Source organism: Felis catus, chromosome C1, assembly GCF_018350175.1.
Source record: "Felis catus isolate Fca126 chromosome C1, F.catus_Fca126_mat1.0, whole genome shotgun sequence".
NCBI lineage: Eukaryota > Metazoa > Chordata > Mammalia > Carnivora > Felidae > Felis > Felis catus.
Window position 1 is genome coordinate 73,585,400 of NC_058375.1, and position 144,179 is coordinate 73,729,578.

Consider the following 144,179-nt stretch of genomic DNA (forward strand, 5'->3'; position numbering starts at 1 on the left):
TATCATAATGAGTCACTATTTTTATATATTACAAAATGATCCCTTACGGTAACTCACTGATTTCATGTAGTCCCATTTATTTATTTTGGCTTTTGCTGGGGAGACTGGTCCCCCCAAATAATGCCAAGACCAATGCCAAAGAGCTTACTGCCCATGTTTTCTTTTAGGATTTTTATGTTTTCAGGTCTTATATTCAAATCTCTAATTCATTTGCATTAATTTTTGTACATCGTATGAGACAGTGGTCCATTTTTACTCTTTTGCATTTGGCAAAAACTGCATATGGCAGTTTTCCCATCACCATTTATTGAAGACAATGTCTTTTCCCTATTCTGTATTCTTTCCCTCCTTTGTTGCAGATTGACCATATCAGGATGGACTTATTCCTGGACTCTATTCTGTTCCATTGATCTCTTTTTTTGTGGCCGTACCATCCTGTTTTGATTACCACAGTTTTGTAGTATAGTCAGGGAGTGTGATACCTCCAGCTTTGTTCTTCTCTCTCAAGATTGCTTTGGTTATTCCGGGCCTTTTGTGCTTCCATACAAATTTTAGGATTTTTTTGTTCTAATCGTGTGAAAAATGTTATTGGTATTTTGGTAGGGTTTGCATTGAATCCATAGATTGCTTTGGGTAGTATGGACGTTTTAACAATATTAATTCTTTCAGTTAATGAGCATGGACTATCTTTTCATTCATTTGTGTCATCTTCAATTTCTCTTGTCAATATCCTATAGTTTACAGAGTTCAGGTCTTTCACCTCCTTTGTTAAATTTATTCCTAGCTGTTTTCTTCTTTTTGGTGCAGTAGTAAATTTGGGATTTTTTTTTCTTAATTCCTCTTTCTGATAGCTCATTATGACTGTATAACAACACAGCTGATTTCTGTATGTTAATTTTGTATCCTGTGACTTAACTGAATTCATTTATTAGTTCCAACTGAATTCTCAAAATAACTTTATACCATGACTTCTCTTATGACTTTACACTGACAACTTTACATGACTTTCTCAGTCACACAAGGAAACTGAGAGGACAGAGTAATGAAGCAGTTTATCTAAGGTGGCTAAGCTAACAAGTGGTGGAGGAGAGAGATTTGAACCCAGGCAATCTGACTGTTGAGCCCATGCTTGTGACACTGTTCCATGTTGCCTTGGGTACAAACCACAACCCTGAGTATTGAGACTCTACTGGTTCTTTTTCAGAGAGAATCTCAGGAAAGCCGGAGAGATTGGGAGACCAAACCCCATCTGAATAAAGCTACTACTAACCTTGCCCTAGTTTTTGAAGTGACTACATTCTTTTTTTGTTTTAATCTTTACTTATTTTTAAGAGAGAGAGAGAGACAGACAGAGTGCGAGTGGGGGAGGAACAGAGAGAGAGGGAGACACAGAATCTGAAGCAGGCTCCAGGCTCTGAGCTGTCCGCACAGAGCCCGATGCGGGGTCCCAAACTCATGAACTGTGAGATCGTGACCTGAGTCAAAGTCCGCCGTTTAACGGACTGAGCCCCCCAGACGCCCCTGAAGTGACTACATTCTAAGCAGCTCTCCCTGCCCAGACTTTGAGACGGTCTGTCTTGAGCCAGCCGTACTTTTGACCTGAATGGGCTTGTTCAGTATTCACCCGGCCCTTGATTGGGGAGAATAATGTGCAGGGGTGGGAATCAGGTGGTTTACACCTGCCGGATTCTCTGGCTATATTTATAGTCATGTTTGTGCATTAATATTTTATACTTAGCTAAATTGCACGCATTGCATTTAAGGCCAGGTTTGCCTTGTTTAAAAACATCCAAATTGGGATTAAGTATTCAAACTGTAATCTCTTTAGTGGGCGTCTGTCCATTGGATTTGTAGGACATAAAGAGGGTTATTGAACTACTGTAACTTTAATATTTTTTATCCTCTATACAGAAATCACTCTTAAATGAATTTAGAAACTAGGAGAGGCATTGGACAGATACCAAAGAACAAAGCAGCTCTCGTTATTCGTCAGGCCAGTTATAGCAGATCCCGTGTCTGTGTAAGCTTCCCATCCGGTGTCTTCCTCGTAAGCAGTAATATGCTAGGCTCTTTGGTGCCGCAGAGTAAATTCCCTTGGGGCTTCTAATTTCTCCCCTCTCCCTGTTTGTGACCGTGTTGTTCTAAGTTGATACGGTTTCGCTCACTTTTTACCCTTGAGCTGCTAGAGATTTTGGTTCATTCCAACCTGGAACATTTCCAGGAATGCGGCAAGGGGTGGAGCGGGCTGGGGGTTAGTGTGGGTGACTTGAAATCTACGCATTTGTATTAATTGAAGAGTGTGCGGCCCTCGTTAGTATTCCACAAATATTGAATATGAATAATCAGATAAGACACTTCCTAGTATAAAGAAGCCAATAAATTTTATTTTTGTGGTACATTAAAATAAAATTCAGATAAAAATTTAAAATCATAGCATATCCAGAATAACCATTTGATAGCTATATATAAATCTATTTTAGAGATGTGCACGCACAAATTATGGAATGCCACAGCAAGCTGATTTAGGCTGCTTTTTCTCTAATATAAATAATGCAGAGTGCCGCAAATATTCAAGTACACTTAACTGAACATAATTAAAATATTGGAATATATTTTAAAAATAAATAATTAAGTAGTTAGAAGTATCTGCAATACTAATTCAAAGTGATAGTCATATGGTGATTATATTATGCAGTTTACCCAGTACTTTTGCTTTAAAGTGCTATAATAAAATTTGCATTTAATAAAAATTATGATTCTGTAATAGTTGAGGATATGGGCAGATTCTATTTCAAGCACGAAACACAACCCTTGTCTCTCTGATCCATCAACAGATGGACTGAGAACAGACATTTTCAGCTCAGCTGAGCAGCTTGCCTGCAAAGACGCTACTTATACCCATTATCACGTTTTTAAATGCCATGTCATGGGTTTTGTTTGTCTGTCCCCCCTTCTGGATTGTCAGTTCCTTGAGGGTAGCGACCTATGTATCTTTGTACACCCAGCGCTGAGGGAAATGCTGGTGGGCAGTAGGCATTTGATAAATATTGTCAAGTTAATGACTCAAAGAATGAATGTCTTTATCCTTGCCCCCCGTTCTTTCTTTCTTTCTTTTTTTAAATGTTTATTTATTTTTGAGAGAGAGAGAGAGAGAGACAGAGCGTAAGCGGACGAGGGAGAGAGAGAGAGAGACAGAGAGACAGAATCTGAAGCAGGCTCCAGGCTCTGAGCTGTCAGCACACAGCCTGATGCCGGGCTCGAACTCATGAACTGTGAGATCAAGACCTGAGCGGAAGCCAGATGCTTAACCGACTGAGCCCCCCCAGGCGCCCCGCCCCTGCCCCCTGTTGTGAACACAGTAGGAGGCCAGGCATGCTCCTGATCAGGAGTTTGCCTTTGCCCTCCCTAGGTCTGGGATGTTCTTCCCTCAGATACAGCAGAGCTCAGTCCCTCACCTTCTTCACATCTTTGTTCAAACGTCACTTTCTCTGTGAGACCTCCTCCAAATTCTGTTTTAAAGAAAATTGCCCCCTACCCCACCCCCGATGCACAGTTTCTAGCTCCATTTGTATCTCCGTATGAGATACTTGTTTATTTTGTGCATGATCCTATCACTTTTTGCTGAAAAGCGTAGGCTCCATGGTTTTGTGATTGGCTGGTTTTGTGACTGGCTTTGACCAATAGAATACAGTGGACGTGACGCTGGCAGTTCTGAGCCTAGCGTCGAAGAGAACTGACAGCTTCGTCTTCCTCCTCTTGGAAGCCCTGTGCTATCATGTGAGAAATATGGCTTTCCTGCTAGAGAGATCATGTAAAAGGAGACAGAAACAGGCCCTAAAATTACATGGCAAGAGGGAGTCCTGGTCTTCCCAGTATCTTATCTGCCTCTGGTCTTTATGGCCATTCTCAGCAAGGCACCAGTCATGGAAGGAAGACATTTGGATGTTCCAGTCCTATCTGACATCGGAGACTCAAGTGAGACATCAGAAGAGCCCTAGTCAATCCAGAAAATTGGGAGGAATAATACATTATTGCTTTAAGCCACTAAATTTTGAGTTAGTTTGTTACATAGGAATGAGTGATTGAAATAGGCATTTACAAAACCTCTTTGAGCCTTTATTTTCTTGCCTGGAAAATGGAAACAGTCATCTCTGCTCATGGGGCTGCTGTGAGGCTGTACATAAAGTACCTCAAATGATGCCAGGGAACATAATTGTCGCTTTCCTTCCACTTCCCTTCACTGGGCAGGTCCTTAAGCTCCAGACACATCCTTCCAATTTCGTCAGTCATCAAACTCTTCCTCTCCCCGCCTGACCCATTTTCTTTGACAATTTATTTTGGAGAAGACAACTCGATAAGCTCATCCTGGTGGAAATGGACACCAGACTCATTTGTTAGTGCTTCAGGGCCATTAGGAGGCCCCAGTAAAGCACAAATGTCCTTCCTGAGGACTGAAGTTTTAGGTTCAGTGATGGAAGAGGAGCACTGGGATGTGAGAGGAGAGCTCTGGGGGGTGGGGGGAGAGGGTTGAGAAGGAAGAACATGTCTTCTTGGAGCCCCTTGGCTTTCTTGTTTGCAAGCTCTTAGGCTTAGGCAAGCCCAGCTCAAGACTCAGCTATGCTCAAGCCAAGGGAAGCGTATACTTTCTTCCACCCAGTACCCGTATCAGATTTACCATCAGGCATCTCCGTGGCCCTTATTCTTTCCTTACCTTTAAACCCTCCATAGCCTGCTCATTTTTCCAAAGTGGTGCAGCACTGCAAAGGAAGGCAAAGTCCATTTTGCGGTGACCCCTCATGGACTCAATGGGGAAGCCAACAACATCCCCCCTAGGTGTAAGGGAGGTAGGAATGGCAGAGGCGTGGGTCAGAAAATGACCAACCAAGCCCTGGCTGATTAGTTTATTTTTAGTTTATTATTCGCATATTAGTTTATTTGTAGACAAATCTTGTCTGTTCAGCAACTACAGACTTTGTTTGTTTGTTCAGGGTTACCAGCTCTGTTTTGGGGACTATATGCACTACCTTCCCATTCCTATGGCATTTTTATTATAAATCATTTATAACAATATTAAAGAAAACTTTCTCACAGTGAAAGAGCGGGAAAAAAAGTTCCCTTTATAAGGATCAAGATTTATTTTTAAGTTAAGTTAATTTTATTCCAATTTGATATGGTTGTGAATAGAATATTTCCAACACTGATTCTTTTGTTGATGTGGGGGGATGCATAACATAGAGAGATGAAATTCTCAGAAATTTTCAGTCAAAAAATTTAATGGAACAAATAGTGATGATGATTGAGGAAAGTGTGAATGGTGAAAGGGAGTAAACAAAGTACACAATTAGAAACATTAAATAGGGGCACCTGGGTGGGCCTTACTTAGCAGGTTAAGCATCTGACTTCAGCTCAGGTATTGATTTTACGGTTCATGAATTCGAGCCCCGAGTCAGGCTCTCTGCTATCAGCATGGAGCTTGCTTTGGATTCTTTGTCCCCTCCCCGCCCCCGCCCCAGCTGTTCCTGCTCTCACTGTCTCTCTTTCTCAAAAATAAATAAACGTTGGGAAACAAAAGCAAAAATGAACTATTGGGACCTCCTCAAAATAAAATTTTCTGCACAGAGAAGGAAACAATCAGCAAAACTAAAAGGCAACCAACGGAATGAGAGAAGATATTTGCAAATGACATATCAGATAAGGGGTTAGTATCCAAAATCTATAAAGCACTTATCAAGCTCAACACCCAAAAAGCAAATAATCCAATGAAGAAATGGGCAAATGAATAGACACTTCTCCAAAGAAGACACCCAGATGGCCAACCGACACATGAAAAAATGCTCAACATCACTCATCATCAGGGAAATACAGTTCAAAACCACAGTGAGATACCAACTCACACACGTCAGAATGGCTAACATGAACAACTCAGGCAACAACAGATGTTGGCAAGGATGCGGAAAAAGAGGATCTCTTTTGCACTGTTGGTGGGAATGCAAACGGGTGCAGCCACTCTGGAAGACAGTATGGAGGTTCCTCAAAAAATTAAAAACAGAACTACCCTATGACCCAGCAATTGCACTACTAGGTATTTAACCAAGCGATACAGGTGTGCTGTTTCGAAGGGGCACATGCACCCCAATGTTTATAGCAGCACTATCAGCAATAGCCAAAGTATGGAAAGAGCCCAAGCGTCCATCTATGGATGAATGGATAAAGAAGACATGGTATATATATATATATACAATGGAGTATTATTCAGCAATCAAAAAGAATGAAATCTTGCCATTTGCAACTACATGGACGGAACTAAAGGGTATTATGCTAAGTGAAATTAGTCAGAGAAAGACAGTATCATATGACTTCACTCATATGAGGACTTTAAGACACAGAACAGATGAACCTAAGGAAGGAAAGCAAAAATAATATAAAAACAGGGAGGGGGACAAAACATAAGAGACTTTTAAATATGGAGAACAAACAGAGGTTTGTTGGAGGGGTTGTGGGAGGGGGGTATGGGCTAAATGGGTCAGGGGCATTAAGGAATCTACTCCTGAAATCATTGTTGCACTATATACTAACTTGGATGTAAATTAAAAAATAAATTATTAAAAAAAAATAAACATTAAAAAACATTACATAAGATAAAAAAATTGCAAAAGGTATGGATAATGCACCAGCTACATAATTGGCCTATGAATAATTATAAACTGTTTATGTCTAAAAATATGTTTTCATTTCACTGGACAAAAAGGGGTGTAATAGATACTTTGTCTAAGGTCACTTTAAATTACAGGAGAATATTTTGGTTTTTGAAGTCATTGTTGAGATCAAGCTATTAGACTGAGAAAGGGAACTATTTTATTGTTCCCTTCCAAACTTTGGTTGTTTGAATTTCTAATGGCTTGGAAACACATAGGTGGTGGAGGTTGACGGCTTTCTCATCAACTTCACTGCCATCCAGTAAATAGATGCTGTAGCCTTTCCATTTCCTTGTCTTGAGCACTGTAAAAAGTTTTTTCCTCCCCTTGGAGAGACTGAGAAGAAATGTGCTGGAATAAGGATACCAGGGTTTAAGTTTTGGACACGTCCATTATTTCTTGGTATTTCTTGGTGTATAACATGAGGATAATAATCTTGTCCATATCTACTCCAGTGTGATAATGCCTGCATAAGAATGCAACACCTTTCAGATGGTTCTCACCAGGAGACCCATCCTGTAGCTCGTGATTGTCCCTGTCACTACATTAATATGGAAGGCTACTGGACATGAGCTGGCTATGGAAAGGGGTCTGAGCCTTCCAAATGCTTTCATTCTGCCACACGACCCACTGAGAGCAGGCTGTTCAGACAGCGACGATCTTTCCTTGTAGCTAAAATGAATAATTCCAATTTGATGGATGGGCTAATCTTTGCAAAACAGTATTTCAAAAAGAGATACTTTCTTTTGGTCTCTGTGCATTGTGAAGGGCACATAGCCAGAGCTTTTAAACTGGTTATTTTAAATTAGCAAAGTCATACGAGCACATGGGAAGAATAGTAAAAAGCGGAGTAATTTAAAACGAGTCACTCCTAGGTAATCACCGTTAGACGTTTCTGTTTTTAACTCTTATCATAGCTATGATTTAGAACTTTAAACGGTGTGTTTCTACTATTGATTGGTCACTGGGAGTGACACCTATTGACCCCTTGATACGGAATATGAAGTATTCAGGGCAATTGCAGCGCTATTCACTTCCTCTCATCCACTTCATTCTCAGATTTTGTTAGTTATATTTAGTTATTACCTAGAGCACTTTGTAATTTTAATTAATATATATTCAAACCTCTGCCTCTTGATTTATTGAAATTAGATTTCTATTTATTTCCTGCTATGAAAAAATGACACTGGCTTCCTTATACTCTTTTGTAGCTCTTCTCTTTTCTTCCAGTTTTAATTATAGTATTTTCACCTTGTTAAAATTTATATTTGCATTTTGTTTTGTGATTATAATGTTTTCTGTGCTTAGTTTGTAATTTGATTAAAAAATTAAAAACCAACAAACATAGTCCTATGATTGTGCAAATAATATTTACTGCAAACCAAGAAGTCTGTGGTTTGACCTAAAGGGCCACAAACTAACTCTGGATTGCGAGCCTATTTCCTTCAAAAGAGAATTTTCTTAGTGTGTTAAAGTCAAATTGATTCTTTTTTCTTTTTAATTTAAATGTTTATTTATTTTTGACAGAGACAAAGAGAGTGAGCAGGGGAGGGGCAGAGAGAGAGGGAGACACAGAATCTGAAACAGGTTCCAGGCTCCAAGCTGTCAGCACAGAGCCTGACACGGGGCTCAAACTCATGAACAGCGAGACTATGACCTGAGCCAAAGTCAGATGCTTAGCTGACTGAGCCACCCAGATGCCCCCAAATTGATTCTTTTAAAGTGTCTTTTTAGCTTTATTCACTTCTTCTGGTTCAACTGCACTCCTTCTTTTATCTCCTGTAGCCTTGTATTTTGACTTTTTGTTTGTTTTTCTGCAACATATCTTGAGTAGTTATTTTTCACATAGAATTCATGGAGCAAGCTTTGCAGCCTCTGCATTTCTGCAAATCTTTATTTTGCCCCCACTCTATGTTTATACTTTGGTTGGTTATAGAACTTTAGGTTTGAAACGTTTTTTGTTAGAACTTTGAAGGCATTACTGTCTTTGAAGGCATTTGCCTTCTAACATCAAGTGTTGTTGATGAGATATCTAATGGCAATCCAATCTTTATTCTGTTGTGATAGCCTATTTTTTTGTCTCTGGGAATCTGAGATTTTCTCTTTATCTTTGGATTTCTGAAATTTCACTAGAATGTATCTCATAATAGGTTTTTCTTTTCTCTCATGCATACTGCTCACCACTTAGTGTGCTTTTTAAATCTAAAGACTCATGTCTTCTCCTCAGTTTAGAAAACTTTTCTTGTATTACATCTTTGGTTATTTCCTCCTTTCTGTAGGCTCTTCCTTATGCTTCTAGAATTCCCACTAGCCAGTTACTGATCTCTTCAATTTCTTCTCTCTGCTCATATTTGACATCTTGTCTTATTTTGAGAGATTTCGTGGAGTTTTCTAGATCTCCATTTGTCATCTATAACACATTCAATTAGGCAGATTACCCAGTGGATTTCTGATATAGACATTATGTATTTCTATTTCAAGAACTCTTATTTTGTTCTCTGAGCACTTTAAGAAAAACGGCACGTTGTTTTGGTTATTGGAAACATTATTCTCTTGAATTTTTTCTGAAAGTAGTTGAATATTTATATAAAGACATCTTTTATTTTCCGAATAATCACTGTTCTCTGTGAGGCAAATTGTTCCCTCTATTTTTTTTTGTAATTTCCTTAAATATTTAATAATCCTTAGAATGTATCTCCATATAACAGTACAAAGTTTCCTCAAAAAATAAAAATAGAACTACCTTAGGATCCAGTAATTACGCTACTGGGTATTTACCCAAAGGATACAAAAACACAGATTCAAAAGGGTACATGCACCCTGATGTTTATAGCAGCATTATTAACAATAGCCAAACTATGGAGAGAGCTCAAATGTCCATCTACTGATAAATAGATAAAGAAGATGTATATATATATACAATGGAATATTACTCAGCCACCAAAAAAAGAAAGAAATCTTGCCATTTGCAAAGACCTGGATGGAGCTAGAATGTATTACGCTAAGTGAAATAAGCCAATCAGAGAAAGACAAATACCATATGATTTCACTCATATGTGGAATTTAAGAAACAGAACAAATGAATATATGGGAAGAGGGTAAAAAAAGAAGAGAGAGGGAAACAAACCACAAAAGACTCTTAATGATAGAGAATAAACTGAGGGTTGATAGAGGGAAGTGAATGGGCGGGGATGGGCTAAATGGGTGATGGGTACTAAGGAGGGCACTTGTTATGATGAGCACTGGGTGTTGTACGTAACTGATGAATCCCTGAATTCTACCCCTGAAACCAATACTGTACTGGATGTTAAGTAACTAAAATTTAAATAAACATTAAAAAAAAAGAATGTGTCTCCCTATATATTCTTAGGAGTTCATGAGTCCTTTAAGATAATTTTCAAATTTGGTTTTCATTTTAACGATAATCTTTTAAAATATCAGTTGTCGATTCTGGAATATCTAGTTTGGCAAGCAGGATCAGAACCTCCATTTGCATTTGTGTTTTTAATCATGGCATCCATGTCTTGTGTTGCCCAAATGACATCAGAGCCCTCTGCACAGATGGTGATTTGCACAGCCAGACCAGTCTGGGGAGGATTGTCTTCATGCTGGTGCCTGGGTTCTGGTTTGAGAAACATGGCTTCAGTGTATATTTCGCTCATGGATAAGATGACTACATAATTTATCATTCAATGGAGTAATAATGGAGACATTTGGTACACTTGGCTACCTGTCCCTAGCCACCATGGGCTGCCCAGCCATTGGATGATGAGGCCCCGGAATTGGTGACACTTCCAGATGTGGCTGTGGACTTCTCCCAGGAAGAGGGGCAGCAGCTGGACCCAGCTCTGAGGGGCCGGAACAAGGATATGATGCTGCAGAACTTCTGGAACCTGGAATCTCTGGCTATTTGGGGACTGGGAGCAAGAGAGGCAAAGTTCCTTGCATCTGGCCATCTCCTGATTTGTTGATCCCATCATACCTGAATAAGAATAAAACCTACGTTAAAAATATTTTTTTTAATGTTTATTTATTTTTGAGAGAGAGAGGGAGAGCGTGAGTGGGGGTGGGCAGAGAGAGAGGGAGACACAGAATCTGAAGCAGAGAATAAAACCTATGTTTTATCTGGAGACTTCTGGGCCAGGCTTCACTTCCAGCTGGGGTCTGCAGGAAATCTCAGACTAGTTGTCCTATACTCTAGGCTTCTTCCCTTTGTCTCCGCCTGTGGCCACTCTCTCCCTCAAATCTGGGTCTTTTCCCTCGTCACCTCCTCTGGGCTTTGCCATCCATGCCTCCTGCTCTCTTCGGTGGGTCCACACGTTGTTTCTCAGTCTGCCTTCACTCTCTCACCTTGCAAATAGAACCAAACTTTCCCTGTAACAAGCAAACAAACAAAAAACCACCAACGACAAAAAACCCGAGACTTTCTGAGCATAAAAGGAAAACTGCTTATTAATGATTGTGTGGGGATTATAACGTAAACTGGAACGTACTGGGAAACCCAGGATGACTGGTTCTCCTGCTGAAGGCAGAGCGGCTTTGCTTTAGTTTTCTCCCTGGCAGCTGTTACAGAAGTCCAGAATTGTCTCTGGCTCTGCCCTGCTTCTACCTCAATGCCCAGCCCCAGTAAAGGACGCTGCTTCTTCTCCAGGGAATAATTCTCTAGGCTTCACCCAGAACGCAAAAGCTATTAATTGTTAGCTGATCTGCAAGCATAGGGTGTGGGGAGTGCGTTGCCTCATTGGTTCCGCTGTTCCAAATGTAGTTCTTTTAATTAATTGCTCTTATGATTTCTCACTCCCCACCCGCCACCTCCCTCTCCCCCCCTCCAGCTCTGCATGTGTTGCCTCTGAACTTGGAACTTGTCCAGGATTTCCTTGCTGTTTTCTTCACTTTTCATTTCTCTGTCACCCCAGTCCCATGTGCTGTCTTCCATGAATTCCTCCATTTCTAGCCTGTTGACATGGCAATCCCACTTTTCCTGAATAGGTTTGGTTTCGTTATTTTAAAACATCTCTTTTCCCTAACTTCCCTAGGACCTTTGGAGGAAGGGGAAGCAGATACCGGTGGTCAGGACACCCTCATGAACCAGAGCTCCCTGTTCGAAAGCTCTAGGCTTTTTGAATTTGAATCTGAATATGGATGTATCTGTTCTCTTGGGTATAAGACCACCTCAAAGTAAACAATGAAGTGACACTGAAAGATCCGTTTAGGAGACTACTGCCTTTTCTATTCTGTCCTCTCCTTCTCTAAGTCAACCCAGAACCCAACACTCTGTGAAGGAATCAATTCTCAGAAGAGAACTTTCTTAACTAAAACTCCACTCTGGTTCTTAACTAGAACGCCACTGTCTTCAGAGCTCAAACCTGTCCTGAATTACAGGGGGAATAGTTAAGTGGTTTAAAGTAGAGGACTGTTATTCCTAATGCTCTTGGACATGTGAGGAGAGCATCAGAAATTGAGAAAAAGTTAAATATATGTTGAAAAGCCGCCACAGTTTTGGGCTCAGTGGTGGAGGGAATGCAAACAAATATAAGATTCCTTCCCTCAATATACTCATTACCCAGCGGAGTTGAAAATATATGCAGAAAAAGTTAAGAGGCAAGAGAGAGTAGGTCACATGTCAGTACCTAAGTTCCACGTCTGAGGCCAGCCTTCAGGATCATGGTTTCATAGGTCAGGAGCTCTCTGTAGATCTGGAGGCTCATGGAGGCAGCTCAAGCCTGTAAAACATACAGTGGTCTCCCCTTTAACTGCGGTCTCGCTTTCCCTGGTTTCAGTTACCTGTGGTCAGCCCCTGTCCAGAAGAAGATGATCCTCACTCCCCACCCGATGTCAGAAGGTCAATAGTAACCTACCCTGCGTCCCAAAGCCCACGTCCGTCACCTCGCTTCATCTCATCAGGCGGGCAGGCATTTAACTAGCTCACGTCATCACAAGAAGAGTGAGTAGAGTAGGATACTCTGAAAGAGACCATAGTCCCATAATTTTTATTACAGCACATTGTTAAAACCGTCTTATTTCATAATTAGTTATTGTTGTTAATCTCTTACCGTGCCGAATTTATAAGTGAAACTTCACCGTAGGTATGTATGTATGGGGGGGGGGGGGACCATGGTATATTCAGGGTTTGGTACCGTGGTTTCAGGCATCCATCGGAAGTCCTGGAATGTATTCCCCCGCGGATGAGGGGGCTACAGTGCTCTGACTTTTGAAGATAAAGAATAGGAGTTAGGCTGGTGGAGAAGTGAGACTGAGAGAATGTTGTGGCCAAGAAGAGGGAGGCTGCAGTGTGCCGTGCTTGGTGGGTGGGTCAGCGAGGTAAGCACAGAATGTAGCAAGGAAGGACAAGGTTTGTTAGCAAGGGGGACGGAACCTTGTGAAAGTTCTGGAATGTCAGCTAAGGTATTTAGGTTTTGCTCAGCCAGAGGATTTTGACGAGGAGTACATGATTAAGGTTGTGGTTGAGGAGGCTACAATGTGCTTAAGATGTGTTTATGAACTATAGTTGTGAAGCATGGGGAGAGAATAATGTGAAGACCAGACAGAAAGACAGCTAACAATTAATTCTATCAATTGTATTAATAGAAAAAAAAAAGTTGCCATTTTAGGGATGCCTGACTGGCTCAGTTGGTGGAGCATGTGACTTTTGATCTCAGGGTGGTGAGTTCAAGGGCACTGTCAGGTGTAGAGATTACTTAAAAAATAAAATCTTTTTTTAAAAAAGTTACCATTTTAGGTTATAATATTAACAGAGATTTTGAGAAGAAAAAGAGATGACAATATCAGCAATTATTTAACAGCAAGCTTTACTTAGTGATAAACCAAAATTTTTAATGAATTTAAGAATTTAAAGTTTATCCCAAAATTCCTTATGAGCATCCTAAGATTAAGAGTATGACTTTCTTTTATCCTACCCAATAGGAATTCTAAAGGAATTTATTTTTCCAAGATGTGTGTGTGTGTGTGTGTGTGTGTGTGTGTGTGTGTGTGTTTGGCCAACATTATTTAATAATGTACCATCGGATGTGATCACCACATTTGCTGTATTATGGTATCTAATATATTAGAAAAGACTGCAGGCTTTTGGCAGGTGACAGAAAAATGGGTAAGACCTACATTTTAAAATAGATTATAAAAGCATTTTTGTTTACCTTAATTATAGAACCTATAAAGAGATAAAAAGAACTTCCACATTATAAATGAAGTTCTTCTGGAAGCAATGAATCCATCAAAATAGTGACTCTGTCTCTGAAAGTCATGATCTCATTGCAGCTAGGTTTGTAAAATTATGTTTGTGAAAACCCCAGATGGGTACTTTACTTCCAGCCTCCTCTTTGTGAGTCTTTTTTTTTTGTGCCAATCACTGTGGGGATTACATGGAGATAAAGACAACGTTCTTCTCCTTGAAGAGTTTGCCATCTAGCAGGGGTATATGACACTTATACTATAATTGCTGAATGGAATTAGTCTTACATTGTGTGAATATACTAACAGGATGGTCAAATGTGAATATACTAACAAATAAAGCCACTCACTTACTAGCTCTCTTTACTCCTACCTGATGAGAACCGAAGAAATCGTCTTGTTGATTTTCCTGAAGCTTCTCCCCTGTTGTCCTCTTCCTTGATAACATGCTGCTCTGGATGTTTTTATGATCACAGTAGTGAATGAAGTCAGGCCTAAGAGGGTAGGTGACTGACCTTCGGTTCATATCCTACCAGATACGCCTAAGCTAAGTTTTGGGCCTTCTTTGGAACACTTTATGAATCTGTTGAGCAGCCCACATAGATCCTTCAAGAACCCATTTGTAGCCACTATTGCACTGGCTCGGAAAGCAAAGGAGCAGCCAATGGCCACCATATGCAAACGTAAACTCTTTGAACATGACACTGTGTTTCCTTGTCCAGAACTCAAGGTATTTGGCACTCAGAACATGCATTCATTCATACATTTATCTAAATACTATTGAATTTCTACTCATGCCTGCCATATACTAAAGGCAGATAGTGGCTAAGGTACAATAATATCCTAAGGTAGTTTTCAGTAGATAGAGGGGACAGACAGATGCCATGTAGTGAACACATATTGTTTTTATCTGTCCAGCATCTCTCCCTTTCTTTTTTCCTGGCAACACTCTTCTCTTTCCCATGGGGAAGTTCTCTTTTCCAATTTCAAGTGGTCTGGAGACAGCACTCATCAGAGTAGTTCTCCTCCACCCCCACAAAACCATGGGAAGTTGGGGGGGGGGCAGGCGATATGTGCCTGTGGCCATAGTGATTATCCCAGGAATAAACATGTAAACCCAAGCCAGACCAACAGGAGTAATTCCCTGGGGTCTAATATGTGGCTGCCAGGAGAAAGCAGCTCTGCTTCCTCTGAGGTCATCGGGATGATGTAAACCCAGTACCCTCTGCAGTCAGGCTCTCCCCCAACCCAACTCGCACCCCCCTACTTTCTGCTCATAGAAGATGAGGCCCACACAGGGTGAAGCTGAGCCGGTGGTTAGAGAAGAAGAGAAAAAGATTCAGGAGAGACCAAGAGAAATGTCAATGGACCATGTACTTCGAATCTAGCTCTGCCCCATGCATTGCAGTTACCTATGATAACAAATTCCCTCTTTCCCCCCAGTTTGAGTTGTTTTTCCCTTACATGTAGGAAGAGTCCTAAGTAACACGCAGCGTGACAACCTCATTGGACCTAACACAGCTGCTGGGTGAACCAACGCTCACCTGGTGTTACGGGATGAGGGATGACTTTCTAGAAGCAGAGACGTCGGAGCTGAGGCCATGTACCTTTCCAGGAAAACTGGAGCTGGAGGAAGGGATAGCATGGGCGGTGATAAGGCCCAGGCAGAAGGAGCGTCTTGTGTGAGAACCTGTAAATACGAGGGGAAATGGCTCATTTGGGGAATTACAGGGATTCTGGTATGCCTGGGGTAGAGTACAGAGACAAGAAAAATTGCTCAATGGTGTTGGTACAGAGTCACTAAGACACCGACTGCCTCGGTTCTCATGGAGCAGTGGTAGAAGAGAAAGATGGTCTCTCCCTCAAGGAGCCTATAATTTCACCAGGAATGTGGGACATAAATATGCACGGAGTTAAACCAACATCTATGGCCACAGTAAGATGTACCAAAGCAGCGACTGTGAAACAGACAGGAAGTGCATGAGATTCTGAGCAAGGTCACTGGAGATTGCAGACAGCAGGAAGCACTGGGACTGGGCCTTGAAGTAAAGGCAGGGTGTGGGTGGATGGACATAAGGCCCAGTGCAGGGCACCGGTGAGGAGACAGCTGACTGGTTCAGGGGGTTGAGTCAGGGAAGAGTGGAAGACAAGTTTGGAATAGTAGGTTAAAACCGGCTGGTGAAGCTTTGACTGTCTATTGACTTTAGACTTTATTCTGAAAGCAATGGGGAGCCGCAAATAGTTTCTGAGCGTGGAGAGGGGTGATATGTGGAGGAATACTTTGGTGGGGGCATGCAGAAAGACCCAGACCAATTGGAGGCGGAAGGCCAGAGGAGACCCCATCAAGGCCTGGCTTAGGGCAGCAGCAGGGACACTGAGGGAGGGTGCGGGGGAGACCGTTTATGAAGACAAAATGGCTGGGCTTGAATTCCTGGATGCGGAGAAGGAAGAAGGATGAGCAGGGCGTCCTGCCTGTGGGATAGAACGAACTCTTGTTATCCTGAGGAGAATGGGCTCTCCTGCCACAGCCCTTGCACCCAGAGTGTTCAGCCACGCTCACTCCCTGGGGAAAGAGGCAGCTGCTGCCAAGGTGGCACAGCAGCCTTGATGGAGAGGGGCAGAGGTGGGTGACGGAAGCGATTATGCAGCGATGCCAGGCTGGTTTGTTCTGTGTTACACCTTCTGTGTCAATACGCAGAACTGGTTTGACTGAATTCAGTGAAAAGAACACCTGAATTCAGGAAGACAACACATTCTCTGTCAGCTTGACACCAAGGACCCTGCTTAGCTGCTTCTACCTGTTTTTTTTTTTTTCTAAAACGAAAACAAAAACAAAAACAAAAAAAATAAAAACAAAAACCCCAAACAGTTCTATTGTCATGCAGACAAATCGGAAGAGTCAACCCGTTTACTCTGGTTACCCGCCCCCCCCCCCCCACAGGTCAATGAGATCTCCATAATGCTTCCTTCCCACATAACAAGTGTGTGTCCCGTGTGTCTATAAATTCTGGCAATGTGCTGGTGCTGGGGACACTGAAATGGATACTGAGTGCTGAGACCACGGGGGATGAGCATGGGCAGGGGACAGGAAGCAGATCCCAGCTCTGCCCTTTGCCAGTTGTCAGACTTTAAACTCATTGACCTTTGGTTTTCTGACCTATAAAATGAAGATAATACTGCTGTGGATGATTGTCAGGATGAAGAGATATTTATGTGTAAAATACCTAGCACAGTGATCGGCATATAGTAAGCATTCAATAAGTGATGCCTATTTATTACAGAACAAGATTTGTCTAAGATACCGTGGAAGAACAGAAGGGAGACAGCCCAACTTCAGGGAGTTCAAGGGAGGCTGCCTGGAGAGGAGGACACGTGAGCTGAATATTGGCAATGGAAAAGGAGTGAGGAGGGGATGGGGAGAGAAGGCTTCCAGGCAGAGGCGCCAGCACATGTAGGGAACACATAAATGACCAGCTTAGGACCAATTCATTGCATGGCTGGAAAGGCAACTCCACTCGTGTGGCGTGCCGAGAGTGAGTCGGACCCTGGATTCTAGAACCCACTGAGCACAGCCTGCGACCCCGGTCGTATTTGACACGATTGCTTGTACTTGGTAAAGGAAGCAGCTCCGTGCTAAATCTCATTCTCCCCCACGCCACAAACTAGCCCATTTCTGTCTTTCTTACTCATTCTCATAACACATGGTACTGACTCCTGAGGGCAAGAGGGAGCGTGCGAGAAGTGTCCTGAGGAATGTCTCCCAGTTGCCTGACGTGGTTTCAAAAACCGGAAATAGGGCAATTAGTAAAACATCCTGGTGCTCATAGGGCAAGGCTTTCTCTAGGCCCTGAAAGCATTCCCCCTCTTTTATGTGTTGCTATTGATGCCTGGTAGAAGGTTTCTTCGGGACTGCATTGTTATGCCGAGTTCCAGATGGGGCAATTAAATACGGACAGTCGGACTGTTATTTTAGTTGCCTTTGGAAATAGAATTTACAGCGCTCGCTTGTCCTTTTCAATTTTCCCCCAACGGAGCTGTTCCCCCTTCACCTTGGAGGAGGCAGAGCCTTGGTGGTGGAGGGAGCCACTGGCTGGGCCGGCTTCTGCAGGGGCCACGGCGTCCCTCTGGATGAAAGGCTCGGCAGAACTTGAAGTCATTATCGTGATCAAGGACGCAGGGAACCGTTTCGGCGTGTAAATGCAGATGCTCTCTTGGTTTCTGTGATAGATGTGTTCCCAGTGCCAATGCAGCAGTGTGTTGAATTCTTTTTAAAATCTGAACAACCTGCAGGCTCTTCTCTCCTTTTCTTAAATCCATTTCCCCGTTGAGATGAAAAATGTAATACTTTTCAGCTTACTTTAGACTTTCTTCAAAAGTATTTCTGGAAAAGGATCCTTCATGTGGAGCATATGAAAACTGTCAGAGGACGGGAGAGAGCGAGGTTTTGAAAACACACTAATGGACAGCCATTATGCCGTAGGGAGTTCCCCCGGAGAGCAGAAAAATACAGGCTGGGGAAGTCGTGGGGAGACAGAGCACAGAAGCTACGGATTAAGGGACGAACATAGTCCAGAGATCCTAAGAAAACCGGATACATAATGAGATGGGAAAATAATACTGGCTAAGATGAATAAGACTGCCGAGGTTTGCCCTAGGAGAATGCTGGAAAATAGAAGTTTTGGAATTTGACACACCGAGTTCCAGTGTTGACTTTCCCACCCGCTGGCGATCGGGCCAGTTAATTTTTCTGTGACTCAGTTTTCTCGCCTCTAAAGTGGCCCTAAAAATGACCACAAGGGTGGTTGTGCTGATTGAATGAGCTAATGTAGGTAGAGGGTCCACCTTATTCTCTGGTGTGTGCAGTGTTTCATAAATGCTACCTTTTATTATTCTTATTATCATTGTTATTAGCAGCGACACGAGGGCATAGATAGCTTCCCAGACCACCCGCCAATCCTATTTCCCATCTGAGGGGGTACGTGCATGCGTTTTGTCAGACATGCTGGCACCCTTCTTTCTCGATGGCAGTGGATTGGCGCATTTAACCCCATCGCTGGGATTCCCTTGCACGCATCCGGGTTCCTCCGTGAGATGTTTGCCACGCCACGGAGCTGCTCGCGGAGTGTTCTTCTACGCAAGGGGCTGTGTTCTGTTAGCCACATGGGCTCCACGAAGGAGGTCCCGTGATTCATTTTCACCTCCTTGCCAGTTGCCTTGCCCCTACGCCAGGGCTGCGAAGCAACGAGCTGGAGGTTTGTGCTGTGAGCAAATCTGAATCACGCAGAGAATATGAAGGAAAATGAGCAGCTTAAAAATACTCCATAGGAAAGAAATGGTAAGCCACATGGCTTCTTTTGAACTTTCCCAATTCGGCCTCTAGAAAAGGTGTCCTAAAGCTCTGAGGAGTGACTAAGAGCTGGGACAGAGGCAAGTTTGTTACAGACATCCCCGTAACTCCAGGAGCAAATCTCTTTTTTCCCCTCCTAAATAACTCCAGAACATTACACGGCATTAACAAGTTTCCCAGGACAGGAACTTCTAGTTTATTACTTGCTCACATTGTCATCAGAAATTAATTTTGTCCCTGAAAGACAAATTGGCTGGTAGCTTATGAAGTTAAATGGAAAGAACAAGTGCGCATCTGTTTCTTCTGCATTTTGTCTCCTTGGTGTCTTACATATAAATGAATCAGAGTGTTCAAACTTAAATTAAGATCTTTGGCTAGATAAACAGTTAAAACTGGTTCCCATAGCTACCTCTCACACATAGCTGTGATTGCATTATAATCCCCTAGTAATCAGCTCTAAATGAAAGAAAGATGATAAGGGTGCTCTTTTCAGTTTTCAGTACTGATTTTTATTAGCTCTCAATCAGTCCGGGACTGCTCTGTCTTTCATCACATTGTGGTAGTGTTTGTAGAATCATTAGAGTAATAAAGTGTAAATCTTACTGAGGTGCATTTTTCTTGAGGTGTTTTATATAAGGAAAACTCTGAAGATTACACTGGCTGGTACAAGAAAGATTTGTTTCTGAGACGAAAGTAAGAATGTAATGTATGCTGTATTCATTTATTCCTTCCCGGAGTCAGAATCTAATGAATTATCCAGCCTAGGTGAACCAACCACCACAAAACCCCCTTGGACTTGGCGGGGGGCGGGGGGGGGGGGTTTACAGTGTTACCATACTGTAGATTTGCATGCAGTTAGCCACTTCCTCATTTGCCTTGTTATCCTTCTCCAACACTCTTCCAGTGTAAAGCCCTCACATTACAAACGCATTACCCACAAAACCGCAAGCTTTGCTATTCCCAATGTGATTTCTTCGGCAAACGAGTGTAATCCAATAAAACATCATGTCTCACCAACATTGAAGTATTTATTGCAGAATAAATTTCAGCTTAAAAAAATGCACTTGCCCCCGTTCTGCTCATATATCACCGACTGACCGGTCTTCCCAGCTTCATGCGGGTCAGAGACCGCTAAGTGGGGCAAAGTGGCAACTGGAGACCACGGTTCTCAGATGCCTCCCTGCATTGGTTCTGGATTTCTCTAGGCCCATCCAAGAGACGGTAGCATGAGAAGGAACTCACACTGACTTTCTCCAAGTAGTGTAGGGGTTCTCACAGATTTTGCAGGTGTGCTACACGTTTGCAATTAACAGAATACTTAATCCTGATGTGCCTTTTCTTTCCCATAGGCTTTATTATAGCCAGAATATGTTACAATGCATCATACTCTACGATACCTATAAAAATGCCTCCTTGTTTTAAATGGTGGATTTTATGCATTTTATGTTTATATTAGGCCGAAAGTGTCCCTATATTTTAGTGATAGACATTTACGCTCATCCACAGGGTAAGAAGCAATATAACGTCGCAGTGTGCTGTCTCTGAAGGAGTTTATAGAAATGTGGTGGTTTCATATTTAATTTTAAGTTACTAATTTTTAAGAAAAGGTTTTGCTTGTGATAATTATTACAGTTGCCGTGCTCACATGCTGATCATGTGCATCTCTGCAACCGGCTGAGTGTTTGCAAGATCCAGGTACCCAGAGAGTCAGGTGGTGGCAAATAGCGAAGCTTTTCTGTATGCATCTTTTTGGTTTGTATCATGACACGTAAAAATATGTGTAGGATTTGGCCTGTAGATAGCATTTTTAGGGAATGAGAAGGAGAGGTCACTTGATTAGGGTGGTTCTAGATGATAAAAGAAATCTTGTTTCCAGGGATTTTTTTTTTTTTTTTACCCTTAGATAGTCCTGAGAGAGACCTCATTCTTTATTTACTACTTATGTTTAAAAATATAAAAGTCTGAATTCAAGTACTGGTTCTCTTTTTTTTTTTTTTTCTCTTTTAAAAGAAAGCAAATAAAATATTTTGCTGATGATGGCGCTTTTTGTATGTCTTCGCATGTTGGGACTTAAATGCAATATGTCTGGAAGATGTTGCTATTTTACACTACACGCACAAGAAAGAGTAAATTGTAGGTCCTGATTATCAACAGATAACAAGACATACTGTATATAAATAAATGCTCGGCATCAAAACCCATTATTGGATTAGCTATATAATCATGTCTCAGGCTGTAAGTCTGTGCTGACAAATGAACACTTTTCATTTGGCTCAAGGTCCTCATCAGCAACGGAACTAATTTTACATTCTCACCCATTAAGTGAATAAGATGTGGAAAAAGCTGTCTGCTTTTTGAAGTGTAAATTTGCTGCTACAGGCTGTGCAGACCAAAGCGCTTTTGAAGCAGGCAAATGAGATCATCTCTAGGGACATGTGAACCTCACAAAGTTTAGGTCATTTCGGTGGAAGGGACGGGGTGTGTGTATGCCTGTCCACCAATGTTCCTATGATTTAGGTGGACACATACATTGGGCCATGTGGGTGTTCTCTGGTGTAGACGGTGGGCTCTTGGCTTAAACCGGAGCGAACTGGGAGCACAGCGTTCATCTTCTCCAGAAACCAAGGATCCATAGAATGTGTGTAGAGACTGAGGTGGAACATCAGGGGTTGGCATGTTAGACAGGATTCTCTGCCCTCTGCCACGCTCAAGAAGAAGCAACAGAGCCTCCAGTCTCTTGTTCAAAACCCCCTGGTAGGCCTGGGACCCTCCGCAGAAGCACCAAGACAAAAGATGTTGGTAGTGCTGGGGTTGCTGGGGGACAAGATGTACTGGGAGAGGAGCACTCCCCCCCACCTCCTCCTTTTTGAGTGATTTTAAATACTCTATATGCTGATGACTCCACATTTATATCTCTCACCCAGATTTCTCCTTTGATTCCGATATACAACTGCCTATGTGTTCTATCTGCTCGGATGGTTCATACGTATCTCAACTTAACACATCCAAAATGAAACCATGAGACTCGACCCCAAAATTCGTCTGTCCCTCAGTTCCTCCTCATCCCACAAATTGTATCCCCATCTTCCTTCTTGCTCAAGCGGGAAACTTAAGAGTCATCCTTAAAAAAAAAAAGAAAAAAAAGAGTCATCCTTGATTCACCCCTTTTCTTCACCAATGAAATACAGTCTATCAGCTGTCATGCAAGTTTTATCAACAAAATACATTGTAAATCTCCTTGGACATCTGGAGCAGGCAAACATCACCTCTTCCCTTGGCAACGGTGACACCAGCCTCCCAGCTTGCTTCTCTTTCTCTACCCCAACTCCACCTTCTCCCCATTCATAATGAGCAGAGCGTAATCTTGAAAGGTCATGTTATAGGTTGAATTCTGCCCCCCTCCCCATTCATATGCCGAAGTTTTAACCCAGTACTTCAGAATGTGACCTAACTTGGAAATAGACTAATTGCAGACATGGTTAAGATGAGGTCATTCACAGGGGGAGTAGGGTGGATGCCTATTGTATACAACTGGAGTCCTTCCTTCTAGAAAGAATGCTGTGTGGAGACAAAGAGACACACACGGAACGCAGATGATGTGAAGACACGGGGAGGGCGCCGCCTATAAGGAATGCCAAAGATTGCCGGCGAGCCACCAGAAGCTAGCAGAGAGGCCTTGAACAGATTTTCTCTCACAGTTCTCAGAAGGAACGGGCCCTGCTGATACCTCCATATTAGACTTCCAGCCTCCGGAACTGTGAGACCGTACATCTTTGTTGTTTGGGCCACACAGTCTGTGGTACTTTGTGATGGCAATCCCAGCAGGCCAAGGCAGTGCGAAATCATGCCCCTCTACTACTTAAGGCCCCAGGTGGCTTCTTATTTTATTCAGATTCAAATTCAAAGCCTGCATCACTAGAACCCTAGAACACTCTTTATGATGGGGGCCCACCCACTACCCCAGTCTCATCTCCCACCGATTCTTCCTTCAGCATTTTCAGTCACACCAGATGCTTTTCTGTTCCTCAGTCTTGCCAAGCCCTTTTGTCTTCCACAGCCTTTGCACATGCGGTGCCCTGCCCTTGGAGTGCTTGCCTCCTCCTCCTCTCTCTTTGCCTGGCCAGAACCTCAACCTCCAGGTCTTAACTTACCTGTCACCCCTCCCGCCTCTGCTGTTATTCTCTGCTTTTGCCCCATTTTTCTTTTATAATTACATACGATGATACGTATTTATATTTCTGTGTACGTTCTTATTTTGGTCTGGACTCTAAGGTCCAGCAGATCATGTCAGCCTGGCTCATCAGTGTAGATATTGCTGGTGCCTTACACAGTGCCTGATACACACTGGCTGTTCAATAAATATTTGTTCAGTGAAACAGCGAATGACAGGTGCTTAAAGAAGTACCTCTGCCCAAGTCTTATGGCTGGTGAGATGTGTTTCGCATAAGCCTTGCTCCCTTTATTACTGCTTAGAAAAGGAGGGTTCTTTTGTGGGGGGCCTCAGTTGGCTTGGACCTAAGATGGAAATGTCTAGATCACTCCCTATCCTCAAGATTATCTGTTTAGGATTGGAGAACCTGATCGAGAATTGAGATGGAGGGATACCGTAGGCAAAATGGGCAGGGAGTCGGGTCTCTACCTACTAATTGCTCCGTGAGGTTTGTGAATCCTCTCCCAGAAAGATCATTGCCTCGGCAGGCCAAAGAATATAATGCTGTATAGAAATACTCCATGAACTCATCTTTTCCAGAGTCAAAAAATAAGAAGTTGTGTGGGTGAGTGTGGGAGAGATTGCTAGCTGTCCACCAAAATCTGTTCTCCTTTCTTCCTGGGCACACAACTAAATTACATTTCCGGGCCTCCCCTGCAGTTAGGTGTGGTCACGTGACTGAGTTCTCTCCCATGGTATATGGGCAGAAGTGAAGGATGCTGTTTTCAAACCCAGCCCACTGAAAATGTCTCTTGTGTCCTGCCCAAGATTTTTCCTCTCTGGTTTGTGAGGCTGTCGATGCCCAGGGCAAGCCTAGAAACCATGGCTGAAAATGCAAAAACCCTGTCAGCTTGGGTCTCTTTAGACCAGTTAAAGACCCTCTATAGAGATCTGAACTGAATAGGCAATCCTAGCAAGCAGTTTGTTTGAAGCCACTGAAATTTTGGGGTCTCTCTGTAACTGCAGACTGGCCAACTCTAACAATGCTGTGGTGCCTTCCTGAAGAAGCTGACGCTCACGACGGGGGTGAAACCAGCAATCATAATTTTGGCTAAAGGAAGTGGGAGGTTAGAATTGGCTCAAGCAAGAATATCTTCTCTCTCATGAGGCCCCAGAGCCACATGTAAAGGGATTTGGAAAGAAACAAGGTAACCACTGGTCCTTCCAGCACTGTGAGCTGAAGGGGATCAAAGAAAAGGTGACAGCTTCGAGTTGCCTACAGAGGTGTCTTGATAACTATCACTGCACCTCCCTGGACACTGTGCCACTCCAGATTAGTCCTCTCATCCCTTCTGGCCATGACTCTTCTTGAGGGCATCACAGAGACTTCGAAACCAACAATAGGAAGGCAAAATTAAAACCAGTGACAGGAACACAAGATATGTGAGGTGAGCACAGAAGACCGGGAAGGGGAAGAAAAGGGCAAATAAATTTTGACTGGCATTCAGATTCAGATGTTTGATTACCGTTTTAGTGAGCTCTCCCCGCTCAGTGCTTGGTAGATCCTACGTGTTTAACGAATGTTTGAGAAATGAATAAATACGTTGTCTTATTTGGGCCTCCTAAAACCTTATGAGGAGATGAGGCGTTATTGCAGACAGTGTGTTTGTCGGTTGGGGTCAAAACCATTCTTGTTCCATTCTTCCTCCTTCCAGTACAAGAAGGACTGGGCTTCACAGTCCTCATGTAGTTAAGTGGGGTCAGTGACTGGTTCTGGCCAAAGAAATGTGAGTAAAAGTGACAGAGTAGGAAAGTGCACTCCAGCTTCTCTGTGCTGCTGCAGCCATTCTCGAGGTCTTGTGCTGATGAGCTGGAACCTCTGTCAGCTTGGCCCTGATTGACTCGTACCGGGCATGTAGTGTGAGCAAGAAATAAGATTTTGTTGGGTTAAGCCATCATATATGTTCTACTCCAACAAAACCTGTCCTATGCGGATCAACGCGTTTACCCAGCATTAACTTCCCCGTCTTCATTTTATGTGCACAGTAGCTCAAATTTTGTTTCTGCTTTTCTTCTCTGGATGCCCATCTGCTTCGGGGGCAGGTAGGCGCCTTCAAGGCTCACGGGTGAAATGGGGGTGGTCTAAGCTGATCATGGTTACCTGGATCCCTTCAGCCAGTGATTACGCAGGGATAGGGATGTAAGCTAGGCGTGACCAAATGATGTGTGGGGAATTCTGGGGATTTTTGGGGAGAAATTGTTTCTCACATATAGACCAGGAGACCAGAATGCTTCCTTTTCATGACAAGGGGTATTGTTTGGGAGGATGTGAGGCTTGGAGTGGCTACAACCATCTTGTGGCCATAAGGGGAGATGCCAATATGCTGAAGGTGACCAACTGGAAAGAAGAGGAATCTTCGTTAGGCTATTTTAGTTGAGTATTGTGTTCCTTGTACCTCAAAACACCCAGACAGATCATCTCCATTTTACTGAAGAGCAAAATGAAGCTTGGAGAGTATAAGTGATTCACCCAATGTCTCTTCTTGTAGGTAGAAATCGGGTCTTCTAATTCCAAGTCTTCCCTTTAAACATTTCAGGAGTCTGCAAATAGATGTTCTCTCATGTGCCAGACCAACTAATTGGGGATGGTTGCTTGGAGAATTGTGTTCAGAAGGTTTTAAGACCACATCCAACAAGAAAAAGGGTTTGGGCTGATTAATAATTTCATGGGCAACATAGGGAAACAGTATCCCCCCCCCCCCATTTCTGTAGTATGTAGTGTTACTTCTGGGTTAACTTTCTGTAGGAAAAGTCATGTATTAGTTACCAACCGCGTTGAGTGACAAATTGCCCCAAAATATCGTGGCTTAAAAATGCCAAACATCTACTATGCATAGTTTCTGTGGGATATGGAAGTGTGGGTGTGGACTGGCTGAGTGCTTCTGTCTCAAAATCTCTCATGTGGTTGCAATCAAGCTGTCTGCTGGAGCTTAAGTCTATCTGCAGAGGGTCTATTTCCAAGCTCACTTATGTGGTTATTGGTAGGATTCTGTTCCTCATGGACCATAGGATTGAGGGCTTCAGTTTTTCACTGGCTGTGTCTCAGGCCCTTGCCACGTGTGCCTCATTGTAGGGCAGCTTTCCCCACGGTGGCTGGCAAGGGAAAGTATTTAAGAAAGAAGACTTTGTGTAACTCAGTCTTGGAAGTGACATTTCACGGTTTATGGAGAATTCCAATCATTATAAGTGGATCGATAATAAGTCCAGCCCACACTCAAGGGGAGGAGATTACACAGAGAAGGGAACATCAGGAGGCGTTTGGGAGGCTGCCCACTACGCAAGTGATAAATCATCATCATCATCATCATCATCCCATGAAATTACTCTTTCTGTTACCATTTCTGTAATTATCGTGGTTGACTACTTTGCCTCAAAAATTGTAGTCTCTTTTCTCAAAGTTCTAATCTCTCTCTGTGGGGCAAGCAATAACATGAACCACATAAAAATAATGTCTTATGTCCTGTTCCATGTCAAGGGTTAAGCATATCATCATAACAATGTTATTAATTTTCTTTTAAGAATCATGAAGAGGGGCGCCTGGGTGGCGCAGTCGGTTAGGCGTCCGACTTCAGCCAGGTCACGATCTCGCGGTCTGTGAGTTCGAGCCCCGCGTCGGGCTCTGGGCTGATGGCTCGGAGCCTGGAGCCTGTTTCCGATTCTGTGTCTCCCTCTCCCTCTGCCCCTCCCCCATTCATGCTCTGTCTCTTTCTGTCCCAAAAATAAATAAACGTTGAAAAAAAAATTAAAAAAAAAAAAGAATCATGAACAATATTGTTAATGTTATTTTAATAATCATTAACTGTAATTAATAATAATAGTAAGTAATATTAGGAAAGAGTCTCATAGTGTGGTGAATGCCATTGGCATCGGTGTTTCTCTTCTTACTCCTTCCCCCAAATCCTGGGCGCATCACGTGTGTGCCTGTTTTGAGATTGAACACAAACAGGGCTCTCCCTCTGAGTTTCTTGTCTCTTCCCAGACAGGATATGATCCAGGGCCATCTTTAAATCTGGTCTACCTCTGTGAATTTGCCTGTCGGTGGAAGGCCCAAGAAAAGAGAGAAAGGGAGCCGTTCACTAGGGTAACGTCCTTTCTTTAGAGTTTGGTGCCTCCTTAGACACCAGGCACACATTCGTGTGAGGGAAAGAGACGATTTCAGGGACTCAGGGGGAGAGAAAGAAAGAGCAGAAGTTGAATGGGTTAATGTGAATCAGAGACGTTGAATGGTTGTGGGGCTTTTACTAGTCTGTCAGGGTGGCTAAGACGACAGAATGAAAACTGGACTTTTAATAAAGGAAGGCAGATTAAATTAATCATGACAAGAAAATGAGCAAGAAATGCTTTGACATTGTTATTTAATAAGAAAAATGTGTAATTAACTGATAAAAATAGTTTTTGCAAGAAGCAGGCAGTTAAATAGTTTATGAAGCCAGGCAGGCCAAATCCTCAGCATCTCTGACTGTTAGCAATCAGAATGCTTTTTATATGGTGTCTTTCTTTGGAAACGCACAAGCCATCTTGCCACAGACATTACCTCATTTGCTTCCCAGCCTAACGAATGCTTTATGGCTGAGAAATGGTGGAGGAAGCGAGTGAGATGGAAGAGATGAAGAAACTGAGGCACGAGGGGGGAGACTTGTTGCAGCGTTTCCAGGAAGTTCCTGGGAGCAGTACTTAGCTTTTCTCCTTGTGTTTGGGCATTAGCTAACGAATTAAAATGCAACATTGTTGTCTCTTCCAGGAGCTGCACAGAGGAACCTGGGGTATGTATTATGGCTGATATGATACTAGTCTTCCAAACGAACGGGAGGTGGGGGTGGAAAGAGATCCTGGCATTTGCCATCTGGTAAGCCTGTCTTTAATCCTCAGTAAAGTAATGGAATGGAGATGAAGAAAAAAATGCGTAAGAATCAAGAGCATAATGCCACCATGAGCAAGCAGCTGTCTGGATTTTTAAAGAGCAAATTCCATGAGACAAATTTAATTGCATTTTTTAATAGAATTAAAAAAAAACCCTCCGCAACATTAGTGGGTGAAGGAAATGAAATGGATGCATCCGGAAATCTCACTTGAAAGATGAATTCAACTGAGCTGGTTCTGAGCTCTGTCTCATGGATGGAAACCTGGCTGGAAGGCCACGTGAGCGGCCGGTGGGCGGCTGTGGACTGCCTGGGAGATAGTGGCCCGTGGCATGCTTCTGGCAGGCTCTGAGATGGGCCGGTATCTACAGAGCATCATTATTAATGACTTGCAGGAGGTGACGAGCAGAACATTAATTAAATGTGCACATGTGGCCAAATGGGGAATTGGCGGCAGAAACACCAGAGAGGCAGGCGCTTGTTTTTCAGCCTCTGTGATTTGGCCTGTGAGCAGTGGCCTGACTGCCTCCCTCCTCTGTCCCTGCACCCTTGGGTTTGAACCAGAGTTTTGCACGATGCCATGGAGGAAGTGGCAGGGGAGGTACCTTTGAGCAGGCTCGAAAATCCCCTTCCCAAACACCAGGGTCTGTGCAAATTACACCTGTAGCCTGATGCTCTGAAAAAGGAAGCCTACAATATTTAGTATTGTTATTAGCGGAGTAATGAAGCAGCTTCCAGGCTGGCTCACTGCTGCCTTGCCCCATTTTGTGGCATGTTTACATCTGCAAAGGGGAGCACAAGCAGGAGACACAGGGATGGGGAGGTGTCTCCTCTTGGTCACCTTCAGGGGAGCCCTTTGGCCCATCTCGTTCTTCCTAAGAGAAGCCTGTGTCGTTTGACTCCTGAATATATTCAGGCATTTGAAATTAGGTGGCTCACCCCAAATCCTAAAGAAAGCCATGCTTATAAGTGAAGTCCAAGCATTATACAGTTTTCACATTCAGTCAACATTTAGTTCTCTCCTTAAGAGATAATTCCTGGGGCACTTGGGTGGCTCAGCGGGTTAAGAATCTGACTTCGGCTCAGATCCTGATCCCATGGTTGGTAGGTTCGATTCCCGAGTTGGGCTCTCCACAGACAGTGCGGAGCCTGCTTGGGATTCTCTCTCTCCCCCCTCTGTGCCCCTCCCCAATTCATGCCTTCTCTCTCTCTCTCTCTCTCTCTCTTTCTCTCTCTCTCTCTCAATAAATAAATAAATAAACTTAAAAAAAAAGAGAGAGATAATTCCTAATAATTCCACCGGCTTGGCTGGGAGTTTTGTCACAATTGGGTCTTGGCATAGCCTCTATTGGAATTTATATTTATTTGAAAATGCCTCTGTTGCCAGGGTAGAAAGAATGGCTCCAGGAGAATGCAAGCTCCCTGATCTGCAATATCGAGCACTGTGTGTTCTGAGATGGGAGATTATCTTTTGTGTTTTATTTAATTTGAGAACTATTAGCCAAACTCTTTGTAAGCAGGGAAAGTTTTGTAATGGCGACAGTGACACGGATCGACCCTATGTCTTTCTGAAACTGTACTGTGGCTGGGGAGGCAGCCGTGCAAGTATTTAGGAAGAGATGAAAATGCTGCCCCGGCCACTATGCCAATAGGAGTAACATGGTCTCCAGTATTCACCGACTGCCAATGTGCATTATCTTTTCTAATTCATACAACATTGATATGGAGCTAAGCATTATTATTGTCCCTACTTATAAAAAAATGGATCCAGATTCAGGTGAAAGTTTCCAGAATGCAAAGTAAACTCCAGAGAATGAAGCCCATGGAGGTCTGACCTTCTCTGAGCCTCAAACCCATTGCTCCAGCATGGAGACCATCATCCAATCCTGATCCAAGGTTACTTTGGCAGGGAATTTGATGCCCAGAGAAATGAATCTGGAGCCTAAGGCCAAGACAGTGGCATATCACCCTTTAATTATCAGTGTACTGTTTTTCTAGAGGAGAGGCTGAAATTTACATGAGGGATGGGCAGAAATGGAGGACCTCTAATGGCAACATCTACCCTTTTTCTACTCATAAGCCATTCAGCTTTGGCCCCAGACTCACACAATCTACCCAGGAAAGCAAAAGTTCTGAGTTGGCTGGGGCCACTCTCCCTAGAGGGCACTTCCGTGGAAGGCGCTCTGTTGTTACTTAAGCATGCCCCCTTCTGAGTATCATTTCCCACCTCTGAGATCTAATTGAGTCACTTGTTCCAGTGATATGTGGCATGCTTCCTTACAGGACTTCTGATATATTAAATTTTCTCCACATCATTATATTTCCAGAGACTTTTTTTTTTTTTTTAGGTCCAAGCATTATTGTGGAGTCTTTTGTAGATGGATGCTCCAAATTGCAACCCTACTGGCTCTGCCAGAGTCGTCTACCAACCTCTGACTGGGATGGCCTGAGGTAGGCATTCCAGTATTGAGCTAAGGGAGCAAACGACTTCAGATCTGAGCAAAGACTCTCTCAGTGGTGACAAAGGCACTTTTGACCCGAAGGTTGTAACAGGTTGTTTTAGGTACCACACCACGGGAAGATAAGCGGAGTTTTTTGTCCCAGGTCCCCAGCTATAGATTATATTTTGTAATGATCTCCCAATCCCACATGTCTTTTTATTTATTTATTTTTTAAGTTTATTTATTTATTTTGAGAGAGAGAGAGAGTGTGACACGGAGGGACAAGGAGAGAGGGAGAGAGAGAATCCCAAGCAGGCTCCGTGCTGTCAGTGCAGAGCCTGATGCACGCAGGGCCTGATCCCATCAACTGTGAGATCATGACCTGAGCTGCAGTCAAGAGTTGGATACTTGACCAACTGAGCCATCCAGGTGCCCCTTCCCCCCCAAAAAAAACGTTTTCAAAAATGTGACTTTGCACTCCGACTTCCAGGAGGAATGTAATGTCCCTCCTTTGAAGCTGGGCTCTCCTCATGACCTGGTTTAAAACCAATGGGATGCAGTGGAAGTGACACCATGTGACCTTCATCATTAGGTCAGAGAAGGCCTGAAGCTTCCCCAAGGCCTTCTTCTGGAACCTCTGGGGGTTAACATCACCCAAAGAAGGCTCTGAGAGTCCTACTTGCTCTTCGCTGGCAGTCTCTCCCTTTTATTTTTTTTTTTTTAAGTTTTTAAAATATTTTTAATGCTTATTCATTTTTGAGAGAGAGAGACAGAGCACGCGCGACCAGGGGAAGAGCAGAGAGAGAGGGACACACGGAATCCGAAACAGGCTCCAGGCTCTCCAGCACAGAGCCCGACTCGGGGCTCAAACTCACGAACCACGACATCATGAACTGGCTCATGGGCCTGAGCCACCCAGGTGCCCCTCTCCCTTTCTTATTCTTTGGGCCCCATACCTATGTCATTCATTTTCCATTTCCCTGCTCCTTATTTTTACATCCATCCCCTCCTCCTCTTGATCCTCCTGAGTTTTCCCCCTCCTGTCCACTCCCTTTCCATCTGGGGAGCAGCGAAGAGAACAAAAAAGAGAGCTCTGTGTGCAGGGTGATTACCCTGTGGGGTGCCGTGTTACCTATGTGGTTACATTTTATCTCCTGACAGGCTTCTGAGCTAGGTGGGATTATTCCCATTTTTTTTTTCAGATGAGAAAACTGGGACTCAGAGCACAGTAACTTGCTGAAGTTCACCCAGCAAGTAAGTGCTTGGAGCTGGGTATCTTCCTAGCACTAAGTCAAGAACCATTCTGTTTCCATTGGTGGCATGACTTCAGGGAAAACAAAACTTAACAATTCACGGCCCATAATCCCGTTTCAGTTAACTTACCTAGCAGGCCACAGGGCGTTCTTCTTCCATCATAAGGGTTTGATTATTCCCATGAATCCTCTGTTGTCTTTAGAAAGTCCAGAGTTAAACAAAGAAACAGCAGAGAACAAAATTCCTGGGTTTTGTTATCGGTGTAAATCCGAACCTCATGGTATTCTTGCAGTCAAGTTTCTGCTGAGCACCGTGGGTAAGTCTACATCTGAGAGCACTGCCCGTTACACTAGCAATGGGGGAGCTCACGGAAAAGAGTTTCCATCATAAGCTTAAACATTCATAGTATCAAGATGGCAGTACCCAGCATGTAGTAGGTGTTTAATAAATATTGCTTAAATAAATAATTATTAAGATTCCTACCTTTGTATTTTTGAGGGGCATAGCCAATGTTATAGTTTCTGCTGAATTTTGTGACTGTATACTGCACCTTGTGTGTGTGTGTGTGTGTGTGTGTGTGTGTGTGTGTGTGAGTGTGAGGAGGGGTGGGGAGTGAGGCTATGGAGGGCAGTCTAGTGTAGTGTGTAAAAGAAGTCCATACAACCCCATGTGGGCAAATCGTGGTGTCATTCTGTCCCTCAATGTGCTCCTTTGCAAAGTAAAAGTTGGGGTAAGAGGACGTCTCTGGCTCCCTCCTGCCCTGGGTATGACCATCATGATTCTCGCATTGAGATCCAGATATATTTTCGTTGCATTTTCAGTGTGGGAAACTGGAACATGCAGTATAATCATGCAGTAGGGATTTTTAATCCAAACATTATGTATCCACTACTAATCAAAAATATAATGAAAGGATTTTAAAAAATAAAAAGCAAACTGAGAAACTCCAGACTAGAAAACAAGCTTTTTTTTTCTCTCTCTCTCTCTACTCTCACAGACTCATTCTAACATCTGGGGGATTTACAGGTGTTAAAAATGCCCCTGAAAGGAGCCTTTTTATTTCCTGGGGTGATGGAAATATATTGATAATTACAGGGAGAAATTAGTTTTTTTTCTAGTAAAACAATTAAAACGGCTTAGTGTTTAAGTGAAGGAGAATGTAATTTTCCTTTATTTTATCTATCATTAAATTGATGTTACAAGCTATTAGAAGAGTTTAGTTTAGTCAAGACTGATTTTCAAATATAATTCATATTCATGTGGATAGTCAGAGAAGAGGGTGGAAAAGCCCAGTGCCTGTGCACATATCCACAAATACATCCCATGGGGGTCTCTTTCTTTAAAAATCATGAAAACATACTGGCAAAGAAGGGGCAGAATGTGAAATAGGGAGACTATACATAGAGTTCTAAAGGGGCGATCCCTGCTTCCTATTAAGAGGCAATTCTTGATTTAGTGGGAATATTCTACGGTATTTCCTCTTTTTTAAGTTGTTAAGTGCAAAACTGTAATGTGTGAGCATCAACATGTGACATCTGAACACATCTGTACAGATTTGAGCATTATAGTCAGGGATACAATGGCCCTCGTCTCTTCCTGGCACCATGTTCGGTGACATCACATGGGTAGTTTGAAATTCACTAGGCTAGGAGTCCTGACACCATGGAAGTCGGCAAATGCTACAAATCAGGCTCCCCCTCCCCCAATCTGGTTGTAATTGAACTATAATCAGTGGTATGTATTTACCAACACACCATGGATCATAGCTCAATAAAACTTACAACAAAATTAATGGGACATTAAGTTCATTATTGTTTGCAATGATAATTAAACATAAATGACTTACACACATTCATATACGTAACCAGCTGCCCTTTACTGAGCTCTACTACGTGTCAGGCCTTGTAGATTGTATCTAGTCCTCATCCGAACCCTGTAAGACACGTGTCACTGTCTCTATTTGATAGGTGAAGAAATGGAGACTCAAACTGAGACTCAAAAGAAATTGTTTGCGGTAACATAACTAGTTAATTGCTCCATCAGGATTTGAACCCAACACAGTCCTGGCCTACAGTGAGTGAGCCCAAGTGTTGCTGAGGTCAGCTCATGAGACTGCAGTGGGGGCATGATGCTGAGAGAAGCAAAAACACCCTGAAGGCTCTTGTGATACTCCAGGGTCCCAAGGTCAGAGACTGAGCCGTCAAATGTCTCATTTCTACAGCAGGGTCCACCCATGGCTCAGGAGTGATAGTAAGACTGCGGTGTTCCCGGGGGCCCAGATTCCCACCTATGCTGGGAGTGAGCCCTCATGAGTCTCCATAGAGCCGAGAAGTAGTTCTCGGGCAGCCTAGCTCCAGGGATTTTCCTGCTGCCCTTGCCTTGAGGGCAACTTTGTCACCAAAGTTTTCCTGTAGACCTCCAACCGCTGATTTCTCTTCTCCTTCAATATCTGTTCTCCCTCTCTCTCTTTTCCCTTCCTTCTTTTGTATCTGTGCAGCCCAAATCTTATTCTACCTATTCAACCTCTGCCCACCTTCCCTCACTGTTGCCTGAATTCATCTTTGCTTCCAACAGTATCTCAGCAGAATATGACTCTTCCCATTTTCTGAACGTCACCAGGACTTCTCAGAGCAACGGGGTGGAGAAGATTTCTCTTTCTATTGATTTCTATTCTAATGATTGGCCACAGAGTGTTTTTAAGGGGAGAGGTGTCTTTCGTTAAAGAGATGCCTCGGTGGGTGCTTGGGGAGGGGTGTCTGGACTGGCCCACATGCTCCAGGGAAGGGAAGCCGCTCTCCGTGATAAATACAGAACAGTTGGAGCTCGCGGGTGGAAACGAGGGGTGGGGTGAATAAGAGCAGAGGTGGGAGGAGGGAGAGAGAAGGTAAACCTGCCTGGGACATTTTGGTAAAATCTACAAACCTGTGAAAGAGTTGGGTGGGGGAATTTCACACTTTGATTATGGAAAATGAAGAAGGCCCTGGTTCCATATGGGGGTTGATGTGTGGGTAGGAGGCCGTTAGTTAAGGGGCCCCTGGAATGAGCAGAGACTTGGAGCAGAGCTTTGGGTTTCCAAGGGCCACAGAATGGGTGAGGTGAGGTGGGTTCTGGGCCATTTTCTTCATACCCATAAAGATCTGAGGGTCTCTGGCTGGCATCTGAGTTACCTTAGCTTCCAATGGCTCATGGCTTCACCAAACTAACCCAGCCTGCTCTGATCTTGACCAACATCAAACATTCCCTTCTCCCATCTCACCATTTTTCTCCGTGGGCCATGTGTAGGCTCAGGATAGCCAGCTGGTAGTGAGGGGGATGGGGTGTGGAAACTGAGTTACTGGCAGCAAGGAGATTAGGACAGATAGATAGAACACCAGAGGTGGAAGAGAGGCAGAGTCCAAGAAAAGAGGGCAATCGGTAAAGAAAGAAGTGACATTTTGTGAACCCCCTCTGCCAAATGAAATAAAGCAAAACAAATACATATCCCAAGCCAAAGTTGACACAGAAATAGAAACTTCATCCCCCCAACAAGAAAACTCCTCTTTCCAGATGGTGGTAAGGTGAAGTGAGAGCAGACAAGGATAGCAAGGATGCGGTGATCTGGTTGCATGGGGTACAAATGGTAATTTACAATGGCATATTGGGCCCAGGCAACAGTAGATGGCCATGGTGATATCTTATGCCTTACTCAGTTATTCTCATGGACACGCCAGTGAGAACTGAGGTCTTAAATTCTGTCCCCAAGCGTGAAGCTGAAACTGGAAGGCCCATCAAAATGAGCCTTTCTGAGTGCTATGCAGAGATGATAAAGGTGTGGGAATCCTGTCCATGCTAACATCACAAAGAAAGAACTCGGGGATGTTCCTTTTCAAGTCCTGGCTGATGGATTTTGAGGTGGATAGCTGGTTTTAAAAATCGACATTTAAAAATCGTACTTGGGATGTAGGTAAAGCACCTCCAATTCTTCAAGCAGCCAGTTGCAAGTCGAGGAACAACAGCCCCATTTTTTATGATTTGCCTTAGTCACTGACAGTGATCCCCTAAACTCTAGAAAGTTGTCACCAACCGTCAGACCGTGGGTCCATAGCCCTTAGAAAAATAACCCCAAAGAGTACAAATTTCCCACCTCTACCAAAGAGAGAGAGAAAGAGAGATAGAGAGAGAGGTGTTCAACTAAATTACTCAGACTTTGAAAACACAACACCATTTCTCACTTTGCTTTAGTATAGTAATAGTAATCTTAACAAAGGTCATTCTCAAGCGCACAACTGTATAAACTTGCATTCTGAATGGGAAGACTGGAATTTAGGCAGTTGAGCCCTGGGATGGTGTTTATGAGCAAATCCAAGAGAATGCTGTTTGCCAGTTATGTTCTAGTTGACGTCACTCTGCCTGGCATCTCCATTTGCCAGGTGTATACAACATGATCTCAATCAGTGAAAGTATATCCCATGCCTTTACCATGTTTGTGAAGCAGAAAGAAGAATATCCACACCGAACGAGAATGAATTCCAGAGAAACTCAAAGAGATTTATTGGGCTGCCATTTACTCGCTGTAAAATTGAGCTTGTGATGGTCTCTCCCTCATAGGGTTTTTGGGAGAATCAAAATATGATCAGGCTCGTAAAACTTTAGCCAAGAGCCTGGCACAGAGAATACACTCAGGAAATGGAACTAGAACTTTTATTAATAAGTGATGGGAAGTTTCCATGGTGTGGGAAATTTAAAAATGAATAGAGCACAGTCCTTCCTTTAAGAATCACACCAAGGAGGGAGTAGAGGAAGACAGGCCAGCAGATAATTATGATATATAGCACATAGTAAATACAATGTACAATAAATAATAGGAGTGTATATTGGGTGCTACTGCAGGAGAAGCTTCAGTGCTCCGAAATGGGGAATCATTAAGGGTGAAAGGACCATCTACTTGCATTAAGCCTGTGGATGTGAAAGACTAGGTCCTAGGAAGGCCAGCGCTGTCATTCTGCTGTCCTAATGATGGATGGGGATTTGTGAGCAATTGAATTGAACCTCTGCCATTACTATCGATTGTTGGGATAGACTTCTCGATCGGAGCCAGTGGGCCACAGTCTGGGTCGGTGGTCACACTGACAGAAGGTTTGTGACCTTTCGTGGGCTTCCCATGTGCCTTGCACACGCCCATCTGCCAGGGACCTAGGATCAAGCTGGCAGTAAAGGACTTGGGGAAATGAGGATTGAATTAAGTGACCTCAGATCTAAGCCAGCTGTGGCGAAGCCTCTTCCTTCATTTGAGGAGGAATTTTTCTCATTTCCAAAGCTTTGCAGGCAGTTAAGGCACAGAGGTGGAAATGAGATGCATAGAGGTTTAAATAGAAGCCCCCGCTGCCTTGTTCTTTGACCCCGAGCAAGTTATTCACCCACTCTGAACCTCAGTTCCCTTGTCCACAAAATAGGGAGAACGAAACTGACCTCATTAGGATTTGGGGGCTTTGTTTTTAATAATAGCTTTATTGGGATATAATTTACGTAGCATAAAATTTGCCCTTTTAAAGTGATTTTAGCGGTTTTTCATATACTTCCAGTGTGCCACCGTCAGCACTATCTAATTTTAGAACATTTTCATCACCCCCCAAAAGAAACCTATACACATTAGCAATCGCTTCCCATATTTCCTTTCCCCCAATCCTTGGCAACCACTAATCCACTTTCTGTCTCTATGGATTTGTCCACTCTAAACATTTCATACAAATAAAATCACACGATGCGTGGTCTTTTAGGACGAGCTTCTTTTCCTTAACATGATGTTTTCAAGATTCATCCATGTTGTAGCATGTGTCACTACTTCATTCCTTTTTCTTGCTGAATATTCTTTCATTGTGTGAATATACCATATTTCATCTATTCATCCAATATGTTGGTGGGCATTTGGGTTATTTCCACTTTTTTGACTGTTGTGAATAATGCTATGAACATTAGTATACAAACTTGTTTGTGGATATATGTCTTCATTTCTCTTGGGTATATACCTACGATGGAATTGCTGGATCATCTACAGACTCTGTGCTTCACTTTTTGCACATCTATCTGATTGTTTTCCAAAGCAGTTGCACCATTTTATAATCCTGCCAGCAAAAAATGAGGCTTCCCGTTTTTTTTTTTTTTCAGATCCTCAACAACACTTGTTATTGTGTGTCCTTTTGATCTTAGCCATCTTAGTGGGTGTTGAATGGTATCCACATAGTGATTTTGATTTGCATTTCCCTAATGACTAATGATGTTGATCATCTTTTCACGTACTCATTGGTCATCTGCATATTTTCTTTGGACAAACATCTATTCAACTGCTTTGCTGATTTTTAATTGGGTCATTTGTCCTTTTATTGTTGAGTTTTAAGAGTTCTTTGTATATTCTGGATATAAGTCCCTTTGCATGATACATGATTTACAAACTTTTCCCCCCTATTATGTGGATTGTCTTTTCACTTTTCCTGATGTGTCATTGGAAACACAAAAGCTTTTAATTTGAGTGAAGTCCAATTTATTTTTTCTTCAGAAACTTGTACTTTTGGTGTCATATCTAAGAAACCATGGCTTAACCCTGCGTCTTGAAGATTTACTCCTATGTTTTCTTTGAGGAGTTTGGTAGTTTAGCTCTTACATTTAGGTGTTTAACCCACTTTGAATTTTTGCGTACAGTGTAAGGTAGGGTTCCACTTTTATTCTTTTGTACATAGATGGATATCCAGTTGTCCTGACATCATTTGTTAAGAAGAAAATCCCTTCTTTAAGTATTTTGACACCCTTCATTAGGTTTTGAAGAATACGTGACCTAATTTATGTGAAGTTCTTGGCATATGATAAGTTTTAATACATGGTAGCTATTACTATTATAATCATTACCATTCGGCTCATGGGTAAATTTCTAATCAAAATATGATAGATTATAGTTCTTCTCTACTAATCTTACTACTAGAAATTCCAGCAAATAGGAAAAAAGAGTAAGTGGCAGCAATTAGCTTGAAATCTTCTATGTAAGGTTTGCAAATCATAATCATGTTTATTTAGCAGCTAACATGTGTTAGTACTTCCTATGCACCTGACACTTTATTTCAAGCAACTCAATAAGCTCTCACCACAACACTATGAGATAGGTACTTTTTTAATCTCTTTTATTCTGCTGAGGAAACTGAGAGCAGTCAAGGTGCCAGTTCAAGGCTGTAAAAGTCCTCGCAAGTAGCAAGCCACAGAGTGTGTATTTGAATTCAGACAGTCCCTGATGGCCCGGGACACGGTCTCAGTAGACATGGTGAGCGTGAGAATGAGAGAAACATGGAATGTCATGTGCATTGACTAAACGAGCAAGAAGGTGGTTAAGAACCCATTCTTGGGGTTCAGCCCCCAGCTTGGCCACTTACAAACTGTACAACATCAGGTAGCCCAGATTCTTTAACATAAAATGAGGATAATTAGGCTTATCTCATGGGCTTATTGTGAAGAATAAAGCAGTTACTATATGTAAAGTTCCTAGAACAGTTCCTGGCACATGGGGAGTGCTCAAAATTATCAGCTGTGATACTGATAAAGAGCTTTAACCTGATTCCACGCTTCCTGTTGCAGAATTATTCCTACTGTCAGGGCCGGCTTCATGGGTGAGCAACCTGTGCAGCCATACAGGGCCCTATGCTCCAAAGGGCCCTGGATTTGACTTAATGCTCTCTTGTCACCATATTGAAATTTTCAATTATTTTTGAACACGGGGCATTTCCATTTTGCCTTGTGGCCCACAAATTATGTAGCCAGTCCTGGGTGGGGCGTAGGTCTGGCTTTGGCCAGAAGAGTTCTCTCCCCCTACCCAGTGATGCCCAACATGGTACATGGAGGGGTATCTCTTCACACACACACACACACACACACACACACACACACACACACACTTCAGAAAGAATCTCCTTGGTTGCTATGAGCTTTAGTGGATCTCAATGTGGAAGATAGTAGTGTTCAGTTTAATTACCATGTCAGCAAGGCCAATGCATACCCACTTGACATTCCTGATTTATTACCTAAAAATGAATGCAATGCATAGTGGGCCCCAAATCCTGCCTCTATTATTGGACTGAAAACCTCCATTGACTTCAGCTGGCAGCCTGCACCACTAATTGAGGACAGAGTTTGGCCCCATGGGTTTTATATAGAACATTTTTCTTTATTTCTTGTTTTCATGGGTGTGTGTTGTGGGCTGGGGATTATTTTTATGTTTTTCCACTTCCTGATTAGTTTTAGGACTTGTTTATTTGGAGACTGCTTTAATAAATTTGCACAGCGGGGTGAGTTAGTAACAGGGTTTGGTGTATTTAACCAGGAACCACCTTCTTTTCAGTTTGGTTTTTGGTATTTAACTTCAGGGCACAGTCACTCCGTTTCAGAACCAAATCTCTGCCAAAGCTCACCTATCCCTGCTCTGGAGAGGCGATGGTAGCTTACTCCGAAGGCAAGCCTCTGCTCCCACACGGAACTACACCACAGCATCCCACCATGGCACTTTTAAAGTGTTCTTGATGTAAATGGCATTTCCCTGTCTCCTCTTCTAGATTGTGGGTACGCAGCAGGCAGGTACTCGGTCATCAGTGTGGTTTCAGTGTCTAGCATAGCTCCTGTCACAAACACCTTCATCTGAGAAATATTCCCTGAGCATCTTCTATGTACCAGATAGAGTAGGTAGGACAAGATAAATGAGGTCCCTGCTTGAGAGGGGTTTCCATTCTATGGGTGAGACACAGGTACAAGGAAGCAGACGATTGTAGCAATCATTGTAGAGTAAGATTGTTATTAAAAAATACAATTAGAGGGTGTGATAGAATGACTGATTGCATGTGTATGTGTGTGTGTGTGTGTGTGTGTGTGTGTGTGGTTCGTCAGGGGAAGACTCCCGGAAGAGAAGACTTCTGAATTGAGATGTGAAGGCAAGAAGGAACCAGCCACATGCAGATAATCATTGCAGGCTGAGGGAGCCGCCGATGCAAAGGCCCCAGAGCAGAAAGGAGCTTGGCTGTGAGGGGCGGAGGGGAGGCCCAAGCGTAGCGAACACGAGGACAATGGTGAGAGATGAGCCTGACCAGGTAGGCATGTCCCAGATAATGCTGCCTTGGTAAGGAATTCCATTTATTCTGAGGACATTGGGAACCTTAGGGAGGGGCGTACTCTGACTATATTTTCAAAGAGCCCTCTGGCTGTTTTGTGGAAAAGGAGCTGGGGGCAGTGTGGGCAAATTTGGAAGCAGAAAAACCACTCAGGGGGCTTTTGTGTTAATTTGTTGAACTGAATGGATTACTTGCAGAAAGACGTTGGTGCTGTCCTTGCCAAAGCTGGCAGCGGAAAGTGGAAGCGGAGGAACAGATTAGGGTTCAATAGCCTCTTACCGTGAGAGCCGATAGCGAGGTGACGTTCCCCTTGACTGCGTCCTTGCATCTACATTTCCAGGAAACATCAGGAGCCCCAGATCATGTCCCTGTGATGCTGGTAGGATGGGAGTTTTGGGGAGTGAAGGGTCTGGCTGGAAACGAGGAGGGAGGAATCACACACACAGCATGACTTAGCTAAGGAGGGAAACTGGAGGGAGGAGGGCATTTCCAGGCAGCAAGACGGGGTGGCCATGAGCTGGAGCTCGGGGGACCATGGCGTGAAGCGATAGCTTGTTTAATAGCGAGTGCATGGCGGTGCTATCAGCGATGTAGAGCCGGGCCTGCCAGTGCTGCACATTGGAACTTATTTAAAGAGGCTATTGTAAAAGTCTCCGAGCCAGTTAATTACCAGTTTTTGTTATGTCAGGAGCTCCTTGAGTAAAAGCAGAAAGAAACCATTCATGAGTATGTTCCAGTTCTGTAGTTTAATGGGACAAGTGAAAAAAAAAAAATTAAAAAACTGATAAAATGATTTAGTTCATGGCAGGGTTGAAACCCCTCAAAAAAAAAAAAAAGGCTGAAATTACATATTGTGCTCGCCCTCCTCCTATAGGAGCCATTCAAAGGGCTGCAGACTTAATTGGACTAATGACCCATTGCTGTTATGCATAAAACTCAGGTGCCGGTAGAAAACCGACAAGGCCGAGGGAACGGCGTGTCGCTGTGAACCCAGGTGCACGTGATGACCCAAACGGGCCTTTCCAAACACGCTCCCGGAGGTGAAAGGGGAAAAAAGTTGTAAGCTGCTTGTGCGCACAGCTGGGGCGGCTCCTGGGAGCAGGTTCCACTCCATCTTGTGGTCCAACGGCCCAGCTTGCTGAAAACAAATGGAAAGAAGTCCACGTGTTCAACTGAAGACGATTGGGAAGGGGCGGGAAGTGCAGATGAGAGGGCCCAACGAGGCAGAAGGGAATGCTTTTAAAAGGTGCCGTACCTGGGCCAAGGCTCTGGTCCAACATGGCGACGTATGAAGGCTCTGAACTCACCGCCTCCAGGGGTATACCGACCCCAACCCTCTTTATAGACTGGCTCCCCCTGAAGAACGGACGGCTGACTGAACAGCTTCTGCACAACAAAGGAGACCACAGAGAGAATGGCAAGAGCTAGTGATGAAGAGAGCCCGCACCCGGATACTGGGGACTGATGTGGCAGGACAGGATTGAGGGAGCAGAGCAGATCTGCCTGCCACGTGAGCGCCCGGCCCCTGCCCACAGGAGCCCAGATGCCATGGGGCATAGAGAAAAAGCTGGGGTTTAACAGAGCAACTAGAATACAGAAGAGCCAGCCGTAGGACTCTGCCCGCAGAGAAGGAAGCTGCTGGAACTGTCTGTGGATCGGAGGGGCTGGTGAGTACCATGGTTTACAGTGCCCTTCCACTTTGATAGTGTGTACTGTAGACAGAAGCGGGGTTCTGGGTGACCCAGCCAGCCGCCTCAGTGAGTTCCAGAGCAGCACATACGGGGATACCGCTGGTCAGTGCCCGCTACAGCTCTAGCTGTCAAATTAGGTCACAGGGGCACAGGCACCCCAGAACACTCCAGGCCTGCACCACTTCAGCTCCAGATGGCTTGCTAGGGCACCCCAGAACAGAGCACTCGGGACCTCCTGGCTCTCACCTGCTGAGCTCCAGCCACCCTGCCAGCATGCCTCTCCCCCTGCCCCGACCTCGTACAGAAAGCCCTGGACACCTGGCGTGGACTCACTTCAGCCTCAGCTATCCTGCCAGTGTGCTCTCTGTGTGGAGAGCCCCAGGAATCCCTGGCCCACGCCTACTTCAACTCTGGCCATTGCACCAGGGCAGCCCCCGCACAGAGTACCCCGGGACCCCCAGCCCATGCCAGCCACAGCTCCAGTCAGCCTGCCAAAGTCAACAGACACACATAGTCTACACAGGAGATGACCATACCCAAGATGATGCCTTCAAATTTAGAAGAAACTGCTCTGCTTAATTCTTAGACACAAGCACAGAAAGTCAAGCAAGAGGGAGAGACAGAGGAATATGCTTCAAATGAAAGAACAAGGCGAAAACCTCAAAAGAAGAACTAAACGGAACAGAGATAAACAATACACCTGCTAAAGAGTTCAGTGATTGTAAAGATGCTCACCAGGCTGGAGAGAAGATTGGAAGAAATCAGTGAGAACTTCAAAAGAGAGAGAATATAAAAGGGAACCAATGAGAGTTGAAAAATACAATAACTGAAATGAAAAATACACTAGGGCTGATCAATAGTAGGTTAGTGGATGCAAAAGAATGAATCAGCAAACTGGAAGACAAGTTATGGAAAGCACCCAAGCTGAACAGCAAAAAGTAAAAAGAATTTTAAAAATGAAGATAGGTTAAGAGATCTTTTGGACAACATCAAGCAAACAAACATTCTCATTATAAAGATCCTAAAGGAGAAAAGAGAAAGGGGCAGAAAACTTATATGAAGAAATAATAGTTGAAAAGTTCCCTAACCTGGGGAAGGAAATAGACATTCAAGTTCAAGAAGCACAGAGAGTTTAAAACAAGATGAACCTAAGGATGTCCATACCATGACATATAACTACAGTGTCCAAGGTTAGAGAGAAAAAAATCATGTAACAAATGTAGTTGTACGAACTGAACACATTTGAGAAGAAGAAGAGGCTGAGTATTGAAGACATTCTGGACTAGGAAAAAAAGACATTTGGGACTAGAAGACATTCCTGTCTGGGGTTTTCGTTCTTCACCTGGGTTGGTTAGCTCAAGTCACTGGGGATGTGTCAATACCCCAATGCGGATGTCTGGAGCGGTAGTTGGAGAGAGCATGACTCACATGGAGATTGCCTCCAGATTTTACTCCCTCCCAGTACTGGAGTTAAAAAGACCCATGTTCTGATCCTGGTTCTGGCACTTACAGGTATGTGATACTGGGTCGTTTATATTACCTTCTGATCTATCAAACAGAGACAATGCAGAGCTCATCGAGGATACTGAGGTAGCTTTCATCTGTTGAATTGCTAGGGTTTCTCGCATACCCCAGACATAGGCCTGATATTAGTGATTATGTTTTCATGTAACATTTAGAGATGAATTCCATTGAACATTTTGAAGTCACCCTATTATCAGATACCTTTGTCAGTAACTTAGGTGAAATAGGTTTTCCTTATCTATAGTGTAAACTCAGTCAGTGCCCAAGAAGGTTTCAAAAGAGCTAGAATAGCTGGAATATCATTTATAATGCCTTGTTTTCTCTTAGCATACTTTGTAGCTACTAACAATATATTCTCCAGATCCCTCTGAAACAGGTGTCTTATACTTTCTCATTCTCATTGTTTTTCAAATAGGCAGGTAGTAGGCCCTTCAAAGGTATATGTATGGAGACGAATGGCTAATTCTTTAGACCATCTGTGGCCCAACTGGGACTGTCAGTGGGCTGCCTGGCATGTTAGGTCATGATCATCCCTGCATCTCCTGCTTCAGGCCCTCTTCATTACCACTTCCTCAAATGGGCAATAGTCCACTCCAAAAATAATAATGGTTTCACTGTGTCCCCATCTAGATTAAGGTTATGTAACCGCATCAGAAAGAAGGCAGGCGCCCACAGGCATAGAACGAGGTGAGAGATGAATGAAGTGAGGGATGGGCTTGTGAGGCTTTGTCAGTTGTCTTGACAACAGTGTTTTACAGATGTGCGCACGCTGATCTGCATGATTTAAAGCAATGAAGTCATTTTGTATTTTCTCTTTTCATTTTGCGTTTCCAGGGAAGGGCCTGTCAGTAGGCTAGGCTTATTGCCATGGGGGACTATCAGATCAGAGGTGGTCTAACAACTGGCTTGATTTGCTCCTGAGATTCTTCACAGAGAAGAATCCACACTTGCTGCCTCAATGTTTCTCCTCTTCCTCACTCCGTCTGCTGCTGCTAAATTCACTGATGAGGAATTACTGCCAAGTCTGATGGGCAATGGTCCTCACTTTGACCTTTCTGAGGACTCTGACTCTGCCCGCAAAGTTTCTCTTCTCCAGACTGTTTCTCTGTTGGCTTCTAGGACACCACATTTTCTTGCTTGCCCTCCCCTCTGTCCAGTGTCACACTTCCCCGGGACCCTGAGCTCAGGTCTGTCGCTCTTCGGTTGAGTTCTCTCTGGGATTCTCAGTTTCAACATGGCCTCAAACACCCATAACCCATGAATCTTTACCTCTGGCCTTTGGTAGCCCGGACATGATGTCTCCAACTATCCGACACCCCCTCAGCTACTTATTCCTGTGCCTGGTCATTACCAAAATGAGAGCTCTTCTATAATCTCAAAATAATGTGCTTGCTTTTGGTCCCCACCTCCTGTCTTTCCAGCTCATTTTCTGTAGCACCCCCGCCTGAACAATCCCTTGGCCACCAGGACCATACTCTATTGATTCTTCCACAGTTTCACTGTCCCTCACTTCTTTGATGTCCTCATTCTTCTTACTGGCCTTAAATTCCATGCTCAATCATCATAATTAACATCCTGCCACATACTGTTGACCCCTTTCCCCTCTCTCATTTCCTCAAACTCATTTGGTAAAACCACAACATTGGTTAAAACCAATTCTCTTCCATGCAGCCGAATATGACTGGAGAAACACACAGCCATGCAGACAGGTCTCACTTTAAATTCATGACCATGAACCTTTAGTGGGTCCTTAATGCTTAGTTCCTGGTCCTTTTGTTCTCTCGGTTAACTAATTTCCTCACCCCACACTCGCTCTCAGCTAATGGCCTTGCTTCCGACATCACTGAAAAAATTGAAGCCATCCAAGGAGAAAGTCCACAGGTTCCCACCCCACCTCCACCCACTTACTGCCATCTATGCCCACAGACTTAGCCTTGCAGGCTGTTCCTGCAGATGAGCTACGTGTGCTCCCATCTGCAGCCAGTCCCTCTGCCTGTGCTCCTTATCCTGTCCTGGTCATCTACTCAAGGGTACTGCTCTAGCATCTCTCCTTTCCCTCCCACATCTTCGATATCTGACTCTCCACTGGGGTATTCCCATCAGCATGGCTCCTAATTCACTCAGAGGAAAAGACAGAATCCTTACAGTGGCCTGTGTGGCCATAATCGGACTCCCCATCAGCTCTCTGACCACATCTCCTATGTCTCTCTCCTCGCTTACTTTATACCACACTCCCTGAACTCCTTGCTGGTCCTCCAACCTCAGGGTCTGAGGCTTCCTTCCCTGTCCAGAAGCTCTTCTCCAAGTCTGCTTGGCTCCTCCCCTATCTGCTTCAAGTCTTTGCTCAGATCTCACTTCTCAGGGGGGTCTTCCCTGACCATCCTTGTTAAAACCACAAAATCTGTCTGCCCAACCTCTGCACTCCTGATCCTCCTTATTCTGCCCTGCTCTGTTTTTGTTTTTGTTTTGGCTTATTATCTATCTTCTTATATAGTCTGCTTCTTTATTAGGTTTATTGTTACTTGCCTGCCTCTGCATTAGGGTGTAAGCTCCTTAAGGGCAGGCACCTTAGGTTTGTTCATTGATGCATTCCAAGCACCTGGAAGAGTACCTGGCACAGAGCAGGAGCTCAAGAAATTTGGTAGAGGCTGACTGCCGGTGCTATCCATGTAGATATTCTCTCTTCCTGTATCTCTGGCTGAATTTCCTACACTATTCATATAATGAAAACCTGCCATTTCTCATACAAACCACAGTCCCTCCTCTCCACCACTCCATGAGATTAACTTATGTTCCAGTCACACAGACATTCTGGCCATTGATTGCATATGCCAAGCTCTTCTGTGCCTCCAGACTTCTGCTGTTGATCCTTCCCCCTGAAAGCTCTCCACTCCCTTGTCCAATGTGGACTTCTACTCAAGGGTTGGCACAAATAAGCTCTCTTTTGTGATGATTTCCTGGGAATTTCAGGCCTTTGCTGGGCTCCCAGACCACCTTGTGTGTCACTTTATTACAGAGGAAGAGACTGTCTTCCTCTTCTTTGTGGTTCCAGTGTCTCCTCAGTGCTTGGCAGTGTGTGAATGAGTGAGTATACACTTAGTTGTCCCCCACCCCCAGCTTTGTTGAGATAGCAACATATAATACTAAGTTTAAGGTGTACAACATAATGATTTGATATCTGTACATTATTTCAAAAATACACAATAAGTTCATGAGCAATAGCTAGCTTCAGGAGTAGTTGGACCTAGCACTTCAATAATGTTTATCATTTCTCTTCTCTGCATGCCTACGCTTGGCTTAATTCTCAGGAAGTTTCTCTCCATGAATAGCCAAGATGGCTGCTGGTAGCCCCAAATAATTGTATTTCTCAAGAATTATACCATGAAAGAGCGATTGGTCTGACTGAGTCATATGCCCACCTCTGAGGTCATCACTGAGGCTATGGGGCTGGAGGATTCTATCAACTAGGATTAGGTTTACACAAGGCCCTGTGTCGTGGGGAGGACAATTTATGGACATGCTGGCCCAAACTAAGCTGCGTGGGTTGAGCCATATTATTATAGAATGGGTGAAAGATAAAAGAGGAATAAATAATGAAGATTCACAACAGAAGCAATCAAAAAAAGCTATCAGACTATGTAGAACAAAGAACTTTCGCCCTTTTTGCTCCACAAATATATGTTCAATAGATGGCCATTCTGTCCCTTACTTGAATCTTCTCAACTACCTGGCTTTCCTCATTTCATCAATTTCTAGATTTCTAATCACTGAGCCCAAGAACCATATGTTCAATACCCTGATAACAGTGATCATTGGTTTGATGGGTGATTGAAATCCCACATCCTTGTTTTTCCTTATCTGCCACATCCCATTGCTGATCCCTGGGTCAGAATCAGTCATGTCTTGGATGTGACAGGGTTAGCACCTCTGTTTTTGGTATAATGTTTAGCATAATTTTTTGATATGTCAGAGCACCAAAGTAGTGTTTTGTGTGGTAAGATGATGAATGAGGATTATGGTCAGTACTTTGTTTTTTTTGGAAAATTGTTTCTTTTGCTAAATCTTTTGATTTAGAACTATTAGTATTTTGTAAAATTTTTTTCAGATAATATATGTTCATTGAAGAAAATCTAGAAAATATAAAGGAATATGAAACAGGAAAAAAAATGGATATTTGCTTACCCTGGTGAGAATAATTATTAAAATTGTTTTATATTTCTTGCTAGATTTTCTTAATGCAGGAATATGTCTATATGTGTGTATAATTACACAATTCTCTATATACATCATTTAAACCTACTCATCTGCTTAATATAACTTAATATTTCTTATATCACTAAATATTCTTCTAAAATATGATTTTTAATTTTCAGAGTCCATATACATGGCTATTGCTAAACTTACTTAATTTTCTCTATTTTGGTTATTTTGGTTGTTTACAGTTTTATATTGTAAATAATACTGTAATATGCATCTTTGATTTTTCAAATCTTTGTGTTTTTATACACATTCCTGGACATTGACTCCTGAACTGTTTTTAGGGTTTTTACACATAGTTGGAGTTAATTTCAGAAAATTAATGCACCTATCGAGAATGCACGAGCATATACATTTCCCTGTATTCTCTTCAACACTGAGTAGTAACATTTAAAAATTGCTGATTTCATGGGGGAAAGAAAGCATCTCATTTTTGTTTTAATTTATATACCTTGATTACTGGTCAGTCTGTCCATTTTCTTTCCATTTATTGGCTATTTGTGTTTCTTCTGCAGAGTATCTGCTCATTGGCTCTGCCTGTGTTTCTTTTGCTGTGATTGTCTTTTCTACTTTGAAGGAGTCTTTCGTGATACACCATTTGGTGGAACACCACACATTGGCCAACAGAGAGAACTACTAGGTTTTGCAGTTGCCTTATCTATAAGATGGGGTAATATCAGATGGATCCATAATCATTTTTAATAGATCAAAATATTTAAATCTTAGCCATTTCAGACAATTCAACCCATAGACTTTGCCTTGCATGTCTCATGGGGAGTTTAAGAGACTCAAATAAGTGGAGTATGCAAATACTTTATGAGCAACAGGCATGAAGCAAAGTAAGGAACCCACTAGTACATCCATAGTAATCTAGGTACAAGCCATTTTACCTATGGTGTTTCACCTATTTCTCACCACAACCCTGCTAAGTATATTTAGCAGATGAGGACACTAAGGCTCTGCCAGTTTAAGTCCTGTGGCTCATAAGGAGCAGAGCCAGATGTTAGCCTGGGACATTGGGCCCCCTGGCTGGTGATCTCTCTACTATGAGATCCTACTTTCCTCCAAGGCCAGAAACGGATTTCCTCCCAGGTATAATCTACTTCTGTGGCATGCTAAGCAATGGACATCAGCCAAAGCTGTGCAGACACAGTCTGGATCAGCATGGTGACCAACTAACTCTCATTAACAACATAAAGAGCATTATTGAATGTGATTATTTTCTTTGGAGATGATTGTGTTTCAGAGACTTGCAATTTTGGGCACCTATGAATGTGTTTGGTTCATAAGGCTAACTGCTATAATGATTTGGAATCATGACCATCTTGGGTAATTCCTTAGGTCATTTTCATTTACAGTTGCCTAGGTTATGACAAGGCAGATTCACATCCCTTATAATGCAATTGGGAGAATAATGCTTTTAGAATTCTGAAATTTCCAAAGAGGTATCATGTTCTTCATAGTCCCTTACCTCTCCATCTGGGCTTGTGAGAATAAACAAAATCCCTAGAAGAATAATATTTCTAGAAATATGAGGAAAAACTTAATTTCTTTCATTTTATAGCCAGATGTTTTCCAGCAGGAAAGAAAATCTCCATAGAATGTAAGATTCCCAAACAAATAAAACTTCCAAAAGAATTTTCCTTTTAGCAGATCTCGTTGTATTACTTGCAAACTAGCTGGTGAATAAAAGATGCTTTGAAGTTTGCATAGTCAATTAAAAATATTTCTTAGGGATGAGCAGACGCATTCATAATCTATCAACAGATATTTTTCTTGATCATCTCCTGTGCTTAGTTCATCTTTATATGTAGTACTTTAGTAACCAAAGCTGCCGTTAGAATTCATGAACAAGCCCTAGACCAGGCAGTGTGGAGACCATTGACTGAGGTGGCCTTGCAAATTAGGAAGGGGATTAACTCTAAGGCAGAAACCTGTAAATTCCACAAAGGAGCAACATACAAAATCCTGTGGGAGTAAAAGTGGAAAGGGGTCATCTTTGCCTGTGGAGACCAGGGCAGACTCTGAGGAGGAGGTGGCATATGGGATGGGAAGGCTTTGGGCAGACTGAGAATGGAGGTTGGGGATCCCAGGCAAAGGAGATAACAGAAGACAAGTCAAGGGGGTCCCAGTGATATGGAGCTAAGGTGGGGTGGGGTGGGGTGCAGTCAGGCTGGGCTGGTAAGTGGGAGGGAAAGCGGGTACTCGGGCCAGAGGATGGGGCTCTGGCAAATGAACCTCCCGGGGTGCTACCATCCACCTTGCTTCTTGCCAAATCCCCGTCCCTGGCCCAGTGCCGTTCAAAGGAGGTGCTTCCGGTTATTGATAAACTCAATAAATGAGCAAGTGAAAGAACAAAGGCCAGAGGAGCAATAAAGGAGGACAGAGCCTTCAGGTTTATGGCAGCGCATTCTTTTGTCTAATCCACTCTCGGAGCACTTTGTAAGTTGGTATATTTATCTCTAATACAGTAGAATCTCCCTTTCCAGACTGGTGGTTCGTTACCCCCCAAAAAAAAATCAGTTAAAAGGAGTATTATAGAAAACTATGCACTTATGGCCTTAAATATTTTTATTTTATCTTAACATACATAAATGAACTTTTACTTACTAGCGCGCTCTCTCTCTCTCTCTCTCTCTCTCTCTCAATATAGAGCCAAGGCCTTTTCTTTGAGTAAGGGTCCACTGATTGAAGCTTCCCCAGTAGTTTTGCATAGACACATTATAACCCAATGCCTATGATTTCCAGCTTGGTTTCTCTTAATGTAGGAAACAAACTGAAAGCAATCCGAATGCAGGGCCATTTTGAATTTTTACTATCTTGCCCCAAATATTTACAGTTGTTTTGTCCACATCTCATTGGACAGCATTTTTTGTTTTTAGCAACTGCTTTTACCAAGTGTTTCCAGATTATTCTAGTTTAGTTTTCATTTCTTTTTTGTTCCTGGAGCTCCTATGTCATCAGATTACATGATATTGACCAAAATTATGTAATTATAATCTCAAAGGAATTTGGAATAAGGAGTCTAAACAACAACAACAACAACTGACTCTTGATCGGCACACAATTCAGACTGTAGGAGTAGAAATCCGCAGGTAACTAGAGCCACTCCTGTGTTCAAACGCTGAGGTCCTCAGTCAGTGTGTGCCCCAGAGGGACAAGAGAGTGTTTGTGAACCGAGCAGCTGGCTAGTCTGGGGTGAGAGAGCTTCTAGGGTTCTACGAGCACCTCTTCCCACAGTACACTGAAACCTTAACCAGACCGCATGTGTGTCCTGCACGCTTGGTGTAAGGCTGATCTGTCTTAGGGTTCACCTGAGGCGCTTAACCTTAGAAGTGCCAAGGAGATGCTGCTCTAACACTTAAACTTATCACAGAGTCCCATGGGGTGGCCTTCACAGCAGGCGTTGGAGTGAAACTCTGGGGTGTGTAATTGTTTCAGCATAAATCTGTCCATAGTGGGGAGGAAGTCTCTTGGGGATCATGGAACAGTGCTTGGCATGTTGCTAATATGTATTAAATAGCTCCAAATAAAAATGGACGTGGTTTCCTGCTACACTAGGCAGATTGCTTGGCTCTCTGGGAGTTGAGTACTTGCAGGAGAAAAATGAAGGTTTCCAAGACTCTTGACTAGTGTCCTAGCAAAATTCATTTTCCCTTGTCAAGATGGCTGGTTTCCTGCAGGAAGGAAGGGAAGGCAGGCCCACCTGAGCAGGTCAGGCCAATGCCATAAACCCTGATGATTCTTGTCCTGCACAAAGCAGGCACAGTGACCCCCTGGGAAGAGAATCTGGGTCTGGGTCAGGAGCCAACCATCCTATTCATTCTTGTGCCAAATTGGCCACATACGCTAAAGAAACTCCTTTGATCCATGAATGCCCACATTTTTCCCCCTGTAAACTGAGGGTAAGTTGAAAGCATTTGTGGAAGTCCTTCGCTGTCCATGACACGTCATGTACGATTCAGGGCCAAGAACCATGCACTCATCTGCCTCCTTATCCTCTCTTCACTTGGAGAAACTGAGCAAGACCTGACTAATTCTGGTCTCCCAGTGATCCACCCACAAGAGTTCATTAGTGCCTCTGACCTCGAAATGACTCTACACCTCAGGATTACCCTTGGAGCATGAAGATCATTGCCTAGAAAAATTTCGGGGGGGTCGGTCGGGGGGTTGAAATACTGAGGTTGTTTTGGTTTGCTCTTCTATCTTCTGACTGCTCTGAGGATTTTTAAGATCCTTTGTACCTACCCCCTCCTCTGAATACCCAGCACCTCCGTCTTCCCAAACTTCCGCCACTGAGCACATGTATAGAGCCTCCCCTCGTGGAGCAGTGTGGCCTTGTCCTGCTCACCTATGGAGTTGTGAAGTCAGGTGGCAGAGCAGGAAAAACCACTCAGCTAGTGACTCCAGGAGCCCTGGGCTTTGTGATCTCCACCCCCCTCCCCCCGGAAACCCCATGCTGCCCCGTAACGGGGAGTGGAGTCAAGCTCAGGGGTGAGTCAGCTGGTAAAACGTTCCATTACAGTGTATGAAATGCCACTACCATTAAAACAAGCAAAACCAAAGTAAAACATTGGTGAACAAAGAAATGATTTTTTCCGAACAAACGGACGGTGTTTGCATCTGATAAGGGACAAGTGAACCTGTAGTTCTTCCTGTTTAATAGTGGCACGGGCCCAGAAAAGTGTTTAGAATGTGTTTCTGGAAGTTGTATACAACAAGGCTTTCTGTAGAGCCACCTTTGAGACCTGGGGTTGGGGTGAGGAGGATTAGGAAGTGGAGACCCAGGGAGGGAGCTGAGGACTGGCAGGGTTGGGAGGGCCCCAGGCATCCTGGACCAGGTGACACTGCCATCTGGCTCCAGTTTCGTGGGCTTTGGAAAGCAAGTCGTGTTCTGAAGGCAAGGCAAGGAGGTTCCCAGTGCCAGGGAACGGGGTAAATGAGAATTTGTCTCTAGGCCACGGATTCTGGAATTTCCCATAATTAACATTCCAGCTGAACATTCAAAAGGCCTAGGCTCTTGGTAGGCCTGTAAATTAAAGCAGGATCAACTATTTAGAGTCTAGTTGGGAGAGTAATGGTCTAGGAAACCATTGCATTTGTTATCTGTGAATGGTGACTCAGTTTTTGCATTTGTAAAGTGGCAATAGATGAAGAAGTTTAAAAAGTGTTACTGCTGACAAGGATCTTAGAATTAATGTAGTCGAATTCCTTCGTTTTAGAGAAAAGATCCTGAAGCCAGACAGGTGAAGCTTGTTACTTTTATAATATTAATAATAATAGAACTGACTGTACTGAATGAGCTAAGTGTAGAAATTCATTTAATTTTCACAAATTCTTTCTAAAAAGCTGTAACTATTATCCCTACTTCATAGATGAGTAAACTGAGACTTAAGAAGGCTGAGTACCTTAGGGGCGCCTGGGTCGCTCAGTCGGTTGAGCGTCTGACTTCGGCTCAGGTCGGGATCTCGCAGTTTGTGAGTTCGAGCCCCGGCGTCGGGCTCTGGCTGACAGCTCAGAGCCTGGAGCCTGTTTCAGATTCTGTGTCTTCCCCACTCATCCTCTGTCTCTCTCTGTCTCTCAAAAACGAATAAACGTTAAAAAAAAAAATTAAAAAAAAAAAAGAAGGTTGAGCACCTTGCCCAAGGTCATGCAGCAAGTAATGGGCACAACTGGGACTTACTATCAAGTCTAGTGGATTCTAGATTCCAAGATCTTAGAGAAAGAACTCGTAGCAGCACACGCAGAAAACTTTTCTGTTTTATATCTCAAGGGTCTGAAGAGAACCATAAAGGTGAAATGTGAGGAAGAAAATGGTGCTTTTTAAAGCAACCCCATGCTGCGTTGTCTGACAATGATGACGGAGAAAGAGTGCTGACTATGGCTCAGATGCTGCATTGATTTACATACCTGGATTACATCAACCGTTTAATCCTCACTTCAACACTCTGAGGTAAGTGAGCGTATTATTCCCATTTAGTAGATTAGTAACCTGAGGTGCAGAGATGAGTCAAGGTCACACAGGTAATAAATGGTCGGATACGAACCCACGATCCTACCTTCTATGTTGTACGTGCATCTGACATGCCTGTTATTGGATGTGTTCCCATACAACTACCACATAATGGCAATTTACACTTATTATGATGACCTTGATCACTAGAGACAGATTAAAATGTAATCGCTAAGATGCATCTTATTGTACTCAAGTGCTCTGAAGATGAGTAGTCCATCTAGTCTCCAGATAACGCTTCTAGATTGATAACTCAGTTCCTGACCATTCACCCATAAGGATCTATTTGCTTAGGTCGAAGGGATGCGCCTGGCTACAGTTCACCCTTTCCTCTTCAGAATTGGATGAGAACCCCGCCCTGCCTTTAGTCTCAGCTTTGCCCCTTTGACTGGTTGTCTCGAAGTCTTGTTGCAGATGGGACAAGCGGTAGGTTTTGTGAAATTGTGGCATCCCTTGGCGCTGAAAGGTACAGAGTGAAATTACTTAAAGTAGAAGCTCTTTTCCAAATGATTTCATGTCTAAGATTTAAATGATTCACTTGAGAAATGAATCAGTTTGGGTTTTAGAAGTTACTGTAGGGTCATTTTCTTTTTTCTTTTTCTTCTTTTGCCTCTAATGGATAATTTGAGGGAATTGGCTTTTATATGAAGAAAATAAAACATGAGTTTGCAAAGTTAACATCTGATCTTATTGCCTGGTGGGATGCCTGGGAAAAGGATTTTCTGATGAGTCTTGGATCCTGAGGTGCCTGAGGGCAGGAGCTACATATATGCTATTCTCTTTGTCTATTATTTAATGCAGGAAAACTGGACACTGTAAACTTTCTGGTTAAAGGATATATAGGAGCTGATTTGAAAAGTCAAAGTTCGAACTAGAGAGTTGACCCCTATCTGGGCTAACCATCCCTCCTTACTTGGGCTTCATTGCAGCCGCCTGCCTGCATCTGACTCTGAGCTGAATGGTCGTCCCCACAGGACACAAAGTATGGGTAAATAAAGCTGATTAAGTGTGTATTTTATTGATCCTGTTCCTTTTTTGGAATAAGGCCCATTGAGTCATTCCAGTCTTCTTAGCTTTTCCTCTTACATGGTAATACCTGTGTCTGAGCATGAAGTTGGTCCTAGGTGTGTCTATCCATGGTCCCTAAGCTCATGAATAACTTCCACTCTTTTGCTTAGCTACTTGTTTAATATTTCTACCCATCTTCAACTCTTCAAGAAAAGAATTACTCTTTCACTCTGTATTAGCAACCCGTGCCCCCTTTTTTCCTTCACTTTAATTTTACCTTTTCTGAGGAGAGATCTGGTCTTAAAATTGTTATAGCTATGGTTTATTGAATGCCATTATGTATTTGGATCTATGCTTGGAGCTTTATTAACAATTTTTAATAGTCGTCACTGTATACTTACTATATGCCAGGCACCGGGCTACATGCTTTACAGATGTTGGTTCACTGAATCCTTGTAACAAGCTTGTGAAATGATTATTATTATTAAGTCCATTTCCCAGATGAGGAGACTGAGGGCCTGTGAAGTTAACTAACTTGCCCATGGTTACCCAGCTAGTAAGAGGCAGAGGACAGAATCAGGCAACTCAACTCCCTACCTTATACTCTTAATCACTACGACATATAGTCTCCCCTTTAAATCTGTAGTCATGCATATTCTTCATAACCATCCTTCAAGGTCAGGTGATTTATTGTACATAAACTACTAAGATACATATTTTGATCTCAGGTCTGTCTGCTTCCCAAGCCCACACTCTTTCCTTTCTCTAAGTTGCCTTTGAGAAAGATAGACTTTGAGTTGCCCCCCATTACCTGCCTAATTGTACCTTTCTCAGGCAGAGAGATAGGCAGAATTATTTATGCCACACATGATGCCTAAGCATGTATAGTGGTTTAGTCCATTGGTTTACCAATGATTTTAAGCTTAGTATCCTTTCTTCAGATTTTATGTGGTAAACCAGTATGTTCAAGAGATCAAGACAAAGCTACTATGCTTGAATTAAGAGTAGGGGATCAATGCCCTTTTTGTGCCTACCGCCTATAAGCCACGGTTTCTTCAGCCCCTCTATCAAATTTTGAAGGACACCAAAAAGTACAGCTGGAATATCACTGATTTCATCCTAAGTTAGGTACACATGGCAACCATCCCTAAGTGGAAAGTTATTTATCCCATTTATGTATTTATCGAGCATAACCTTATTCCAAGATATCAATGGTCTCCAAAAGAAAAGTATTGTGCTTATCTCAGCCAGAGGTACATATTAAACCTGTCTTCGTATGGTGACCACTAAAAGAAATTTATTTGTAAGATCGAATCAATAAGCATTCCTCTAGTGCCTGCTAGTCTTGAGAATACAAAATTCAATATGACATGGTAACTTGTACTCTACATTATAATATAACTATTATTTTCTCTGTTTTCTGACTCATTTAAGCACAGGCAGTTAAGGCCACTCTAGGACTACAGTAACAAAGTGAGCTGTCTTGGATTTTTCCTCCCATAGGAACATCAACATCCAAGCCATGGACACATCAAGAACAGTGGTCACTCAATGATTTTACTAAGCAACTAGCATCAATCATAGTTCACTTTCTTCCTCCAGACAACCCAGAGAATATGCCAGGCATGGCCCTCAGCTGCTGGTTTCCTTTATATGAAGGCAGATTTATCATAGATAGATAACTCACGGTGAGATGTAGAGTATCATAAAACCAAATTTAAGTTTCCTGGCTGCATCTATTATCTTTACCATTTTATTATCAGACTGATCTTCTGAATTTTGACATTCAGATATAATGACAGGGAAATTGTACTCTTCTGGAGTGAGGAAAGTGGGAAAGATGCCATATACATCTTTCAGGGTATGGGTATACGGGGTGTGCCAAAGAATAGTACGTGTCCATCAAATACCACTCCTTTGTCTTTTAGGCACACACCTAGACTACATTTCCAAGCCGTCTTTGCAATTAGGTGGCACCGTGTCACTTAGTTCTGGCCTATAGATGTTGGCAAAAGTGATGTGTACCATTTCTAGGCTGGCCCACAAAATCACCCTACACAGGCCTTCCTGGTCTCTCTTCCTGTATTTTCTGGTTGAGTGGAGAGGATGAGTATTTAGAGGAGGGTGGAGTCAGAAGGTGGAAAGAGGGTGAGTTTCTCAATTACTATGTAAAGCAAACCCTCCTCCATCAACCTGCACTGGACTGTGACAGTGAGAATCAAAACTTCATTGTGCAAAGCCACCGAGATTTGGGGAATGCTTGTCATAGGAGTTAGCCTACTCTGACTAATACAGAGGTAGTGAATCGAGCATAAGAATTACAACCAGACAACGCTAGGTTCTATACCAACTTTTCCATTTACCAGCTGTGTGACCTTGCACCAATTACTTAGCCTCTCAGAGTTTCAACTTCACTTGTGAAATGGGAATATAATAACACTTACTTCATAGGATTATGGCAGTACTCTATGAAAACATATGTGTATAGTGTCTGTTACATAGCAGGTGTAGGAAGATTACAGATTTACTCACAAAATCCAATTGTGCAAAGAAAATGTAATTTCTTTATTTCTCTCTAACTGACTAAATTTTCTTCAAGATCCTTCAGCCCTGAGGTAGTAGGGAAACAAATGTGAACTTTAAATGAGCCAATTAACAATATGTCAGTCTCCTTTTGGTTTAAAACCATCTTTTTCAGGTAGATGATCAGGCTTTTGGAATCCTTGCCCTCAAGGTGGTAGATGGGGGAGTTTGCTCTGTCACCATGGCAATTGGGAGTGGTCCCAGAAGTCTTCATCAGGCTCTTGGATGCCCTCTGAGTTCTTACTGGTCCTGCTGGATTTTGTCCTTTCTCTGTATTATTAGTGCTTGCACAGCTGGCATCTGCTTCAGGAGACTTGAGACCTCTTTTCTCTCAGGTTTGTGATGGCCTGGTGGACCTCTCTTTTGGCCCAGCTGGGGCTAGGTAGCCTTCTGAGGTCTGGCTGTGACTCCCCCATATGCTTGCTGGCCCAGACTGTCCTTGGCGGCAGGGTCATTTTGCTCCACCGTGATGACCCTTCTGGTAAGCTGACTATCCAGAAAGTCAGTTACTTTCCAATTCTTTCTCTAGAGCATCCAGGAACTTCTGAAACTTTCCATACAAGAAGGAGACTTCAGGAGATTAGCTCAAGCTCTCTCTCAACCTAACCATGACTTAGCTATGATATGACTACCACATGCTGAGGATGGGGGTAGGGCCAATGCTCTGCAAGACAGTATTTCCCCAGAGACTCAGACAAGGATAGAGGCCTCTTTGCTCTTGGTATTTGGGGCTGACAGACTTAAGGGTAACCCCTTGTGTTCCCTACTTCCTGGTTTTCATTCCCTTGTTTAATCTCTGCCCCTTGCATATGGGTGGGTCCTGTGATTGCTTCTACCTAGTAGAATATGGCAAAGGCAAGCAGTAACAGTCATGTGATTATATTACATTGTAGAAGACTCCATCTTGCTAGTAGACTCACTCTATAGACTTTCCTTGCTGACTTGATGAAGTAGCCATGTTGGTAAAGTCCATGTGACAAGAACTGTGGATGAACTCTAGAAACTGTGGGTGACCTCCAGGGTCTGTGGAGCCCGCAGACATCAGCCAATAAGCAAGGGCCTCGAGTTATACAACCAGAAGGAAATGAAGACTGCCGAAAATCTAAGTTCGGAAGTGGGTTCTTTCCTGCCAAACATGCAGATGAGAACACAGGCTGGTTGACATATTGATGGCTGCCCTTGCAAGATGCTAAGCAGAGGACCTGTGAGATAATACATACATGTTGTTTTAAGGTGCTAAGTTTGTGGTAACTTGTTTTTCAGCAATGATTAACTCTCAAGAACTTTGGCTGAGAGGAATCATTCACAGCATTCATGTCCCCTCATTTCTTTCCTACCTCTGCCTCCTTACACTTCACACAGTCCTCTGGGGGCTAGAAGGACAGATTTTAACTTTCCTCTTCAGTCTAGGGGAGCACCCCTTCCTCTGTCCCCATCTATACACACATCATCGTTTCCTCCTGCCTGAAGTTCACTCTCTCTACTTCCTTCGTGCTCAGGATGTAGAGTGGCTACTATGAGACCAAAGTTAGAAGAAGAAGAGGTAAAAGGTATAATGAGGATGTTATATTAAAAATATTATCCTCATGACACAGATCATAATACATAGTTTCTTTCCCTCTAGTTGGTATGAACCTCATTGTTTTCCCAGGTCAGGAAGTTATACAAGCCATCTTTAACTAATTTTCTCTTGAGTTTTGCCCCATCTTAAGCTCCTCCTGGCATGAGGAAGGTCATCGAAGCTGGGAGGCCTGCACACTCAGATATAAATATGGCTTCCTGGTTTCGTATCGGGATGCATCTGTTGGTAAGATGATCAGGATAAGTTACTATCCAGTTTTGGCTCATGAAATATAATCACAGATGATTAGAGCTGGAAAGAGAAGTATAAAGTCCAAATACTCTCATTTTCTAGAAAAGGAAACTGAGGCCCAGGGAAGTAAAATGACTTGGAAAAATTCACCCTTTTAGTTATTCCAAACCTAGAACCAGAACCTGAACATGCCAACAAGCAGTCCATACACTAGCTGTCTTAAGATATCACGTACAGACTGCAAATAAGCGTGTAGCAGACAATTCTTTATGAAACAAGCCTTGCCAAAGTGGATTATTTTTTAAATCCACCTTCTTGAGACCTCTTCTTTTTGCAAGAATTAAGTTTTATCCTTTTTTGCTGGTAAAAGAAAATCTTCCCAGGAAAAGTCAAAGAATAGCTGCTTTTCTCTGACCCGCCAAATGGTAACAGCAGCTGTAGAAATATGTCCCATCACATCCCAGGGAGTGAGAGGTGGGGCATTTACAAACTTTGGGGTCCAGTTGGGGTTGTCTGGATCTGGGCAGTCTGCTGACCTTGGCCGGAGACAGAATTTTTTAACTGTGCTTTTATGTATAGTCTCTTCTGTCTCTATCTCTCTTTTTTCCTCTGAAGAAGGGGAGTGAGTCTTTATATCATTTTTTCTTTTTAGTCGTGAGTTTCTGACAAAGCCGGGGAAATATGAATACAGCCTTTGTGAAAATGAGTGAGAATCTTCTTTAGAAAACAATTCTTTTATCACTTTTATTCATTTTGCAGAGATTCCTTTCACTTCTAGAATTAGAAAATGGTCTGGGTCATAGAGAATGACCTTTTTAAAGCATGTTGTTATCTTATTCCTAATTCTCATAAGAGAGCTCCCTGCAGATGAGTAGCTTGAGACACTGTTAACGTTGCTTCATTTTGTTCTTTCCCAGTCCAACAACAGTCAGTTTATGATGTCAAGCACGGTGCCGTCTTTCCATTTTGTGTGAGACAGTGTAGTGTGGTGGATAAGAACTCTGACTATGGAGTCAGACAGACCTGAGTTCAGAGTTCTGTAATTTTGGATGAGTTTGTCTTAGTTTCCTTACATGTAAACTGAGGAGAGTACTAGTACTTAGCTCACAGAGTGTTAGGAACATCTAGCCCAGAGTCTGGCGCATAGAGGGTGCTATCGTAACACACGGGGCACTTTCTTAGAATCACTGAGCACATTAGTTTGTCCATGTTCCTAGCTTAGACTGAAAATTCCACTGAAGCGGGTAATATGTCTGTCTTGTTCATGGGCGGAATCCAACATCCAGCTTGGTGCCTACTACATAGTAGGTGCACAGAACATATTTATGTGAATAAATGAATAGACAAAAGAACGATCAAGAACTGATAACTATTATTAATGTTACCTTGAACTTGGGCTGCACACCAGCAGATCACACAGGCTAGCTGAGTCCTCTCCACAGCGTCTTGTTCCATATGCACATCCAGGCTTGCCCCTGCAGAGAGGTGGATGTCAACTCTTCTGGGCCTCCTATCTTGGACATATTTAATTCAGGTTTAGCAATTTGGATAGGCATTCCTTCATCATCTGGCATCAGTGGAAGCCTATAGAAAATTCTAACAACCAGACATTTAAAAAACCAATATCTAAAGAAGAGCCAGAAAGGGCAAGCGTTAAAATAATCTGGTTAGAAAAGCAAAGTTTCTCGTAACTTAGTTCTCAAAATTCAAAACCTAACACGAACCCCTCATGAGTTCAATAATTTCTAAGGAAACTGAGGCTTTTAATGTTCCTGTTCCATTATAGATAATTTCCTTCTCATAGGAGGCCTCTAACAGCAGTTGAGATGGAAATAAAAATAGTCTGAGGAGAGAGAGTGGGAGAAATAAAAAAGGAACATAATATGGAAGTGAGGGAGGTCCCTAGGAGATGGAGAGTTTTGTAAACAAGCTTTCTCTAGACAGTGATTGGATTCATTTTTATGTCTCTAGAGCCTAGTGCAGAGCATGGCTGTGTTAGCAGATCTGCACACATTCTTGGGGGGAAGGGGACCTACGGGGTGAAGTCCTGGCAGAGGAGATGGGGCTGGAGCACAAACAGAGCGGGGGGGCACCAAAGCAGAACAGAAAGAGGAAGACAAGTACTTGGAAGGAAAAAGGGAGAGAAGACAAGAAGCTGGAGTGAGAGGTTCTTCTCCCACTTTCCACTTGTCCTCTTTTGATTTCTTTAAGAAAAGCAACAAGGGAGAAATATCAAGAGCAGAGAGTTCTAGAAGGATTTGAAGGCAGAGGTGGGAGAAAGACTAAATTCCTGGGGGTCTGGGTGGCTCAGTCAGTTAACAGCCTGACTTTGGCTCAGGTAATGATCTCACAGTCCATGAATTTGAGCCCCGCGTGGGGCTCTGTGCTGACAGCAGAGAGCCTGGAACCTGCTTCGGATTCTGTGTCTCCCCCTCCCTCTATCCTTCCCCTGCTTGCACTCTGTCTCTCTCTTTCTCTCAAAAATAAGTGAACATTAAAAAAATAAGAAAAAAAAAAAAAGACTAAATTCCTTGTTCCTTTTTTTTTTTTTTTGCTCCGAAAAGGTTAGACCTCTGGTCTGATTCTCCAGCGCCTGTTCCTATTTGTATATATATTTGTCTCTCCCAATAGACCATACCCAACTTGAGGGCGGATAATGTTTTAGCCCTCTCCGTTTTCACCACTGGACCTAGCTGGGTGCCTGGTTCATTTGATGTTCAATGAATTGAACTGGCAAGAATAGTTGATGGTACCTGTGAGTGGATGTATCCATATACAGAAACTGCACTTCTTCATGATAGTGGGGCAATCAGTTCTTTCTCTGCCCTCTGTCTCATTTGGGACATACACAATAAGGATCAGAAAACGGTAAATAAAAAGGGAAATTTTCTGCACTTTCACACATGATGTTATTCAAAATCACTAGAATAATTTAACCAGAATAGTATAAGTCAACTCTGTCCTTAGAGACTATTGAAAGCGTATCTCTGAATGAGACAAAAGGCATTCAGAAGCGTGCACCAGTGTTTCATTATAATCTACTTGTTCTCATCTCAGATTAACTTATTCCATGAGTATAAGGGATACAATTTCTTCCAGCTATAAGGTCCTGTCTATTACAGGCTAGTTAGTGTTAGAAATAGGTAAAGTCATGACGACATATACAGCTAGAATATTTTAGAAACAGAATATTCAGGAGATGAGTTGGGATGGAAGGATATAAAGAGGGAAAGAAAATAAGGATAAGAAGACAGAAACAAGGAACAAAATGCTCATGCAGTGGAGTATAATAAGGCTACATTGTTCTTATCTTTGATATGTATAAATGATCAAGCCTATGCTCCTACATACTGAGGAGGGGAAAGTGTGGTTTAAGACGTGTTGCAAGTTAGCCCTTGAGTGACAGAAAAAATGTATCATGTAATTCTACGTGAGACCAGCTTCTCAGCCCTTCCTGGGTCCTAGGGTCCCTTTCAATAATCTGATGAAAAACGAATGGGTCTTTTCCCCAGAAAAATACACAACCATCCAAAATTTTGCATGTGATTTTGGAAGGACACAGACTCCTGCAGCCCATCTATGGACTCTGTGGCAAGACCCCTTCTGGTAGATAAATTCTCCATGTTCCTTACCTCTTATCCCAGATTTGGGCTTTCAGCTGCCATTTAACCCCAGAGCAGATGAGACACAAGTGCTCTCCGTCTGTGGGTAGGGGTGATCTGGTGTCTTTTTTGTATTTTTGGTGCAAACAGTTGGTCTTCCAGAAATGGGAACTGCTATTAATAGCTGATGTTTGGCTGAGGCAATCTGAAACAGTTTTCTCCAAAATGCTCTACGGGCAACATGAGTGAAGGAGACAAACCAAACACTAATGGTTTACATGAGTCTGTCAAGGGATATGTGGGGATTAGTGGTAAAGGGAGGGGAAGAAGAGGCCATGCATCAGTGTGAGATGCCTCAGAGCCAGCATGTGGCAATGTTACTATGTGATGTCACACATCTGTTTTCAAGCTGTGATATGCCTTAGACTAGAACAAATAGATCTAGCAAAAGGTCAGGAATGGCAAACAGAATTCATCTTCCTTGGCAGTTCCAGTAGATTGTGTGATAGTCGGTTATACTGGTTCCCCCCAGTGAATCACTCCTCCTGGTATTCACATCATTGTGTAACCACCTCCCCTCAGATTGAGGCCGCTCCTCTGACTTGCTTTAACCAGTGAAATGTGACAGAAGTGTGGTTGTACCAGTTTGGGCTGAAACCTTGAGAAGACCTGGACGTGTCTGCTTTTTGCTCTTGGGAGCCCTAAGCTGCCATGTGAGAAGTCTGTTTGCCCTGCTAGATAGACCATGTGGAGAGGCCATGTGGAGAGAGGAGGGACCCTGAGACTCCATGAAGGAGACTGCAGCCAACAACTGAGGCTCCAGCCATATGACCCCAGGCAAGTCATTCCAGCTACCCCCAGCTCTTTTTGAGCCATTCTAGCTGAAGCATCAGACACATAAGTGAAGAAGCCAGTTTAGATGTTCTTGTCCCAGCAGAAGATATGAGAAGCAGAGATAAGCCATTTCTGCTGTGCCCTATCCAAGTTCCTGACCCACAGAATTCTGAGAAACATTAGTGATGTTTATTTTAAGCAACTAAATTTTGGAATAACTTAAAAAAAAAAACAATAGAGCACAAAAACATTAATTTTTACCTAGAAATGGGGCATTGCTACAACAAAAACATAAACCCGTGGCATTGGTTTGGGGGCCAGACAGTGAGTAAAATCCAGAAGAGCCTTGAGAAGAATGTTAATGATATGCAAATAACAATAAGAAAATTGTATTGGAGGCTAGAGAAAAGTTGACCTGAATTATGTAATGGCAGCAAGTGACACTGTAATCACGTGGAAGACAGAAAATATATATCTAATGAACTTGTGGATTTTCCTGAGGAGATGATCAGGCAGAATGTTGGAAGGGCCAAATGACTGCTTTTAGTGGTGCCTGATAAGGCACAGATAGAGAGAGAGAGAAATTAGAGAAGGAACCGTTTAGTTTTCAAGCAGAATCACGAGGAAACATTCCCAACCCAGAATCTGCTGAGCTGGAAAATAAAACAGTTTCTCATTCCCAAACTCTCCAGCCTATAAAAAAAATTCTTAAAGTAAATAAAAATCTGGAAGCAGAGATGAATTCCATGACACTGTCTTGGAGGTCAAAACTGGATCAAAGGTGTGGTTACAAGACCCTTTGTGAAAACCTCGGAAAGATTTAAGGTTGTATTTTGTAGACCTTCTAAGAAGGGCAGCAGGGTTTTAAGAATCGTAAGGCCCTGTTTCCCATACTGTCTCAGCCTGACAAAAGAGTTTGTAAGAGTCTTCATGGCATTTTCCCATGGCACCCTGACTCTCAGCCCAAGGCAGAGTGGAACTTATTTTGGAGAGATTTATGAGTGTGAGTGTTTTTAATGGATTAAATTATAACTTGATATAGGAAGCCTACAAAACTTAATTATATCAGCATGGGCTAAAAGGGACAAAATGGTTAAAAATCAAAAGTAGCCTCTGAGACCCTAACCTCTAATCGTCGGTCAGAAAGCAGATTGAGAAAGCTATTCTGAACAAACATAAAGCATTTCTAATGGAGAAGAAAGAATGACTCAGTAGGCAGCACCAAGAGTCACAGAAAACTACTTTAGGGGGCAGAACTGAACCCTTTGCCAGGAACATTCTCTGACTTTAGAGTTGAGGATTTACAGTAGAGAATTTCAGAATTGCTATGGACCAGTGACTTCTATGTGCCTCCCATATCCCTCTCCCACTTATGAATGGGAGTGTCTACTGTGGTTATCCTGTCCCTTTCTCACTGCTATATGCTGGGTGTATGGAGGTGGAAAACTTACCTTTTTAATTCACAGGTCCTTGCATTTGAGGAACCATACCTGAGTATCTGTACAGAGGGGACCACACATCTGCAGCTATACCTAATTTAGATAATGAAATTTCAGACTTTGAGTTGACACTATAGCCATGATAAGATGAGACTTTTGGAGATCTAGGTAGGGATCACGTTCCTCCTGCATGTGAGAGGAACCTGAATTTCTGTGGTCAGAGAGCAGACCATGGTAGCTCTCAAAAGCTGGCTCCCAACAATTCCTCCCCTGGAAGTATGTACAAACTGCTCTTCCCATAAAGAGGTGGAGATTACTTCTTTTTCTCATTCTCTTGAATGGTGGATGATACTATGACTGATTTTGACCAGAAGAATGTGGTGAAGTGATGTTTTGGGAACGGGCAGCTTCCACTCAGGAAGCCTATCTGCCATGCTGTGTTAAGCCCAAGAAAGACAGAGAAATCAGGTAGAGAAGAACTGAGGTTCTCCAGTTAATGGCTCCATCTTAACTCCCAGCTGAAAGTGAGCACCAGCTGTCAGTCATATGCATGAGCCAACATGGACATTTGATCTTAGTTAAGCTTTCTGATAACTGCAGCCCAGTTACATGGGGTCAAAGAACCATCTATCTGGGCCCAGACAACACACAAAAATGTGAGAGATAATAAAGTGGTTGTTATGTTAAGTCATTGAGTTTTAAGGTGATTTGTTATGCTGCAGTAGGCAAGTGAAACAGGTTCGTAGTGGTTTCTTGGAGTACTATGTTGAGAGAATTTTTAGGCCATATGTCAGTTTGGTAGGAAATACATTGTAACTGATTGCCAGTCTCTCATAGGGCCAGGAAGGGAGAGTGGAATCCTGTGTAAAATGGGACTGGAATCACAAAATCACAACGTATGCTATCTTAGTAGAGCTCAGAAAGAGTCACTGGCAGCTTTTTGTGAGAAAATTGTGATTCCGAATAAAAGTAATGAAAAACCTTGGCTTTTGTTTAGCTCTGAGTTTCTCTGTTTTGAGTTTTCAATTTATTAATTTCTGAAGAACTTTAACTAAAGAGAACAGACAGTGAAATGGTCAGGCCAAATGAAACCCTAAGGGATTATCACTAGGATTCAGCCATCTCTGTTTTCTCCCTTCTCTCCTTCCACACTCAGGGCTGCAAGTAACTGTGAAGAGTCCCTGGAACTGTTAGCATCCCTATACATTGTATCCCTATACATCCCTATACATAGCATCCCTATACATCTGTATTTTCCTGAATTGTCTAAGCTCAAGCCCAGTATAAAATAGGAGTGCTGCACCTGTCTGTGAAAATTTCACTTATTCATTTTAATTTACCTACAGTTATCCTATGTGACGTATGTTATATACAGCTTTGTCTTTGCCAAACATCTCTCCAGGGACTCAGGAGACAGAAATAAACAAGGCAAAAGTTCTAAGCAAGTCATAGTCCCTATCTTCAATGAGCTTGTGTTCTAGTGTCCAGAAATCGATCTGGATATTACATCAGGATAAAAACAACACGGCAACAGAGGTACACGATATAATCCTAACTAGCATTTATTGTGCAGTTACCATGCGCCAAGTGTCTCCTCTAATCTTCTCAAAATTTTTAATTTTAATTACTTTTTATAACATCTTTCTTGAGATATATTTCACACATCACAAAACCCATCTCTTTAAAGTATATAATTCAGTGCTTTTGGTATACTCACAGAGTTGTGCAACTATCCCCAGCATCTAATTCCAGAGCATTAGATCACTCCAAATAGAAATGAGACCTACTCATCAGCCATTACTTTCTATGCCCCTCATCTCCCTAGCCCCTGGTGATTACTAATCTACTTTTTATCTCTATGGATTTGCTTATTTAGAACTTTTTGTATAATTGGAATAATTCAATATATGACCTTTTGGGCCTGGCTTATTTCATTGAGCATAGTTTTCAAGGTTCATCCATGTTGTAGCATTTATCATCTATTTTTTTTATTACCAAATACTATTCCATTGTACGGATATGTCATATTTTGTCTCTTTACCAATTGATAGACATATGAGTTGCTCCTTTTTAAACTATTATGAGAGGGTTACTAGAGGAGGTGTGGGAGGGGGGATGGGCTAAATGGGTAAGGGGCATTAAGGAATCTACTCCTGAAATCATTGTTGCACTATATGCTAACTAATTTGGGTGTAAATTTTAAAAAAGTTAAAATAAAAAATAAAAATAAATAAAAAATAAAATAAGCTATTATGAACATTGGTGTATAATATTCCTAGGTATTTACATAAGAGTGGAATTAGTGGGTCATATGGAAACTCTATGTTTAACTTTTTGAGAAACTGCTGAATTATTATTGTCTGTATTTTTTATTTTAGCCACTCTTGTGGGTGTAAAGTGGTATCATGTGATTTTGACTTGCATTTCTGTAATAACTAATGATGTTGAGCATCTTTTCATGTGCTTGTTGGCCATCTGTATATTTTCTTTGGAGAAATACCTATTCAGATCATTTGCCTATTTTTTTTTTAATTTTTTTTCAACGTTTATTTATTTTTGGGACAGAGAGAGACAGAGCATGAATGGGGGAGGGGCAGAGAGAGAGGGAGACACAGAATCGGAAACAGGCTCCAGGCTCTAAGCCATCAGCCCAGAGCCCGACGCGGGGCTCGAACTCCCGGACCACGAGATCGTGACCTGGCTGAAGTCGGACGCTTAACCGACTGCACCACCCAGGCGCCCCCATTTGCCTATTTTTTAATTGGGTTGTTATGATCTCTTTCATTGTTTAGTTTTATATATTTATATATTCTGGATACAAATTCCTTATCAGATATATGATTTACAAATATTTTCTCCTATTCTGTGGTGGTGTTTTCACTTTGATGATGTCCTTTGGAGCCTCCAATTCTTTAATTTTTATGATGTCCAATTTGTTTATTATTTCATCTCTTGTGTTTTTGACATCACATCAAAAAACTGTTTTCTAATCCAAGCTCATGAAGATTTACTCCTATGTTTTCTCCTAAGAGTTTTACAGCTTAGCTCTTATATTTAGGTCTCGGGTCCATTTTGAGTTAATTTTTATATATGATGTGAGGTAGGGGTTCAGCTTCATTTTTTTTTTTTTTTTGGATATGTATATTCAGTTGTCTCAGCCCCATTTGTTGAAAGATTATTCTTTCCTGCTGAATTGTCTTGGCATCCTTGTAGAAAGTCAATTGACTATAAAAATGTAAGGGTTTATTTCTGGACTCTCAATGCAATTCCATTGACCTAAATGTCTATTTTTATGCCGTCATTTAATCTTTATAACAGTTATATGAAGAAGGTACTACTAAGGCTCAGGGACTTTGGGCATTTTGTTGAAGATCATGCAGTTACTATGTAGTGAAGCTAAGACTGGAAACTTGGATTGTCTGATACCAAAGCTCAGACTAGAAAGCTAATAAATCCTCTGCTCTCCCAGGAGGGATGGCTGTGGTATGGGTTTATATAGGCAGGGAGTGCCAGGATGGAAGACATTTGGAGTCAGGGTGGATACAATCTGTAGGGATGTGAAACTAAATAAAGCAATGTCAAGACCCAGGGGACAGTCAGAATGGAAAGATGACAAGACACCACAATTAATTAGAGCCTTTGAAAGCTCAGAGGAAGCAACCTAACTAGCCTGTGTGGTTCAGGGATGGTTTTTACAAGAAACTCACATTTAATCAGTGTCAGGAAATGTCTGTATGAGTTTGCCAGATCGTGTGTGTGTTGGGTGAGGTAGGAAAGAGTCTAGAGGGAATATCATGCATGAAGACCTAATAGTGCTAAAGAACATGGCATAGTCAAGGAATGGCAAGAGCCCAGATGAAACCCAGGGGAAGCTTTGGGAACTAGCTGGAGAAAAGACTGGAAAAGTAAGTTGGGGGTATAAGGGCCTTGTATGTATTGTCAAGGAGTTTTTATCCTGGAAGCAACTGTGAACAAATGATTTTATGTAAAGGAGTTAGGTGTTCATATAACTGGTAGCACAGAGCAGGACAGATTAGAGAAGAAGGAAACAGCAGAAGGCATGGATTGGGAGCTATTGCAGGTAAGATAATGAGAGTAGGGATGGAGAAAAGAGGGCAGTTAAACAGGAGGCATACGTGATAGGACTGATGATTAATTTGTTATGGAGGAGAGAGAGGGAGAGACCAGAGGGAGGTGGAGAAGAACAGAAGAGAAAAAGGAAGAAAGAAAAGGAAATAAACATTTTTTGAAGGTCTAACATGTGATAGCCCTGTTAATATGTTTCTATTTTCAGGTGAGAAAACATATTCAGACAAGTTTATCCGAAGCCACCGAGGTGTTAGTCAACAGTTAAGGCAGTTTTCAAATTCAGTCCTCTTAGACCACAAAGCTCCTACTCTTTCCTCCACACCATATTGTTAAAGATAAAGCTCAAATTTTGGGTACAGGTGAGAAAATGAGTACTGGTACCATTTATAAGAAGAGAAAAAAAGAGCTGGTTTTAACCAGCTCTTTTGAAGTAGCTGTGATGACACCAGTGAAGATGACCTCTGCGAGGTTAGACATATGGGAGCAAAGCTCAGGAGAGACACAAGGACTTAAGACCACCGTAAGACTGTCTTCTTTTCTATTCTTGAGCTAAGATGTTGGGTTATGCCTTGGGAAACAGCTGAGATTGCCTATGGAACCATATGGAGTGTGAAGAGAGGGAGGACAAAAAATGAATTGCTCAAATGGATCAAAGATGAAAGGTGGAAGAGTCTGGGGCATCTTCCCTGGTGGCATCAGTTCATCGGCCCAGCTGGCTTGTACCCGCAGAAATTTGGCTCCCAGGCCTCAGACAGGCTTGAGTGACAATAGCAAGGGGTCCTTTTCTTCCTGTAGTGAGCACTCAATAAATGATCACTGTTATTATTATTGTGGTTATGATTCTGCATGGAGCAAAAATCAGCAACTATTTTTCAATATATATTCAACTATATTTAGTACAGTCCTCTTCCGAGGCAGGAATATGGGATAACATGATTTCCTGTGGTCCTTCCCAGCTCCATGGCTCCATAATCCTCCAATTTAATATGTAACTAGTGAATAAGAACTATCTTGAAATGTTGATTTTTGGCACAGAGTCTATCATTATACTTCCAAATTTTATTGGGAAATATTTGAAGCCAAAAGAGACTTTCGTGTTGTTGACTTTAAAAAAAGCTTCGTTCATATTCATCTACAAGTATTCATTTAACACTTGCTCACATAAATAGTCCTATGCTAGGTGCAATGGAGAAGCCAGGTAAGTACAAAATCTCATCCTCGGGCAGTTTGTAATCTATTAAGAGGGGATGATAAGCATATCTTTCAATGGAGTGGGTGACTAACCACAGTCAAGAAGCCTGAAGGTAGCCTTGAGATTGGGTTTGGTTTAGATAGTCAGAGATAAGGCAATTCCAGCAGAAAGAAAAGGGGAATCTGAGTAGAAAAGAAAAAGGACAGATAGCCCAGGTGTGTTTTAAAAGCCAATTAGCCCAAGGGAAGCAGGGCACTGGCGAGGAATGGCCTTGAAGGCTAAGTTAGAAAGCAAACGAAGAGTTACAGGTCAGAAAGCCCATAATTGCATTGTCATGCATCCACTCAGACTAGGCTCATCCTAGACTTTTCACAGGGATGCCATCTTTTCTATATAAAGTGGCATCTATGGGTGATTTGCTCCCATTCCAGCCTCTTGAAATGATTATTTTGAAAGAAGCAAGTTTACCATTTTTCCCCAGCTATTGGAGAAACCCATACACTACCACATAGATTGGTCACTATTGGAGTTCTGTACATTATCCGGAACTTTTTACCATTACTAGAACGTCTTCCCTTTACTCTCTTCCCCAAAGCCATGAAGCCAGCCCCAGATGCTGCCATCTTAGGAAGCAGAGGCAACTGATTCTGAGGACAATTGATGATTGAAATGCTGTCTGATTTCTCCTCCGCATGGCTCCTAATCCCTTTCCTCAGTAATTTGTATATGTTCTATTTATCTGGGATGAAATCCCCCACAGAGGGGCCTGGGGCATACTCTGTTTTGTGTAGCTCCTGGATGGCCAAGGAAGGGGCCTTGGGAGAGGTTTCTTAGATACCAAATAACACATAGATGATTTATACATAAATGAGTCAGAAATATGGAGATTAAGTTTTCGCTGAGATGCACATGAATTAAGGAGAAAAGTGTTTGAGGCAATTTAAAAAGAAATGCCATGAAACTTAAAGCATATGGAAAATAATACAAGATGTTGAAGAAATCTCAAAACGGGATGGGGTTTGGCCTAAGGAGTCCTCGGAGCCCCTCCCCATTTCACAAAATTCTCATCATTTGAAGAAATTAACATGACTTTAGAGACTGGCTGAAAAGGGTCCATCTCTCAAGGTTTGACTGGCTCATCCCTAGTCTAATTGTTCACATTTTAATTTTTTTGTTACCTTGTTCTGCGGTTCATGTCTAAATACTCGAAGATGTTTATATTGCATACATTCAGCTTTAATTGGCCCTTAAAAGAAGGTGTTGATTAGAATCTGCTCAACATCAACAGCTAGCTCACACAACATTCTGTAATTACTGTTTATTAATTTAGTTCAAGTGGCATAGTTGAAAGCCCTGTTCAGATGGGAGAAGTAAATTGTCACTGGTATTGAATATGTAAATTATGTGCATTGTAAATTTCCATGAAGAAATGTTTAAAGTTAAATGCTGTGCACATAAACCCTTCTGGTTTTATCTAACCCAACCCTTGGAGTCGAATCAGGTCTTTACTTAGAGAGCACATGGCGGAAGAACCCTATGGGGGGGTGGGCCATGGCCCCAGGGAGGTGCATCTTACCTTGAGTTTGTAAAATGAGATTTTGTAATCAAGTTTTGTTGTGTGTGTTCCTTTTTTCGTGAAACAAGGCAACGCTAATGTGCTCTCTTTATCTTTGTTCACAAAGCCCTTTGATGGAGTCTCCCAGCAGATTTTCTAAGGCTGTTTGGCAACCCAGCAAATTCCCCTGCTTCCCTAAGGAAGCTTCTAGATGCTGTTGGGTGGCATGGTGCAAACAACAGGAATTGAAGACTGCTTTCCTTCAGCAAATAGCTAAAATAAGTTACTGTGTGTGTGTGTGTGTGTGTGTGTGTGTGTGTGTGTGTGCGCGCGCGTGCGCGCGCGCGCGCGCGCACGCATGTGTCGTTTTCTTCCCCTAGAATATCAAAAAAGATGGCAGAAACGGGGGCAAATTCTCCATTGGCATTGTTTGTTGGAGCCCAAACCATCTGACCTCCGGGAGCTGTATGATAGGCTCTGAGCAGCCCCTCCCAGGAATGAGTGTGGTTTAATCTGGTTGTGGAAAATTTATTATATCAAAGATTGTCTTAGATTCTTGCTGTATTTAGGTAGAAGTAAGTAAAGTTTTCTTTGAAACATCAAGAAATGACCAAAATACCTTGCTTTTTTCTGTACCAATGGTGCTTTGGGCAAGTTACTTAATCTACCTGTTTCTTGGATTCTTTACCTATGAAATGAGGAAGACGATAGTACCTACTTTATGGAGTGGATGCAGTGATTAAATGAGATGATACCTGCTCAGTGCTTAAAACAGGCCCTGCCCAAAATGTGGGGGCAATAAATGTTAACTATTATTTGTCCCTGTAAAAGTTTGCATGTTAAAACTGGAGCCCCAGATGCTTTTATACATTCATTAAAAGATTCCTTTTCTAGAGATTTCTGATTATTTGGGGAGAGTCTTAAATGCATGACTAATCAGAAAAGATACTTTTAAAAAATAGAGAGGAAAACCAAGGGTTTTGTAAGTGTGAAAATTCAGTTGTAACTTTTTTTCCTAAAGGTTGAAAAGAGTAGTTGAGGCAAAAAGTACATCTGGCTCCTATGTCACTGAAGCCCACACATGCCCATTTGGGGGGGGCTTTCTGGCTTTGTACAAGTTTTTCAGCCCAGATGTTGGATGTTTTCAATTTTGTAGAATCTGACTATAAATGAACTGAAAGAAAAAATGGCCCAACTGTTACTGGGACTAATTATGATAGTTCCAAGGAGAATGTGCATGCTTTCACTTTTCCTTTATGAAATGTTCCTCAAGAAAGCCTTTTGATTGAAATAAGCCTTTCAGATGATAGCTGACATTTTCAGTAATAATAATCCTCCTTCAGATTCATAAAGAGGAAGTAATGGAAATGCAAAGTGCTTTGCAGATGCTGCCTTGTTTATTTGCATTACCCTCCTGTGTGGCAGGTGGCAAGAATTATTCTCCCTGTTTTACAGATGCAGAAACTGAGGTAGTGAGAAATACAAGCACGAAGCAGAAGCATGAAAGTTCTAGAGCAGGTCAGTGATAGAATAGGGAGGCCTTATAATCTGATGGAACTAAATTCAATCAAGTTAGCAGCCATCTACTAAGGACACTCATGCTAATGAGAGCTCCCGTCAACCAGACGAACTTGCCTTCATGGATCAGATGTGTTTCGGCTAAGTTGTCTGTTCACTGCTATAAAGTAAATCCCATGTTTCTATTCATGTCTTTTGAAAAGACAAGGGCCCCCAAATTGCTCCCATAGTTAGAGTTCAACATTTTTGACATGGGAGAGAGCTAAAAGTGGTTACTCAGGCTGTGGCTATTTTTAATCACTCCACCTCCCACCCCACTCCCACCTCATTAGTGTTTTGAGAAGTTGGGAAGAAAGATGGTATGGAGCTGAGAGGACAATGCAGTATTTTATCCCCTTTGGTGTTCACTCTGAGCAATCTTCCTTTAAGTCACCAGGAGTTCTGCCCAGCCAGAGCTCCTCCCTCCCCCCAGAACAGATACTTAATACCCCTAGAATTTGGCTTTGCATCTCCCTTGGGTGATACTAAGCTGTATTTTCACAGATCACAAGTAAGCAACACTGTCTTATTCTTGGTTTAATTTCTTAAAATATTTTGTTTCTTGATCTTTGCCAATCAGTGTCCTCCTTGCATGCCAGATACAGACTGACAATGGGAAGAGGTAAGTAGGGAGATGAGCAGGGAGTCTCTGCCTTCAAGGAGGTTGGAGCTCATGCCAGTTAGGGGGAAAGAAGCAAATCAACATGGAGAGGCACCTACCCCTTTCCTATGGGGGCTTCAAGGGGAACTGTGGAAGAATGGATAGGAATTAGCCAGGTGAAAATGTAGTGGGATGGTGTTTCAGACAGAGGGCATGGCATATGCAAAGGCTTAGAAACTTGACAGAGCTTGACCTCCAGGGAGCTGTGAGTAGTGTTATATGGCTCTCATGTACAGTGCACACCCAAGTTGACTGGATGTAGAAGTGGAGATGAGTGGAAACCAGGCTCAGAAAGTTCTTTAGTCCTGAGGAATGTTTTCCTGAAGACCATAGGGCATCCCTGAAAGCTCTGATATGACAATGATTTGAGCTGAAGTCTTCCAGTTCTACAGAACCAACTGGTTCCCTACTTTGCCAATGGGGTAAATATGCTGTATATTTATGTTTATTAGCCAAAGACACAGATCCAATAGGATGAGTTTGTGTGTATCTCTGTGTGTGTGTGTGTGTGTGTGCGCGTGCACGTGTGTGTATTTTAAGGGACTGGTTTGCGTAATCCATGATAACAGAGGCTGGCAAGTCCAAAATCTGCAGGATGGACCAGCAGGCTGGAGACCAAGGAAGAATTGATACAGCAGTTCAAGTCTAATGGCCATTTGCAGGCAGAATTCCTTCTTGATCGAGAGAGGTTATTCTTTTGTTCTCTTCAGTTCCTCAACTGATTGGGTAAGGCCAACTCCATTATGGAGGGCAATTTGCTTTAGTCAGAGTCCACTGATTTAAATGTTAGTTTCATCGCAAAATACTCTCACAGAATCATCCAGAATGATGTTTGATTATATTTCTAGACACTATGGCCCAACCAAGTTGATGTATAAAATTAACCATCACAAAGGGAATATATATACATTCACACAAGTGTAGTATTCCTACACTTCTGTTTTCCATAAGACTCCGTTCATTCATGTATTCTTTAAAGATCACTTACTGAGTGCCTACTATGTGCCAAGTTCTGGAAATCCACAAGTAAGCAAGATCAACAGTATTACTGACCTCATGGAACTTTCTAGTGAAGCAGGGATTGGCAAATTATGACTCATGGGCAAATGTGGCCACAGCCTATTTTTAAAAGTTAAGATATTTGGGACACAACCATGTTCATTTATTTATGAGTTATTTATGACTAGTTGCATGCTACAATGGCAGCATTGAGTAGTTACTACAGAGACAACATGCCCTACAAATTCTAAAATATTTACTATCTAGCTCTTTATAGAAACTTTGACAATCTCTATATTGGAGAATATAGGCAATAAGGGCATAGACAAATAGACGTATAATATGATGTCAGGTGGTCAATAGCGCTTTGAGGAAAAATAAAGCAGGACAAAAGGGTAGAGTGATGGGGCGCTGTTTTGACATGACACTTAGGAAAAGCCTCTCTGTGAAGATGATATTTGAGCAGCGACCTTAATGGTGGAAGGGAATGCCATGAGAATGCCCAGGGATAAGTGAGTCCCAGGCAGAGGATTCAGCAAGTGCCTGGCATGCTTGAGGATCTGGAGACAACGAATGCCAGGACTGATCTCCAGCAAGTTGTTCTCCCATCGGGTGCATCCAGGATGACCTGTGTTTCACTAAAATTAACCGAGAGATTAGATTCTTGCAGGGTGTGTTGTGAGTTTTTGGTTCTGCAGCATTGGAGACCAAGTCTTGATAGCTTCCTCATTGGTCTACCAAAGCCCAGGTGGAACCAGAGGCTTCCATGTCACTCTCTCTTCTCCTCAGCTCTGCACCGTTGCCGAGTCCAAAATGCAGATTGCTCATCCTGGCCATCCAAACTCTCGGTCCTACTCCAGCCTCCCTTTCTGACATGGCGTCATTGTGTCTTAACCCTTGCAGTTCACACCACCCCCAAGCTCCTTCCCCTCAGAGTTCCAGTATTTCTCCTTCCCTCACACTCCGTTCATCTTCCCTTCAGCTAATGCCATCCTTCTGCTTCTGCAATGCCTCACTCCGTCTTTCTCACTTGCTCTCTCCACTTCTCTCTCCCTCTCTCCCACTCTTCCTTCCTCTTTCCCTCATACCTCCAAGTCCCCTCCCACCCATTGCTTGTTCTTGACTCTCTATCAGCATTGACTGAGTTCATCTAGTCCTGTTTATGCTTCTATATCTCTTTTCCCAGTAGCCTATGAGACCCAAACAGCAGAAATTCAGTGGGCGCAACATTGCTTTTCTCTGCAGAAGGAATGCAGTCAAATAAATGACCATCACTCAGCATTTTACTAGAGACTTGTTTGTACCTTGTGCTCTGCAAGGGTCCTAAAGAGACAGCTGTGAATCAGACATAACCTTGACCCTTACAGAGTTCACAAGTATACTAGGGAGAAAACATATAAACAAATGCGTATGGTACAAATGGGTGTTTGTAGAATGTGCTTCAGAAACAGAGACAGGATGTGGCTAGCTCTGCCTAGATGAATTAGGGAAGTTTCTTTGAGAATATGGCATTTTCGTAAGGTCTAGGTGGAAGAAAGGAGGGGGATTCTAATCAGAAGAAGCTGTTTATGCAAAGGTAGAAAGCTGAAAAAGGAGCTGCATGTATCTGAGACTGAGGGAGAAGTTTTAAGTGGTGAAGACAGGAGAGAGTGAGAATGCTAGGACATGGGGCTAGTAAACATAAAATCCTGATGTAAGTAAGCAAGCAAGAAAATAAACTTTATCTTTGTATCTCCCTCACTTAGCCTAGCACCTAGCACTACCTAGAGTTGTGAACACTTGGCAGTGTCTTGATTTGAAGTAAGCAAGTTAAATTTCACTATTATATCCTTAAGACCCACTTGAATGAACATGATATACCAATAAGTTTTTCTATTTTTTTTTAAGTTCATTTATTTTTGAGAGAGTGAGACAGAGCATGAGCAGGGAGGGGCAGAAAGAGAGAGGGAGGCACAGAATCCGAAGCAGGCTCCAGGCTCCGCACCGTCAGCACAGAGCCCGGTGTGGGGCTCAAATACACGAACTGTGAGATCATGCCCTGAGCCAAAGTCAGATGCTTAGCCAGCTAAGCCACCCGGGCACCCTGGTTTGCCAATAATTTTTGTATGTGATAGAGATTACATATCATGATCGCGTTAGACGTATGGATTGCACTGCAACATATATCACAGAATTTTATTGAGCTCACGACCTCAGCAGGTATCTCTCAATGATCTCTGTGGTTTCCTTGGTAGGACCAATTTATTTAATACACCTAAAAAACTTACTGTCCATTAATTAGGAATTATGCTCTGAACTAGAAGAAGCAGGTGAGCCCTCTGCTCCTTTATGCACTGGAGGCTATGGGACAAATGTGACTCGGACCTGTTGGCACTGGGCATGGCTCTGGAAATCTCAAGTTATTCCTGTTCTAGAGACTGTGGGAGGTGTTAAATCAATTTGTGTAGAGTAATGCCTATTTCTTCTAAATCTGAGGTCCATTCTCGTCTTCTCTGAGATGTCAACAATGTCGGTGAGGCTCCTGAGACCTTGCTCTTTCCCAAGGCTCTAGAGTCCCCATGAAGTCTAGAGCCTTCCCTACAGCACCGCTGCTTCCTGTTTGGGCCACCATTACTGCCCAATCACCCTCTCACGCGGAAAGCAACCTCAACACCATTGAATAGGTCCCAGCTTATCCTTTTCCTAGCTATGATCTTTCTTTGTTTGTTTAGTGGAGCATTGGCATTTGTATAGTGTGGTTGTCACTGTACCCCAACAACCTCTGAGAAAATAAATTGACATTAATAGCAATAACTCACACACAAAAAAAGAATTATGCTCTGTGTTTCAGTAACGGAATAAATAGGTTGAAGTCAGGGGATCTACCTGGATTTTTACTTTTATAGGACCCTCACTGGATATTAATAAATTCAGGACAAGTGGATGTGACAAGGTTTCCTTTAGAAAGGACTGTAGAAACAATGACCAATGATGAGTTAGTGTCAATATTTAATTACTAAACGAGGTGAGTATGACCTAATAGCAATGTGATTTCCCAAATAGCCCAAGCCAGACCTTTTTTTTACAAGGCTGTCCATGTGTTCTTGGCAGGAAGCTAACACCATCTTAAAGATGAGTTTGTTCTCTATTAGGTCAATGAGGAGTGAACTAAATATTTTCTCATTGGGTCTTCACATGAAAAAAGTTTAACAGCTTTGAAGAAGCTATTACAGGCAAATGCCTAAAAGAAATACCCATTTGAAAAGTCTATAATTATGTACTTCTATAACAGTGTGTAAAGGGATCATAGTTCCCATCAAGGGTTATTGAGTAAATGGTGAGTTCTTAAGCCAGTAACTGCTTATTTACATGATGGTCGGTAATGGCAATAAAGGAATCATTGCAAGCTGCTGAGTAGATCTTATTCATCCATGTAGTTGGGGCTCATAAGGTGCTGAAGTCTGTTCTCAGACAAAAACAAAGCAAAGCAAAGCAAAGTAAAACAAAACAAAAAACGCTGCAGCAACTTGGAGCAAGGTGAGACACTACTTTCCCATTGACCGGGGGAGGCTAATGAGAGCCAAAGGCTCTCACAAGTGATTTAGGTTCAAAGTGACAGGAAAAGCATCGCTTGAAGGACATCTGCCTTGGACTACTCAGCCTCCATTCTTCTTTATTCTGATAAAAGCCTTTTTTCCTTGAGATCTACCCTACCCACATTGCTCATGACTCTGGTAAGGCTGCCAGTCAAATGGTCAGGCTCCTCAATCAGCAAGTGATCCAAGTAGCACTCTTAAGAGTCCTTTGGCAGATTTGATATAATTTCTGGGAAATAGACATGTATATGTATTTTTTCCTAGGACGGCTTGGTAAAGGTCAGTGTAAGCTTGGAGCTGCTGATGACTTTCTTTACCACCAGGTAGAAACTAAAACTAACACAGAATAAGGTAGAGGTAAGAGATAATGAAAAAGAAATCGGTTTCTGACCACACTGTCTGAGCACCTGGGTGAGCCACATCTGAAGCTAGACTTCATCTTGGCTTCCCAGTTACATGGGCAAGAGATTGCCATTTTATGTTTATGTGGTTTGAATTGAGTTTCATGTCATCATGACTGTTGGACTCCCCAGTGTGGGGTACTCGACTTGTGATTTTTCTTTTTCTCTACTGTCCGTCCACCTCATTTTGTGAGGCTTCCTTAACGTGTCCATCAGATGATGTGCATTTGTGTATTGGGACAGATGATCTCTCACTGGTTGGATTCTGCTGTCAATAGTCCCAGAAAAGATTGTGTAAGAGTGGAATCTAAAGGTTTGGCTTTTTCTGGCTAATGCTCCCTCCATGAGCAGGAATCAACAAGAATTGTCTGACCGCACCTGAATGACAGTCCCAGGACAGAATGTTCCTCCCCATGCTTTTGATTTCATTCCTCTTTAAAATCTTTGTCACATGAATGAGGTTTGTACCTTTTTAACTTTATACTGGATGATTAGCACACAAAGATACTCTGTTGCAGAACATTTTACTTTAATATTTTCACACTTGTAAAAAAAAAAAATGTGGTGCTGGGAATGATGTGCTCCTGAGGCTGTGATTATGGCTGAGAGATCACTCACCATGGCATATGGAATCACACAGTCAATTGCCAGTGCGAAGCCTCCAAGAAGATGAAAAATATAGTTTTAATTGATGTAAGTCTTTTTTTTAATTGTATGATTCCATTTATTTGAAATATCCAGAATAGGCAAATCCATGAGGACCAAGAGTAGGGTATGGTGGCCAGGGGCTGAGGGTAAGGAGGAATGGGAAATGACTGCTGATGAGTGTGGGATTTCCTTCTGAAATGATGAAAATATTCTGGAATTAGTGGGGATGGTAGCACAACTCTGTGAATTTACTAAAAACCACTGATTTATAGTCTTTAAAAGGGTGAATTTTATGGTTTGTCAGTTATATCTTAAAGAAAAATTAGGGGCACCTGGGTGGCGCAGTCGGTTAAGCGTCCGACTTCAGCCAGGTCACGATCTCGCGGTCCGTGGGTTCGGGCCCCGCGTCAGGCTCTGGGCTGATGGCTCAGAGCCTGGAGCCTGCTTCTGATTCTGTGTCTCCCTCTCTCTCTGCCCCTCCCCCGTTCATGCTCTCTCTGTCTCAAAAATAAAATAAACGTTAAAAAAAATTTTTTTAAAGAAAAATTAAATCCTCAGGTGGGGGGGGATGGAAGTTTATTTACCATATCAACAAACATGCATCCTTTCCTCCTTTAAGACTGGTCTTGTCCCTCATGCTCATGAACAACTCGTGCATGTTCATTAAACAGGTACTGATTTAGCTTACTATGATCTAGTTCCTGCTCTAGGTACTGGATGTACATCAGTAAACCAAGCAGATACAATCTCTGCCTTTGTTCTTTTCTTTATCACTCTAATGACATCACCCTCCTAGAAGTTTTTGTATTTTGTTTCCTTTGAAATTTTATTTAAATTCTAGTGAGTTAGCATGCAGTGCAATATCGGTTTTAGGAGTAGAATGCTGTGGTTCATCACTTATATACAGTGCTCATCATAACAAGTGTCCTCCTAATACCCATCACCTTTCTAGCCCAACCCTTGACCCATCTCCCTCTATCACCCCTCAGTTTGTTCTCTATCATTAAGAGCCTCTTATGGTTTGTTTCCCTCTCTCTTCTTTTTTTTCCCCTCCCATGTGTTCATCTTAAATTCCACATATGAGTGAAATCATATGGTGTTTGTCTTTCTCTGACTTATTCCACTTGGCATAACACACTCTAGCTCCATCCACATCATTGCAAATGGCAAGATTTCATTTTTTTGATGGCTGAGTAATATTCCATTTTGTGTGTGTGTGTGTGTGTGTGTGTGTGTGTGTGTGTGTGTATTTATACCGCATCTCCTTTATCCATTCATCAGTCAATGGACATTTGGGTTTTCTCCACAGTTTGGCTATTGTTGATAATGATAAACATCACAGTGCAAGTATCCCTTCGAATCTGTATTTTTGTATCCTTTGGGTAGATACCTAGTAGTGCAATTGATGGATCGTGGGGTTCTATTTTTAACTTTTTGAGGAACCTCCATATTGTTTTCCACAGTGGCTGCACCAGTTTGCATTCCCACCAACAGTGCAGAACTCTTTTTCTTTCTCCACATCTTGGCCAACACCTGTTGTTTCTTGTGTGTTGTTAATTTTAGCCATTCTGATAGGTGTGAGGTGGTATCTCATCATGGTCTTGATTTGTATTTCCTTGATGATGAGTGATGTTGAACATCTTTTCACGTGTCTGTTAGGAATCTGGATGTCTTCTATGGAAAAATACCTGTTCATGTCTTCTGCCCATTTTTTCACTGGATTATTTGGTTTGGGGGTGTTGAGTTTGATAAGTTCTTTATAGATTTTGGATACTAACCCTTTATCAGATATATCACTTGCAAATATATTCTCCCATTCTGTAGGTTGCCTTTTAATTTTGTTGTTTCCTTCACTGTGCAGAAGCTTTTTATCTTGATGAAGTCCTAATAGTTCATTTTTGCTTTTATTTCCCTTGCCTGCAGTGACACGTCTAGTAAGAAGCTGCTACAGCCGAGGTCAAAAAGGTTGCTGTGTTCTCCTCTAGGATTTTGATGGTTTCCTGTCTTACATTTCGGTCTTTCATCCATTTTGAACTTATTTTTGTGTATGGTGTAAGAAAGTGGTCCAGTTTCATTCTTCTGCATGTTGCCATCCAGTTTTCCCAACATCATTTGTTGAAAACAGACTGTCTTTTTTTTACATTGGATATTCTTTCCTGCTCTTTCAAAGATTAGTTGACCATATAGTTGTGGTTCCGTTTCTGGGTTTTCTATTCTGTTCCATTGATCTGAGTGTCTGTTTTTTTTGCAGTACCATACTGTCTTGATGACCACAGGTTTGTAATATAGCTTGAAGTCTGGAATCATGATGCCTCCAGCTTTGCTTTTCTTGTTCAGAGTTGCTTTGGCTATTTGGGGTCTTTTGTGGTTCCATACAAATCTTAGGATTGTTTTCTCTAGCTCTGTGAAAAATGCTTGTGGCATTTTGATAAGAGTTGCATTAAATGTGTAGATTGCTTTGGGTAGTATAGACATTTTCACAATGTTTGTTCTTCCAATCCATGAGCATGGAATGTTTTTCCATTTTTTTGTTGACATAAGACTTTATAGCTGAAAAGAAGCCTTTACAATGGAGTGAATGAAAATGCAGGATTTTGGCAAAGCCCAAAAAAAGTGTTCAAAAGAGTAAGTGACTGCAAAGTCACTAGGAAATGAGATTGCCCCAAATTAGGCTTCAGTCTAATTTTTCAGTAAGCAGAGGTATGGAGTTAAAAATCAAGAACCAGACTGAAGTCTTTTGAGAAACATGGATGCACTGGGTGCTCCTGGGGTCTCAGGATTGAGGTTCAAGCATCAGGGGTTGGATGACACTCTTCCCAAGTATGGGTTCTGATCTTAGCTGGGAATGTCATACTCTCATTTTGCTTGGTGTTTTTTTCAAGATTTCTCAGCAAACATCATCATTTCTGCAGCAGCAAGGGGCCAACAATGAGCACACGTTTCTTAATCTTGCTCAAGATGTGGAAAGTCTTAACTGGTAGAGTGAGAAAGACAACTGAGAGCCGGGGAAAGTGGCTGTCTCCATAATGGGAATCAATATCGTTAGTTGGAGGACTTCTTTAGTGTTGTGCATGTGGTCTAGAGGAATGCAGTGCTTATCGTGGGATAATAAAAATAAAGAAGTTGTGACAGAAATATACAATAGGAAAAAATAAAGCTGAATAACAGATGGTAAATCTAGAGGAAAGAATAGCAGATGACATACATTAAAAAAAAAAAAAAAAGGAAAAAAGATGCCCAGGAGAAGGGCAGAGGTGGAGGAGAGCCAGCAAAGGATGAACAAGGGCAAATTGGAGAAGTCTGTTGATGTTTGTCATGTGTATAATCCGAGATTCCCCTGGGATGCCCATGTCAGTCACTTCAAAAGTTTTTGAGGAGTAGCCCATGAGTGTATGAGTGCCATACATTTTTTTTCCTCCATGCCTACTTTACAATGTTCTTTCAATAGGAGACTTAAGCTGAAATTTTACAAACAAGTCTCAAACTTAAATCTTTTCACTTGCCTTTGGGAATCTTAAATCATTTGGGCAAGAATGCTGGAGAATAGAGGATAAAGGAGTAGTGCTTTTACACAGAGTTGGTTCTGTCTTGTTATTGATTTACAAGTTTAATTTCCATCAGAATAGCAGAATGAGAAAACCTGAGACGTTTCCATTGGCTTCTGAGAGGCCTGGTTTGACTTGGCTGACAGAACAACCAAAATTACCTAGGGGTCTTCACGTATAACTAAAATTCGGGAATGGATGCTTTCTCAGTGGTTGTCTGTTGTTCTCTTATGATGCTTGCTAATGGTTTCATAAACCAACTACTGCCCTCTCTCCTGCTTCACCCTCTCTCCTGTACCTCCCTCAGTGCTTCCCAGATTGCTACTACCATCCTTTGTCTCTCTTTTTTTTTTTTTCCTTTCTTTAGCTCATCTCTGGGTCACAGCAGCCCTAGAAATGGGGGATATTTCTTCCAGGGCATATTATGTAGTGGTCCCAACCACCATGACTGTAGTAACCATGATGCTCAGAATACTTTCTGTTCCTTAGCATGAATTTATGATGCTATGGTCTACACCATAGACCGTTCAGAACTCTAAAGCACCATTCAGCACCATTCAGAACTCTAAAGTCTCCATCACAAATATGAGGATTTGGTGCATACATCTTCTTGAAAAGCAAGTGGGCCAGTGATTAGCCTAAACTGATTCCTTGAACGTTTAGTCCTGTACAAAATCCCTGTTACATTTTAGTGAAGAGTTTATTGTCTACTTGATACCTTAATAAATGGTATTGTACCCTGCACAAAGATCATTACAATTCAGTGGCAGGGGAAACGAAAGCATCCAGCCAGTATATTTATTTTGAATATTAGTTTTATAGAGGGGAAAGTATAGAGATGCTATCTGTTCAAGTCCTAATGGAGCTGCTCCCATTCCTCAAGGGGTTATCACATAGTATCAGAGAGATCCCAATCTTTAAGATTATGGGATATAGAGTAATTAGGCTTCAATGTCTTTAGGAGTGGTTTTTTTTCTTTTTCTTTGTAAAAAGAAATGCCTCTTTCCAGATGTAGAACTGAAGTATCTGTTGCTTCTGATGTTGCTGTCAGAGGCCAATTGGGAAGCAAAGTATCAAATACAATGACTCCTTTGAATTCCCTTGCAAGAGGCAGAACACTCCCAGCCTCAAGATTCCGGTCCTTCTTGCCTTAGTGTGTGGAAAAAAGCAAATCCCTTCCAACTTGAAGAAAGAGTCTTCCTCCTCCCCACCCTTGCCCCGACCTCTGAACCCAGCCGAGTTCTGCTATTTCTTAGGAAATGGTTTGGTTTAGAAGAGTGGCATTTGAAGGTGAAAGAGAGAGAGATTAGAGGAATTTGAGCCTGTTTTCACAATTCCAGTTGGGATGTTGGAGAAAATTTCTGTGACATTTAAACTGCCAGTTACTTTATTAGATTTTCATTTCTAAAGCAGAACTAAGTAAGTGCAGTCAGTCAATGATTCCAGCCAAAATAATGTGCATGATTAGGCTCATTAAGAGTCTTTCTTCCCTTAACTGAAAAGTTTTAAATTCTGGCTTTGAGTGGAAGCACCGTGGAGAATCGAGTGTGGCAAAGTTTCCCATTTCAGTTTCAAATGCGCATAAGCATTTTGTGTGTGTGTGTGTGTGTGTGTGTGTAAGGAGTCAAAACTTTGGGACTAAAAAATAAATAATAAAGTGCTGAGTCATTGCTGTTCTTTTTTTTGAATGTTGGGTTTTCTAAAAAAAAAAGGGGGGAGAGAGAGAGAGAGAGAGAGAGAGAGAGAGAGAGAGGAGAGAGAAGTGTGGAAGTGGGTCACTTTCGGAAGTTTTAGACCATATAGTTTTGAAAGCAACCGTGTTAGCTTTCAGTACCTGACGACAAAGCAAGACAGCTAGACGGGACACAAGTGAGAAGTGTCTTCTGTGTTTCCTTCTCTTCCTCCCCGCCCTGCACCTCTTTAGAATATAATTTAACTTAGAACACATGTAGATTAGATCAGGGAAAATGTGGATGGGGACAGTAGGTTCAAATTTTTCTTGCGGTTTTCTTGTTTACTTATTTGTTTTCCTACCGGCTATTTTGGGGTTAGGGGGAAGGGGTTGTGCATTTTCAAGATGGAATTGCTCTCTGAGCCTTCTTTTATTATCTTTGAAATTAGATTCTTCTCAATTATTCAGGAGCAGATTATCTAGCTTGCAGACTATCTGGGTATTTTGTTTCTTCCCTTTCCTCTCTCCCCTTTGCCAGTGTTTTGACAATTTCCTCATGCTGCTGACATCCACAAAATTGACCATAAAAGGAGAAAGGAAACATCCAATCAGTTTTGTTTGTTAATTGCCCTGGTACAATTTGTTCAGAAAGAAACTAAGATATAGACCAAACCGGAGTTTGAAGATTATCTGTGAATCGAATCTTTCCATACTTTCTGTAAGCCTCATTTGTACAGATAATCGAGGGTTGGCAGAACTTCAGAGAAGTATCTCTTAAGAGAGATCAAACACTTCTCAAAACCCAGCTCCCTCTGAAATGGCAAATTTTTTCATTCCCATGGGAAAGTCATTGCTTAGAGAAGCAAAGAGACAGAGGTGCTGAGAGAGAGAGAGAGAGAGAGAGAGAGAGAGAGAGAGAATTCCTCTGGCCTGATCTACCTTTGATGGGACAGACTCAATAGAAACTGGCTAGGTTGGTGATTTGTTCTGGGCCCAGAACTGTGTCTAAACATGTGTGCATGTGTGTGCACACGTGCATACTTGTATAATACTTAAATCCACCTTGAGGCAAGATGCCAGGAGAGAGATATGGAGGTCAATGCCTATGAGCTGCATGTTTCTTCTTGATAATGAGAGCTCTCTCCACCCCCCAGCCCCTCACTCTCCACTCTTTTGGGTTCAGGGGCTGCTCTTCTGACTCTGACCACCCAGTGGTGTGAAACTAATGATTAACCCTTTGGCACCAATGCTGGAGAATTTGCTACACTAATTGGTAATGCAAAACCCATTAGTGATTAGTGTGGGGATACTCTGTGAGTCCAGGTGTCAGAAGGTTAATGAAAAATTGAGTATTGTATTTTGCTGGGGGATTAAAATTTTTCGGATGGGTGATGTCTTTTTCTCCTTTCTGCCAGCAGCTGAAGTTGAGCACCAAGCCACTGGCTTCCATGGGCTGGCCTGCTGGCGGCAAGTCTGGTCGGATTTGATCTGGAAGATCAGAAAACCTTTGTCACCAAATCCACACAAACACCATCTAGAAATATCCTTCACAGTTCAGAAATAGAGATGGCTCCCAAGGGCCACATTAAGAAGTAGATTTAATTGCCCAATTATTGCAAGAGTTGTGCCTGCAAATATATTTGTTAATTGAAAAAAAAAATTTTTTTTTTGCCATATTTGGGCTCCTGGAAATGGATAAGAGGGAAATTTATTAGAGAACTTTATTTGGACTGGAGGACCCATTTGTGCAAGTACATTCCTTATTAATAGGTCTTTGTTCCTGCTGTAACCCTCAGCCAGGTATTTTGAGAGGCATACTCATTTTCTTCTAAGTCATATCAGCATAGTAATCACTTTGGCTGAAAACCAGCTGCCATTTGCATGTTTAATAAAAATATAACACCAATACCAAATTCAAAACTATTTTTCCTTTTAGGCTAAGACTTCGAAATAACCTGGTTCCCTGCATCTACCAGTAATGCTGTTTACCCTGGGTTGAGGTCTTTAAAATAGGGAGAAATGCGAAAACAGTTTGATCACTCTTTCTTTGCCCTATCAGTCACCAACCATCTCTCTTAATTATGGTGTAAGGACATTTACATAACCAGGGGGAGGGTCCTATAACTACATTTCTATTATGCTTGGCACTTGTGTGAAAGGATATTATATTCATGCGCATTAGAGATTGCTTATAAAAGATCAAGACAATAATAGCCGATCAGACAATAAAGGTCTCTTTTCTCCTCCCAGACAGGCTGTCTCTGACAGAAGAATACAGTTCATCAAAAGTGTCTGCAGGTTGTCAAACTCGGGGAGGTTTGGGGACCCTCTGAGGCTGTCATGGTCAACAAGAAGATTTTCTGTCGGGTTTTGCCATCACTCACCCTGAGGAAATAATCACTCACTACATTCTGCATGTTCTCATGATAGAGCTCTCCATTTGAGAGAAAAGAGCCATTTTATCAAAGGACAATATAGCCCTTCTCTGGGTCCACGTAGCTTCCATTATCAGACCATAATAAATCATATTTATGTTCTCAGTTAATAAGACTGATTACAATGCAGGTTTCAGACGTGGGAAAAGCAAAGCAGGTGAAAAGATGTTTTAATGAAAATATGATAAGAAAACAGCTTCTTGTGAACATTTTGCGCTATTATTCGTAATGATTACAGACAATTTTTGATGCATCTTCTTTAGCAATGGTTTAAGCTGCATAAATTGGCTCGCTGGTAGATAAGTAAAAATGATAAGAAAAAAATCATGAAATTGTCTTATGTTGTCTAGAATCATTATGTACATAACAAGTGCAAAATGGGTCTAATGTATGTGCTGGGGACGGAGGGAAAACAGATTTCTCGGGGAAAGATGGTTTGGGTATTATTCAAAATGATTTAGAAATTTTCTCATCTCACTTATTAATAGTCTGTGTTCCCTGGACTTTGGGGGTGCCCAGCACTAATTTCATCTCTGTAAATGAACCAACAACGTTACCTCTTTTATTCAGTCTCGAAGTTGTTTTTCCTCTTCTTCCCTCCTACCCCCCTCCCTGACTTGGAGCCCAGTACAAAGAGACAAAGAGATATATATTTTCTACTCAATGTTTGTACAACTGCCATTAGTGCTAATGGGAGTTAAGTGCTCCTTGGGCAGAGAACAGACCCCAAAGTTTAATATTGAAGGGTACCTTATTAAAAAGGTCTGGACATTTTTAGCTTCAGTGAGTTCAATTACATTAAAGAACCAACTTTCTAAATTAGTGCAAAAAGAAAAAGAATCAGATAAAGTATTGAAATGGCTTTAGCCTCTAACTGTGTAATTCAGAAGAGCAGCCTATGGCTGAGGAGTTGGGGTGTGCAGTCTGTCGTGTTCATTTGCACTAACTTACGGATTTGCTCGCGTAACAGATAACGATTCCAGGTTAGCACCCACAACACTCGGAGCAGCCCTTTCTACATCTTTGATGAGGATGTCGTTATTCTTGGCTTGCAGGTTTCTAAAAGACAGTGAGGCTTTTTGTAGCCCATGTTATTCCGGACGGTGGTATTCTGAAACATCGGATTAACACAATTCACCCCAGATTTAGCAAGTGGTTGGGACATTTTCTTTATGTGGGGGGAGAGGGGATTGGCAGGCCTCACTTTGTACACTTACGAGAGGGTCTTTTAAAATTTGCTTGTAGAATGGCCGCTGTTATGAACTGAGAAAGCGAACATTCTTCGTAATGAAGTTGTCACAGCTAGACTGCTGGAGAAGACACAATATAGACAGCACTGTAAACTCTTTTTACCAAAAGCAAGCGTCACCAGGATCAGAGTCTCTATTGTACTCAGAGATGCTTGGATTGTATTTTTTTTCTAAGCCAGTTTGCACTAATGTGAGATATTGGGCAACTTGGTGATGTCAGTGATGCCTCACAGATTAACTTCACAAGTCAGAAGAAAAATTCATGGGGAAAATAGATGATTTTAACTGATAAAGGTAGGCCTGTACTTATGGATGTATGCGTGTGCCTGTGCAGGGGTCCCATGTTTTTCTGCAATATTTCTCTTTTTCCCGAAATTAAAAACCTATTGAGATTCAGTCCCCTCCCCCTAGATCATTGCTTTCTTTGTTGGCAATTTCTCTTTGTTCTATTCTAACTTGGGTGGAGGAGGGGAGAGTGATTGGCCCCATGTCAGTCACATTGTCTGACTTTCACAGAAATAACTGCCAAGACTTTTGCTGCCTCTTCCTTTGATTTTAGCCCTCACTCCATTTTTCTTTTCATAGGTTGACCAAAAAATATTGCCTGCAAGAGAATTCTGTAATGCCACCATATATCTAATATCTATGAGGCGTTTTGTTTTAGCGTTACTGGACTTAACCACAAAAGACACTTGACATTGATAAAGAATCTGTCAAGTCCAGCCTGATCAGCGTACTGAAATCGCTCATGACAGGGAAGACACTAGCCCCCTAGAGCAGTGGTAGATTAGGAGAAAAATGATTAGGGCCTCGTGGTTGCGAAGCCATTTCGTGTTGGACCGCATATATGGAGCCAAATGTGTTTTACTTGCCACACTCCATTAGCATGTGTGAAACAGTTGGGAAAATGGCCATATGATTAGACAGAAGGAAACCTGGATCTTCACATTGGGACTTGTTACTACTGAATAATGTCTATGCAGGAGGGATTGCTTTAGAGTGTGCTAATTTCTTGTATAATGGAAAAGAAGTGGCATTCGTGACTAGCACCTATGTAATTTGGTCATGGACAGTGCCTCCAAGTCCGCCAATTTTCAACATTTTTTTTTTTTAAAGCCTTGGTGAAATCCACGTTTTTATTGGCCGGAAGTTTCAGGATGTTTGACTCCTAAAATTTCCTCTCTCAATGTCTCTATTGAAACCAGTAGACTACATTTTCCCAGGGCCCAAGCAATCTTTGTGTGGCTAAGAAACAAAACAGAGGGCTGCCTCGAGATGAAGACTCACGTCTGGTGTAGTTCTTCTAGTTTACATTAAATTTTTTTAAAGAGAGAACGTCATTGAAAAGCTGACTTTAAGGATGAAAAGATAAGACAGACTCAGATACAAATGAAATTCCCAGCAATGCTTAAAACACCATGACTGCAGCACTATAAGGAAAAGACAGAGTAGGCAGGATTTTCCTCTTGGGGGTAATCTGTTGAAAACCTACACAGAATGAAAGAAAATCTATTGTGGGAAAGAAAGATAGCCTTCTTGAATGTTGCCCGCACAATTATGTACCTAGGCGTGTTAAAGCTCCTCAGAACAAAATCTTGTCCCGCATATGACTGGGGAATTATTAAATGTTGACTATTAAATCTTTTAGTTAGTTTCATACTGTGTTTATTTCTCCAGAATGATGAATATGCAGATTTAAAATTGAACGCCTCTGTTCCCAAGAAAACGATAAAACCAAGTCCTTGCCGAAGTCTAGCATTTACAGATGGGCTCTCCAAAGGGATGACTCACCCCAGCAGGCGGCCACAGTGTCAAGTAAAAACTTTGCCACCTCCCACCTCCATGGAGAGGGACCATGTGGACTGGGAAACTGCAGGGACTTTGACGATGGTCCCTGGGCACTTGTGCAAAACTTTGGCCTGATTTAGTAATTGTGGATAACTTTACCCAGCCCCAAATCCAAGCAGAGGCAGCAAATAGACATTATTTCCAAGAGCAGGAAAGGGCGAGGACAAACCAAAGGGCAAGGGAAAGAGGTGGCGGTCCCTGGACAGACCAGCAAGACAGGCAGTAATTAGCGCAAAACACCCACCTGTGTCATTTTTTCTCGCACTTTCTCAGCTTGTCAGGCCCCCAAAGCTTCGTAGTTGGTCCAAGAATTCTATGCAGTCCTCCCTTGTGGCCACACAGAATGTGTTTGCAGTATTGAAGGCCAGCCCAGGACTAATTTTGAAGAGCGAATCTGGGAAACAGCTTAATTTCATTTCCTTTGGGATTTTTCTGGGACAAAGTTAGAAGTTAAGACAAATTGAGCAAAATAGCAGTTAAAGGCAGAGGCTACTTTGAGCAAAAGGCTGCCACGTTATCCTTGTCCCCAAAATTCTATACCGGAAGGAAGTTTAATGGGTTTTCAGTAAATGGTGGGAAGTTCTGATGCTACACCACGCTGTTTTGCAGCCCCTGAGATGCTGGCGTGAACCGTGGGGTCTTTAATTAGAGTGCCCTCTTGAACATCCAGGAGAAAGGCATGGCCAAACGTACATACTGACTTGTGGTTCTCAATTTCACGAGTGTTTGATGAGCACCTACTATGTGTCAGGTACCATGATGCACAGAGCAGGTCTTCTAGACCAGTGTTCTTCCTGCCACCCACACACTGCTTCCGTGGGATGATTGACCCACAGTCAGTGCCTCTGAGTTTGTAGGTCTCAGGTCAAAAATAGCCATTTTGGCGGAAACTCCAAAACACGAATATAAGTGAAAGGCGTGCTTACCTTTTCTAGAGGAGTCAGTAGACAACGACATACGTAAGAACACAGGCTTGGAAGTTCTGGTCTAACCATGGCTCCTTTGCTTTCCGGTCGGTTTGTCCTTGGGCAAGTTGCTTAATCTAAGTCTCAATTTCTTCATCTGTAAAATGGGTATAATAATATGACTTATTTTCTTAGCATTGTTGGGAGCATTAAATACATGTGAACAGTTGGAGCAGCCAAAGCCAGATGAAGAGCTGGGCCATCAAGGCAGCTGCCCATGGGGAAGGGCGTGGTGTGCCGATGTTTAAGGGACACCAGACGCCCCTGGAGTAAACAATAAAGTGGTGCCAGTAAGGTGCCTTCTGCGCATGCTCCTGATATATCCGGCTACATGGAATTGATCCTATCCTGACAGAATAGATAGCATCCTTCAGAGAGAGAGAAAAAAAAAATCCCTATTTGCCAGCGTTGCTGCGTTTCCAGCTGCCATCGCCCACCCTGAGAACAGCAGTTGTGGGCAGCTGAAAATAATGCCAGGCCTGTGGCTGTATTCTGGAGAATTATGCCATTATCTAAATCAGAGTCCCGATACCAGGCTTCCCAGGCAGTTGTTTGACTTAGAGAATCTTGCGAGAATACAAGAACAAAAACATGGGAACCATTCTGGCAGCATGAAAGTCAGAGAAATTAGATCTTTAAGCAAAATTTGAACAAGGTTTTGTAACTCTAGCAATATAAGTTATCTCTGTGCTTTGAAAGAAATACTATTCGGTTCTTGGACTAAAACAAGTGAAATGGAAGGCAACTCTATAATCAAGTTAAAATGTTTCGGTGCATGCGATAGTTCTCTTGTTTTTAACATCGAGACAGACATACGTGAATGATATTCGTCGCAAATCGGTTTTTCCCCTTCTCAGCAAATGACGGGTCAATAGGATATTGGCTTGCGGGGACACCACGTGAGTCCCCTCGGGCTCCCCACATTCTGTCTGGCCCCGAGCTCAGTCAGTGCCCAGCACGCGGAAACTCTCCGTGTGCCTTTGCGGTCACGTTGACCTACGTTAAAGCATCTGATGACGAGTTCCCCAGCAAATGCTGCATCGGCGACTTCAGGACTTCAATCTGTAGCATGAAGGCAAGAGGAGACGCTCAGCTGTTGTAAGCGTGCTTCTTGGGACTTCCGGGCAGGTCTGGCCTCTGTATCTCCCTCCCCTCTTTCCTCTCCTCCCTCTCCCTTCTCCTTTGCAATCCTTCCTTCTCTTCTCCTTGCCCACTTCTCGGCCCTGCTCCTCCGCACGGCATTCACCCGCACCACTCTTGGGGCGCTGTCCCGTCCGTGCTAGGTCTCTTCTCCCCTCCTCTCATCCTCGCGTCTGCCTCTCCCTCAGTCTGCACGACGGGCTAGTCCATAGGCCATTAGACAACAATTCAAGAGAATGGTCTCTCTTCTCTGAATTTCCACATGTGGACTCTCGGCTGTGGTTTTATCTGGCAGTGTCATGCACTTGAGGCGAGGGCTGGTAGCCTGGGGGTCAGGAGGAAAGGCTCCACGTTCATTTTTGCCTTCACCAGAGAGATCTTGGCACGGTTGTGAGGATTAAATGCATGTAATCAGCAGATCTCCTGGACCCCGGGGTCTCCAGGAGCAGAACAAGGCAGCTGGACTATAGCTGTAAGTGTTCACACATCTTCAAAGATGTAAGAACCTTTTTTACAAACGTGATTTTACATGAGATCCGATGTACAGAGCCCTTGAGGCAGGCGATGCTCTAGAAGCAGGAGGCCAGGAGCTCGGCTTCCTAGGGCTCATCCTCCACCACCACCACCCTGGTTCCCAGCCCCCTTCTCAGGTGGCCTCCCAGGAACCTACTCCAGATCCACTTGAGATCCACGGTAACTCCAGGAGCGGGAAGGTCCTTGAGGGCAGCTGCCGAACCTTGTCTCTTCCGGTCTCTAGTCCCCCGCCCATCCCCTCAATGTCTCCTCCGCAAAATGCTAGTTAGATGCAAACAGCTCCTGTTTATTTACTCCAGTCAACTTCCTGGTGGCTAGGAGGGAATATTACCGTATGCTTGTAATTACAGAGATTTCGCCTGTCTGAGGCGGTATTTCAGAGCGTGGTTAGGGGTTTGACTTCGGAGTGATAAAAATGGATGCAATTTCTTAGTCAAATCCACCTTGTGGTCCTGGGTGTTCTGAGCATTGACTCAGCAGGAGGCGACTGTTGGGATGGTTCTTGGCTCACAGTTTTCTCTCCTCTCAGACTGACACCAACAAGTCCCCAAGGCCTTTTTTTTGGGTAGCATGACTCTCTCCTCACTCAGTTTTGGCTCTGGTTTATGGGTCTGAGTGTGAACATTGACCCAAACCACGTCAAGCAGCATCTTCCCCTGGGGTTTTCTAAACTGGAAACGAGAGAGTATTGTGTACCTCTTTGTGGAGGAGGTGGCCCCTGGATGCCAACCCCAGGAGCTCTCTGAGCTGTGGTCCCCAGCATGTGAAGGCAGTCAATCTGTGAAAGAAAAGGAAGCGTCTCTCAGAGAGGGATAGAGCCATGTGGTGGTCAAACCCCAATTTCAGATTTTTGCTGGGCCCCTGCCCTTATTCCTGATTGTGGTCCTGTATCTTTCTAATTCTCAGTGTGGCCCGAATCAGTTGGACTCAAGTTCTGTCACTTTCGACCAAGAAAGTCCAGACTCATTCAAGAAACGCTCCTTTTTCCTGTTTTCATCCGATGTCCTATTGAGCTTATTTTTCATAATGTTAGTTCTGAGGAGACCCCACACTTTGTCCTTCTCTCCTCCACATGAAACCCAGAGCTCAGTGTGACCATCTCCCAGGCCCAGAGAGCCATCTCCACGGGGAGACCCTCTCGGACCTAGAGTGATGGCGGGACACTGTTTTCTGCAAGACTGGTTGGGGCCCCGCCTTCGTGTCAGCGTGATATCCTCTAGTAAAGAGCCACTTAGGATACTTGCGAACTGCATGGTAATCATCTGTTTCCCCTCCTGGCTCTAACCTTCTTGAGGCAGGAACACTGGTCAATTTCTCGATTCCCAGTGTCCCAATGCTTGGGAAATTTTAGGCACTCAAGTTTAGTTTTTGTTTGTTCGTAGTAAAATGCCTTGCCAGATAATACAATTTCCTCTCTCTCTCTCTCTCTCTCTCTCTCTCTCTCTCTCTCTCTCCCTCCCATTGAGGGGTTTATACTTTCAGTCAAGGATGCTAAAAAGTCTCCTTGCGTCCCTGAGAGTGGCATCACATCCCCCAAAGGATTTCCCTCCAAAGAGTGGATGTAAGGTACCCTGGAGGTTACCCAACTCAGCTTATTATAAGGGAGAGTGAATGAGTAGCTCCAACATCTAGGAAAGGGGGTAGAATATTTTGAGTGTTGAGGGTTTAAGATAAAAAGCAAAGCAATTGAACTCCAAAGGCGGAGCTCTGGAGGGAAAGAATGGCCTTCTGAACCCCTGAGGTAGTAGACACTGGAACCAAAACCAGCTCAGTGCCTCGGAGGCTAACCAGTGCCCCAAAAATGTGAATGGAAAGAGCTGCGCAAGAGTCGCTGCATGGTAGGGGCACAGATGTGGGAGATTTTGCTGGGGTCAGCACTGAGGAAACGGCACTGTCCCCCCTCGGAGAAGCCTGGCAGACCTGCGCAGAGATCTGGATCTGCAAGGCAGTGTTCCCTGGGGAATCGGTACCATCTGCCAGAGCCCACAGGACTGACAGCGTGTTGCTAGGAGAAGCAGAGGGTGGTGGCCTGAGTGGCCTCCTGTATTTTCTGGTGGGGCTGTGTGGGAATCCAGGCTTCCTGGACGGCTGATCGGGGAACAGGGAGGTGTGAGAAAGACACCACAAGATCCTGTTAACAGCAAGCCTCCAGCAGTTCATCAGAAACAAAGAAAAGTGCCGTGACCAGATTTTGTATCCCAGTTCTGGAAGGCGATACCGCCTATGTGTTTGAATGGACACATGTGACGTTTGGGTCAAGTCTCTTGGGCCGTGTCACAAATTTCAGTACGTCAAAAGGTCCCCGCTGGACTATTACTACATAGAAATGCCAGATGTTTGTACGGGTTTCACTCCTCACAACAGTGCTGTGAAGATAAGCCGGGCAGTTGGCACTATCTCCATTTTAAAGGTGAGGAAACCATTGCTCAGAGAGATGGGGTGACTTGCCATTGTTACAAGGACAGCTAATGGCAGAGCCGCTTCCACTGTGTGGCTCTCCCTCACCAGGGTGGGAAAGTGGGGGGAGTGCTTGGCCCCTTGTCAAGACGTCGGGGGGTTCTTGCCCTTCTACCAGTTGGCTGGGTAACAACAGGCCAGCCCTCTTTGGAGATTTCTTTACGTTTTCCTTCCCTCATTTTGGGGGACAAGCCGTGGTCTCAAAGGCCCTTTCTGGTGTGACCATCTCTGGACTTGGGGATATAAAGAGAAGAGATGGCTCATGTATGGGGTTGGAGGAAAAACTGCTAGTTATCCTCCAATGCCTAATTTCCTCTCTCTCTCTCTTTCTCTCTCTTTCTTTTTTAAAATAAACTTTCATTCTCGGGGCGCCTGGGTGGCGCAGTCGGTTAAGCGTCCGACTTCAGCCAGGTCACGATCTCGCGGTCCGGGAGTTTGAGCCCCGCGTCAGGCTCTGGGCTGATGGCTCAGAGCCTGGAGCCTGTTTCCGATTCTGTGTCTCCCTCTCTCTCTGCCCCTCCCCCGTTCATGCTCTGTCTCTCTCTGTCCCAAAAATAAACGTTGAAAAAAACAATTAAAAAAAAAAAAAAAAAAACTTTCATTCTAGAATAGTGTTAGACTTACAAAATGTTGCAAAGACAGTACAGAGTTCCCATATAGCCTACTTTCCTCTGTTGCTATACCTTATTTTAATATAGTACATTGGTCATGATTAATAGACCAATATTGATACATTATTATTGACTAACGTTCACATTTTTTTTTCAAATTTCCTCAGGTGTTTTTGTTTTGTTTTACAAATATCTTTTTTGCTTGTTAGTTTTTTGATTCCAGGATCCCACCTAGGATATCACGTTATACTTCTTAGTCATGTATCCTTTGACTTTTCTTGGATATGACAGTTTCTGAGACTTTCCTTGTTTTAGATGACCTTGACAGTTTTTAGGAGGACCAGTCAGGTATTTTGTAGAAGGTCCCTAAATTGTGATTTGTCTGATGTTTTTCTCATGATTAGATTGAAGGTTACATGTTTCAGGGAAGACCACAGAGGTAAAGTGCCATTCTTATCACATCATATCGACTATCAACATGATTGATCACTGTTCATGTTAACCTTGATTACCTGGCTGGAGGTAATATTTGTTAGGTTTCTCCACTATAGAGTTACTCTTTGTTTTTCCCCTCCTTTTCCATACTGTCATCTTTGGAAGAAATTCACTATCTGTAGCCCACACTTAAGGAGTGGAGAATTATGCTTGACCTCCTTAAGAGTGGAGTATCAGATTTTTTTTCATTCTCTCCTACTACCTAGTCAATCATTTATTTATATTTGTATGGACAGATGGATATTTGTTTTCACTATGGGTTATAATCCAATACTACTTTATTTTGTTGCTCCCTTCTTTTATAGTAGTAAAGCAAGTAAGTACTTGGCTGCATAAATGGCTATCATGAGCGAGACTACATTTCCCAAAGTACCTTGCAAGTAGGTATGACTATATGATTAAATTCTAGCTGGTGGTATGTGAACAGGAGTGACAGGTACTACTTGTTTCTTTCCTTGAATGCATTTGCTGAAATGTGGCATTGAAGTTAGAGTTGTGGCAGCCATCTTGGACAAGAAAATGACCTTGGAAATGGAGACCACACATGGTGGTGCAATAAGATAAAAGCCTTGGTTCCTGACACTGTGGAGCTCCAAAGAAACCCTGGACTGACATGCCTGCCTGTATGTTACCTGAGGTGGAAAAAAAAAAATCTATCTTGTTTAAGGCTCATAATGAGTTTTCTGCTATTTCCGAAAGAACCTAATCCCAACTGATACAGTGTTGCATGGGTGTGTGTATATACAGGGAAGGGATGGCTCCAGGAAATAAAATTGATTTTTAAAAAAATACACTAGAATCTTCTAGTTGGTTTTCCAGAGAAGGGTAATTGTGTTATATTCTTTTTAAAAATGTTTTTATTATTTTTTGAGAGAGAGAGAGAGAGACAGACAGAGAGCAAACAGGGGAGGAGCAGAGAGAGAGGGAGACACAGAATCCAAAGCAGGCTCCAGGCTCTGAGCTGTCAGCACAGAGCCCGATGCGGGCTTGAACTCACAGACTGGGAGATCATGACCTGAGCTGAAGTCGGATGCCCAACTGACTGAGCCATCCAGGTGTCCCCTTTGTTGTATTTATATTATTTATAATTTTAGTAAAGATACACCTATGGGTAGAAGGGTGTTGTTTGCTTGCTGTCTGGTTCTCTGACTTTCTTTGTTTTGGGAAACTCGCTAAGATTGGTTTTTGACTCACAAATAAAAGGCAAATTCCACCCATTATCCTTGGAGTAAACTGTGAGGCCACCTGGAGTCTCTGTAGATGACGCAGAATGTTCTATTTAGTGGCTTAAACCCGGTGAATCTTTTGCTGCTGTTTTTGGAAAAAAAAAAAAAAAGAGAGAGAGAGAGAAGATTTTTCTGGAAAAGATTTAGTTAGAGAAGTGTTCCCTGACATGGGCTTAAGATTGAAAGACTTACACTTTGAGAAATAGACTGTGGATTATTGCTTTTGTCTTGTCTGGCCATGGAATTTCTCCTAGCCAAAGGTTGGGGGAGTGGGGGGAACAGTGCCCATGCTGGGATGGGACTGGTGGAGAAGGTTGGATGGGCTACAAGGGGTTAAGTGGCATATACAACCTGGGAAGTGGAGAAGAACTGATGGAGGACTAACTTTGAGAATGGGGACAGAGGGTTTTCGGGAGGGGAGAGTGATGTAGCCATGAATTAATGGGAGGCTTGGAGGTGATTATGAGATCGCACAATGCAAAACCAGGAAATGATGACTGCAAATATCAGCTGCAAATATGATATTACCCTTATAAAGTTTAGGCCCATGTAGCTCGATATCAGGGCAGTGTCACCACCCATGTTTTGTTACATGGAATTTGTGAATAGCCCAACTTCTTTACTCAGATTTCTCAAAACTCCTGGCAAAGACTCAAAGAAGAACACCGTTCCTTTTCCTCTTTTAGTCATTTCTGTTCTCACGGCTGGCTATTCCAGAAGCTGCTCTCCACAGTTTCTGGAAAACTCTCTTCTTCTCAGACCCTCACTGATTTTCCTCTTCTCTCCTCCTTCCCCTCATCTGTATCTTCATTACGTGAAGTTGACCTAGCCCATCTCGAGGAGGTTGCAGATGGAAAAATTAGGATGGAAGTTACAGGGTTCTGTTTTGCTGGAGGACGTGACAGGTAGCTTTTCTACCCACCCAGTTTTACTAAGGAAGTGGCAATATTTGTTGATAATATGCGTTGAATTCATGAATAAAGGCATCCAGTCAAATACTTGCCTTCCCAGATGCCTCAGGAGTGGCACGTGACCATTTTGGCCAATGACGTGAGCAGCAATCTGCTGAGAGTTTCTAAGGATACTTTTGTTTCCCTGGTAAAGGTCTTCTATGGCTGGCATGGCCCCTCCATCTTTCTTCCTACCTTGAATTAAGAGTGTGCTGTTTTGGATTCACAGCAGGTATTCCATGCATGTCAGCCTCTTAACCTTCCTTCTTGTTTCTGCCATATCAGTGCCACCCACTGACCCCCACCTGTCGAGGCCAGTCTGAGACTAGGCAGGGATACCTTGACATGCATGAGCAGAGGCTGGATCCTAAGCCACCCTCTTGCCCCTGGAAGAATTTAGATTAAGGGTGGTATGAGGTATGAGGGGTCAGTCGCCAGGAAGAGATATAAGGAAGAGAGAAAAGGGGGGTGGGGATCTTGTTGTTTGAGGGCGGGAGGCACTGGCTATTCAGAGCTCCCAGGGCTGTGAATGATATGTGATTCCAAAGGGTGAGCTGAGATAAAGCATGAGGGCATGAGGGCCAGAGCCAGGGCGAAACAGTGGGCCACGCCTGCGCATCAATATATGGGTCCTTATCTAAGGCAGAAGGCCATTCAGGAAGGCGGAACCCTGGCAGGGAAATTGTGGAATCAAAACGAACGATGTAGCAGGGCGGGTAGAGCGTGGGCAAAATGGGCCGAGAGAGTCAAAAGTTACAAACTTCCTATTATAAACTAAATAAGTCCCGGGGTTGAATGTGCAGCCTGGCAACCATCCTTGGTCGTACTGTGTTGCCTATTTGAAAATTGCTGAGTGTGGAGCTTGAAATTCTCATCACACGAGAAACACATTCCGTAACCATGTATGGTGACAGATGTTACCTAGCCTGATTGTGGTGATCGTTTCACAAAGCATACAAATATTGAATCATTATATTGTACCTGAAACTAATATAATGTATGTCAATTATACTTCGATTTAAAAAATGGCCTATTTACCTATAATAAGGACTAGGTCAGGTTTTCTATTTTCACAGGAGACTTAAGCCCCCCAGAAGATGGACATGGGGAGATTCACACACACACACACACACACACACACACACACACACACACACACACACATACACACACACTCCATCGCTCCATAGTATATGGGTGACCCACATTATAATCTGACAGCGCATGGCTAGGCTCTCCTTAATCACAGCAGTCCCATGTGAAGAGCCTTTCTGAGTCCTACGTCCCAGAGAGGGCAGAAGCAATGTAACTTTACTCAAATTTTGTTAATAACATCTTTGTTCGCAATAACCTCTAAATGATATCCTATAAAAATGTAAATTATCTTCTCTGCTATCTGTTACTTAAGAGCAATATTATAACAACAATAAAGGAATCTAAAAATGATCTAATTTCACGTTTTACTCCAAAACTATGGCCAGGGATAAAGGTCCCAGTGACTGTGGTGTCTGGCAATGTAGATTTTCAATGTGCAGGTAAGTATTGATGGCCTCTGAAGGACTGATTTAGTTGGTCAGACTTAAAAAGAGGGAGACTCTGCAAATGTTGGGTTCATAGATCTTCTCTTTTTGAGGATTTGAATTTTAATCAAGATATATTCAAAGGTTTTGCACATGTTTTTTTTTTTTTGTTCAGTGATTTATATAAACTGGTTTAGTTAATCAATATAGCTCATTTATATTAAAATGGTGTTATTTCATTGGTGTCAAACCAGCCCCTGGGAAGCCTAAAGAGTGAGGAATTCATATCCATGCAGGGAGACACAAATAGGAAAGAGCAGGGGTAGGAATGGAAGCAAAGAAACAAACATTCCAGGCAATGACGTGTGAGTGAAGAAGACGGTGTCACAGTCTCTGTAAGGGAGAGCAAGTGGTACCTTCCTGGAACTCGGTGGGTCTCCCTCGTCTCCTAGCTGAGAAACTCGGGGTTCAAAGGCATCAGGCTATATCAGGCTTTCCACTGAGTGTGCGCTTTGCAGTTTTCTGTCATACCCTGTTGCCTTTTGAGGATCTGGCTGTGATCCTTCTGTGTATGTCTCACTCCTATTGACTCTTTTTTTAATTTTTTTGTTTTTTTTTTAATGTTTATTTATTCTTTGAGAGAGAGAGAGAGAGAGAGAGAGAGAGCACAAGAAGGAGAGGGGCAGAGAGAGGGAGACACAGAATCCAAACCAGGCTCCAGGCTCTGAGCTGTTAGCACAGAGCCTGATGTGGGGCTCGAACTCACAAACTGTGAGATCATAACCCAAGCTGAAGTCGGACGCTTAACCGACTGAGCCACCCGGGCACCTCATTCCTATTGACTCTTAAGAGGACCAGAAAGGGTAGCAATCTCTCCCCAAACATCATCTTGTCTGAAGCTTCTGGATAAGGCTTTTACAGTTAAGCTCAAACTTTGTCTTTCTTACAGGGTTGTACCTTGTCTACCCCTATGAAAGTATCAATAGACACAGAGTTTTATCATACTTTTTTTTGACAACCTGAGACCTGATGGCTCTAACAACTGGGCTCTCAAGTGTTTAACGTGTAGGCCAGCAGATGGCGCCATTTGTCATTCATTGACACCCGCGTATGAAAGCATGAGGCACGGCTTCTTGCCTCTTTAATTTGGGTAGTATTATAAGTGAAGTGTTTTCGACTGTTTATTATGCATGAGCCAAAATTCCATGAATGTGTAACATTTTCTCCTGTATTTCCCTTTTTTATAACATCATTTAAATTCCTTATTAATAATTTAAAAATGTTCTGGATTTTAATCACTTTTCTCATCACTGAAATATCTGATGAAGGGATGTTTTTTCCCTCTGCTGAAGGTGAGATAGAGGAAACCATCAGCCAGGAAGGAAGATGAGAATCTCACTCCTAACTCAAGCTCATGGCCCCCTGCGCTTCACCTCATCTTTTCAGTTTAATTGAATAGTACTTATTTAATTAATAAAAATATCTGTCTGGTGCAGGTTTCAGAAATCCAAGGCTTGAATACGCTGCCATTAATAAAACAAGTTTTTTTTTTTTTATATCCAAGTTTAATTATGGTGGTGTTTGTTTGATAGCTTGTTACTGTAAATAAAAGAGATAAAGGCAGCCCTTCACTGGAGTAGCTCGAGAGCTGTGAAATATGTACCTAATTAAAACTATTGGTGTAAGAGGCTAATAAAGTACATGTGCCTACTAGATGTCTTATTCTAATGAATCTCGGCTAATTTGCTTTGACTGATGAATTTCGGTGTTAGTGGTAGGGGCTGAATAATTATGAAATTTATCACAAGATACAAGGACTCATTAAGGATTACTCAGGTTGAGTTAGAGGAATGTTTTCTTTGTCGAGAACACAGGCCTTGACCAACATAATTACGGCAATGCCAAAGAGTAGCCGGATTCCAATCCAAACTCAAGCGGATGTTTAAGGCCAGGAGGGGCGCATGGTAGGGGGTGGGTGGTGGGGGCAGACAGGAGACTGTCGATTCTGGAAGAAACACCTGTGTAGTATTCAGGCCTGAATTTTAAATAGAAGCATTCAGTGCACACAGACCTCCTCATGGATGGTTCTAGTGACAAGGACTCCCTTCTCACTCTTTTATTGAAAACATTTCCCCACTCTTCAGGGAGAAAAATAGATGAGCCTAGCATTTCTTTAGCAAGGACACTGCTGCAGGAAGCCCATTCAGCCCCCAATTCTTTTTTTTTTTTCTATTTATAGGTTTCAGCTTTCTGAGTCTCCCAGCTTATTAATGAATCTGATTTCATTAACTCCTGGCTGGTAGACCCCCAAACTGAGGCCACGACTGGAGCCCATTTGGGCCAGTCTCATGGAACCACTTGCCGAACACCCAAGAGGGAAAATATCTGTTTATCTTGGAATGGAAGTTCTCACTCTTACAAGGTGTGCTGCTGGCAATGCAGAAGGGCTGTCTTCCCCACGATGAACTGGACGCTCTACCCCTCACCACCCAGAAACCTGAGCAGAAGGTGAGGACACACCGGGACACCTTCCCGAGGACACGAACCAGAGGCGGTGGCAGAATCGCCCTCCTGCAGACAGGCAGGACTGCGGCCAGAGGATGAGAGCAGGGAACGAAGACCCACAGCGAGCTGAGGCTGGTTTCCACCTCTCCTTCTGGGGGCCAGGAGGAGGGGGGTGGGAGAGGCGGGGGACGAGAGGCAGCAATGCTCCAGTGAGTGACAGGTGATGACACCCAGCTAGAAGCCTTGTCAAACAAATGGAGACCTATTTACCCCCCTACCACTAGAGATGGCTGTTCCCAGGGCTGAAATCAAGGGGGACAACATAAGGTCTCAGGAGGGCTTCATGGCCCTGGCCCCGGGGCAGTCCCAGTGTGAGAAGGTTCTCTTCTTGTTCACGTAGGAACAAAGGACTTTAAACTCTATGACATCAGACCAGATATATAAATATATCTAAAGTGTATATACACATACTCGCATAAATATTTGCCTCTCAGTGTGATTTAAAATGGAAACAACTACAAATTCAACTTGTAGGTATTTTACTACCAAAGCATTCAAATCAATTAATCCCTTGCTTTGTTTTTCTTTTTAAAATAGCTTTGATACAAACTTTCCCGATTTACTTAATTCTGAAGAGAAATGCCTGGCACAACATGAAGCGAAATTTCAACCTTCGTGCCAAAGAGCAAAACTTATTAGATAACTTGTTGAATTAAAAAAAAATTAATGTTTATTTAATTTTGAGAGAGAGAGAGAGAGAGCAGGAGAGGGGCAGAGAGAGGGAGAACAGAATTGGAAGCAGGCTCCAGACTCCAAGCTGTCAGCACAGACCCCGACGCGGGGCTCAAACTCATGAACCGTGAGATCATGACCGATCAAGACCGTGAGATCATGAGCCGAAGTGGGATGCTTAACCGACTGAGCCACCCAGGCGCCCCAATAACTTGTTGAATGTTTAAATTGTTGTTTTCTAACTCAGAAAGGCATCTCTTTTTCAGGAAAGAAAATATCGCTATGGTTCAGGGCAAGAGTGGTGTAGGTTTTAGGGTTTCCCCTTCTCCATCCCCATCCTGACCCTTTTGCCTAAATAAGTAATAATAACAATAATTCGTATTAAGTGCTTACTGCGTGGCAGGCAGGGTGCTCTACACTACCCTCAAGACAACCCTAAGAGAGGGGAACTATTAATATTTTCATTTTACAGAAGAAGAAACTTACGCACACTGCCACAAGGTCCCACCCAGCAGGGGAGCGCCTACCTAACTGCTACACAATGTTGTCTTCTGATTGTGGTATGCTCTGAGAATCTTCTAGAGCTTTACCACAGTTTTTCCTTTCTTACCACATAAGCAAAAAGAAACCATAGCTCAAATGCAGATTAATGCCAGATCTACAGACTCAAATGGAGTCATGTGGGGTTAGCATCTGTTTTGAAGGCTTTGCTTTCAAGTGACTGTGGATAGGAACGCAGGAGGCTGGGCACCAAAGTGGAAACTGAGCCTGTGTGTCAGCATCGGTGGGGCCACTATTTTATGTGAGGAGAACTCCTTTTGCCTTGGATCCGTCATCTATAAAATGGAGTTGGCCGAACAGTCCAAATGCCAAAGGGTTGGGCACCTATATTGACGGGCTTGATATGAATCCCCAAATAGAGCCGCCTGCCTCTTAAAACCTTGCTTCTTCCCAAGCCATGATTTATATACACTGCTTTGTCTTTTATGGTTTCCTGAGTTAGTTGTTTCAGACTAAAATTTGTGTGTTATAAGCCTCGGCGTGCATGATTTCTTAGGTTTTTAATTACAAATGTAGTTTTGACCTATTAAATCACGTGTGAGGTAAATTTACCATAACAAAGCCTTATTAATCCCCCACAATTAAGAATTTACAGTTCTTTTGCTGAACTTTTTATTGACCTCCCGTGAGGATACTTGCACAACTATTGCGAAGAAACTTTGTAGCCTCTAACCGGCAAGCCAGAGGTGTAGCAGTAAGATTATGATTTAGGAAATCACTTGGTACATGGAGCCAGACTTCCTGTTTTTATAAACGGCGTCTCCTTGAGGCCTTACAATAACCGTGTGAGATTAGCACCATTGTCCCTATTTTATAGATGAGCAAACCGAGGCACGTGATAGGAATTGACCAAGATTACACGGCCACTAAGTGGCAAAGCTGGGATTCAAAACAGGCCGCCTGGCTCCAAAATGCGCGCTCTAAGCCAGAGTCTACACTGCCTCTTTTAATCATAATAACAGCAACAACAACAATAGCAGCGGCAACAAACACATAGAGCACTTACTATGCTCCCAGCACTATCCTATGATAATATGGATGTTAGCTCATGTATTCTCATAGTAACTCCATGAGGGGGGTCCATTTCTTATATCCCCCCTTTATAGATGAGGAAACTGAGGCATAGAAAGGGTAAGCAACTTATTTGAGGTTCCATAGCTGGAAGGGAGTTACCAGCCCAAGCAGTGGGCTGCAGGGTCGCCCCTTCCCCCAGGTGACACTGTTTCCCCCTCTGCCCACTCCCACCTCTGCTGCCCACCCTGGGAACTCCTGCCATAGCAAACTCGCCCCCCCCCCCCCCCACCGCCTCCCTTCTCCAAACCCACGGTGCACTTGCCAGCGGTGGGGCCTTCTCTCCAGCCGTTCTCATGACCTGTGAAGGGCTCTTGCGCTCCTGCCTGGGTGGTTCCAAGCTCGGCTGCTCATAGTCTCTGAGGCTCGGCTTCCTCAGGTGTAAGGTGGGGGTGCTGTGATGATTTTCTAGGGGGATGCATGTCAAAATTTGGGTACGCATGAAGTCTTCAAAGAGTGACAAGTTCTTTTGCATCTCTTATCCTCAAAGCCCAGTTCGGGTCCCTTCCTCTGCAAATTCCTTCGGTGGACAGTATAATCAGCTGGCCTCTGAGCTTCCCCAGCCCTCTGTGTATATATCTCTATTTAGCACTAATCGCCGCTGGCTTTGTATCGTGGTTGCTTCTGTGTGTGTCTGACTCTCCCGCTAGACTCCGAGGTTCTCAGGGTCAGAGACTATGTGTGATTCATCTCCATGTCTCCAGATGCAAGACCAGGACTTCAATGCATACAAATTCTTAAAAATGTTTTGGTGAATTGAATTAAAAAACAATGTGGCGGAGCTGTGGGCTCCATTAACAACGAGCTGCCTGGCCAGGTGGCTCTCCCAGAAGGCTGGGGGTCACTCCCATGATGGCAATTTAGAAATGGAGCCAGGGCGCCTCTGGTTTCATCTGTCCCCCCCACTCCCACCCTTGCTCTCTGCTCGCCGCTGCTCAAACCACAGCTTTCCTGATTGAAGGCTTCCTTCCTTCCTCGGCGTGTTCCCTTCGCTGCAGTGTGCCTGAAGTGCTGGGGAGCCTGAGTCCCGGGGGTGATTGGAGGAGTCCTCTGTCGTTGCCTCGGATGGTGGCGGATGTACCAGACTTGCTTCTCTCCCAGGTCTCCTTCAAATGACCTTCGCTGAGGCCCAGAAATTTTGACCTACACTTTTAGGTTAAAAGCATCGTCTTCCGAAGTTCTAAACTGATGGAATCATGGGGCACACTGACAAAGGCTGTCTCCATGACCCCAGTTCCCCTTGGCATGCCTTGTTGGGAACCCTCATGGCAGAGAGAGAGCTAGATCAGAGGTTTGGGCCCTGGAAGGAGCAGCTTGTGACTGGGGGTGGGCATGTGGGTGGCGTGTGGGGAGAAGACCATGTCGGCAAAGAGGGCCAGGACATGGATGATGGGACGAGGCAGTCTCAATCAGAAGAGAACAGAAGATAGAGAAGGTGGGTGGTGAGGAGATGTGTCCTCCGGGCCCTCTGCTTCCTGATTGTGCCTACAATAAACTGGGAGAAGTCCCTTGTTGGATTTCTGGTGGTTGAAGGCCACCCTGAAAAAGAAGAAACTTAATCCCCATGGTGTTGCTCCCGTTAAAGGGCGAGGGGAGAGGCAGTGCATTCTGGCTGCTGAGAGATCTGACCCTGGGGCCCCACAGAACCAGATTTCGATTTTGGTTCCGCTAGGGACTCTCTCAGGGATGCCGCACAGCTAGTTAACCCCTCTGTACCTCACTTTCCTTGTCTTTAAACTGTGGACATAAATAATAATGCCCCATGAAGCTCTTCGGAGGCTGATAGGTGATCCTGGATGGTAAGCCCTCAGGAAAAGACAACCAGGCTTCTGAAGAGAAGCAGCCCCAGCTGCTTCCAACATCCGTGCCCAGGGTCCGCTGAGGAAAGTGCCAGACCACTCAGAGGGACAGTGATCAGGAGCAGGCTGGCCATGACCCTGGTCTGCAGAACTCACCGGTGTTAGTCCTGGGAGGGTCGGATCCCAAGTGTCAGCTGATTAGGCCCGAAGACTTAGCTGTCTAGCCGTGGCCACATAGCCGGGGAGGCACCAGAGTTAGGCTTCCGCCTGGTGCCTCGTGGCCCTTGGCCAGGGCCCTGGAAGCCAGAGGCATAGGGAGCAGCAGGCTTTGTGAGGAAGGGTTGGGCCACTTCCCGGCCCATAGCAACCACCACCCTCAGACTTAAAGGCTCACAGAAGGAGGAGGAGACCTGCAGACCACAGGTTGCTGGCGGGATGGCTCTCTCTGGGTGAGGACCATTCCTAGCACTTAAATGAATTTAGCCCATTTTTCTTCCTTCTGACTCTTGCCTTATGTAGGTATTTTTTCTTGTTTTCTTCTCAGGCGGGACTTAGCTCCGTGCTCTGGGCTTGTGGATTTTCCCTCCCCCACGCTCCTCTGCCTTCCCTGGTGCCTATCAGGGACAGGGAGTGATTGAAATTATTGATTCAATCCGTTTATCCTCCTACCCCGGTGCATCTCGGCTGGACCACTGATTCTAGGGCCGAGCTTCGGCACGGTCCGCTGGCTTCCTCCACTTGGTGCCGAGGGCAACTGGAGCTGCAGAAACTCCTGGGGAGTCAGCAACGAAGACCAAGGACTGGGCTGGCAATGGACTCCAGTTCCCAAGCCAGCTGCAGCTACTGAATCCAGGGAAATTGTGACGCGGCCGGCTGTTCCGAAGGCCGGGCCCGTCAGCTTGATCCACTGCAAAAGAGGCAGACTTGACTCTCAACCTCCAAGTCCAAAGTTCCTCCAAACCTGCATCCTGAGCTCTTACAAGGAATCTCTGTGGGAATACTCCCTCCCATAGTATGGAATAAGTCATAGCCACAAGAATGAAGACATTGCTGTTCCTTGAGTGACAATAAAAGCATCATCTTGGGGGCAATCGTGACTGGACTTATCGTAAATGCCTTCCTCTTCTACTAGATTCCTGAAGTTCTCCTGCCCGCCTGCATTTATTTCCCAAGAATTCTGTGCAGCTGAAGTAATGTGCATGAATATTGCGTAACATTCTGTGGACGGATACCATATCGTAGAAATAATTTAATTGACGACCTGTAATGAAAAGAGCGCTGGGTAAGTCGCTTGGGTTGCAATTTCTCTATATATTTTTACATTGCCAGGGATAGTGCTGTTGACATGAATAGGCCAGTATTGATTTCATTTAAAATTTTCAACATCTGAATGATGTGAGCAGTGATCTGTGGGAAGATACGGCGGAATTGTCGGCACATCCCTTGCTAACAAAATACCATTTTGAAAGGATTTTTCTATTAGCATTCACAACGAGAAGAGGGAGTGAAAAGGGTTATGAGAATGTTAAAATTTTCACTGACCAACGAAATATGAAGTCACCGTCTTCATTTTACTCTTAATTAATTGAGTTATTGGAGCTTATATAATCCTCTGTTAAATACCTAAAAGAAAGCAGGCAGGGACCTTGAGGTGTTGAATAGAATACTTTGTTTTCTGAAGGTAGTGACTTCAATGACCCCATGAGAAAGTGCCCGACCGCACGCAGACTCCCCCCTAGAAATGGATTTCAAATGCAGCAGCAACTCCTTAATGCCGCCCTTTTAATGAGTTCCAATTCAGTGGTTGTAACTTACCAGCATTTAACAACAGGAGCACAAATTAGATTTTCAAACTTCAGGGATGGGGTTTCTCGTGGTGCCTGAGTCCACCAGTTGGATAGCAAAAGGTTGAAGGGAGATAGACCCTGGGCAGGTGGCCCTGGGGATAATTTTTTAATAGCCCTCCTGTGGTAAACTAGGGATACTGATCGGGTTCCATTTTGGGGGCGTGAGGGTTTGGGGTGCTCTGCTCATCCTGGAGAGAAATTTCTAGGGAGAATGTGGACAGTATGTCAGGTGGCAGCTCTTGTCTTCATGTCTTTGTTGATCTGGAAGCTAACACAGATGAGCAGAGAGACAGGCTTGGTGGTGAGTGGACGTCCAAGTCCCCGGAGAGCCCCAAAGCTGCCTCTCAAGCAGAGTCAGCCTTCCTGCTTTCTAATGGCTGGGCCTAGCTTCAGGTCAGGTGGAGCAAAGAGGTTTGAAGGGAAAATACAGGGAGGGAGCTTTCCAGAATCACTGGTCACTTGTCTGGTAGAAGAGTCCTCTGGCTGCAGATTCTTCCAGAAAATGGGTTCTTTGGGTAGTAGGACTCCCTTGCCTGCCCAGCCCACTGGAAGAGCTTGTCAACCTTGGGAAAGGAGGCCCAAGAGAACAACTGACCCAGTACACAGCAGGAAGTGGAGAAGTGTCCCCCGGATGCTGCTTTGAAGGGAATGAACTCATTCTAGCTTCAGTTCAGGCAGTAACACAGTGGGGAGGGCAGAGACAAGGCTGAAGGGATGTCATGGCAGTGGCTCGGGTCTTCACGCCCAGGACGATGGGATGGCATGAACATGTTTTAAATCAACAGAGACACATCAGTGTCACATATGCCTGGATGTGTGGGCAAAAAGCAGTTCCAATACTTTCATTGACATTCTTGGTACACAATCTAGATTGTGAAAATATGTATCATTTCCATGGAACTCAATAAAGCCATTTTCATTTCGAAAGAAACAAAAAAAGTTCTGTAAACTGTTTTAAAAAACCAAATTGGTTCTGGTCACTGACAAAGACTTTCAGAGAGGCCATTCTAATGATGACAGGTACTGTCCAGGCATGTGGCTAGGCCCAGGGTTCTTCTTCCAGACTATTCTCTGTGCTGGCTTTGATTGTCCTCCCACCAATCATAGAGTGGGGAACAAAAGTAAAAAGTCCACCACAAATGCATCCTCGGGAAGCCTTTCACCCCAAGCGTACCAAAAGCCCATGCTCTGGAATGAAGCCACCCCACAGGAGTGTGGCCTGCCACAAGGGTTTGCTACAGCAACCTGCCGGCAGCCTGATGTTCCCATCGTCGGCGACAGATCTGGGGGGGTGCTTCCCACTGGCTCCGGAGACCCCCAAAGTGCCAGCATGTTGTTTGAAGCTGGGGGGAGAATGGGATGGTATCATATGATATTATATTCAGGGACCCTCCGGGCATCTTCCTGGTCAGCCACTCAGCCTCACTCTGAGGCAAGTGAGAGAGACAGAAAGAGAGAGAGAAGAGGAAATGGGATGGGAACATTCGTTTTATTATGAGCTAGCTCTGTGGTTTTAATTAGCCCTGAAAAAATCTGGACTGCTGGGCTGGACCACACGGAAGGCTGACTCCTCTAATCTGTCTAGCCCCAAGGAGCCTCAGACTGCAGCTGGCTCGGGGCTTTCTCAGCAGCCGGGCCGGGGCCTTACTGTCCTGTTGCTACAAAGGTTGACCCCCTGCACGGTGGGCAATAAGAAGGAGGCCAGAGAGACAAAGTGAGCTCGCTCTCAGTGCAGAGGAGGGAGGCGGCTCACCTTGTCCTGGGCATCAGCCCTGTGCCTGGAAGGCCTCGCAGAAGCAGAGAGAACACTTCAGGAGAGGGACAAGGAGAGGGAGGGCTGGGCTCGCCGCCCCCATGCACCGCACCTTAACACAGCTGCGGAGCATAAGCTCTTACCCAAATGCCTGCCCTTTTAACTCCTTGAAGCCAGAAAAGTGCGACCCAATATCCTCTATCTAATCAACAAGTGCTCCTGTCCTTGAGATGACCCACATATTGTCGCGTTAGTTCAGTTTCATATTAGCCGTGACAGCTTATCAGTACATCCTGAGGGAAGGACAGTATATTTAAGGTGATTTGGAGTGGTTCATGGACACAGGTATCAAGGTATATTGCTTCATTTAGTGAGAAAATTATTCCATTTAAAATTCTCTTTCAATCCTTCTAATTAATTCAGCAGACTGTCTCAATTGATACTGTGTGTCTTTAACACCTTTTGAATAACTTAGTCTCTCTTATTTTTTAAAAAAGTTTATTGAAGTATAGTTGGCATCCAATGTTATATTAGTTTAAGGTGTACAACATGATGATTCAACACTTCTATACATTACTCGTTGCTTGCCACGGTAAGTGTAGCACCATCTGTCACTATCCAACATTATAATATCATTGACTATAGTCCCTATGCTTTACTTTTCATCTCCGTGATTTATTTATTTTATAACTCGAAGTTTGTCCTTCTTAACCCCCTTCACCTATTTTACCCAGCCCCCCTGCCCACCTCCTCTCTGGAAACCACCAGTTTGTTCTCTGTATTGATGAGTCTGCTTTTCGTTTGTTTGTTCATTTGTTTTGTTTTTAAGATTCCCCATATAAGTGAAATCAGATAGTGTTTGTCTTTCACTGTCTGACTTATTTCACTTCCCACAATACTTTCTGGGTCCATCCATGGTGTTGCAAATGGTGGGATCTCATTATTTTTATGGCTGAGTAATATTCCAGTGTGTGTGTGGTGTGTGTGTGTGTGTGTGTGTGTGTGTGTGTGTGTGTGAGTTTCCCACATCTTCTTTATCCATTCGTGTATCAATGGGCAATTAGATTGCTTCTATCTCTTGGCTATTGTAAATGCTGCTGCAATGAATATAGGGGTGCATTTCTCTTTTCAAATTAGTGCTTTTATTTTCTTTGGGTAAATATCCAGTAATGGAGTTATCGGATTGTATGGTATTTCTATATTTAATTTTCTGAGGAAACTCATACTGTTTTCCAAAATGGCCGCAGCAATGTAAATTCCCACCAACAGTGTACAAGGGTTCCCTTTTTGCCACATCCTCGCCAACACTTGTTATTTCTTGCTTTGTTGAATTCTAGCTATTCTGACTGGTGTAGGTTGTAAGGTTTTTAAGTCTTATTTTCTTTTTATTATTTTTTGAGAGAGAAAGGATGCAAGTGAGCAAGAGGCAGAGAGAGAGAGGGAAAGAAAGAGAATCCTAAGCAGGCTTTGCACATCAGCGCAGAGCCTGAAGTGAGGCTGGAGCTCTCCTGAAGCAGGGCTTGAACTCCCAAACTGTGGGATCATGACCTGAGCTGAAGTTGGATGCTTAAGTGACTGAGCCACCCAGGCGCCCCTCTCATTGTCTCTCTTTTTTTTTTTTTTAATTTTTTTTTTCAACGTTTATTTATTTTTGGGACAGAGAGAGACAGAGCATGAATGGGGGAGGGGCAGAGAGAGAGGGAGACACAGAATCGGAAACAGGCTCCAGGCTCTGAGCCATCAGCCCAGAGCCCGACGCGGGGCTCGAACTCACGGACCGCGAGATTGTGACCTGGCTGAAGTCAGACGCTTAACCGACTGCGCCACCCAGGCACCCCTCATTGTCTCTCTTTTTAACAGAGTAGGCCTCATTGCCAGAGTAGATAGCAATTGACAACAGGATATAGCAATAATTTAATGACATGCTTTTCTTTTTTACTTATTAATAAATCCCTTTTATTTAAGGTAAGTGATACAGATTGTCCTCTTATGTTAAGAATAAAAATGATCAAGAGTCATGCAATGTTTGCCAGGGACCAGAAACTGTTTTTAGTGTCTAACATATTTCATTTACTTATTTATTTTAAGAGAGAGAGCGTGCTTGTGCATGTGCACAGGGGAGGGGTAGAGAGATAGGGAGAGAAAGAGTCCTAAGCAGGCTCCGTGCTGTCTGCACAGAGCCGGACGTGGGGCTTGATCCCACAAACCATGAGACCATGACCTGAGTAGAGATCAAGTGTTGGACCCTTACCTGGCTGAGCCACGCAGGTGCCCTGGTATTTAATGTATTTTAATCCATTTAATCCTTGAAACAACCCTGTAAAATAGAGCTCCTCTCATCTCCATTTTACAGATGCAGAAATGGAGACAGAGAAAGTGTAAATAGCATGCCTAAGTTTACCCAGTTAGCAAGGGGTGAAGCCAAGATTCTGATTTAGGAATTCTGACTCAGGAGGGAAGGTAGTGGGGTGCATGATACTCACATGCCATCCTGACCCTCCAATCCGTGGCCCTCGTGAATGTTATGCAGATCTTCCTCCAAATAAAAGAAAGGACATGATATCTGCAGACAGAGGACCTGGTCTGCGCATGGCCTCCTTTTACTATCGTGAGGCACCAGGGAGGGCCCCGTTGGGAGTCTCACTTGTCCCGTCTTCCTATCTGTGAAACAGGAATTCAAACGGCACTGATGTCAAAGAGATTTTATTCTAGTTGCTGTTCAAGAACCTTTAGAATGAGTGAGCTGTATCCCTGAGTGAATTATTTTCAGAGGTGAAACTGAACAGCGTTATGTCACTAATTTCGAAAGTCTCCACGCTTCAAAAATATTTGCAGAGGGGCGCCTGGGTGGCGCAGTCAGTTGAGCATCCGACTTCAGCCAGGTCACGATCTCGCGGTCCGTGAGTTCGAGCCCCGCGTCGGGCTCTGGGCTGATGGCTCAGAGCCTGAGGCCTGTTTCCGATTCTGTGTCTTCCTCTCTCTCTGACCCTCCCCCGTTCATGCTCTGTCTCTCTCTGTCCCAAAAATAAATAAACGTTGAAAAAAAATATTTGCAGATATTTTTCATGTTATAAACATAATTCATCTTTTATTATGGAAAAGGACTAAATAACTGCATATAGTTAGTGAAAAGAAGGCTCCCCCATTGACACCTTGGTCTGTTACCCTTTCTGATACACACATACACAGATACTATGTTTTTTGAAAATGAAAATGAGATCGCATCAAACATACTATTTTTTGACTTCCCTTTCCACTAAAAGGTTCTATTTTCTCTTGCTCTGGTCCATGTCTCCTTCTGAGAGGCAACTTTGCATGTTTCCGATTGGGAGACATTGAGGTTTAAAATGGCAGTCTTGCGTCCCTAGTTCTGAAGATTGTAAATGAAGGGTCTATGATAGCTGGCAAGAGCCATTAGTGTAACAAGATATCACTCCAAAGTCAGGGAAAAAATCCTTTTGTCTATATGGAGTTTGATCCCTTGGTATATTTGGGGCCTCATCAAAGGGGAGGTTCAAGATAGTCTTGCTTGTTTTCCACATAAAACTCAGAAAATTGCTTGATTTAAAATGCAATTCCTCTCCTCTTTTCCATTTGTCGTCTCTGAAACATTTTTTAAGAAGTGTTAGACCTAATGGAGTAACAAACTGCAACGTAGTAATAATATTTTAGGTAGACAAAAGCTCATTCTGGTAGGAAAACAAAGACATAGTTACAGCCAATGACAGTGGAAAAGGAAAAGAAATGTTGCTTCTGCTCTCAATCAATCTGAACTTACCTAATTTAAAAAGTTAAGCTGTTTCGAATTTTGTAATTGTTCTAATGGGGAGCCGGCAGAGACATTATGTTATTCTAGCATGTTCTGGAATGACAACAACTTTAAAGATTTTTTTAATGCTTTTCATTTTGAAAGTCTTTCCAGATTTCAAGTCTTGCCTGGTGGCCAACCCTTAGTGTTCTGTGGCTTTGTGGAGACATGGGCTCACCTCCTCCTGGTGCCTCACTCCCTTCAGCTTTAATTAATGACGTACAGTAAAATCCCTACTATCTAGCCAAGTCACCATTGGCTGTAATCTTGTCTGCTCTCGTGAGCCAAACAGAAACACATACTTTTTCTTGTTCAATCACCTGCATCTGCTCTTTAATTTACAGAAGAATCTCATTTTGCTCTGTGTGCCCCTCTCCGTTCTGTTTATTTATTTGCTTCTCATATTTTTTTTTTCCCAAAGAAAACCATAGGTAAGAAGCTATGCAAATCTAATATTGAAGATTCTAATGGCAGATGCCTTAGTTCCTGACTATCCAAATACTCCTTCCAACTTGTGGCATATGGAAGGATGAAGAATTCAAAAAAGTACCCTGGTGTAACACAGGGAGGACTTTATCTTTAGCTAGAGCAGTGGTTGAAAGTGGGCACATGTAGCTGGTTACATCGCTTCAAAGTGTCAAGATTGAATTAAAAAAAATTTTTTTAATGTTTATTTATTTTTGAGAGAGAGAGAGAGAGAGAGAGAGAGAGAGAGAGAGAGAGAGAGACAGGGCATGAATGGAGAGGGGGCAGACAGCGAGAGGGAGACACAGAATCCGAAGCAGGCTCCAGGCTCCGAGCTGTCAGCACAGAGCCCGATGCAGGGCTCGAACTCACGGACGGCGAGATCCTGACCTGAGCCCAAGTCGGACGCTCAACCGACTGAACCACCCAGGCACCCCTGGTCAAGGTTGAATTTTAATGCTGTTCTTCCTCTTGAAGTGTGCAAAAGATTGTGGATCATGGACGGCTGTGTTTTGTATTCACCTCTGTTTAAGGACTAAAACGCAAGCAAACCTAATGTAAGGTTAGGATCATATCTTTACCTACCTACCTTTTTTTTTTTTTTCTTGGCATTAGAACATTCTTGTGCTACTAAAAGTGAGAGTGAAGCGTGCATTCAAATCATCACCATCGCCATAACCATCACTCAAATCTGCAAACCCAAGTCTGTGACAGAGGACCCTAACTTCATCCGTACACCAACAGCAGCCCTCAAATATGAAGCAACAAGGCTTAGGTGCCCTTTATGTCATCAGTGTTATAATAGAATATTGCATATAGTACCCTGCTAGCATTTTTGGTACTTTAGTGCTATGGTTGGGGTCCTTTCTTCCTTCCTTCCTTCCTCCCTTCCTTCCTTCCCTCCTTGCTTCTTTCCTCCCCTCCTTTAGTTCTTTCTTTCTTTCATTACTAAATACAAATTTTATGTACTGTGATAAAGTAGTGGAAAGAAACTGTGTCGTTCTCTTGAGCTAGTAGAAATAAGATTGCTGCTGAAAACCTTTAACTCCAAATTCTCTGGCTTTCATGGGAATGGAATTTCAACTCTAATGCAGCATTAATGGGGTTTTGCATTGAATTGCCTTTTGGGGTTTGATTTGCCTTTTAGAGAAGCTGGTGTTTGACTGCATGTTCAAACACGGCATGTATTCTTATGAGCAATGTGAGATTCAAATAAACACAACGAGTGTGTTCATTCTGATGACCTCCCCATCACACATTCAAATAAACACAAATGTTCTCAAATGTATAAAAGCAGCTGTGTTTATGTCAACGTGCAAAGCACCAGATATATACATTCAGATTCACTCATCTATCTGGAACCGTGTACCTCCGCTCATCGTTAAAAATTTAGTGGAAAATCATGCATGGGGCATGTGTAATGTGCAATTTTCAAGCATACACACATCTCTAAACAAATTTTCTTCAAGCATGTTACTGACATTTGTTCTAATTGAGGATGAAGCCTGGAGAAACTTTGAAGTTTTTGAAAACAAAACAAAGCAAAATGCAAGTTGCTACCAGAGGGCACTAGCGTATCTACAGTATTCTGGCAGCATGGATAAGTCACCTTCCCCAGTATTCAGAACAACCTTCTCTGCCTTTCTTCCCCTTTCCTTCTCCCTTTGTTCCCTCTCCTTTCCTCTCTCCTGTTCTCCCTTCCTTCCTTCCTTCTTTAGGTTAAGCAAAACCATGCAAAGTTCTTTTTTTCCCCCCTCCTTCCCTCCCTCCCTTTCTCTCCTCATTCCTTCCTTCCTTGCAAAGCCATGCAAAATGCCAGCTCAAAAGTTAGTTTTTTCCCCTTGTTTGCTTTAAGTATCATAAATGGGAGACGTGACAAATCATTTCTTCACCTCAGCTGGAAGAGCTCAGGCATTAAAGCCGGGTTAAGCTATACTCTCTGCGTAAGAACCAACTTTGGCTTTGGATGTCACACTAAAACAACACTTCCATCTTGTATTTCTTCAAATATGAGAAGAATTTGCAGCTCTCCAGGATAATCCCCAGCCTCCATTTTGCTGGCACACAGTATAGCTACCTATGTGCCAGGGACTGTTCTAAATATTTTGAATATTTTATCCTATTTCATTCTCAACCACCCTCTGAGGTAGGGACCGTCGCTGGCCACACTTTACAGATGAGGGAGGGCAGAGAAGGAGCATTCTCAAGGTTGCAGAATCAGTAGGTTCTAGGCCTCACGGTTTTTCAGAGAAGCTGTAAATCCAAATATTTACAAGCAATACCCCAATTTTTAAATGTTAGCAAAAAAATTGAAGTTTTTGCGAAAGTCTGGCAGCTAAACAAAACACATCTGGTAGGTGGCTTAAGCCCCTCGGCTGCCTCTTCTGATTTAAGGGGTACTATCTCTAGTTTTTCGGTGTTAGAAAATCTGCTCCTAATAACTAATCAGATGACGAGAAAGTAGAATTGGGAGGCAGAAAACTCATATTCACATCTGAACTGTGTCAACTCCCAGCTGCACGACCTTGAACAAGTCAATTCCTGAGCTTCGGTTCCCTCACCTGCAACAGAGAGAATTCCTGCCGTAGGAGGGAGATTTTGAGTCTTGTAATCCTCATGGCTCTTGTGTAATATTTACATTAAAGCCTTTGGTAAACTCCAAGCACTATATAATTAGAAACTATTGTTATTATCATCTCCTTATACCTGAATGTGAACAGAAGGACATGCACATTTACTGCGTGCAGACATGTCGCCCTACAGAGACTTCACCAACAATGGCATTACCCCCACTTTATAGATGAAGATTCTGAGACTCAGGGAGGTAAAAGAAATTGCCGGAGGGTTCCAAACTAGTAAGAAGTGCATGTGAAATTCACACAGGTTTGTCTGACTCTGAATCCCATGTTTTGTTCCCCCATACCCCCATTGACATTACAAAATGTATTAAGCTTCTATGAGGCATTCCACTTTTAGTGGGAACCAATTTATAAGATGTGTCAAAGTGACAGCTTAGGATCCAGCTAGAATGAAGCTTAAGGTCAGCAACTATCGACAAGGAAAGGAAGAAAAGCACCGTCCAGGGCACGCAGGCAGGAACAGACTGGACGGAGCCCCACAGTGGCCATAGCTCCATGCTGGGCATGGGAATGCTAGGCACCTGAGAAGAGAAAGGAGGGCTCTGGCAGGCTGCCTGCCACTTCCTCTTGAGAGCAAGCTGCTGCAAGGGGTGGGGTGGGGGGTGGGGGGCTCCTCCCTGCTTCCTGCTGTGCAATCCCCAGAGCTGCAGAGGCTAGAGAAATGAGGCTAGTCGTGCTGTTTGCTAGCTTACCAGACAAAAGCCACATTTGCACATACCAGCCTCATCAGTCCGGGAGTGACATTTGGACCCTGTCCTGACTTGTCCTTTTGTGCTATTTCTCAGTTGGTTTTGAATTAGGGAGGGGGGCTATCTCGCAGTCCCCCCACTTCAAGCCCCCCCCCCCCCCCCCCCCCCGCCAGCCCCAGCACAAGGTTGAAAGGATGGAAGAAGGAAAGAGCTTAGTTCTCTTTGGCTTTGGGTGTGTCCTGGGCAGTCCAGAACACCTTTAAATGAGTGCAAAATCTCCCTTTGACCTGAGAAACTTTCAGGCTGAGAAGATCCATTTCTTGAAATTTTATTTATTTTTGAGAGAGAGAGAGAGACAGAGCACGAGCGGGGGAGGGGCAGAGAGACAGGGAGACACAGAATCTGAAACAGGCTCTAGGCTCTGAGCTGTCAGCACAGAGCCCAACGCAGGGCTCAAACCCACAAACCGGGGGATCATGACCTGAGCTGAAGTCCGATGCTCAACCGACTGAGCCACCCGGCTGCCCCTGAAAAGATCCATTTCTTGAAGACAAGGTAAGGCAGCACTCTGTGCAAGCCCAGCAGTCTATGGCAACTTGGGGGAAATGATTTGACCCTCCATAAAAGTTACTTGGCTGGGGATGGGGAGGGGGGAGTTGCCTTTAGGATAAGAGCTTTACAAACTAGGGGCTCTTCTTATGGAGTTCAGTGACCTGTGGAGAAGGGGCAGGTTCTTAACAGCTAATTTCTGTTATTGCTCCACTTCTAATTCTCTTCCAGTCATTAAAGAGGAAAGAAATTTAACATGGGGGGTGTAACGAATATCCAACCCCATGGAATTATAGGATGGATGGTTTCCCCAGCAGATTCAACAGTGGTAACGATAACAATAATCAATACAAATTAGGGACATGCTTCTGTTTTAATGCACTTAGTAACCAGATCTCTTGTCCTCAAATAAGTCCAAAGGAGAACTGTGTCCTCCTAACCAACTCAAGTGCTGTTGTGAAGGAGGTGTGTGTGTGTGTGTGTGTGTGTGTGTGTGTGTTCCTTTTTCTCTTAGGGATTCTATAGCTTCCTTCATTCTTCGCCTCTCTCATATTACAGAAAGAAGGTAATTTTTCCTGGCCATTTACTAAAGCTCATTAAAGACTGGAGAGAACAAACAATGCTACTCCTCAGAGACTACCATTCAAAGTCACTCCACAATTCTCTGTTCTAATACTTGAGACAAATTAATTATTCCTTAGTGAAAAGTGTATAATTCCTATTCTTCATTTTTTGGGGGTGGGGAATAATAATGGGAAGTTTATATCTGAGTGAAAAGCTGTCTATGCTGAAGGGAAATGAGAAAAAATGTGCGTTCTGAGAGGAGTAAAAGCAATTATTCTAATAATAATTCTAAGAATATTAATGTCTTTTTAAAGTAGATTGCCTTCAAATAAACACAGAGGTTGAAGCAATGGGAGGCTGGTTTGTTTATTAATCATTCCAAATGTGCATTCTTCTAAATGAACAACTACACGATCAACTTTGCCGGCACATATTAAATTTAGTTAAACAGCAACTTGCAAACGTCTCAAAACTTTTGTAACCAGAGACTAATTTGTTTAACACGTTTAAATGTTATATTGATGTAAAGCCCCACATATTAAACTTCAAAGGAAAAGCTCTTGAGAGCTCCTCATTTTAAAGACTACATGCTGCAAACGAGATGGAGACAAGTCTCATTCTCCTGTTTTGTTTTGTTTTTACATACGAGGCAGTCTCCGGGCCCTGGCCCTCATCCTCAGCGGCGCTGTGTTTGGTCATCTGCAGAGAGGCAAGTGTCTAACTGTGGGGACTGGAAGGCGATGGCTAAGAAAGGCCTAGTGTTTCCCTTTCATCTCTATTAATTAATCCTGGCTCCGTTGGCCCGGAGTACGTTGCTGTTGACATCACCTTTTCCTTACACTTTAAAAAGTCCCGAGAGAGATCAACTGCAGCACAAAACTGGACAAAGAGTACATTTGGTAACCATTTTATTTCTCAATTACCAACCTAAACGTATGGAAAAGATTTGCGCGCTCTCCGATTTACACAACAATTATGCTTCAAAAGTTTAGAAATAAATAACTTTTTTCTCGGACTCATTAGTCCCTCCACCAATTGTAATTGGCGTCAACTAACGAGTTTGCTCCACGGCTTGCCCTTAATTACTGATAAAAGCTAAATTGCAACGCTAGCCAATCAGAAACGAGTTTATTCATGAGAGTATAGTATTCTTTTAAAAGCTCTATCTGTCCTAATAAGTGGTTTTGTGTTTGGTTGAAACCTTCCATAAGCTCCCTTAACATAAGCAAAGGACTCTTAATAACTATATGCAGTGAAGGAATATCATTACTGCCCTCATTCAAACAGATAAGACAAAGGAAACATTTTATAAATTTCAAATGTGTACATCATGAACTTGGCAGACCCTGAAATCTCATCCATCTGGTGGGAAATAGATATTCGTAGTCATAAGACTGATACTGAGAATTTGCTTCCTCCTCCAACGTCTAATTCCCCCCCCCCCCCCCCCACCCAGTATCCCCAGGCTTCTGCAACAGGCAGTAAGAAATAGGAGAAACCCCAACCGTCATGAGGCATGTTAAACCCTAATGGTATAAACAAGGTTTGGCTCAGGCCACAATCCCACATTAAAAATAATAGACATACAGGAAACAAGAGTGTTAAAAGCTGGTGGATGGTGGAATCATGCCACCAGGGAGGCCTTGCAATCGCACAAGCCTAATTGTGGAAACATCACTCTAAAGACAGCCCTCTTTGTTTTTGTTGTTGTTTTTAGAAAACAAAAGAAACCTCTTCAGGATTATTGGAAATTCTGAAGATGGGTTCTTACTCTATAATATCCTATAATAATTAGGATGCTTTTGTCTGCTATGATCACAGAGCCCCGTCCAACGTGGCTAGAACAACGGGGGTATTTATTTTATCACATAACAAGAAGTTAGAGATGAGGAGTTACCGGTTTCATTAATGCAGGCAAACCCCATCATTCAAGACACAGGTTGTTGCTACCTCTCCATTCCCATGGTCCCTAGATGGCTGAGGCAAGTTTAGGTATCTAATCCTGGAATAACAACATCTAAAGGCAAAAGAGATGCGGCTTTTTTCTTCTGCTACTTTTCATTTAAAAAAAAAATTAACATTTAGTCATCTTTGAGAGACAGAGACAGAGCATGAGTGCGAAAGGGGCAGAGACAGGGAGACACAGAATCCAAGCAGGCTCCAGGCTCTGAGCTGTCAGCACAGAGTGCGATGTAAGGCTTGAACTCATGAGCTGCGAGATCATGACCTGAGCTGAAGTCGGACGCTTAACCGACTGAGCCACCCAGGCGCCCCTTATTTATTTATTTATTTATTTATTTATTTATTTTTTAATTATTATTATTTTTTTAAAGTTCTCTTCCGCTACTTCTTAAAGAGCAAGGAACGCTTTCCTGGAAATAACCCCAGGCTCACCTCCTCTCACATCTTATTGGCCAGAACTAGGCCACATTCCTGCTCTTAAGCCAATCACTGGCAAGGATTGCCTCAGGCTTAGACCAATCACAATTCACCTCTGGAGGCTGCGGAGGGTCTCAGATCCCTGTAAAGTGGCTTGGTCCCTGGATACCTGAACAAAACTGAAAATTTCACCGGAGAGGAGAAAGAGGATGGCGGTGAATGATTTATTGGCAAGGTAAACAACAGCACCTGTCACGCACTTAAGGAGATTATTATTCAAAGGTAACCATTCTTAATGACCTCCAGTCAAAAGTGAAGGGTGAATGAAAGCATGAATCCAGAAGGCAAAGTAGAATATGGGGTGTGGTCTGTTGTTGCTTTCATACTTGTTCTCTTGACATATTATCCTTCAATACAGGGGAACATGACTTGGCATTGCAAGGGGGGTGTAGACAGCCAGGTGAGGCAATGGGGGGAGGGGGCCCGGGGACCAGGGTAGGTTCTGCCACTAATTTGCTGGGTAATGTCTGCTGCATGGGAGACCTCTGTGCACCTCACTGACTTCACTGTGAAATGTGGGAGTGGGACCAGAGGATCCCTGACAGCTCTCCTCACCTTGGAATTTGATAGATTTTCACTTTACTCACTGCCATCAAGTAGTCTCCTTTGTCTCTTTGCTCCCCAGCTGAAACAAATGGCATGGCAAAATTCTCTCCCTGCCTTTAGATGTTTATCTGTTAACTCTTTCTCCTGAGACTACATTATAAGAGTTACTAGGGCAAGACGCCTCTGTATGCTTTGCTCCCTCTTGTATTCATTGAGCTATTATTTAGTGAGGAACTACTCAGTGCTATGCACCATGTGACATATTTGGTTCACCCATGGTGGCCGCGTGGTCTTTATTTCCTTATTGGTTTTCTGCAGCAGTTTTTGGTGTCCTCAGGTTTTCTTTAGAGAGGCAAAGTAGCACTCCTAAAGTAGGGATATTATATGTTTAGTTCATTAGTTTATTACGAGGGTGAGGCCAGGCTTAATTCCATAGGATCACGATTTCCATGAATAAGGCAGCACTCCCTGCTTCCCAAAGCCACCCACTTGTTTCATAAATACAGTTGCCATCTATGGCAGTGGAGTGAGAAGAAGTCGGAGAGGGTAGTCCACTGTGGTCTTAGAGACAAATGACAATGGAATGATTAAGGAACTTTGTAAAGGCAAGTAAAAGAGGGTTTTCACATGAGAATGGAGAAGCAGAAGCTGAGGGACTCAGAATTTTAAGGTTCCTGTGGAGAATTCTCTTGGGCACACTTTTTTTTTTTTAAATCTCTAACATCATTTCCCTCAAAACTTGTTCGGTAGTTACTTTAGCTTTTATGCATGTGACCAAACTTTGTGTACTCTTCTAAGACTGAGAAGCAGGTGGCTCTAGTGTTTTAGAGGGAGAGAAAAAAAAATCCATGCAGTCTCTGGCATATTGACCTTTTTGAAGATGGGGGTGATTATTTTAAAGTATACAAATTCCTGACAACCCAGCATAGGATCGATAGCAATCGCAAAAAAGGTGCCAGATCATTATACTACTTATGCGAAATGTAGTACCAGCTCTCAGTGTGACGAGGTTCAGAATTTTTTTTGTAAAAATAAAAAGTATTATCGCAGACACTTTATTGCTCAGCCAATAGAGCCATTTCCCTGCCCCTAATTTTCTACTTATCAATTACTGATTTTTTTTAAGGCAGAGATCCTTGATTCCAGGAAAGATATTTCCCACAGCCCAGGGATTTAATCACCATTGGTTTAGGGCTAAGCATATGGCCTCATTTTAGCCAATGAGACATAAGGGGAAACAAAGTTCGTTGGGTACTTCCTTTCCCAGTCAAATCATCTTGCCAAATCAATGATCTATTTTCAGTCATCATCTTAGCCTCTCAGCAGCTTTTAAAGATGTGATGAGTTTTCTCTTCTAGAACATTCTCTTCACGTGGCCTCTGGTTTTCCTACTACTTTATTGCCTTCTCTTTATAGGCCCTAGATTGGCTCTTCCTCTTCTTCATAATCTCTAAAGTTGAAACACTCTAGGGCTCAATCATTGGCCCTTTTTCTATTGACACTTACTCTATATGGCTTTATTCATGGTTTTAACACCTTCCATATATTGAGAACATATAAATTCATTTCTGGAGCTCAGACCTCTCCCATGAGCTTACATCTCTAATTGTATCTAACTGACTTCTCAACTTCACCACATGGATGTTAAATGGGGATCTCAACTTTACTATGTTTTGGTCCAAAATAGAATCTTGATTTATACCCCCTCATCCTGCTTCTTTCCCAGTATTCTCCACTTCGGGAAAAGATAACTATCGTTCTAGCTCATGCCAAAAGACTAGAGATCATCCTTGGTTGGGTTCTGTCTCTCAGCCCCTGACACAGCCTCTCAATTGGTATATGCTCTGTGCACTATCTTCAAAGTACATCTGGAATGTTACACTTTTACCACTTTTACCACTCACCACTTTCATCTTTCACTGCAATAATTTCTTTGCTATTCTCTCACTTCCACTTTTACCTCCAGCGTCCGGTAGAATCGATTCCAAATCTATGTTTAAAAAGTTAAGTGCTCGCTTCGGCAGCACATATACTAAAAAGTTAACAATGCTTCAAAGAAGATGAGTTCATTTCTCACATCAGTTTGGAAATGACTTTTCCAGCGTGGTTTTGGCAACTTCATACTGTCACCAGGGACCCACCTCTTACCACAGCTTCTATTTTCCCACTCCATTGTCTCAGTACAAGGCTTTGTCTTGGTACACCATTTTCATCATCACATCATCTGCTGGTGAAATTTTAGCCCTTTGGTCCACATTTCAGGTCTAAGGAAGGAGGAAATCTAGAGGGTAAAAAATGGGTCCTTCCCACCTGAGGCAGTTCTCATTAAGTACTTTCCTGGGAGTCCTATCTACACTTCCCCTTGCATATTATTTATTGGCCACAGCTCAGTCCAAACATGCTCCATGGAGCTGCCAAGGAAGTTTGGGAAATGCAGTCTTTTTTTTTTTTTTAATGCTTACTAGTTTTTTTTAATGTTTATTTATTTTTGAGAGAGAGAGAGAGAGAGAGAGAGAGAGAGCAGGGGAGGGGCAGAGAGACAGGGAGACACAGAATCCAAAGCAGGCTCCAGGCTCTGAGCTGTCAGCACAGAGCCCAACTTACGGCTTGAACTCACAAGCCTTGAGATCATGACCTGAGCCCAAACCAAGAGTCAGATGCTTAACTGAGCCACCCAGGTGCCCCTGGTGTTTTATTTCTAAGAAGAAGGAGGGGATGGATCCTGGGGTAAGCTTGTAGCAATTTTTGCTACACATCCCTTATATCAATTCTTCCCTAAGGCCAGTTAATTTTTAAAAAAATGAAATAAATCTGATTAGGACATCATGACTTAACATTCTCCAATAGCTTCCCATTGTGCTCAGATTCAAATCTAATGGCTCTGCCTCTCTCTGTCTCTAAAATCATCTGTTTCATTTTCTGTCCCACATACTCCATTCTAGCAACACCAGCTTACATTGAGCATGCCAAGCTTATTCCCACCCCAGAGCCTTTGCATTTGCTGTTTCTGCTGCCTGAAATGTGTGTGTGTGTGTGTGTGTGTTTTCAAATCTGGGCATGACTCAGCACCGTACTTCCTTCAGGTATAGTCTTGTCCTGTTTCCTGATGTCACTCTCTAAAATGATGACTGCAAAACCATGATCAGACTTCTGTAGAGCCTAGAAAATCTTACTTTTGGTATACCTACCAAAGTCACATCAAAAACATCCCACAATAAATACAATGTGAGTGTGCCCATATAAGAATTGAATTACATCGCAAGTGCCAAGTTAATCAGTTACCTTTGTAGACATTTACTTGGACATTTATTAATTTTAATTTTTGCAGTTTAGCTTTTGTACTTTGAAATCACTAAACTTTCCACTTCAGGTTTCTAACGTTTTCTTTTTTTATAAGCTTGAAACCTGATATGCATTGAGCATGTGCTACAGGACATACTGGGTAAAACTTTCTTAGATCCCTATAAATTTTATCCTAACCAACACACTAAAATTGTTCTGACTACAGAAATTTCCTCATTTTTTAAAATGCTTATTTATTTTGAGAGCGAGAGAGAAAGAGAGGGAGAGAGGGAGAGAGAGGATCCCAAGCAGGCTCCACACTATCAGTACGATCATGGGATCATGACCTGAGCCAAAATCAAGAGTTGGATGCTCAACGGACTGAGCCACCCAGGCGCCCTGAAACTTCCTCATGTTTAAAACATGTTAATGAAAAACTTATTAATAAAAATTACACAACTAATGTTACTTCTACCGTGACACCAGTGATCTATAACCATGGTTTAGAATAGGGTTTCTCAAGCTCAACATTACTGACGTTTTGGGTAGAATAATTCTTTGCTGTAGGGGACTTTCCTGTGCCTTCTATGATGTTTAGTAGCATCCCTGGCCTCTACTCACTTAAGTCAATAGTGATTTTCTGTCCCCTCTACTTGTGACATTGTCTCACAGACATTGCCAAATGTCCACTGGGGGACAAAATCATCGACTGTGGAGAAAGAACCATGGGCTTAGAAACTAAAGTTGTACAAATCTATTCAACAAAACCCATATACTGATTTCTTAACAGATAGGAGTGGACCACGGAAGGTTTCTTCAACCTGTAAATCTTTGCAAATTCCAAGTTTTGAACTTCAGCTTTAACAGTGATCTTGAGAGATCACTTAACCATGATTTGAGTTTCTTCAATTAAAAAACTTTTTTTAAGGTTTATTCATTTTTTGAGAGACAGAGAGAGACAGACCATAAGCGGAGGAGAAGAGAGAGAGGGAGACACAGAATCCGAAGCAAGCTCCAGGCTCTGAACTGACAGCACAGAGCCCGACGTGAGGCTTGAACTCACGGACTGTGAGATCATGACCTGAGCTGAAGTCGGACGCTCAATCGACTGAACCACCCAGGCTTCCCTGAGTTTCTTCAATTTTAAAATGGAGGCTCTGAGGGGTGCCTGGGTGGCTCAGTCAGTTGAGTGTCCGACTTCAGCTTAGGTCATGACCTCGCAGTCTGTGAGTTCGAGCCCCGTGTTGGGCTCTGTGCTGACAGCTCAGAGCCTGGATCCTGCTTCAGATTCTGTGTCTCCCTCTCTCTCTGCCCACCCCCCCCCCCCCCCCCCCCGGCGCATGCTCTGTCTCTCTCTCTCTGTGTCAAACATAAAGAAAACATTTAAAAAAATTTTAAATGGAGGCAATGAGACTGATTGTGTCAGGCTGTTAATAAGATTAAATGGTTTGCTATGTAGAAAGAACACAGCCCAGTGTCTGGACACATTGAGGGGTTCTGTATTTGTTATTTCTCCCTTCTGGGTTAAAATGGAAAGAACTGAATGAAAAACAATATTATGGCTATTTCTGACATAAACTCAGCATGTAGGAAGGGGGATCATATGGGGGCGGTAGATGGTGTGGGGTGGGGAGAGGGAGCCCCGCCCAACTTCCCAGGAGCAGAGGGGAACTCAGAGCTGTCATGACACATGAAAATCCCAAAAGAAGAGTCACGGGCACATGGATGCATCAAAGGAAATTTGGAATAGAAATCATTGTTCTGTTTGCCACAGGTACGCAAAACACACCTAAAATCCAGTCACTTCTCACCTTCCCTCTGCTATCACTGTGCTTCAAGCCACCAGCATCCCTTGTTTGATTACTGCGAGAACCTCCTGTCTGGTGGACTCATGGCTTTGGCCTTCCCACTCTATAGTTCGTCCTCAACGACGAAACCAGAGGGAGTTTTCTAAAATGTAATCAGATTTTCTCTTTCCTGCCAGAATCCTCAGATAGCATCCCTTCTCAATCCAGGTGAAAGCCCAAGCCCCCCACCTGCCCCTGCGTAAACCCTGATCTCTCCTACTATAGCCAGGGTACCCGGCCTCCCTCCAGCTTCTCAACTATATCCAGCATGGTGCCTCAGGGCATTTGCACTGCAGCTGCTTCTGTTTGGAACTCCCTTTCCTTCAGATGCATGGCTCCTTTACTTCCTTTAGGTCTGGACACAAATGTTATCAGCAAGACCTCCCCCAACTCAGCAACATAATAGTGTAATCCACCACCAGACCCGTTCCACCTGGGCCCCCCCTGCTCCCTGTGTTTTTCCCCTGCTTTGCTTTTCTTCATAGCAGGTACCACCCTTTAACACACAATAATTGATAAACACCCTGAGCATAGTGAGGCTACTCCAGTTTTTTGCCCCACTCTGCTAGGGGTGGTAGGATAGAGCAAATAGAATAATTCATGGTAGAGGAAAAGAGGTGGCAACAAAATAGCCTATTTGGCATTTTCTCACAGCATTTTTAGTAGTTTTCTATTGCTGCAAAACAAATTACTATAAATGGCTTTAAACAATACCCATTTATCATCTCAGGGTTTCTGTGGGCTAGAAGCGCCAGTATGGCATAGCTGGGTTCTTTGTTCAGGGTCTCCCTGGGCTGAAAGCAAGGTGTCGGCCAGGACTGCCATCTCCTCTGAGTCTCAAGGTCCTCTTCGGAGCTCACTGGCTGCTGGCAGGATGCATGTCCTTACAGCTCTAGGTCGAAAGTCTTTTTCTCCTTGCTACCTGTTGACTGGGGACTGCTGTAGCTCCTAGAGGCCACTCACATTCTTCCACGGGTTCCCTCCATAACGTCTCTCACATATGGAAGTTTGCTCCTTCCTGGCCAATAGGAGAACATCTTCTGCGGCTTTGAATCTGTCTGGCTGCCTCCGTCTCTGACTTCTAGGCCTTCTTTAAAAAGGATTCCACTGATTAAGTCAGGGCCACCCACACTGAAGAAGACAGGATTATACAGGGGGTGCACACCAGAGAGTTGGAATCTTAAGCACTATCTTAGAGTTTTGACTTCCCAGCATTCCTGTGAGGATTCCACTTGGAGAAGTCTATTACTTGGTCCAAAATTATCATATGCATTCAAAGAAAGTAAGTCCAGGACAGTTGGCCACAGTGGCTGAAATCCATGCACACAACTTTTGTCCTGTAGGCCATTCCTGGGGCTTGCTGGAGAGCCATGTATTTGGCATTGTCAATATGGGGGGGGGGGCTTATTAATGTTTCTAGAAAGATCTATAACAGTGTTAGGTAGATGCTTGCCTTGTTTTTTAGATAAAGGACACATTTCTTTGTACATCGTGGCATTTGTTTCTTTAAATGGCATAGCCTTTAGAAGGTGCCTTCTGATTGGAAGAATTACAACAAATCTGTTCCTCCAGTCAGAAAGGATGCACCCTCCAGTCATGGAGGTACCAGCCAATGTCATTCTGCCACCCCACATCTATCAGGAAAAGGGATCATTTCCATCAGCCATTTGGCAAAATTGAAAGAAAGTAATTATAACACAACAGTGTCATAGGATCCATGACACCTGCTTTAAAAATAAATCTCCTGGCTTTGTCTTCCCCTTTATTTTCAATAAATGCTCCAGTATTATTGCCACTGCATTAATCTAGCAGCAGGAAACCATTATCCTATGACAACAGTCTCTCCCATTAACATTATCTTTTAATTTTAAGATTGTTTAGATGACTGCTAGAAGCTACTAAATTAAGATAAAATGAAGAAAGAATTATTTTCTTTAAGCCAAGTATTCAGTCAAATTACCCGCCCCCAATCTTGATGGCACTGGCAGGAGAGACACCATTATTTTTGTCTCAGATTACTTAATACTATTTGGGTATAAGTTGGAATTTCTAGAAATCCACACATGCTTTAAATGTCATCTAGGAAATAAACCATTAAACTTTAAATTATTATTTATATTGTTTGCTATATTCCATGGTATACGTTGAGGACTTGGAAATACTGGTGTTTTTCTAAGAAGCAATTGTTGTAGCAAATAAAACAATAATGAAATCACAATGATGAAAACTCAGTAAAGAAATAAAGGAGCCATTTGTCTAGTAGAGTTTATGCTGAGAAATAATTGAATTTGAAGAATGCAGCAAAAATGAGACGGGAGGAAAATCAACCCGAATTAAAAGAAAGTTGTGATTGTTAGTGATTATTACTTAATGTTCTGACAAATGGACTTTAAAATGACCATCATATTAAATGGTATCTGTAAGTTTTATATCAAATAAATTCCAAACTTTTTTTTTCCAAATAAAAAGTAACTTACCTACTCCCTGCTAATTTTAAAAATTCTCTTTTATTCTGTCAGCTGTATCCTAACACCTGAAGACATTCTTAAAATCTCACAGTACACATTTTGTTCTACCCTCATCTGTTCCAGTGGTCTCGGGGCTTTCTTTCCAAAAGGCAGAGTCTGATACAACTGCAAATGAGGAATATATCTAAATAATTATAGAATAGTGACATTATGCAGTCAATAGTCTAAATCTGTGATTCCTCACTCCCATGGGTAGACCTCACATAAGAAAATTAATAGAAACTGAGTTACTGTCTTAATAGAAATTGTACTGGAAAAAAAAAAAAAGAAGTGCTTCAATTGTGAATTCCCTATATTGTTAATGTAGTTCAAGTAGGCCATCAATATGTGTCCTGTTTACTGATAGGTGCAAAATAGGTGGTGGGAGATCAATCAAAACCCCCCTCCATAAATTACCACGACTTCTAGAAATTATCAAAACTTCACTGGAGTGTCATACGTAGTCTTCCCAGCAATGAGTTATAGTCAATAATTCATTCCTTGACTGAGCTGATAACAGGCAGATATTCTAATAATGTGCCAGGATTTACTACTGGACACAGCAGTAAGTAGGAATTTCAATGCAGTGTTAAATGTTATCTCAGTGGAGAAAAGCAATAAAACCAGGACAGAGAGAGGCATCTGGGCACAATGCGTGGATGTTTTAACCCTCTAATTAGAACAAACATGTACAAAGGTAGTGTTGTTTAAGTTTTCATTCTTTCTTTGAAGCAAATTGTTTCCAGAGTATTGTTCTGTAATGACTTCTCTTGCCCTTATTGTCAGAGAACACAACAGATGGCTCTGGAAAAAGGCTGGAAAGAAAGTCTATTTTATTCTTGGGTTGTTTTCCCAAATTTTAAAGTGAATTCACTTAAATTATTTTCCCTTCAAAGGAAACTTTCCTCCAAAAATTGTCATCTTAGACCCAAGATCTCAAATATATTTTCAGTGATTTCTTATCATACAGAGAAATCGACAAATTTGCTTTCTCTGTCAGAATGTTTTGAACCTAGGAAAGAAGTGGTGATTCATCAAAAACAATTTTATTATGAAATTTGATTTATGTTGAGAAATATAAATGGTGACGTTATAATGTGTACCTCTGTGTGGAGGGAGCACATTTTGGTCAATTGAGTTATCCAATTTTATTATTTAAAAAAATCCATATCGGTTGTTCTTTTTATTCTAAAAAATTTATGGCACTGTATAGAGTAGAAATATGTGTTTCTCAAGTCTACGGACAGCTATGGATTGAACTGGCCTAATTCCACCATGGTCATTCATTACAATTAGATGAATAAACATTATCATGTTTTCATCAACTTTTTTTTTTTTGTGAGTGAACAGAGACCACTATTATACTTTAAAATATTACATTTTATTACAAATGTACAGAGAGAAAAGGCTTAATTATATCAATACTGTAAAATTAAAATTATATCAATACTGTAATTAAATACAGTATATAATACTGTATATAAAATACTGTAATTACTCCAACTAAAGGAGCTGTGGTTTGGGGCACTTGAAATTTCTGAATTATTAGCCTTTCTTTTACCAAGAATAGTTAGTGGGAACATAAGCGGGGGGGGGGATGAACTATGTTTTAATGCTTTCGTTTCTCTACCATAAATGCTCATTTCCATCGTCTTGGAGAAGAACAGTAATTAATGTTGAATGAAATTGCTATTTTCTACTGGATTTATAATTTTAATATATATTCGTAGTAATGACCACCTCACATATACACAGATGGCCCAGTCATCTACATACCCTCTTTTGCGTCTATTACAAAATTAAATTTATCCGCAATAAGATTTAATTTGACTTTAATAAGCATTGTCTGTCAACCTAGTAGACCATTCATAAGACCCTAATGAACATATAATATACTCACATATATAGTCTGAGAATATATCTGCAATGATATATGCAGAATATCCCTTGTGCTTGAATACTGTTGACAGAATTCAGTCCTGGAAGTGGTGAGTGAGTAAGCCAAATAATTTTTCTGTAATATCATCACTATGGAACATATTCATATATCAAGATTTGCTGTAGTTCTGAGGCAGATTTGGGGGATATTTAAAGTCCTGTTCCTACCCTAAAAAACATATATGAAGAAAGTGAGTAATCTCTTGCCACACTAATAAAAGTAGCCTTCCTGCATCGGGCAAAATCATGTATCACAGATGTTTTTTTTTTTTTCTTTCTCATCATCTTTTTCTCCTTTCCCATCATCCCCAGGAGTTTCAAATGTCCTAATCAAGTAGAATAATTAAAAGGAAAATCTACATCTTAAATTATATTTCTAATCACAGCAATATCAATGCTGTTTCATTTTCCTCGTGACCTTTTAATTATTTTATTGTGATAAAATCAACTTCTTCGCTATGCTTTGACATTACCCTCCAAAAAAAGAGGTTAGGGTAGAACTTTCAAAATACTGATTAACATAATCAGGTGGGACATTTACCAATCTAGACATTTAGATTGTTTTAAGAAAGAATGAAAGAAAGGAAGGAAGAAAGAGCGGAAGAGAATGTCCTAACACAGCAAGAACCTACTCCTTTATCACATGAAACATTTAGTGAGATATGGACAAGAAATTTTGAGAACTATGGGCAAAAGGAGGTCAGTAAATTTAAAGTATTGTTATTGGTATTTAAAGCCAAGCTGTGGTTCTTTGAGATGTAGTCTCTTAGGTAAGTTGAGATCTCCATAAATCCTTATGCTTAAAGGTGGCAGTGGTCTCTCTGCCTCTACTTCCCGTGCAGTGCCCCCCCACCCCCAAGCCAACACCACCACCCTAAGACACTGGCGGGGACATAACCACCATTCCCCTCCTTGGATTTTCCGTTACATCTGTGTAACTACTGTTCCCTCCTCTTTCCGCACCTTTTACATTTTGGAATTGTCCTAGACTAAAGCTTTTCAGATTCACCTTGGCTGAAACTTCTGATTTCAAGGGATCTCTATGATGGCAGTAATAAAGGGAGGTGGATTTTTTTTTAAGTTTTTTTCCTAAAAAGGATGCCTTCAAAAGAGTTTTGCATTGACTTATTTTTTTAAATATTCTTTCTTCTTTTGTTCCTTTTTCTTAATATGTATATTTTTAAAGTTTAGTCATTTATTTTTGAGACAGAGCATGACACGAGCGGGGGAGGGACAGAGAGAGAGAGAGGGAGAGACAGAGAGAGAGACAGAATCCTAAGCAGGCTTCGCGCCAGCAGCACAGAGCCCAATTTGGGGCTCCAACCCACCAACTGCAAGATCGTGACCTGAGCCAAAATCGAGAGTCAGCCACTTAACCAACTGAGCCACCAGGCACCCCAACTTTAAAATTTTTAAACATATTTTCTGAGAAAGAGCTGGAGGCATTTTGTCAGGGAGGTTACCCTATTAGCATCAAATAAATAGTCGGGGTGTTCTCTAGGCACGGAAGGCAACTTGGGTCTGTGTGGAACTTCTGGTTGTTCATAGGAGATTCTTAGAGAACTGTCACTTAGAGAAAGGAAAGATGATTATGATTGCAGGACTGAAATAAGAAAAAGGGAATGTATGGACAAATCAATTTGGGGTGAATCAGGGGAATGAGGGCTTGATCTGGAATCAATATGGTTCCTATATTTAATTAGGATTCAAGAAAGGAACAATTTGAGTTTCTTTCTTTTCCAAAACACCGTATTCTTATTTCTCGCTGTAGGTGAGCAGGCTAGATAAGGAAAGTATCATGCCAGCAGAATTTTCTTGAACTGTTGGGCACAATATAACCATTATTATTTTGCATTTAGGCAATCTTACTATATACCAGGATTATTACCTTGAGCACTGTTTTATATTCGTTTAAGGAATACCTGAATACAGAATCCCTTTACCCATAATAAACTTGTGTGTGTTTACACGGTTTTTGTGAGTTTAGCACCAGTGGAAATAAAAGATCGACATCCCTACCTCATCTAAGCAGGCACTTTCGGCCCACAGATCTTGCTACTCGGAGGAGAAAGCACTGCCACATGCAAAGCATGCAGAAATAAAGACTACCCAGAGGTGGCGCTGTGGTTAAAGTACACCTGAATTTTGATTACAGTGACTGTATTTACTTCCTACCCCTCAGAAGAGAGACTGTTAGCCATTATCGCTTTTGTATTTCTATAACCACAACATCAGCAAATAAAGCTCTCTGGTAACATACTCCCACCTACTCCAATCTACCGGGACATGTGTTAAGACCTCATTCCACACACAATTAGAGCCAAAACACTAAAACTACCTCCTAGGCCCCTTCTAGCCTAGAGATCTGTATTCAAAGTTTTACCCATGCTTTTCTCCTTCCCCCCCCTCCCTCCCTCCCTTCCTTTCTCCCTCCCTCCCTTCCTTCCTTCCTTCCACCCACAAAACTACATGGATGCTTTGGAGAATCACTCAGTGATATCTGATGTTTGATTAAATTTCTAACATTTCATTTTAAAATAAAGACTTCATTTTAGTGTACATACTTCAGGAAATACCACAATTCATTACAGGCCTATATATTATATGTTCTATTTGAGAAAATCATTTTTTAAAAAAGGACACATAAAGACCATTTGGCTTAATTCCTTCATTGGTAGATAAGAAAATTAAGGGCCACAGCAGGAAACTTACTTGTACATGACAAATCATAATTGTAGCCCACTAAGGTCTTGTGTCATCTCGTTTTGATTATTATAAATTATTAACAAATTGAAACTGAAGCAGGGAATTAGAATGTGTGTTTTTTATTTGTTTATGGGGTTCCTTTCCTCATTTGGTTTAATTGAGTTTTCTTTACTAACCTTCAAGGAACATTACATCTTTTAAGATGGGCTTCTTTAATCACACTCATCTGCAGCTGTTTTCTATACAGGACATTTTAATGACTATTATACTTTAAATGATTTAAAAAAAAATGTTTCGCATACGTGCACAAAGTGACTGGTTCATAAAAATTCAATACCAATCAATAAAAGTAAGTCATTTAATTTTGAGGTGCTAGAAATATAAAGAAATGACTATTCTAATTGGTATTTAAAATGTCCTCTGCTTGACATTACAGGCAATGAATATTGTTTCTTTTGCAGCCTTAATTTTGATGGTTTGAAAGACAGCAATCCCCCAAACAGATAGTAAAACCATAGATGTTTAACAACTGCATTGTCTAGCCAGATTCTTCTGCAGGTCCCTTTCCTCAATCCAGCAGTACTGTGTGTAATACAATATGAAAACTTGTCCCATAAGGCTGGTTTTACTTAATGATACTTAGCAGAAGGGCTTTGCACTTTCATGATAATTTCCCCCAGAAAAATCTCTCTGGAACGTACTAATAATAATCAGACCTAATATTAGCCTCAGATCAGAAATTTATTAAACCTATTTGGCAGAGTAGATAAAGTTGAATGACTAGGTATTCAAACATCTAGGCTGAGCTTGGGCCCTGGAAAGAGACCTAAAAGCATTCCTCAACAGTTAAATTTATACCAGAAGTGACCTTTCGTACTCTCCAGAGGCTGTGAGTTGGGGAAATTTTGCAATTACTTCTGTTGCTTTTGGGGGGCTATGAGAAAGTGGGGTTCTCATCCTCCACAGTGAGGTGGATGGAGGGCAAGACTTCCTGAAGTTTCCCTCAACTTGCGAAGTAAGGGCTGTGATCTTTTTTTTCACCGACAATTGACAAGTATCTCTGAAATGCCTACGAGGCTCTTTAACTCCGGCTAATGTGGGAGAAGAGGGTAAGGAGGGAGTACTTAAGAACTACTGATTCACTGTCTTTACCTTGTTAACTGAACTTCCACTAAGGCTCATCAACCTCCAACACCGCGAATTAAAAAACAAAAACAAAACCTCTTCTGCGTGTGTGTGAAGTCCACCGCCCTAGGATTTCGGGAAGACTTTTCTTCCCAAACAGGAAGAGACCTATTTCTGAGACGTGAAGTTAAGTTTCCTAAGGGGCTCGTGTCGGTGCGAGGGGAGGGCAATCCCCGAGGGGCGGGCGGGTGCGGGTCCCGAGGGTCCTCCGCGCGCTGGGCAGGCCGGAGCGGCACCCGACGCCTCCGCTCTCGATCCGGGGCGGCGGAGGGCAGCCCGGCAAGGTCCCCGGCGCCCGGGTCGCCGCTTCCCACCTGATTCCGGCCCTTCCCCTCTCCTTCCACCTCCCGCTCCGCCGCCTCCCTCTCTTCCCCGCCCCCAGAGTCTAGTTTCAGTCATCCCTTTGTCCTTCCCCGGATTGGCAGGTTTTATTATTCCGCCTGAACAATCCGGCCGCCCAGTGGCTGAGGGTCGCTGACGTCGGCGGCAGAGCCGGGGAGTAGTTGGGATTTTGCTCTGTCAGTAACACATGTGTAAGCGCCGCGGAGGGAGCGAGCGAGCCGGCTAGAGGCCAGCGCCGCCGCCGCCGCCGCCGCCGCCTCCTCCTTCTCCTCCTCCTCCGAGCCGGGCAGCAGCAGCTCCGGCAGCAGCCCGGGCAGCGGCGCAGGCTCCAGCGCGCCGGGCCCCGGCCGGCCGCAGCTTCCCGGCCCCTGGGCGCGCCCGCCTCCCGGCCTCCGCGCCTGCCGCCGCCGCTCCGGGGCTGTTGTTTCTGCGGCTGCCCCCCGCCCCGGCTGGAGGGGCAGGAAGCTCGGCCGAGCGGCCGCCGCCGCCAGCCCCGAGCGAGCGAGCGAGCGCGCGGGAGGGAGGAAGGCGGTGGAAGAGGAGGAGGAGGAGGAGGAGCGGGAGGCGCGCGGGCGGGGGCGGGGGCCGCCGGGCGGGGGAATATACAAAGTGAAGCCACATTGCCAAACTTGCAGCAGCGATTGCAGCAGTTGCTGCCGCTGCGCCGCGCCTGAAGCCGCGCCGCGCGGGCCGAGGGCTCCTGCAGCTGCTCGCGCGGAGCCGGAGGCGGAGGAGAACGCCGAGGACTGAGACTGACACTCCTGCTCCCGGCCGCCCGCCACTTACGCGGGGCCCCCCAACCCAGCCTCAGAGCGACGCGTTAAAAAAAAAAAAAAAAAAAAAAAAGGAAAAAAAAAAAAGCAGCCCTTAGCCCCCTCCTCCCCTTTCCTGCTTCTGCGAGAACATCCCCCCTCCCTACAGCTCCGCCAGCCCAGGCGCCCCTTCCTTGGAAGCCGAGCGGCTTCGCTCGCTTTTCGCCGCCGCCGCCTCTCGCAGTATTGCAATATAGGGGAAAAGCAGGTAAGGGGACGGCTGGGGAGCCGCGGGCAAGGAGGGGGGGGAGGGAGGAGGGGGCCGATTTGGGCCAGGGCTGTTTTCTTTGGCTTCCTTCCCTTGACCGTCCCAAATTGCAAGTAAACAATACGTCGGCTTAGATAATGCGCGAGTCTGAAACTACCGAGGCCGGCCTGCGAGCTTGCACGGAGGGCAGCCAGCTTTGTAGCGGTTCCTGCTTACAAAAGGGTTCTTCTTGGAGACCGGGCTGGTGGGGACCTTGGAGGGGGGTGGGGATATTTTCAGTTCCTAAGGGAAAGGCAGGAGGTGCTTAAATGAGGGTTTAAGTATGAGAAGTAGTGTGGGGGAAATAGTCACGGTCCCCCCCCACCCCCCCAGTAAACACTATTTTTGAAACAGTGGCAGAAAGGGTCTAAGTGAGCAGGATTCAGTATTGCTGGTTCTTTTCAAAAATTCCTCTTGGCTTATAAGTCTTTTGTTCCAATCCAGGAGAAATCCGGTGAATCACCTAATTAAAATCAAGACATGAATTAAGCATCCATTTTTGTACTACAAATTGCCAGCGCTACGTTTGTCCCTCCCCTGGTCTCCATTAAAAAACACCAGAGACGTTGTTAAAGGGGGGCAGATTTTGCCTCTAGCTGCCAGTTCTGCTTTCTATTTCACTGACTATCCCAGGACCTAAATTGCTTGGCTATGTAATTACTAGAGTATAAGCCTATTTAACTTAAAAGCTTTCTTTTTTTTCCAACTCTAAATGAAACTTGATGAGGGCCCGTCCTTAGTTATCAGGGGAGTCAGTTTCTGGTCAGTCCTCTTGATTCATCTCTTTTAGATTTAATCAGCATTAAGGTATTGCTTGTCCTTAAGAGCTTTAGCTAATGGGGTTACTGGATGCTTTTCTCAGTGTAATGTTTCCTTTTCAAAAAAATATACATATATATTTACCTCTCACCAAAGATGGGGGCGGGGAAGAGCTTGGAATCTCCTCCCTCCCTCTCCCCTTTTAAAAAGGAATTCGGAGCGATTAAAACGTTGGGGGAAACAGTTTAAAGACCTCGGGCAGGAAATGCAGATTCATTTGGGTTAGGGCTGAAATTGTAACAAAAAGCAATTCCTCGAGTAAATGCATCAGATAAATCAATTTACATAAAGGTATGATGCATTCGGATAAATGCAATGCTAATGGGTTTTAGAGTGGTCCTGTTTCCAAAGTCTCAGGGTTTTGTTACAGCTTAATTGGTGCAGTTCTTATTCTGGTTTATTGTGCGGTCACTGGACACACGTTCCGGGACTCTTTCGGAGGAAATGTGTTTAAAATCGGCCTATTTAAGGAACCCGAGTCCTTGTTTCGTTCCCTTCCCCTGGTTTTTTTGCAGCAGCCAAGTTGGGCCGGGGACAGGCAAAGTTCGCCCTCTCCCTTCTGAGGTATCAGCTGAACGTCTTGAGCAGATAGCCGGGAGCCTCGGGGGGAGCCTACACTCTCGGCTTACAGAGGACAAAGACAAAACAGGCTGCTTAATTGGCAGTAAATAACTTGATCTTTTTATAGAATAAGTGACTGGAGGAACACTAGGACTTTATTGGACTCAGGATTGGAGGCAACAAATTAATCGGTTTAGGCTAAGCTTTATAAATTGATTCCTATATTATACCCCAGTTGCTTCTCGTGACATTCATTAGAAAGAGTAGGGAATTTTTAAAAGCAGTTTTTGGTGACAGCAGGACTGGCTCCTATATAACTTGTGCATCCTTTAATAGTGCCTTCCCGCATATTATCTGTAACGCCCCCCCTCCCCCCTTTGGAGGAACAAAGCTTTAGCATTTAAATTGCTGATCAAGGGCAGATTAGTGAGACCAAAGTGGAGAGTGTTTGTATAGGAAGTTAACAGGCATCCTAAAGTTCAATGATCTATTATTCTTGCCTGTGTCCTGAAAACCCAGAGAAAACACTCATTGATCTTCAAAATGAAATGAGATTTGGAACAATAATGGGAGATGGCGGTCACCACAATGGCATGTGAAAGGTGCTGTTTAAAATACGAAAAACCAGTTTCGCAACTTTACACACCGCACCCCCTCCCTCGCGTCCCCTCGCTCCCCTCCCACCATCACGCTCTCCCTCTCCCCTCTGCCGGTCCCTCCCTCCCTCCCTTTCAGAAAACCCAACTATTTCCAACTTGTGAACTGCAGCTGCACTTCCCAGGGCAGAGCTCGGGAGAGAACGTGGCTCCGGCGGGGGCCGCCTCCCCACTCCCCTCGGCTAGCTCTCCCGGCTCGGCTGGGGCCGGGGAGGGGCCGGGCGCGGCGGTGGGTGGGTTTGACCCTCATTTGCTGGAGGCGGGCGGCGAAGGAGGGAGGAGGGGGCAGTGGGCGGAGGCGGGGGCTGGGAGGAGGCGCCGCGAGGGGTGGAGCGCGCCTCCGAGCCTCGCTCTCCGAGTTTTGACAGTACCCAAGCTGAAATTGTCAGCGGCGGCGAGCGCTGGAAAGTTGAGAGGAGCTCGTGGCCCCAGAACAAAGCTTGAGAAAAGTAAACAGGCGGCTGCTGCCGGCGATCCTCCCTCCTTTCCTCTCCCCCTCACCCTCTTTCGCGCGGTTGCCCCGCTGCTTCCTTCCAACAGTTCGGGGAGTTGGGGGGGGGGTGGGGGGGGGACGTGTTCGGTCTCTCTCGCGCGCGGCGATTACTAACTTTTGCATTGCCCCTGTTTTGTCTTTCTCTCCCGGTCCCCTTCCCGCCCTCTGCAGACCATGGTGAATCCGGGCAGCAGCTCACAGCCGCCCCCGGTGACGGCCGGCTCCCTCTCCTGGAAGCGGTGCGCAGGCTGCGGGGGCAAGATTGCGGACCGCTTTCTGCTCTATGCCATGGACAGCTACTGGCACAGCCGGTGCCTCAAGTGCTCCTGCTGCCAGGCGCAGCTGGGCGACATCGGCACGTCCTGTTATACCAAGAGCGGCATGATCCTTTGCAGAAATGACTACATTAGGTAAGACTTGGCTGCCTTTCCTCTAGATGGGTGAGCAGAGCAATGGCAAGGCCAAAGGTTACCAAGGGTTTTAAGGAGAGGAACTGGACACCTATGAGAATATATTGTAGCCTCCACCACAAAAACCTTCTGATTGGCCGGATTTAAGGGTTTCAAGGCGAACGTGTTAATCTTCCATTTTTTTAATAGTAAATTAACGGCAAAAACTACACTAAGACTCTGTCCATCTGGTGGGACTGGGCCTTTAGGTGTGCAAAGGTTGGGTACTCTCCTGACCAAAATTTTAAGTCGTCTGCCCCAACTGGACCCTCAGTTGAAAAGTGGGAGGTAGGCTGCTACCTTAAAGCAAGGTAGGGACCTACATAGAAACTCAGAGACAAAAGATTGACTTACAAATAAGTGTAGTTAGCGAGAAATGATTTGCCTATGGTGATGGCTAATTATATTTACGTAAGCACTTTAAAACTTTTTTGAGTGGAAAACTGTGACTCATTCTTTGTGCTCCTTGTGAAAAATGCTGATTACCCATCAGTTTAAAGACTTGTAATTCTTCTTAGAGCAAACTCTACCTCTCCCCGCTCCCCCCCCCCAAAAAAAACCCCCCAAACCCTTAATGGTAGTGTTTCTCTTTGTGTACTATTACTTGAAGGCTTGTAGTGCTCAATGTTAGTGTGTGGTTTGCGATGTAGAATTTGCAGGTTTTTCAATTGAGGAATGTGCAGATTTGGGGTTTGTTGTTGTTGTCGTTTGTATCACTACCTTTGATCCCCAAAAGAGATTTAGGAAAAGAGGCTATAGAATTATACTAATCTTGCATTTTAAAGCAATGTATAGGAACATTCATATACCCATGTAAGCAGTCTTTTCCAACAAGTTTCAGTGCAATTAATGGAAAGAATTCAGGAGGTCAGGTGCCTATAGGATCTTTTCAGGTGAACTCAAGCTACTTAAACTCATTAATTTGAAAGGAGGCATTTGAAGGATTACACATTTAATTTGAGTAAATGGTTTGATAGACTGATGCACATGAATGCTTCTAGGAGGTGTTCTGTTTCAACATCCAGTAATTAAAAAAAAAAAAAAAAAACCCACACGCACACCGTTGATATTAGAGAACCGCTCACTTTTACGAAGAATTGCATTCTAGTTAAATTTCTGTCCTAAACCGTTTTCTTTATAGATATTAGTAGAAAATGTTGCTCTCTTCAATGCGGGTAAATCAGTGGGTGAGGTTTTTTTGTACAAAGTTTAGCTCCATTGTGATTCCCTCAACTCTGCATCTAAAAGTGCAAAAGATCCCAGTGCAGTTCAGAGCTGAGTGTGTGTATGTTTACCCCAGTGGTATCATTAATCTAAAATGATGGAGCAAAATGACATTTGGTTATTCCGATAATGCAACCTATGTCCACTCTGCTGGCATCCTCAATCAGCCAAGTAAAGGAAATATAGGAAGGGAGAGGGCTTTTATTTTTAAATTAAGATGGCAGCATTAATTTCACTAAGTGTTCTTTTAGAAGTAAATGTTGGAAAATCAACAGGAGCATGGGTGTAATGCTTTCTGGTCCTCCTTCCAAGCAATGCCATGAGCTTTGAGCTTTGACAGTATTGTAATTAAATAGAGAGCAAAACTGGTAAGACGGGAGGGTAACTTAAAGTGGAAAAATTGAGAGTGCTATTCAGATGCCGTGAATGGTACAGATTCACCTCCTGTCAAGTGCCTTCAAAAAACCTTCGCTTCTGATTACCACTAATTAAAAAGAAGATGGGTCCACTTGCATTCCCTCAGGACAAGTTTAGGCAAGTGGCTTTCTGGGAATTGCCTGCTTTCCCTATTCTTGGGACCAAATATAAATGCCCATTTGGTGTTTTCAACTGGCTTAATGGAGCAATGGAAGATGTGTACCCAGCACCATGCCTTAATTAACTGGGTCCATTTTCTCATTTTTTTTCCCCCTCTGATTTTGAAAACGGGAGCCAGGCTTGCTCTTGAACTACATGCTACCCTGAGAAGCTTAGACCTCTCCCGGGAGAGATGAGTTCTAGCTCAGTACCGAATTGATCATCGCCTCCCACTCCATTCAGAGCTCATCAACAGCTGAGCCTCCCCCACCCCCAGGTTGAGGAATCTCTGAAGTCTTCCTTCAGTGTTCCTCCCTGTGCCCATCAAGATGCCAGAAGGGTGGGAAGGTGAGGAGCTGGTGCGCGTCCTTTTCCTCTCAGCTACTCCCTCCCCAATCTCCTCCCCAGTCCACTTGTTGGAGGAGCTTTGAATTCTGCAAGGATGGCCACTGAAGAGCAGAGTAATCCGCTTGCCAGATGCCAGGTGAAGGGGGCCCTTCGGCTCCTCGGCCCCGACTGGGACCACAGAGCCATTTATTAAGGGGCTTTAAGCTGCCTGACTTGGAGGTGTGAGCTTTTGAAAACTACCAAGATATGGCTAAAAAGCTGAGGGGAAGCAGGGCTGGGATGTGTGGTGGTGGTGTTGGGGGGCGGGGGGAGAGGGCACTGCTTTTCCCTAGTCCCTTCCCTCTTCCTGACCAAGTGTCTATTGGGCAGAACTGGTCTTCTGCCTCCTCTCCCTCCAAGATTTCAGATAAAGCGGCTGCCTTGCTGCAGCGAATCCGCACAATTAAAAGCTTTAATTAGTGGCTCCTCCATTTTCTTAGTTCTGATGGGCTTTATCTAATGAGATCTGGTCTCTGGCTTAGATCTGCTCCGAATGACGTGTCCGCAATGAATGAGAGCTGCGTCGCAAACAAAACATTTAATTAACAAAATTGGCCTCTAAGAGAGGGAGGGAAAGACTGGGGTGGGGGGGGGGCTGTGGAGGGGAAGAGGGAGGGTGGATCTTAAAGGGGCCAACGCCTGCCCGCCCCCACTACAAAAGTCGGCGAACCTTGGAACTGTCCCCTCTTCTTCTCTCCACCCAGCTTCTGACCCCCCCAGCTCTATCCTAGCGCCACCAAGTAGCTTTCAAAACTCCGTTTCTCTTTTCCTCGAACCCTTCTTCCTCCACCCCCATCTCGGCCGAAGACTGGCTCGGAAAGTGCAGCGAGAGGAGGAAGTTCGGAGACCGACGGGTGGGGCCCTAGGTCCGGGGAGGGCGAGGAAACGCACCGGAAGCCCGGGTGGCGGTCCTCGGCGAGCCCTTTCTCGCTGGGGCCGGTCGGGCCGGGGCAGGGCTGGGCCGGCGCCGCCCGAGGCCGCG

At 43.2% G+C, this 144,179-nt stretch overlaps 1 protein-coding gene and 3 long non-coding RNA genes across 9 annotated transcripts in view; 2 read left to right on the top strand and 2 right to left on the bottom strand.

Annotated features, from left to right (window-relative positions):
* Window positions 1-10,692: 10,692 nt before the first annotated feature.
* Window positions 10,693-13,229, bottom strand: LOC109503107. 2 transcript variants are annotated; one of them, XR_006583756.1, is made up of 4 exons: window positions 12,749-13,229; window positions 12,554-12,658; window positions 12,326-12,418; window positions 10,693-11,069 (listed from the first exon to the last, which is right to left on the bottom strand). It is a non-coding gene; the product is annotated as an uncharacterized LOC109503107 (long non-coding RNA). The 2 variants fall into 2 exon arrangements; XR_006583755.1 differs by having other exon boundaries at window positions 10,694-11,045; window positions 12,749-13,206.
* A 28,753-nt stretch (window positions 13,230-41,982) lies between these two features.
* LOC109502437 lies at window positions 41,983-117,003 on the top strand. The gene is made up of 5 exons (XR_006584469.1): window positions 41,983-44,313; window positions 54,356-54,535; window positions 103,439-103,707; window positions 108,412-109,149; window positions 116,356-117,003. It is a non-coding gene; the product is annotated as an uncharacterized LOC109502437 (long non-coding RNA).
* LOC102901024 lies at window positions 83,037-91,723 on the bottom strand. The gene is made up of 4 exons (XR_440930.4): window positions 91,546-91,723; window positions 89,421-89,513; window positions 89,155-89,262; window positions 83,037-87,256 (listed from the first exon to the last, which is right to left on the bottom strand). It is a non-coding gene; the product is annotated as an uncharacterized LOC102901024 (long non-coding RNA).
* A 20,750-nt stretch (window positions 117,004-137,753) lies between the features above and the next one.
* LMO4 (LIM domain only 4) overlaps window positions 137,754-144,179 on the top strand; it is a 52,206-nt gene continuing 45,780 nt past the window's right edge. Inside the window, exons 1-2 of one of the 5 annotated variants that reach the window (XM_019837383.3) lie at window positions 137,754-137,993; window positions 140,733-140,971. In XM_019837383.3, coding sequence (XP_019692942.1) covers window positions 140,736-140,971 — 236 coding nt within the window. In that variant the 5' untranslated portion in view covers window positions 137,754-137,993; window positions 140,733-140,735. Of the gene's footprint in view, window positions 137,994-140,274; window positions 140,302-140,362; window positions 140,518-140,732; window positions 140,972-144,179 lie in introns of those variants that run through there. The other 4 variants (XM_045036140.1, XM_019837385.3, XM_019837384.3 and 1 more) reach the window with 4 other exon arrangements.